The sequence below is a fragment of the Salmo trutta genome, chromosome 4 (genome assembly GCF_901001165.1).
Source record: "Salmo trutta chromosome 4, fSalTru1.1, whole genome shotgun sequence".
Lineage (NCBI taxonomy): Eukaryota > Metazoa > Chordata > Actinopteri > Salmoniformes > Salmonidae > Salmo > Salmo trutta.
The window spans coordinates 18,168,206-18,285,606 of record NC_042960.1 but is presented as its reverse complement, the minus strand read 5'-3'; the positions used below and the strand labels follow the sequence as shown (position 1 = coordinate 18,285,606).

The window sequence follows — 117,401 nt, the reverse complement described above, 5'->3', positions numbered from 1 at the left end:
TGACTACTAAATAGACTGGGCAATAGTTTTTGGAGAGATTGAGAGCTTTTCCGTGTCTGCGCAGGGACAGTTCTGTTTAGCAGAAAGAAAGACGCGCCACAGCCTAATGTTGTACATCAGCTGGTGAGCTGCAGGTGAGGAAGCTTTGAGTGTGGGCAGAAAGGCAAACAGACTCAACTCTGATTATCGGCTACACATCGCGCAGGTGACTGGTGCAGGTGACTCTCTCTATGCCTGGTTAAGAAACACAAGCTGCTTTACGAAATTAAAAACAGTAGTAGCATTGATTTAAATAGTGATGCAACAGTCTAGCTATGTTTTTCTCTTGAGTATAGAAGTAGGTTGTCTTTGAGTCTCTAGTCTCACTCAACCCTCTCACTTTCCCCACTGCATTTCGTGGCCAGGTTCGGTGTAGCCAAGTCTCACTCTTTTCCTCAGAGAAAACAGCTTGGTTGTAGCTTTAACCACACAAAATATATGACCCATAATACCGGCGCTACGTTTTCATTTTTAAATTACAGACGTAAGAGTTACCAGTCCCGATCACAGGGATGACTAACTCTAGAAGTCCCGTTGATCACTACGGAATTAAGTAAATCTGCATTCAGTTTTTTTGCGCCCCATATATGGAATGATCTGCAGAGCTCTCTGCACTGTGAATGTCTGGTGCCTCTAGGGCAGTTCAGGTATATTTTGTATAATTTGTGCACATGCAGGGCTGTCTTGCAAAATAGGTTTTGGTCTCAATGGGATTTCCCTGTTAAAATAAATGTACCAAAAAAGAAAGTAAGAAAGGATTGTTTTTTTTCTCTCTCACAGTGATGGCATTTCAGTTATTGTGCCATTAGAGAGAGTCTTTATTTCCATGTTTTCTTAATTTCAGTGTGTAGAACCTAAAACAGTTCTTCAGCTGTCCCCATAGGATAACCCTTTGAAGAACCATTTTTGGTTTCAGGCAGAATCCTTTTGGGTTCCATGTCAAACTCTTACCCCAGTGGGCCCCTACATTGAACCCAAAAGGGTTCAACCTGGAACCAAAAATGGTTCTTCAAAGGGTTATCCTATGGGGACAGCTGAAGAACTGTTTTAGGAACCATTTTCTGTAAGGGTGTATACTTTCTTTCCTAACCGTCACCATCACATCAGGCCTTTACAGTTTTTCTCGGTGGCTAAGACACTTTCAATTAAACTTTTAATGGAACTGATCTCCATCATAACCTAATGAGCACAACAGTATTCTTTTTTTGTAAAACTGTAAGTCATTACTCATTGCTTTCACACAAAATGCAAATGCTAAGCACATTTTTTCAAAACAGTAAAAGCAACTCACTACAAAAGATGCAAAACATTTGATGACAGCTGATACAAATTACTCCCATGAATGTGAACCTCTTCTGCACGTGTGCAACACTTCTTTACACAATTGTTCACTCAGCAATCAGTCCTTATTCATGGATTAAAGAGGTCACTGAGTTGCTGTTTGCAAGAATGGACCAAGTAAGAGGCAGAGGGCAAGGACAAAGGAGATGTAGAGGGGCCCATAGAGGAAGAGTGGTTCAGATGTGTGGAGGTGGAAAGTTTATGATTACCGTCCACATGACCAGATGTCCCTCCTAGATACAATGAATACCGGTTATATGGCAATCACTGAAGAGGACTGCCAAGCGTGGACTCGCCATGCAATGATATTTTTTCCTCGCTGCATTGCAAGGGAAAACATCCAGTGTTATGTTGATGAAAACATGTGGCCTGATCGACAAGAATGAATGGACTGAATGTGGTGTATACTGTATTGTGTTGCCTTTTTTACATTTCTTTGTTTTTTCAGTGATTTGTTAGCTTGGTGTATTTTATTTTTATTCTCTGTATATACTATACAGCACCATTGAATTTGTAAAGGACAAAATGGAAAAAGGTCAAATATGTCACGTCCTGACCAGTATAGGGGTTATTTGTTATTGTAGTTTGGTCAGGACGTGGCAGGGGGTATTTGGTTTATGTGGTTCGGGGTGTGTGTCTATGTAGAGAGGTAGTTGATTTATGTGTTCCGGGGTTTTTGGTCACTGTTCTATGTTTATGTATTTCTATATTCTATTTAGTTTAATCTATTTCTATGTGTAGGTAATTGGGGTGGGGACTCTCAATTGGAGGCAGGTGTTTTCTAGTTGCCTCTGATTGTGAGTCCTATAAATAGGTATGTGTTTGTGGTTGTAGTTTGTGGGAGGTTGTTCTTGTATTGCTGTCTGTTGACTGCAAGACTGTTTGTCGGCGGTCATCGTTTTGTTGTTTATCAGTGTTCACATTAAAAGTTTAATTATGAGCACTCAACCCGCTGCGCCTTGGTCCATTCCTCACAACGAACGTTACAAAATAAAGCCTTTTGTTTCTGGATATTCATGCTCTTCCGTGACATTCTTTCTGCGTTGGTCATCTTTGGTCAAATCATTTTAGTAAAAAAGAATACAGCCCATGCTGGGATAATATATTTACTTGTCTTTATGGTGCATAGTATAATTATAGTATCAACAAATGGCACACAAATTTAAGAGGGTTGACCATGTTAGGGTATATTGATAGTTGTAGATAGTATTTATTGGGTCGCTGTATAACGATTTATTGAAATGACTTTTCATTAGATAACAAGTTGTATATTGTGATGGAGGTAGTTGATTTTGTCTCATGTATTTAATGTTTTGAGAGTCTTAATGCATTTTGCAAACGAAATGTGTCATTTTGGCCAACGTGTTTCAGTTTTGGCCTGCATGTTAATTTTTCAGAAAAAGTTAATTCTGTTTGGACACATTTTCTCAAGCAATTGAGAAAAACTGTAATTTGCTACATTGCTATGTTATTAAAGACCTATGATATTTAATTCAATGCGTTGATATTGAGTCTCTCTTTCTCTCCACAGTACTCTGCTCAGCCCAGCATTCAGCCCAACCTGAGATGTCTCAGGTGAAAGGCATTGTGGGAAAGATTCACTGTTTTCCAGTGATGGTGTTGAATTCTGGCAGTTTACTTTATGGAGACCTTGGCAGTATTGCACAGGTGTACCCTGTTAAACAAAGTAATACCAACCTTAAGAAGAGATTTAAAAACCGCCTTCACTGGAACAATGTTACTGGATTCTTCACTTTGTCAGACCTACAAATAGACGATTCTGGGGTTTATACTGTGGAGAATGCAGAAGATGAAGAGAAGACGACACATACATTTCAGCTTACTGTGTACTGTAAGTGTGTGTGTGTGTGTGTGTGTGTGTGTGTGTGTGTGTGTGTGTGTGTGTGTGTGTGTGTGTGTGTGTGTGTGTGTGTGTGTGTGTGTGTGTGTGTGTGTGTGTGTGTGTGTGTGTGTGTGTGTGTGTGTTGTAAATGACAAAATCATTGAAGCGGCAATCAGCAGTAGAAACCATACTAAACCATACTAAAGCTTTTTGGTTTGGTAAAAAGCCGAGGGATGTGTCTGGAGAAATGTAACCACTCTCAAATTCATAGACAGAGCTATGGATGCAAGGACTGATCAGCCATTATATAAAATTGTAGTTTATAGTTATATAGTGTTTGTTTACAATTTCTTTGTTTACAAACACCGGAGTAAAACAAGTTAATGGGTTCTCTGATGGGGACTAAGCTCATGAGGCATTTATAAATATTCTTCAAGAATCATTGAGTACATATCATTCATTTATAAGTCCAAAAATGGATGTAGCAACTGGTCTTTGCTACTTTAAAGATAAGTTCCATTTCACTAATTCACATTTATTCATTATTTGTCTTCCAGATGTTCTGTCCAAACCTCAGGTGACGGTCCATGATAACATCTCCTGTAGTGTGGTGTGTTCTATGGAGAACGGGAGAGAGGTGACCCTGTCCTGGTACGGAGGAGGGGAGATAATCAACCAGACTAGCAGCCCTGACCACATCACCCTCTCTCTACCTCTCAAGGTGGATGAACAGAACAGAGACTCTTACAGATGTGAGGCTGCCAACCCAGTCAGCAAGGAGACCGCTGTTGTTCCAAATTCCTGTATAGAGAGTGATCCCTCCAAGGTGACAGGTAAAACATATACAGGAGCAATGTTAAATTGCTGATATCCAGACAATACCAACTTCTATATGAAATAATAAGTATGGTAGAGCTCATTTTATGAAACACAATGTTTTAATTAAAATATAGTTTCTATCTTTTTACTTCAGATGGTGATGAGAGGACTCGAGGTTCTCTTATTATTGCTGTAATCTGCGTTCTGGTTGCTTCAGGACTTGTTGGACTTGCGATCTGTCTTAAGAAGAGAAACAGACACTCACATGCAGGTATTTAGCTTTTAAAGGGGTGAGGTCATTCTCCTTGTCAAAGTCAAAACATGTTCTGCACAACCTTTTTTAATTATCATGGATAGCGTTTTGGAAAATGTAAGAAATGTTTGCCTGAACAACGGATGCAGGTCAAATGAAGTGGCGTATCTTCCACACTTCCCCTGCTTGGTCAGACAGTTGCATTATCTCAGACCACTTCTCTAAATGTTGATAAAGCAGAAGGTGCACACACACAAGCACACTCTGACAATCATTACTTTATAGCTTCTCTGGCGCTAAAACGATAGCTAGCACAGACACAGGAATCCATAGTAACATGAGATCTTAGTGTTTTCAGAACCTGTCTTGGGGGTGAGCATCTGTCAGTTACTCCCACCCACACTGTATATTTAATTTCCTTTATTTGCCTTCATAGATTCACCCGAAAGAAACCAAGATGGCGTTCAGTATGCAGAGAAAACTCACATTAAACCAACAGGTAACCAGGTTAGTAATAATGTTACAGGCTGATAAACATAGGAGATGTAATACAGCAGTTTTTGCAGCCCTGATGGCTACAACTGTAGGCTTTAGCTCTGTGCCAGTGGGTTAATGTGGTCTTGAGTTGCACAGACCACCTGAGTTTGATACCAGGCCTGATGTCATTGCAACCAGTTTCGCCCATATGATATTGTTGGGTTGCACAATGAGAAGCCACACTGCATATTGTACATACAGTACCAGTCAAAAGTTTGGACACACCTACACATTCAACTGGTCTCACAACTGCAGACCACGTGTAACCTTACCAGCCAGGACCACCACATCAGGCTTCTTCAACTGCAGGTCGGTGGGGGGTCTGGCTCCTAAGTGGGTGGACCTATGCCCTCCCAGGTCCACCCATTGCTGCGCCCTTGCCCAGTCATGTGAAATCCATAGATTAGAGCCGAATTAATTAGTTTCAATTGACTGATGTCCTTTTATGAACTGTAATTCAGTAAAATCTTTGAAATTGTTGCATTTTGCATTTATATTTTTATTCAGTATAGTAATGCCTTTGATCTTCCTGTGTCAGTATTGTCAAGTCAGTAGTGTCAAGTCAGTGGACATAAGCTTGGCTTCGTGGTTCCTCCCACTAGGTTTAGGAATGGTCCTAGATATGTTGACTGTTGAGTTACCTACTGCAGAACAATGAGAATAGACAAGAGAGCATCAGACTTGTCTTGTTTCCTTTCTCTGGTACAAAGTATCTAATAACGAAACATATCATTTTTCTTTTACTTTTTTGCTACACCTTTTCTCGCCCCCCATCTTTGCCCCTCTTTCCTTGTCCCTCTCAATCCTTTCCTCCCTACCTCTTTCCCTCTCCCTGTCTAGGAGGAGCGAACAGGTATACCAGAACTTGATCCGCTTAGAAACAACCCTGACCTGACATTCGTTTATTATACACTCCAGTTACATCACATGGCTGCCAGTGAAGATGTTAACACTGCATGAAGTAGAGAGAGAACAGCAAGTTACTGAGAGGGTGACAAGATAATTCACATCCAAGAGAAGGCGTTACATCTTACAGTGGACATTGAGACAAAATTATATTAAATGTTCATCTAGAAAACTTAATGGAGGCACAGTTGTTACTGGAGAAGAGTCCCATTTAACCATTGTGCTGTTATCATTTCAAACTTCCTCTGTTAGTCATCCTCAGTCTTTTGTTGAATTGGGGCCTCGATGAGATTCAATGATAAAGACTAATTTAATAACTATGCCTAGGGTTATTAGTAGGGTGATCCATCTTTTCAAGTGCCCATTGTCCCAATTTATAGGTTAAAACAAATGGAACCTTTTAATACAATTCATTAGTGTGTTTGCTATGCTTTTGCTGGGCCAAAGCTTCTTTTCAGTTCTGTCTGTTCTGTTTCAATGTAGGTGGCTCCCCTGTATCTTTTTATAGTTGGTAATTGTTTAGCTTGCCAGTGGATAGCAGCTGTGTACATAAAAAGCAGATGTTTGGTGAGGTAAAGCCACCTAGTCCTTAGAAGTAATGGCTGTTAGGCTACATTGGAAACAAAAAGTACATATTTTTCCTTTCACCATGTAGATTCTGTTGAAACATTTCTGAGTGGTAGATCTTGATTTGCCTTTTGACTCAGAAAGTGTTCTTGGTTGACATTTTACTCTTATTGCTTTTCACAAAATGCAGACGTGATTAAGTGTAGTTCAGATCTTGCTTTGACAACAACTGTGTTCATGCAGTTTGAATGTACGAGAGTCACAGTTTAGTTTATTATGATCGACCATTTATTGCTTGTTCTTATCTACACAGTATGTAGGTCATCATCTCTTTAGAATACAATCACTCCCTCCTGTAGTCTCTCCTATTAGATCATTTTGTGCCCCCCCTACATTAGCCCACATACAGTATATAACTGTGAAAAAATATCAGAATATCTGACTGAATGTGAAGCTAATATAATTCACATTTCACTATTCTACGATACAGTAACTGTCTGACTTACTCAAACTAATAAAGATTTATGTACTGAGCTTCAATATATCAAGTCAAAGACTTACCCATTCATTTAACCTAAAGGTATACAATCTGGGATATTTCCTAATGATAACTGGTCGGCAAACACCCATTCAGCTTGAAAAATATACTTACCTTATTACAACCCAAAATATTATTTAAGTTTACTCCATTGTTTATATTTGTGTTGTCATTTTGGTTTTTGTAAACAAAGAATGTATTGCTACAACATACCTCTGAAAACTGTCAGATGTTGCAGCCATAGCTGCGTTCAAGAGTCTAAGATTGGCAACATTTCTCCAGAAACACACAACTTCCAGATTCTGGTTTTAATGTTTGACCTAGATAGTTTGTGTGTATGTATTGATATGTAGGCTACGTGTGTCTTTTTTAAATTGATGTAGTTCTTTCCTTGAGCTGTTGTCTATTAATGTTCAGTATTTAAGTGATAATGCCAGAGAAGCCGGTGTTTGGAGGGCAAACCGTGCCAATATATCCTCCAAACACCCCGGCTTCGAGGACATTATCACTTTTATACAACGGGTTACCAACATATTTGGTAACATAATGATTGACATATTTTCATTAAATGTTTTATTTTGATGAATTTATTCATACTATTTCATCCTTCCACAACATATAGTCCGAAGCAAATCTAGGGTTGCTATCCAAGCCAGCTGGTCGTTCATTCTATTGGTTCGGTTGCCAGAGACGTGACCCAGTCGTTCAGTCTTTTTGTTCTGTATCTATGGACGTGACCCAGTCGTTCGTTATAAATGTTCCATTGCCATACTGGCTGGCAACGTTCCTTTCCCTTGCTTGCTAGCTAGCTAACTACGGCTAACTTAGAGTCACGTGAAACAGTGCAGACAGAATTACAACAGTAGCTGCATTTGTTTAAGCTGTTTTCTAGTGACATTTATTTGGATACATCATAACAATGAGCTAAAGAGGTATTATTTCGCCTGGCATAGAAAATGTGCTCACTAGTCAGGACACTGTTGTTTCAGAGGAGCTAGCCAACAACACAGCTAAGACAATAACTTCCAACTGAAACTCAAAGACTGCAAACTAGCTGCACTTTGTTTCGATTTACCTTTTTTCAATTGACATTTCTTTGTATATATCCATAAAAATGATGCCAGCTAAATCATGATTTCGACAGGATGAGAAACTCTGCCTACCTCTCTCTCTCGTCCCAACTCCCGACCCCTACACATTCATTACTATGGGACAGTTGGAGGTCAAATCTGAATATTGAAACAATATTGCATATGTCGGAGAGACAGACAACAAGGTTTATACAAATCTCCGCTGTTGAAAACTAAATGTTAGTCTAAAAGAAATGTGAGATAATGTCTAGATGGTTTTTGTAGTGGAGATCAAGTTTATAAATTGCTTGGCTGGGCTGATGAGACAGTGGATTGCGCAGTCAGATTGAACAGGGTAAATAGGCCTTTTAAAGCCATAGATTTAACCGGTGGTAACTTGTGGAATAGACACCGGCTGGAATATGCATTTAACCAATCAGCATTCAGGATTAGACCCACCCGTTGTATAATATGTCATGTTTCATGTTTTGTGTTGACCCCAGGAAGAGTAGCTGCTGCTTTTGCAACAGCTAATGGGGATCCTAATAAAATACCAAATGTAGCCTACTTCTAGGGTCAAATTAGGAGGGACCACTGTAATTGTTGGGTGGTTTTCAAGTGTGTTTCTTGATTTATTAAGTTTAAGAGTATTTGGGACATTCTGTCCAGTTACTTGTAATGTTATATTTCTAATTTGAAAAGAATGATGACTAATCCTATTAAAGTTCAAGTATTGCTTTCAAGGAAACAATGTATTTTCCTCATCTAGTGGTTGAATGTTTTTATATTTCAGCATAGTTTATACTGTACTGTACATACTACATTATTTTGTACTCTGAGCCAGTGTACTGTATAGTGTAAGTGTAACTTAAATCATGTGTCAGTAAAATGTTCTCAAACCTTTCTATGCTTTTACATTTCAAATCAAATAAAATCAAAGTTTATTTGTCATGTGCGCCGAATACAACAGGTGTAGACCTTACAGTGAAATGCTTACTTACAGGCTCTAACCAATAAAGCTCATTACCTTTTACATTTGGACCGTGGCCATGCATTTTTCTGCCAATTTATATTTTATATAAAAACATGTCTTGTAAATTATGCCATGCCAAATATAATTTTAATCACATTTGGTCAGGAAACGAGTTCCTCATTTATCATTCTGTGTATTTAAGTGATGTATTTTCAGATGTAAATTCAGATTGTGCAATGCTGTGACTCCAGTGTTTTGTTACAGGAAATGAGTAACATTACTGTATAAAACACAGATTAGCCATACACTCTTTCAGTCTGTAGCAGCATGGACAAGGTAGTGAGTACCTTTACATTTTAACTTTGATTACTGATCTTTAGCATTATGGTCAGTGTGAAGAATTCCCTGTGTCTCCCACTAAAACAGATGTTTCTGCAGGACACACTGACAACCCTTCCTTCCGGTGTAGAGTTGTCAGGGTGTTGAACTTTTTCACCAGAAACCAGCCTATATGTATAACTAATTAAATGTATAAAATATATGTAGTGAACAAAGTGAAAACCAAATTAAATAGAGCCTCTACGTTGTGAAAAATTTATTAATATCATCAAGGAACTCAGGGAACAGACAAGACAAGATTCAGATTGGAAGACATTCTATAGGCCTATTATAGAAGAGTTGGCAGAACAGTTGTCCTGCACTAAAATGTAAACATTTCATCTTAATATTGATTAATTGAATGAAGATACTGGGCAAATAATTTTCTTACATGTATATAAAAAAAGACTTTACGATAAAGTGGTCTGACATAACATCACCATCTTTTAAATCTCTTATCAAGGTTCATAATGCTTTGTTTAGCCGGCTACACCTGTGCAATATTGCCCTTCATAAATTAAACTGCCCACTTCCAATACCTGCTCTGGAAAAAAAATACTTTCCCACAATCTCTTTCACCTGCTGAGTTTCAGACTGGGCTGAACACTGGGCTACACAGAGTAGATATCTTAGATATCTCAGTATCAACACACTTGTCACAAAGTACAGTATATATTATATACTTAAGCTACAATATTTAGAGTTTGTTTTTCCAGTTAAGACCCCCCCCCAAAACCACAGTCTTTTTTTGCTCATGCTGCAACACTTGTCTTGAAAACAACTGCAGCATTTTCACCCATCTCACTTCTCTGCCCACGATCTATTTAATAAAGCACATTACCTGTTCCTCAACCACTCGTCTCTAACTCTTCCATCTGGCCTCTACATGACAGACAGACACTGACCATGTAATCACAGGAAACCACCAACATTTTCTGTTTAGAGTGGAGCAGTCTAAATCACCTTTAACATGCAGTACAAATACATGCCTACTTTGGATGAAGCTTGAGAGGATCTGCAGAAAAAAAATGGCTGTAATCAGTGCCAAAGGTGCTTCAACAAAGTACTGAGCAAAGGGTCTGAATACTTATGTAATTGTGATATTTCATTTTATATTTTTTTACATTTGCAAAAATATCTAAACCTGTTTTTGCTTTGTCATTATGGGGTATTGTGTGTAGATTGATGGGGAAAAAATGATTTAATCAATTTTAGAATAAGGCTGTAACATATATATTTTTTTTTAAAGTCAAGGGGTCTGAAAACTTTCCGAATGCACTGTACATCCTCCAAGGTGTATGATACTTACATCATCCAATTTATAAGAACTATGATACTGTTCTTTAATTCCTGTGATATTGTAGAAATGCTATTCCATTCATACTGTATTGTAACAAAGTAATTGTGGTAAACCGTGGGGTGTTGGGTTGAGCGTGCAGAGATTGACAGAGACAGGGAGACTTTATTCTGCAAAAACAATTTTACTAAGACAGAAAATAAACACAACAAAGATAATCACTTAGGTTTGGCTCGGTCCTTCTTCTCTACTTTTGCTTGGCTTCGGTCTCTCCCCGTTCTTTCTCGCGGTGTGCCACCGTGTTCCTTTTATTTGGCCTCCACGGCTGGTTGGCACTTTCCCCTAATTACCTCCACTTAGAAGAACTGTCCGTGTCGGGGTGCCCAGCTCCCGTATTCCCAGCAGGGGGAACCAACGTCGCCTCACGTACCTCCCCTCTATTACCATCCCCCGGGGTAGACCTCCTGGGATACCACATAATGTATCATACTAAATGGTGGGGAACATATTTTGTATAGTAATCTTATTCACCTGAGGCCATGTTGCAGATATTGTGCTGACCAAAACCTGTAATAGCGTCCTTCTCCCATGAAAAAGCTCTATTTACTACCCTATTAATCTCTCTCTTTATATATCTCTCTATCTATCTCTCTCCAACACAAGAGCGGAATGGTTTGCAGTGAAGCAAAAACAACACATTGTTTCAATATAACAAACCAAAAACATGTAGTTAAAATAGTAGGAAACATCAATGTTGTCTGTATCTACTCAACCTCTGCCCCATCTTTCTTATATCAGCATAAATAAATCATTTTTTAATTTTTACATGACAAAATTAACTAGTTATTTATTAATTATTTTGTGGAGGGGAATATGGAAAACCCTTTCCCCAGACGTTGAATAGGATGCACGACTGACTGCAAGCCTAATTCCCCTATCAGGACTATGACTACCCCAATCATGAAGCATCCATATCGTAGGCCTATGCAATGTCCTTTCATTTTAATTACATTATTAGGACATGCGGGACTACATTTAAGGTGTAGAGGTAAAATAGGCTGCTGGTATGTTCAGCACAAATAGTTGCTCTAACATAATTCCCACCATGTTAGGCTGTTATTTTGCACAATTTAAATAAAATCAGTCAGATTTATATTTCATTATTGTTATTGAAATCAATAAACCAAATGCACATCATTTAAGTAAATAAAACTAAACATAGGCCTACATGCCAACAAGACATATCAGTCGCAACTTAAATGTCCTAATGGTTAGGACCTTACAGGTGCATGTGAGATCTCAACAGACCTGGTCTCACCACCAACCTAACCTCTTACTCCCTCTGGAGGTAGAGAGAGAACATTACAACTCCATTATAGCTGTGTAGCTGCCAACCTTGTTAGTAACCAGACCATCACCGCCAACATCACTACACCGTGTGAAGATGGAGACCCGGGAGATGAGGAAGGTAAGAAAACATTTTTTTATCCTTTAATGCCATCAGCTCTTAGCTCACTACACTACTGTATAAATCTCTCTTGAGACAAGGGCCTAGTAGACTTGTTGTATTGGCACTCCCGAGTGGCGCAGTGGTCTAAGACAGTGCAAGAACTGTCACTGCAGTACCTGCTTCGAATCCAGGCTGCATCACATCCGATTGGGAGTCCCATCGGGTGGTGTACAATTGGCTCAGTGTCATCCGGGGTAGGCCGTCATTGTAAATAAGAATTTGTACTTAAATTACTTGCCTAGTTAAAAAAAGGTTACATTTTTATAAATTTAAATTGCGATTAACCTGAGATTAGATTGGAGAATATTTTGAATTTCACTGTGAACTACAATTAAATACTTGCGCTTGTGGACCCCAGGAAGAATATCTGCTGATTCTTCGACAGCTAATGGGGATGCGAATAAAGTCAAATCAAAACTGTTTGCAGTTTGCATTACCTTGTATGCTCCTGTGTTCTATTATGTGAGGTACACTATGTATGTAATGTACAGTATTTGTTTTTCATCCACACAAAGAGAGGCATGGATGAACAAACTCTTATCCCAGCAGCATCCTTTGTGGTGTACCCAGTAATCTTTGCAGTGTTCTTCAAAGGACAAAGGCAATTTTAAAACCGTCTCCTGCGGTAGACTCCTGCGGTGTCTACAGACATCCCCCAAATCAGGGTTTGTCAACTAGGTTTGAACTTGGGCCAAATTTTGTCAGAGCCAATCGTAGGTGGGCCAGAACATACAGTTGAAGTCGGAAGTTTACATACACCTTAACCAAATACATTCAAACAAATTCTTTCACAATTCCTGACATTTAATCATAGTAGAAATTGCCTGTCTTAGGTCAGTTAGGATAACCACTTTATTTTAAGAATGTGAAATGTCAGAATAATAGTCGCTTGTGTAACTGAGTCAGGTTTGTAGGCCTCCTTGCTCGCACACGATTTTTCAGCTCTGCCCACATATTTTCTATGGGATTGAGGTCAGGGCTTTGTGATGGCCACTCCAATACCTTGACTTTGTTGTACTTAAGCCATTTTGCCACAACTTTGGAAGTATGAATGGGGTCATTGTCCATTTGGAAGACCCATTTGCGACCAAGCTTTAACTTCCTGACTATATATATATATATATATATATATATATATATATACTATATATATTCTGAAGTTTGCCAATGAACATCTGAATGATTCAGAGGACAACTGGGTGAAAGTGTTGTGGTCAGATGAGACCAAAATGGAGCTCTTTGGCATCAACTCAACTCGCCGTGTTTGGAGGAGGAGGAATGCTGCCTATGACCCCAAGAAACCATCCCCACCGTCAAACATGGAGGTGAAAACATTATGCTTTGGGGGTGTTTTTCTGCTAAGGGGACAGGACAACTTCACCGCATCAAAGGGACGATGGACGGGGCCATGTACCATCACATCTTGGGTGAGAACCTCCTTCACTCAGCCAGGGCATTGAAAATGGGTCGTGAATGGGTATTCTAGCATGACAATGACCCAAAACACACGGCCAAGGCAACAAAGGAGTGGCTCAAGAAGAAGCACATTAAGGTCCTGGAGTGGCCTAGCCAGTCTCCAGACCTTAATCCCATAGAAAATCTGTGGAGGGAGCTGAAGGTTCGAGTTGCCAAACGTCAGCCTCGAAACCTTAATGACTTGGAGAAGATCTGCAAAGAGGAGTGGGACAAAATCCCTCCTGAGATGTGTGCAAACCTGGTGGCCAACTACAAGAAACGTCTGACCTCTGTGATTGCCAACAAGGGTTTTGCCACCAAGTCCTAAGTCATGTTTTGCAGAGGGGTCAAATACTTATTTCCCTCATTAAAATGCAAATCAATTTATAACATTTTTGCGGTTTTCTGGATTTTTTTGTTGTTATTCAGTCTCTCACTGTTCAAATAAACCTTCCATTAAAATTATAGACTGGTCATTTTTTTGTCAGTGGGCAAATGTACAAAATCAGCAGGGGATCAAATACTTTTTTCCCTCACTGTACATTTTGACTTTTTGCCGGCTTTATTTACACACAGTAACCCATAATATCCAAGTTAATTTTTGTAATCATTTTTTTAACTCCGAAAATGTATTTACAGTAAAACCCTATTTGGATAATTTAAGAATTGCAATCGCAAAGTTGCTGAGGTATAACCAACCACCTCCAGATCACAAATCAAGCTAATTGGCTTCCATCTGTGACTATGATTAGTTCAAAATAAAAGCAGTTGTTCATAGGACTCCAATGCTTAGTAGTGCAATTCAAAGCAAAGAATCCACTATGGGCGGAAAGTTACTTTCAAATGATCTACGAGATAAAGTTGTGGAAAGGCACAAGTCAGGGGATGGATATAAAAATATTTAAAAGGCTTTGTCTATCCATCAGAGAACAGTTAAGACCATTATTAAGAAGTGGAAGGCATATGGCACCACCCAGACCCTGCATAGATCAGGCGGTACCTCCAAACTGGATGACCGGACAAGGACCAGACTGATCAGTTAGGCTACCAAGAAGCCAATGGCGACTTTGAAGGAGCTTCAGGCCTTTATGGCAAAGACTGGTCAATGTGTGCATGTGACCACAATATCACAAGCACTTTACAAATCTGGCCTCTATGGGAGGGTGGCAAGAAAAAAAACACTCCTCAAATAAAGACACAAAGTCTCGTTTGAGCTTTGCCAAAAAGCACATTGTAGATTCGGAGGACAAGTAGCAAAAGTTGCAGTGGTCAGATGAATAAAAAAATCTACAATTTTTGCCTGAACACAAAACCATATGTATGGTGAAAACACAACCACATCTTTCCACCCAAAGAATACCATGCCTACAGTAAAGCACGGTGGTGGCAGCATCCTGTTGTGGGTGTGTTTCTCTTCAGCAGGGACTGGAGCACTCAAGGTGAATAGTCAGAGCCCCAACATAAATCCCATGGAGAATCTGTGGAACGACTTGAAGTATGCAGTCCAAGTTAGTAGAGATGTATTCAAGGGACTCATGACTGTAATTCAAGCAAAAGGTAGTTCCACCAAGTATTGACTCGGGGTGGGGGGGTGTTTGCATTTTTTTAGATTGTCTGTTACTGTGTGTAAATAAAGCTGGACAAAAGGGGAACATTTTGAAAGGGGGTGGTGACTTTCTATACCCACTGTATCTTCATATTCAGTCTCAGTAACTACTCTGAAATAGAGTAGTATAATATGAAATAGCCTACGGTGCAACAACTCACTATGGTATCAACAGATTTGGTATTTTCGGGTCACAGTAACCTGTGCTAGGACAGATATATACAAAGGCTGCACTAATGTAGGTTGAGCACAAGATGCTCTGATAGAAGGAGAGTGTACAGTGTCAGCAGGAGTCTGCAGGAGGGAGTGATTGTATTCTTAAGGGAGGATGTGCTACATAGATAAGGACAACCAATAAATGCTCCATCATAATAAACGATACAAGCTAATTAAGAGCTACAGTTTAGCCCAGACCTACGTTTTGCGAAAAGCGTTAAGAGGGAAATGTCATTCAAGATCAAATGGCAAATCAAGATCTATCCCTCAAAGTTTATTTCAATACAACATACATGGTGAAAGGAAAACATTTATTTATGGACCTTTTGCTTCTAAAGGAGCCTAACAGCCATTGCTTCTAAGGAGTAGGTGGCTTTATCTCAAAGACCTGCTGTTTTTCTATTATGTACACAGTTGCTATCCACTGGCAATCTAAACAATGACCAGCTCTAAATAGATACAGGGAAGGCATCTACATTTAAAGAATTTTACAGTCAGTCCTGAAAATAATCTTTGGTCCAGCAGTAGCATAGCAAACACACTAGTGAATTGTATTAAAAGATATGTTCCATTTGTTTTAACCTATACATTAAGATTTAGGACAAAAGGCACTTGAGAAGGATTATCCAGATCCTGCTACTAACTCAATGCATAGTTATTGAATTGGTCCGTATCAGTGGATGTCATCGAGGCCTCTATTTGACAGGTCTGTGAGAATGACCTACAAAGAAAGCCTGAAATTATAACATCAGCGCAACAGTTCCAGGGGAATTTTCTACCATAACAACTGTGCCTGTAAAAGGTTTTCTGGGTAAATATTTTTTTTACTATCATTTTGTTTCAACATCCTCTTTATGATATACCGTCCTCTCCAGGATATGAGTTATCATGTTGGCCTCTCAGCATGAAGGAGCAAAATGGGAAGTCACTGTGTCAACATCCATGCTGGCAACGCTGCGATGTAACTGGAGTGTATAATAAACTGATGTCAGTTCAGGGTTGTCTCTAAGCAGATCCAGTTCTGGTATACCTGTTTGCTCCTCCTAGGCAGTGAGAGGGAGGTAGGTAGGGGAGGCAAGGACAGAGATGGACAAGGAAAGAGGGACAGGGAAAAAGGGGCAGAGAGAGGGGAGAGAAAATGGGTGGGAGAGCAGCAAAGGAATGCAAAAAAATGTCTTATGTTTCTTTATTAAATACTTTGTGCCTGAGGAAGGAAGGAAACAGGACACGCCTGATGGTCTCTTGTGTAACATTTTTACTAACCTGATTATCTGTTCGTTTTTTAGGACTTATCGATGCATAATCAATGTCAACTTGCACTCTTTCAGATGAATCTAAGAAGACAAAATAAAGGAAAGTAAATATAGGCCTAAGGTGAGGTGTGACTAACTGACAGAGACATACAGACGCTCAGCCCCCTGGACAGGCTCTGTAAACACTCAGGACTCATTTGTTACTATGAGTACTGGTCTCTGTGGTTGCAGTCATGTTGGTGTCAGATAAGCCAAGCTATTCAAGTAATCATTGTCAGAGTGTGTGTGTGTGTGTGTTTAGAAAAGTTGTCTGGGATAACGACACTGTCTGACCAAGCAGAGGAAGTGTGGAAGATATGACACTTTATTTGACCTGCATCCGTTTTTCAGGCAACGATTTCCTACCTTTTCCAAAACACTACCATTGATTGTAAAAAACAAATAATAATAACAATAATAAAAAATAAAAAAAGGCTAAGCATGACTTTGGGGAGTGACCTCACACCTCAAATAAATAAATACCTGCCTTGTGAGTGTCCATTTCTACTCTTCTTTAGATATATTGCAAGTCCAACCAGCCCTGAGGCAACCAAAACGCAGATTACAGCAATAATAAACAAACCCAGAGTCATCTCATCACTGTCTGAAATAAATAAAACACAAATCAATTATTTTTGTAAAATACGTTTTGAATGAGCTCAACTACACTTCAGTTTGACTTGGTAATTGCTATTTTCTGGATGGATTTAATTCAAAATGTCTCTTACCTGCATCATTAGGATGACCACTGCAACATTTTGGGACATGAACTGTCTCATTGCTGACAGGGTTAGCAGCCACACAGCTGTAGGTGGAGTTGTAGTCCTTTCCCTCTACCTCCAAACGGAGAGATAGATCAGTGGTGAGGTTAGGACTGCTGGTCTGGTTTAGTATTTCCTCTCCCCTGTATAAGGTCAAGGTCACCTCTTTTTTGTTGTCCACAGAACACACTACACTACAGGAGCTGCTGTCACACTCTGTCACCTGAGGTTTGGAAACAACATCTGGAAGAAAAAATATGAATAATTTGAAATTGCAACCTATATTAAATGTGTTTGTAATATACAACACGCACACACACACACACACACTTACTGTATACAGTGAGCTCAAATGTTATACTTTTTTCCCCTTCATCTGTATTCTCCACAGTATAAACCCCAGCATCGTCTATCTGAAGGTCTGACAGAGTGAAGTATCTTGTAACATTGTTCAAGTGGAGGCGGTTTTCAAATCTCTTCTCAAGGGTGATTTTGCCTCGTTTACCAGGGTACACATTTGCAATATTGCCAAGGTCTCCATAAAGTAAATTGCCAGACTTGATCACCCTCTCTGGAAAAGAGAAAGACTGTCCCACGATGCCTTTCACCTGCTGAGTCTCAGACTGGACTGTTTGCTGGGAAGTACAGAGTACTGTGGAAAGAGAGAGACTCAAAATCAACACAATGACTGCAGTCGCACACTAAATCTCACAATACCTGGATAAGTGTTTAACATGTTAGTAACTGCATCCATATGATATTGTGATCTGATGTCAGACTGCACTGAAGATGACAATTACATGCAATCATTAATTTTTTTCTGCACGTCTATAATGTAGTCGTCTGGAATGACACTACTGACTTTAGTATCACAGTCCTTCTTAGTTATTTACAGGCCTAATGTGATAGTTGGGCTCAGGAAATAATTGTTAGGACTTGTAGTTGGATATTTTGTCAGAAATTAAGTTCACATGGAAATGCATTCTCTGAGTGAGGGAAGTTCTTCCCCAATTGACTGTTGTTGTTGTTTTCCCAAAATAAAAGTCAAGGATATCACTGAAAAAGCACATGACTTTACAGAGATATTTCATTATCAAACAACAACATTTTCCAGTACAACCTCTTAAATAGCCTAGATTGTATCATTTGAATTTCAGGGTCAGAGGAACATTGCAGCATGATAGAGGACTATTGTAGGCATTAGCCTATGTGTTATTTGTTGAAACAAGGCTTTGTGTTGAGAACACAGAAACAGACATTAGGGGCATGATGGTTGTCCTACCAGCAGTAGGAAAGAGGCAGGAATTCTGTACATATGGACACTGCAAAAATATTCTGATTATAAGCAGCCTGTAGCCTGTAGAAAAATGTCTGCTAAATTACTCAAATGTAATTATCTAGTCATGTATATCAATAATCAGTGGTGGGAAAAGTACCTAATTGGTATACTTGAGTAAAAATGACTCAAGTAAAAGTGAAAGTCACCGAGTAAAATATTACTTGAGGAAAAGTTGAAAAGTATTTGTTTTAAATCTACTTTAGTATCAAAATCCTTTATTAACAAACCAGACGGCACAATTTGCTTGTTTTTTTAATTTATTTAGGTATAGCCAGGGGCACACTCCAAAACTCACACATAATTTACAAACCAAGCATTTGTGTTTAGTGAGTCCGCCAGATCAGTGTCACGATTGTCGTAAGGAGTGGACCAAAACGCAGCGGGAAAATGTATACTCATCTTCTTTTTTTATTGAAGAAGGAAAAACAAAATAACCACGTATACAAAACAAACGACTCCAAACAGTCCCGTCAGGTGCAACAAACACTAAACCAGGAAATAACTACCCACAAACCCCAATAGAACAAACACCCCTATAAATAGGACCTTCAATCAGAGGCAAGGAGAAGCAGCTGCCTCCAATTGAAGGTCAACCCAATAAACCCCACATACACATAGAAATAGACCAACTAGAAATAACATAGAAATACACTAACATAGAATATAACCCAAACAACCCCGAACCACACTAAACAAACACCCCCTGCCACGCCCTGACCAAACTACAATAACAAACAGCCCCTTTACTGGTCAGGACGTGACAATCAGAGGCAGTAGGGATGACTAGGGATGTTCTCTTGATAAGTGCGTGAATTGGAGAGAAAACAATTGTCCTGCTAAGCATTCCAAATATAATGAGTACTTAAAAAGTTTGTAATTTTCATTAGGAATATAGTGGAGTAAAAGTCAAAAATATAAATAGTAAAGTAAAGTACAGATACCCCTAAAAACTCCTTCAGTAGAACTTTAAAGTATTTTTACTTAAGTACTTTACACCACTGTCAAAGATAGCAATTTTTTAATTAGGAAAATAAAAATATGTAACTGCAAAAGTATTGTAGGTTTTATGCACAGCCGCATGAAGCAGTTTGGGGGCGGGGGTGCTGTGATTTTTTTTGTCGACAGAGAGGGCATGTTTCTTTGCCCGCGCTACAGACGGCTATATCGGCCCGTTAATACAGGACTATTAAAGGCCCAGTGCACTACTTCTGTGAAAAAAATACATCTATTCTTTTTCCTTCTGATTTTTGAAGGTGTGCGAGAACACCCTCAGCACCCCTACTTCCCGCGGTTTTAGGCCTTGAGTAAGGTAGAACAAATGTTTCAGCGTCACATCCTCTGTGGTATAAGCCTAATATCATTATGTATTCATGTCTCACCCACACATACTCACATACCAAATTCCTGTTAATTCAGCATAAACATACTTCTCAGCACAGCCATAGGGATTGTAACAGAGGATAGACAACACACAGACAGCGACTTATGAGAAGACAAACAGTAAAAAAAATGAAAAAGGCCAACGTTTGCGGGGGTTTCTGAAGCTAGCAACTGTAACAGTAAACTGACAATAATTACAACAAAGCATTGGATATGCAATCAACTTGCAATTACTTGCAATTGTGAAACTGCAGTTACAGTATTTGCAGTATAATGGTTATTTTGAATGAGCAATTGCAGTATAACTGCAAAATAACCCGAGTTACGACATAACCACTACACCAGGGGTGGGCAACCATGGTCCTGGGGTGACGCAGGCAATTTATGTTTTTCATGTAACCGACCTGGAAGGACAGGTGTGTTGAATTTAGGTAATAACTGAACTGATCAATTAGCTCAGCTGGTCAGGTGTGGTGCCTAGTTGGAACAAAATCCTGTAGTACCTGCAGCACTCCAGGAACAGGGTTTCCTACCCCTGTACTACACAATTACTGAATTGTACAGTATAATATAACATTAACCCTGCAGTTACAAAAGTGACTGTAACTGTGTTATTTTGGACGCAGCTATTGCAGTAGCCATGTAATAAAACAGCATGTGCAACTGTACAACTGCAATTATTTTTGTAGGGAAATATATTTCTCAATGAAAATGACAGATAATTTCAAAACAACAGTTATGAATTATTGTTCCATGAGCAACTTGTAAAATGATGAGCTCCTTATATCTAGTATTTGATATCATATTTCAAATGATTTTGAGGAAGATTACATTTGAGAAAAACAAGTGAGTTAAAGATACCTCTACAGGACCTGTGTCCCCCCCTGCAGGACGGTTGAGCTAATGTAGGCTAATGTTATTAGGATGAGGTTGTAACTAAAAATAACATTTTCCGGGGCACAGACCTATCTGATATGGGCAGAAAGCTTAAATTCTTATTCATCTAACTGCACTGTTGAATTTACAGTAGCTATTACAGTGAAAGAATACCATGCTATTGTTTGGGGAGCGTGCACAGTTATGAACTTGAAAATGTATTAATAAACCAATTAGGCACATTTGGGCAGTCTTGATATAACATTTTGAACAGAAAGACAATGGTTCATTGGGTCAGTCTAACACCTTGCACATACACTGCTGCCATCTAGTGGCCAAAATCGTTTCAAATAGCATGAAAAGAAAAATCATGTTTTTTTCTTTGTATTATCTTTTATCTTTATCTATTATCTTTTACCAGATCTAATGTGTTATATTCTCCTACATTAATTTCACATTTCCACAAAGTTCAAAGTGTTTCCTTTCAAATGGTATCAAGAATATGCATATCCTTGCTTCAGGTCCTGAGATACAGGCAGTTAGATTTGGGTATGTCATTTTAGGCGAATATTTAAAAAAAGGTTCCTTATCCTTAATTAAGATGAAGGAAGAAGGACTAAGAATATAACATCAGAAGAAGAGAATACATCAGAAGACAACTCTTATCCTGATAACTCAACTGGATAGCAAACAAGCTAACAGTTGTTTACACGTTGCTAGGGAGTTGCTAAGAGTTTATCTGCTGCATCACTATTTATAAATTATGTGGTTAATTGTGTGGATAAAAGGCAACATTGAGATGCCCTCTTCATTGACCTGTCAAAGGCTTTTGATACTGTATTACGAAAGGTGTCCCGCATGGGGTCGATTTTGGGTTCTATACTTTTTAGTGTTTACATTAACAAAATTGACTTGTCTGTAAAAAATGTTAACCTGCACTTGTATGCCGATGATACTGTTGTGTATGTTATTTCCCTCATGGTTGACAAAGCTCTATCTGAACTACAGTCTGCCTTCATTGTATTACAGAAAAACTTTATTGACCTGAAATTAGTATTGAATGCAGGTAAAAAGTATGTTGTTCTCTAGTTAAACCGCATAAAAATTACTCTGATGATTTAAGCATATGTACTTTGGATGGTGTCCATATTGAGTGTGTCCCTGCTTGCAAGTATCTGGGCATCTGGATAGATGAAAAACCTTCTTTTTAAAAGCATATCGACGAGTTCGTTAAGAAGCTGAGAATAAAAATGGGCTTCTTGTATGGAAATATGTCCTGCTTCTCGATAAATAGGAGAAAGCAGATTAGGAACGTCGACGTTCCTATCGGTCCTAGACTATGGCGACATCAAATCAAATGTTATTGGTCACATACACGGGATTAGCAGATGTTATTGCGGGTGTAGCAAAATGCAGCTGCTACTTCATTGAAGGCGTTAGGCAGCAACTACTCTTCCTGGGGTTGGGCAAAATTAAGGCAGTTATACAATTTTTTTAAAATTACAATACATTCATTCATTACAGAATTCACAACACACTAAGTGTGTGCCCTCAGGCCCATACTCCACTACCACATATCTACAGCGCAAAATCCATGTGTACGTGTGTGTATGTATAGTACATATGTTATCATGTGTGTGTATACATGTGTGTATAATCATGTGTCTGTGCCTATGTTTGTGTATCCTCACTGTCCCGGCTGTTCCATAAGGTGTATTTTTATCTGTTTTTTAAATCTGATTCTACTGCTTGCATCAGTTACCTGATGTGGAATAGAGATCCATATAGTCATGGCTTTATGTAGTGTGGGGTATACATGGGTGTCCAAGCTGTGTGCTAGTATTTTAAACAGACAGCTCGGTACCTTCAGCTTGTCAACACCTCTTACAAAAACAAGTAATGAGGAAGTCAATCTCTCTTCCACTTTGAGCCATGAGAAATTGACATGCATATCATTAATGTTAGCTCTCCGTCTACTTTTAAGGTCCAGCCGTGCTGCCCTGTTCTGAGCCAACTGCAATTTTCCCAAGTCCCCCTTTGTGGCACCTGACCACACGACTGAACAGTAGTCTAGGTGCGACAAAACCAGGGCCTGTAGGATCTGCCTTGTTGATAGTGTTGTTAAGGTAGAGCAGCGCTTTATTATGGACAGACTTCTCCCCATCTTAGCTACTGTTGTATCAATTTGCTTTGACCATGACAGTTTACAATCCAGGGTTACTCCAAGCAGTTTAATCCCCTCAATTTGCTCAATTTCCACATTATTTATTACAAGATTTAGTTGAGGTTTAGGGTTTAGTGAATGATTTGTCCCAAATACAATGCTTTTAGTTTCAGGGATGGCTAATAGCGGTCGACCGATTAATCGGAATGGCCGATTAATTAGGGCCGATTTCAAGTTTTCATAACAATCGGTAATTGGTATTTTTGGCCACCGATTTGCCGATTTTTTTTTTACTTTTTATTTTTATAGACCTTTATTTAACTAGGCAAGTCAGTTAAGAACAGATTCTTATTTTCAATGATGGCCTAGGAACGGTGGGTTAACTGCCTTGTTCAGGGGCAGAACGACAGATTTTTACCTTGTCAGCTTGGGGATGCAACCTTACGTTAACTAGTCCAACGCTCTAACCACCTGCTTTACATTGCACTCCATGAGGAGCCTGCCTGTTACGCGAATGCAGTAAGAAGCCAAGGTAAGTTGCCAGCTAGCATTAAACTTATCTTATAAAAAACAATCAATCAATCATAATCATTAGTTAACTACACATGGTTGATGATATTACTAGTTTATCTAGCCTGTCCTGCATTGCATATAATCGATGTGGTGCGCATTCGCGAAAAAGGACTGTCTTTGCTCCGACGTGTACCTAACCATAAACATCGATGTCTTTCTTAAAATCAATACACAAGTATATATTTTTAAACCTGCATATTTAGTTAATATTGCCTGCTAACATGAATTTATTTTAACTAGGGAAAATGTGTCACTTCTCTTGCAAACAGAGTCAGGGTATATGCAGCAGTTTGGGCCGCCTGGCTCGTTGCGAACTGTGAAGACTATTTCTTCCTAACAAAGACAGCCGACTTCACCAAACGGGGGATGATTTAACAAAAGCGCATTTGCGAAAAAAAGCACAATCGTTGCGCGACTATACCTAACCATAAACATCAATGCCTTTCTTAAAATCAATGCACAGAAGTATATATTTTTAAACCTGCATATTTAGCTAAAAGAAATCCAGGTAAGCAGGCAATGTTAACCAGGTGAAATTATGTCAGTTCTCTTGCGTTCTTTGCACGCACAATCAGGGTATATGCAACAGTTTGGGCCGCCTGGCTCGTTGCGAACTAATTTGCCAGAATTTTACGTAACTATGAAATAACATTGTAGGTTGTGCGATGTAACAGGAATATTTAGACTTATGGATGCCACCCGTTAGATAAAATACGGAACGGTTCTGTATTTCACTGAAAGAATAAATGTGATAGTTTCCGGATTCGACCATATTAATGACCTAAGGCTGGTATTTCTGTGTGTTTATTATATTATAATTAAGTCTATGATTTGATAGAGCAGTCTGACTGAGCGATGGTAAGCAGCAGCAGGCTTGTAAGCATTCATTCAAACAGCACTTTTGTCACGTCCTGACCATTAAAGGGGTTATTTGTTATTGTAGTTGGGTCAGGATGTGGCAGGTGTTTGTTTTATGTGTTTCGGGGTTTGTGGTTAATGTTCTATGTTAGTATATTTCTATGTTCGTTCTAGTCTTTCTATTTCTATGTGTAGTTTATTTGTGTTGACCTTCAATTGGAAGCAGCTGCTCCTCGTTGCTTCTAATTGAAGGTCCTATTTAAGAGGGGTGTTTTTTTTCTATGGGATTTGTGGGTAGTTGTTCCTTGTGTAGTGTGTTCCTTACAGGACTGTTTCTCGTCATTGGTTTTTTTGTATTTAGTGTTTCGTTTTCTTCGTATTTAATAAAGAAGATGAGCATTCACATTCCCGCTGCACCTTGGTCCAATCCTTACGACGCCCGTGACAACTTTACTGCGTTTTGCCAGCAGCTCTTCACAATGCGTTGCGCTGTTCAAGCCTGTCAACTCCCAAGATGAGGCTGGTGTAACCGAGGTGAAATGGCTAGCTAGTTAGCGGGTGCGCGCTAATAGCGTTTCAAACGTCACTCGCTCTGAGACTTGGAGTAGTTGTTTCCCTTGCTCTGCATGGGTAACGCTGCTTCGAGGGTGGCTGTTGTCGGTGTGTTCCTGGTTTGAGCCCAGGTAGGAGCGAGGAGAGGGATGGAAGCTATACTGTTACACTGGCAATACTAAAGTGCCTATAAGAACATCCAATAGTCAAAGGTATATGAAATACAAATCGTATAGAGAGAAATAATCCTATAATTCCTATAATAACTACAACCTAAAACTTCTTACCTGGGAATATTGAAGACTCATGTTAAAAGGAACCACCAGCTTTCATATGTTCTCATGTTCTGAGCAAGGAACTTAAACGTTAGCTTTCTTACATGGCACATAATGCACTTTTACTATCTTCTCCAACACTTTGATTTTGCATTATTTAAACCAAATTGAACATGTTTCATTATTTATTTGAGGCTAAATTGATTTTATTGATGTATTATATTAAGTTAATAAGTGTTCATTCAGTATTGTTGTAATTGTCATTATTACAAATAAATAAATTAAAAATTAAAAAAAATAAAAATCGGCCGATTAATCTGTATTGGCTTTTTTGGTCCTCCAATAATCGGTATCAGTGTTGAAAAATCATAATTGGTCGACCTCTAATGGCTAACCCTGGAAATTCCTTTGCTCTACTGAGTTAGGTAAATCAGCTTTTAGCTTTTTTGCACCTTATTTGTTGAAAAATCTTCAAAACATTCTGAAATGTTAAGTTTTGTTGCATCTAGGCCAGGGGTTCTTAAACTTTTTCAGCCTGGAACCCAAATTAGAAATTATGCGTTTTCCTGGGACTCAAGCTTGGGAACATATGCTACTAAATGTAAATATTGGTACATTTCATTGCCCTTATGCCTGAAACAAATGCAATATAGACAAAAACAAATAATTAAATTAAATAGCCATATAAATAGCTATTCATGTTTATTTTCACCCATTAAAAACTCTTACATATCTGTCTAGGTTGGAACAGTTGCTGTTAATTCAATAAATAATTGTCATTCTGAACTGGAATAAACTGATTGATCACATCACACAGATGCATAACAGAACAGACACGCAGGATTTTTGATAGTGCAACCCTAAGTAACAGTACAGATGAAAAATGATCAGGCCTACTGTACACCTTACTGTAGAAATGATTGTCAAAAGAAAGTCTAGGTTGGAGCTGTTGCTGTTAAAATAGAAGTCATAATTTTTATTCTGAACTGAAAAAAACTGATTGATCCAGGCTGTATCAGATCCGGCCGTGATTGGGAGTCCCATAGGGCGGCGCAAAATTATCCCAACGTCGTCCAGATTTGGCCGGGGTAGGCCGTCACTGTAAATAATAATTTGTTCTTAACTGACTTACCTAGTTAAATAAAGGTTCAATTTAAAAAGATATATATATATTTCAAAAAACAATCACGAGGATGTAGACCAGAAAACACATACAGTCCTAATGAGAGGCGTGTGGCTGGTTGAAGTTTTCAACAAGCATGTCTATTCTGGGATCAGTTTTTGACAGTGCAACACTGAGGTCATGCTCAGCATTGAGACTGTTTCTGTACTTGTTTTTTAAGTAATCTTGAGTTGAGAACCCTGACTGACATAAGTATGTGGTTCCAAACTGGACCAGAACATCTACTGCTTTCTCAGTTAGGCAGGCGACCTCTTCATGCTGTAGATGAGCAAACCAGAACTGTGTGTGTGTTTGCCTCAAAAAGTATCTTGCTTCAATCAGTTTATTCCAGTTCAGAATAAAAATGACTTGTATTTTAACAGCAACGGTTCCAACCTAGACTTGTTTTCAACAATCATTTCTACAGTAAGATGTACAGTAGGCCTGATCATTTCCCATCTTGCCATTCCTGTCATTTGCCAAACAGACTGGCCTATTGGCAATCTCAACATTCAATATGCATTCGGATTTACGGGGCAGTTGCTGATTGGTAGTTGAAAAAACATTCAGATTTTCCATGACAATGTTATGGAACATGTGGTGAGTGCAAATTTGACAAAATATAAAATTTTAAGAACAATATAAACATTATACAACAGGTGGGTCTAATCCTGAATGCTGATGGATTAAAACTGCATTCCAGCCGGTATCTATTCCACAAGTTACCACCGGCTAAATCTATTACATTAAAATGCCGATTTACTCCATTCCATCTGACTGCGCAATCAGCCCAGCCAAGCAATTTATAAACTTGATCTCCACTATAGTAAGCATCTAGACATTGTCTCACATTTCTTTTAGACTAACATTTCGTTTTCAACAGCAGAGATTAGTATAAACCTTGCTGTCTGTCTCTCTGACATATGCAATATAGTTTCAATATTCAAATACGATCTCCAGCTGTCCAATGGTAATAAACATGTCGGGATTCGGGTGAGACAGACAGGCAGACAGCATTTCTCTACCAGTCTAAATCATGAATCAGCTGCCATCATTTTTATGGATATATACAAAGAAATGTCAATTGAAAAACTGTAAAACAAAATGAAGTGCAGCTCCTTTGCAGTCTTTCCAGCTTCAAGGTGAAGTGATTGTGTTAGCTGTGTTGTTGAGTAGCTCCTCCTCGGATTACATTTAATCAGTTAAATGTAAGGGATTACAAAAAATAATGGTAACTGTAATCCGTTACAAGTTTTTTATATATATTGTAATCAGATTACAAATACTTTTGAAAAACTAGATGATTAATTCGAGGATTACTTTTAAATTCAGAAAGGATTTTTGTGACAAAAATCTTTGATACTTCTCTGTTTTCTCAATGACATTCAAACCAGCATTGAAAAAAGGCGCAAGTTTAAGTTTCTTCCACCTGAGCGAGTCTGACCACAAGTCAGAGACCACAATGATGACACACCAAATGTGTTTGATGGATTGCAGGAATGGGCTTTTGTAGGCTACAGTCCAAGCCATGTCTTCCAATGGTGCGACTGCTGTCAGCATTCAAAGATTATCCAACTTGAATAAATAAGAATTTGTTCTTAACCGACTTGCCTAGTTAAATAAAGGTTACACATAAAGGTAACAAGGATGACAGCAGTGGTGTAGTCTACGTCGATACGGATATCACTTATGTTGATATCTACATTGATGTGAATCCCACTGCTGCTCTCTCATTTAGCTATTTGCGCCTTACGGATTGTGGTTGTTGTGGATGGCTGTTCACAAATCTAAATGTATATTTGAACCTAATAATGGTTGAATTCAAGAGGTTTAAGCTGCCTATCAATCATTGATTTTGAAACCAGTGGAAAGCCAGTGAAAAATGCACTCTTGCAACAGCTGCATAATGCAGATCCCAGCCTATGGAATAAAAGTTTTAATTACTCAATCTTATTCATGCTGATAAAATAGACATCCACAGGTCTAATGGACACATGCTCAAACTCGCACACTTTTAATAGACTTAAAGGGGCAATCTGTAGTTGCTACATCCATTTTTGTACTTATAAATTATATATATTAATGTAAAGATATAATTTAATCGTATTATTATATGTAGTAGAAAGCGATGGGTTAGAAGAAGCCTACATAACCAACCCATAAAGTTACATTTTACATCCATGTATGGCCAACTATGTAAACTTTAACATTGATTTGTCCTGCAATAGATGTCGTTCAATTGGTAACATACATTTTTGTCTTCTTTTAATGCCTCTTACGGGAAGAGTAATCTAAAAGTAACTGAATGTAATCAGTTGACGTTACTGAGTTTGGGTAATCCAAAAGTTACGTTACCGATTACAATGTTGGACAGGTAACTAGTAAATGTAACGCATTACATTTAGAAAGTAACCTACCCAACCGTGCGAGTGAGCACATTTCCTATGACAAGCGAAATCACGCCTCATTAGCTCATTGTTATGGATGTAGACAGAAAATGGTTCAGAGAAAGAGAGAATCGTCACAGCTGCATGCATGAGGAACTAGGGAACGAGCTCTGCCCGTGGAAATGTGCAATTCAATGTGTATCTAAATAAATAGCTGTCGATGCTGTGACTGACCATCCCCCCCAAAGGTGTCACTGTGGTTTCTATTCTGATCTGCTGTATCAAGGTCTTTGCTACAATGTTTCAGCGCTGTTTTCAGATCAATGGACAGCGCCCCTATACACTGTTTTGATCTGGCATGAAATTTTACTACTCATAGACCAGACGTGCACTGTTTTCAGAACCATGGACAGAGTCCCTAGAAAACAAGTTTCTGGGACTATCAACAAGCACTTGAGCAGTTTTGCTTTACATGGCAGTCAATACGAATAGATCTAACGACCAGAGAACGCCTAGCATGTCAGTTGACAACCAGTGTTAGTGAATGTAGCATCACGTTTTTTTGTAAAAATTATGGTTTGGGAAATAATCTTGATTTTTAATGCTGGTAACCCATTGTATAAAAGCAATAATACACTCGAGTCCATGTGTTATGACATTTTATCATGGCTGTGATGGTCTACAGCACTCGGCTTTGCCTCGTGACTATGACCACATCACAGCCATGATGAAAATCTCATAATAACACGTCCTCTCATGTACTATTGCTTATATACCGTTATGACCTGCTGCGGTCATTCCCTTGTGAGATGGCAGTGTCAATGCAAGTTCATGTTGTTCAAAGTGGGCTTCTTAATGGTAGAAAGATATGATATGGAAAATATTTACCTACATATTCAATCGAACTACGTTTGCTTCAGTTGCATCCCATTAATGCTAATGAGAGAAAATAAACTGAATTGCTGGCACCTGTCATCATTCCTCACTCATACCCTAAGTTGATATACACGTCATAAGAAGGAGTTCCCCTTGTCCACGCCCACAAATGGGGAATAACAAACATTCTGTCCCATTGACCCCCATTGTAAAAGAGCCAACTTCATGGAAGATTTTTACTTATATAGAAATAACAAAACATGCCGAAAGGTTGTTGTTCAATGTACATGGAACCAGGTAAGAAATCCCGACTGATGGTTCACAGTGCTCCCATGTAGGGAAATAAAGCCTGCAAGAAAAGCCCTGCGGCTTCAGGCTATTCGGCGTGGGAGAGTGGGAAATGGGGGGCCCTGTTGTCCAAGTAAGCTACACGTAGCTATGTGTGTGGAAAACATTTAATCTCAAGTAAGACATTGAATTGTGTAGTATATAGTCCGTTTGTAACTCCACTCACTACTTGTATCTGTATAGTCTGTTTGTGTTGTTGTTCTTGGCTGACTTAATGTTCTGGTCAGCAGCAAGCACTCACTCATGTGGCTGTTAGCACGTCATGTAAAGGAGCATGAGGGAAGCCCTACAATATTAAGCTTTTCTCAGTTGTGCGAATGCTTAGGAGCAGGAAATGTTGAAAAGTAATCTTAAGACATGTTGTACTTTTGTTAAATGTAGTTTTGTAATTGACTAAAACAAGCAGACCACAAGAAAATTGCCTTTGAAAAAGGCTGTGAGCCAATGACCTACGTTACCACAGGTTGTTTTCCCCACAGGTGGGCGGAATCGCAACGTTCTTTTTAATACCGACTGGGTATGTATTTATATAGCCCTTCTTACATCAGCTGATATCTCAAAGTGCTGTACAGAAACCCAGATCATTAGTTATATAACCTGTCTAGACAGGCTACTTTAGGAAACTTTCCGAATGGACATACAGAAAATTAGCGAACTCACCCACATAAAAGCCTACACTGATCACATGTGCCAGGCTGAAAAAAATGTGTAGGTGTCCCCATAGGCCTAATATTTAAATTGAGGAAATGTAATCATAATCATTATTTTAGCGATCCATGTTAGACGTCCCTCCAAATGAAAAGGTCCCCATCCTGCTGATGTGAGCTGCTGGATAGAACACTTGCAATTGATATGCTTTTATGGATGAGAAGGTGAACTTGCCATTTCCAAAAAGGAGCTCGGTGGGGAGTCGGAGATTCGCTGTTTTACGATCTGTTGTCTACCTCAACAGCAAGGGTTTCATTAAAACGGCCAAGCCACTATATTTGTTTTATTTCACATTTAAATAAACATGACGAATTTGGTGATGTTCAAGTTCAACTTAAATTCATTGTCCCACAGCGTGCGTCAGACCCCAAAAATGTTTTGGTCTCTGGCTTGCAATGCACAGGTGGTGGTTGCCTGCATTCACTGTAGGCCTAATATAGGCTAGAATACTAATGGCGGATTAATAGCCCAGCCTATGAATTAACTTTTTTTGCATAAACATTGTGATCGTCGGATAGCTGTGAGGGTTATAGAATCAGGATCAAATCCTCAGATTTCCTCGAGCTCATTAATGAAAGAATGTTCATATTTGAAGATTGCCAAAAGGCAAGTCCCTTTGGCAATGACAAGGAGTGGTAACGAGTGGAATGTTAGTTAAGAGACTGGTACTCAGGCTAGAGGTGAGGTCCCTGAACCAATAACAGTTGCCCAGTGACAGTGGTTGTATTCATGAAAGTCATATTGGGTGGAAGCTATTTAAAGGGCAATTCTGCCACTTTTCAACATCATATTCATCATCTCCAGCACCAAACCTGTGTCTACATTTGTGAAAACATCGTATTTCTATGATCTGTGGTTAAAAAGATAAGAAGAAAGTTCCATCACAGGATAGGATTAAAAATGAAAAACCTGCAACGAGTTTCTAGGCCAAGGGAGGGTATTTTTCTGCTCCCCACGTCACCGCAAATACTTCATTTTTGGGGGGGACAGAACATAGGAATGTGCCGTTTTCACATATTTTGACACTGGTATTGTACTGGAGATTATGAAAATGAGTTTGAAAAGTGGTGGAGTTGTCCTTTAAGTTTTAAGGAAGCATTTCTTTACATATAATTAATAAACATTTATCAAAAAAATAGACAAAGTAAAAAAACATACAAAAGGTATTGCTGTGGATCGGATAGAAGAGGCCTCTGAACCAATAATAGTTGGTTAAGTTGGGAATGCCATTAGGGAAATTCACATTCGGTCTGTGCTCTAAGCACAAGTCTAGGCTTCCTTGTCAGGAAAGTCAACAATCGTACAAAAATAGACCTAAATGTTTTACATTTCCAAAGTTATTAATTAAAACATTGAACATTTCAAATATAACAATAATTATGCTACTTATCTATCATCTCCCACATACACTTTTAGTTAGAGCAGCAAATCAGTAAGAATAAAATAAACATAGCAGCATGAACGTCAGTCTGGCAAGCCTTCTCCAGCCGAACAAATGGTTCATTTCTCTTAAGCTCGAGCTGTTCAGTGGTGTGATCTGTGAAGAACCAGAAAGATGTGACCTTGTCTTGGTACAGAGGAGAGAATAGACTCAACCAGACCAGCAGTCCTCTGGTGTGTATTCATTAAGCCAATTCTGTTGTAAAACCTTTCTTAAACGGAAGCAAAAGGAACAGGGAGGGACATACCTGAATTTGTCCAATAGAACCTGTTGTTTTAGTTGCAACTGTTTGGACTAATGATTACACCCCTGATCTCATCACCAGCCTGTCTCTCCCATCTACAGTGGTGTAGTTGCAAACACTGTTGGTAATCACACTTCACCATCAACATCACAACACCCTGAAGAGATGGAGGCCATCAACTCTGGGCTCATTACACTATAGAACCCATCCCTCCTGAGATAGGAGGAGAAGTTAATAGACTTGTTGTGTAGTGATGAACCAGGGTGGAGGTTGTTAAATCAAATAAAATACAATTGTATTTGTCACCTTACGGTGAAATGCTTACTTATAAGCCCTTAACCAACAATGCCGTTTTAATAAAAATAAGAGTTAAGAAAAATATTTACTAAATAAACTAAATAAAAAAATAAAAGATCAACAATAAAATAACAATAACGAGGCTATATACAAGGGGTACTGGTATATGTGCGGTGGTACAGGTTAGTTGAGGTAATTGAGCATGTTCAGCAGTCTTATGGCTTGGAGGTAGAAATTGTTAAGAAGCCTTTTGGACCGAGACTTGGTGCTCCGGTACCGCTTGCCGTGTGGTAGCAGAGAGAACAGTCTATGACTAGGGTGGCTGGAGTCTTTGGCAATGTAAAGGGCCTTCCCCTGACACCGCCTGGTTTAGAGGTCCTAGATGGCAGGAAGCTTGGCCCCAGTGATGTACTGGGCTGTACGCACTACCCTCTGTAGGCCGAGCAGTTGCCATTCCAGGTGATGATGCAACCAGTCAGGATGCCCTCGACGCTGCAGCTGTAGAACATTTTGAAGATCTGAGGTCCCATGCCAAATCTTTTCAGTCTCCTGAGGGGAAAAAGGTGTTGTCACAACTGTCTTGGTGTGTTTAGACCGTGATAGTTTGTTGGTGATGTGGACACCAAGGAACTTGAAGCTCTCAACCTGCACCATTACAGCCTCATCAATGAGAATGGAGGCGTGATCAGGCCCTCCTTTTCCTGTAGTCCACGATCATCTCCTTTGTCTTGATCATGTTGAGGGAAAGGTTGTCGACCTGGCACCACACATCCAGGTCTCTGCCCTCCTCCCTATAGGCTGTCTCATCGTTGTCGATGATCAGGCCTTCCACTGTTGTGTCGTCGGCAAACTTAATAATAGGGTGAACAGGGAGTACAGGAGAGGACTAAGCACGCTCCCCTGAGGAGCCCCCATGTTGAGGATGTGTTGTTGTGTTGTTGCTTACCCTTACCACCTGGGGGCGGCCCGTCAGGAAGTCCAGGACCCAGTTGTAGAGGGAGGTATTTAGTCCCAGGGTCCTTAACTTAGTGATGAGCTTTGAGGGCACTATGGTGTTGAATGCTGAGTTGTAGTCAATGAACAGCATTCTCACGTAGGGGTTCCTTTTGTCCAGGTGGGAAAGGGCAGTGTTGAGTGCAATAGAGATTGCGTCATCTGTTGGGGATATGCAAATTGGAGTGGGTCTAGGGTTTCTCGGATGATGTTGTTGACGTGAGCCATGACCAGCCTTTTAAAGCACTTCATGGCTACAGACGTGAGTGCTACAGGTCGGTCATTTAGGCAGGTTACCTTGGTTTTCTTGGGCACAGGGACAATGGTGGTCTGCTAGAAACATGTAGGTAATACAGACTTGGACAAGGACAGGTTGCAAATGTCAGTGAAGACATTTGCCAGTTGGTCAGCGCATGCTGGCAGTACACGTCCTGGTAATCCATCTGGCCCTGCGGCCTTGTGAATGTTGACCTGTTTAAAGGCAAGTGTGATCACACAGTCGGAACAGCTGGTGCTCTCATGGATGCTTCAGTGTTGCTTGCCTCGAAGTGCGCATAGAAGTCATTTAGCTCATCTGGTAGGCTTGTGTCACTGGGCAGCTCGTGGCTGGGCTTCCCTTTGTAGTCCGTAATAGTTTGCAAGCCCTGCTATATCCGACAAGCATCGGAGCCGGTGTAGTAAAGCACATTCTTGTAGATTAAAGAGCACCTTGCATTGTAAAACCTCCCTGGTCTTTGTGTTTTAATCTGTGTTTAAAATTAACTGCTCGACTGAGGGTCCTTACAGATAACTGCTTTAACATTTAAATTAATACTTCACTCTGGCACAATCAGACATACAGTGCTGAATGTATCATCAATATCATATTTGCATGTAACTGTACAGTTCTCTGTCTCTCTCATTCCCTTCATAAATGAACCTGGTGTGTGTTGCAATACAGTGAAAGAAGCATTGTAGCATGACTTGCCATACAGTAGGATTAACTGATGTAAAGAAAAGTAAATCCCAAAATGTATAGTACAATGTAAAGATTGTTGCTTAAAGCAGTGATGGAAAAAGTACCCAATTGTCATACTTGTTGTGGTTGATTGTTAGTTGATCTCATGTGTTTACATTGAATAGAATATCAAGGTGTTTTGACACTTGAACAGGTTTTTCTGGTGTATCTCTAGATCAGGGTTTCCCAAGCTCGGTCCTGGGGCCCCCAGGATAACTTTAACAGAGCTTGATGATGAGATGGTGACTTGAATCAGCTGTGTAGTGCTAGGGAAAAAAACTAAATGTGCACCCGAGGTTGGTAAACCCTTCTCTAGATGACAGATTGATAAGGCCATCACCTGCTGCTTATCTATTGATCATATTTTCAAACAGCCTATGAAATATGATGCATTAGATAGAAAGGAAAACTGTCTGAAGGCCAGGGTATTATGAAGATTAAAATGGAGGTTTCTGAGTGTTAATGTCCGTTAGAGAGAATGGTAAATGGTAGTTCATGTGCCAAGACAAATACATGCAGTTCAAAATAATATGCTATATTACACTTTATTACACTTGTTGCCTCTATCAGATCAGAGTAGCATGTCTATGAGCATGTCTATGAGCATGTCTATGAGCATGGTGTGGTCCTGATAGAAATGTGTTGTATAGAACATACTGTACAGCCACCTCTTCTGTACATCACTCTGCAAGAATCTTTGAATAAGGTCCTGATGTTAGTCTCAAAACAACACCCACAAACGGAGAGTGGGAGCCTTGTGGTTGCTTTAGCTCAAGTAAAACTACACAAATACATGTATCAAAATGAACGTGTCAACATACATGGATTCCATCAACCCCCACAACACCCTTATATTGTCTGTGTACGTGTGTTAGTGTGCGTGTGTGTGCATATATGCTTCTCTATTGCCATCTCTGTCAGCGTGTGGTTATCGCTTATTTGTTCTCTCTGTTGTCAGTAGCCTATATGGGTCAGTCGCTGTCATTCTCATTATAGGGGAGATGTGGTACCGTCCTCTATCTCTGCACAGCTTTTCTCAAGCAAGAAAGCTGTCACCACAAACCATGCTCTCAGTCCCCTGCACCCACATTTAGCAGACACTTTTATCAAGTGACTTACAATAAGTGTATTCAACTAAAATAGGTAAGATAACCACATACAGTATCACATTAATTCCAACATTACTTCTATCGGCCAATAATTCTGTGCAAGTCAGATCTGTGCTAGATAGCTAGTCAAATGAAGCACTCCTGTGCCTAACCTTTAACCTCAACTTAGTTTTAACTGAACAGAAAGTGAAATGAACAGAACAGATAATGACAGCTGTTGTTCTGTGGTCAGAGGCAACAGGACAGCTTCCAACTGTGACCTGTTATCAAAGTGTCCCTCTGTTAGTTCTCAGGGGAGCATAATCTTCCATAGCTCATTGGTAGAGCATAGCCCTTGCAACCCCAGGATAGTGGGTTTGATTCCTGAGACCACCTGTACGTAAAATGTATGCACACATGACTGTAAGTCACTTTGGATGAAAGTCTCTGTTAAATTACATAACGATTCTACAATGTATACTGAAGAGACTTTCTAGCTGCATGCTGACATTTTAACATTATATGGCCTCTCCTCTCACTTTTACAGGACAGAGATAGAGAAAGAGAGGAGAGACAGACACAATGAGAGAGAGTGAGAGAGAGAGAGAGAGAGCGAGAGACACTTGAGATGGAGACACGAGAGAGAGTCAGATATAAAATAATGTATTAACCATTGGAAAACATTTTAACGTGCTTGAATGGTGTGGTAATTATGATTTGCCAGGATTAGACGCAGCTGGGAAGTGTGGTTGCCATGCATAGACAGAAGGGTAAGAGAGATGGGGTCTTAGTGTTTGAGATGTGTTCATGAAGTACACGACCACAAGCTCATCAATAGCATCTTAATTGGATTAAATGCTCATAAGATCATTTTAATATACAATGGGTATGATAAATGATGTTTATTTCTCTTTATGGAGACGTGTAGTTAAGGTCTCTGTCTCTAAGTTAGACAGGATGTGGTGGGGCTGCAGAGAAACACAGATGATAGAAAACGAGGGCAGGGAGAAATACACCATCTCTGACTGATATCATCAACCACACGGCCAAGGTGACAAGCAGCAAAAACCTGTTCAAACTAGATTCATTAAAAGTGGTAAAATGTGGGATTCAGAGTAGGGCTAATGCCAAATAAAGTAGTGTTAATTGTATAGAATCTGACCTTTTGAGAATATGGTAAGTGCTTTATTTATCTCTTCCCCATGGTGGAGTCTTAGCAGAGATAAGGGATGGCTGCTGTGTGAAACTGTAAAAGTAGAAAGTCTCAAAACAGCATGGTTGTGGAATGAAACCATGGAAAGTAGTGCACCTAGTCAAAAATCTAATCTAATCAAATATTATTGGTAGCATAACACATATTTTGCAGATGTTATCGCAGGTGCAGTGAAAGGCTTATGTTTCCAGTTCCAACAGAGCTATACTGTAATATTGGGGCGTCAGGTAGCCTGGTGGTTTGGAGCATTGGGCCAGTAAGCGAAAAGTAAAAATATAGCAAGGCAATTAACCCTAATTGCTCCAGAGTCACTGTCAATATTGGCTGAACCCTGGCGGTAACCCCACTCGATGAGGGTGTCTCAGGGGGAGGAGATCCTTGATAATCTTCTTGGCGTTCCTGTGATACCAGGTGCTGAGGATTTCCTTGAGGGCAGGCAGTAAGCTGAGATCTGGTGTTTGGAGGGTGTGTCAATGTTTAATTGTAAATTGCTTTAAAGTGTTTTAATACATAGAAATTAAGTGCTCTGAAACACTCAACCTAAATATTGGTGTTTTTATACTGAAACTTTTGGGGGTTTCAGTATATGTAAAATGCAGCATCAAAAGACAAAAACAATTTTTCATACAATCAATGGTTTAGACATGCAAATGGTTTATAGCCTAAAAATGTATTGATAAAAGGCCCTAATGACAATATTTTCTGTGGAATTCCACCTTTAGTTTTTCAATGCTTTATTTAGACATATTGAAAACAGGAGGGACAGTAAGACGGTACATTTTGTTGGAACCAACCACATAGCCACACTGTTAGAAATAGTTCTGGGGTAAATAGAATTTTACTCAAAAAAACAAACAACATATACTTAATAAAAATGTAGGCAAGTCATGCAGAGCCTTTGGTCTAGCGGACAGCGGTAACGCATCCAGCTTAGACCCTTCACCCTGTCTCCACTGAAGTCCAAGGTTAAAATCGCTGCGCCGTCCCTTCAATCTGTTTCTCCCACCTATCTGTATGCCCTCTGTCATTTCATAACTGTCTAAATAATGTGTAAAAATATATGTATATATATAAAAAATGTATGCAAGTCATTTAAATAATGTGTTCATTTAATTTTACCAAAATAATGTAACAATAAATCCAACTTAATGTGTTGTAAGACTATTTCATAAAAATAACAAAAGAGAGAGAAAATGTAATTATTGAACTCAGAAGTATTTGGTTTTAATCACCTTGCATTTCTTATCTTGTTTTAGGGGATTGTGGGTAATAAAAAAAATACTGACTTTATGATTCTTTCACACAATGTATGCATCATCCAAAGTGATACGCTACTATGCAAAGTCTTCCCAGAGCCACCAGTCATAAGCTTTATCCCTATCTCATCCTACTCCAGACCAACGGTTTGAGAGGACATAACACTACCCCTCAACACCCCCTGCAGCTGTTCTGCAGTTAATCCTTGCAATTCCAAATACTTCTCTTCTGCTGCCTCCACAACCTCTATTTTCTGTGACTTTCGATCCATTTCTGCAGTATAATTGACAACCATGGCTATAAATGCTAAAAAGCCCACCTCAATGAAGCACATTCTTCCCATCACTCTCTCTTGGTCTCTGCCTACTCACAGGAATCCTCTCAGGATCCCTCACCCTGTAACTATCTTCCACTACCACTCACTTCACTGCTTTGCCATAATACATTTTGTGTACTATTCTAACCCTGGCAACCTCAATCTCCCTTTCTCTCACTGGACACCTCCTATCTCCAGCCCCCACAACTAACACATACAACTTTCTCCACCGATACCACACATTCCTTCACATTGACAATCCTGGATGTGTGAATAGGTACTGTCCTCATTTAACATTAATTTGCCTGACAGTTTTGATATCTGTTCATCATGACCCATTACACCATTACAAGGACTCTTCATATAATTGATTAAAATGCCTTCATTTGTCATTTGTATGGCATGCTCAATGGAAACAAAGATTAAAAACTGATGCATTTCGGCTGCATGGCCTTCATCAGGGAGTACAAAGATATAATATCCTCTTTTGAACAACATTTTCCAATCAACCCTGATTTGAAGAGGGAGTGGTTACAGAATTCATTGGACAACATCTAGTAAACAATACTATAAATATTAAAAGTTGAAATGCTGTAGACATGTTATCAAAATGCAAATCAAGGCTAGAAGCATTAAACCCTCCATTTCCTGGTTCCTTATGTTGTAATTTTAGTTTGTGACAAAAATAACGAAGTATAATGTAGAGAAACATTGTACCATCTAAACCACTGTGGAATATCTTTTCCATAAGCAAAAGTATTGTATTTTCAGCTGGTGTACAAAACCGAAAGTAAAATTTCTAATTGAAACTTAAACACGAGAAGCATAGAAATAGTGCACATAGAACAGATACCGCTTCTTAGACTTGCTTTCATTGAGAATGACAGATCTATAACTCAAATTTCTATGTGAATTTGGTGAAGTCACCCAAAAACGTACATATTGCAGCTTTAACTGCAAAGTAGGCTTACCTGGCAGAAGTACAGTATATCATGAGTACATGTATTTGTATCTATTATTTGTTATTGGCAAACTTTGGCATGAAATGATCAGCAGCAGTACAGAACCATTGTTAGACTGGCACATAACACACACATTCCTCACTGGCTCGACAAGATGCACAATTAAAGGGAAAGATTCACAATCATAGGGGAATTACACAAAACAATCAGCTCAATTCAAAATTTAATTGAGAATGCCTCAAATTGCAATTCAATTCTCAAATTTGAATTAAATTCAAAGTACTGTCGTAAAATTGAAACAGAATGTAATTACAGGAAATAGATTTGAATTCAGTGAAATTCTATTAAATGAAAATGCCTCTTCCATATTAGATGTAGTAGTCTATACAAATATACTTGTGCATAAAACATGTCGTTATATACATGCATACAAAATATTGTTGAAAATAATTGATTTTCAGGACAAACTCTTAAAATGAATGGCCTTCAAAAAGAAGACAAACAATTTTGGTGGAAATATAATTGGCTATAGACCCCTTTCTGTGTTTGCAAACATTGCTAACTAACGAGGGCAAAGCACACAAGTTGGTGGCAGAACAAGGGGGAGTTCTTATAGAACACCAGCAAGAAAAGGCTTTATTTACATGTTGCTTATGAGTGCATTTCACACTACTTTTGGATTATAATAGGATTTTAATGCTGGTATGAATGTCCTGCTTAATATAATGTTTTTGTTTGTATATACACTACCGTTCAAAAGTTTAGGGTCCCTTAGAAATGTCTTTGTTTTGAAAGAAAAGCAATTTTTTGTCCATTTAAAATAACATAAAATTGATCAGAAATACAGTGTAGACATTGTTAATGTTGTAAATGACTATCAGCATCTGTGGGTTCGATTACAGGCTCAAAATGGCCAGAAGCAAATAACTTTCTTCTGGAGCTCGTCAGTCTATTCTTGTTCTGAGAAATTAAGGCTATTCCATGCGAGAAATTGCCAAGCGACTGCAGATCTAGTACAATGCTGGGTACTACTCCCATCACAGAACAGCGCAAACAGTGCAAACTGGCACTAACCAGACTAGAAAGAGGAGTGGGAGGCCCCGTGCACAGCTGAGCAAGAGGACAAGTACATTAGAGTGTCTAGTTTGAGAAACAGACACTTCACAAGTCCTCAACTGCTGCTTCATTAAAAGTACACACAAAACACTTATCTCAAGGTCAACAGTGAAGAGGCGACTCCGGGATGCTGACCATCTAGGCAGACTGTGTCATGCTCAGCGGGTTGGAGGGTTTTTTGAGAGTGAGAGGACAGGACTTTCTCCCCGTCTTTCTCCCCATCTTCTTTGGTTCGGTTTGGGTGTAGCTGGTCTCCTGGGCGGTGGAGATTATTGGGGGTTCAACCTGGTTGATGATAGTGTAGCTGGTCTCCTGGGCGGTGGGGGTTATCGGGGTTTCAACCTGGTTGGGGATCCGGGTGTAGCTGGTCTCCGGCGTGGTAGGGATTATTGGGGCGTCAACCTGGTTGGGGATGGGGGTGTAGCTGGTCTCCTGGGCGGTGGGGGATATCGGGGGTTCAACCTGGTTGAGGATGGGGGTGTAGCTGGTCTCCTGGGCGGTGGGGGATATTGGGGGTTCAACCTGGTTGGGGATCCGGGTGTATCTGACTCAATCATATGGGTCAGATCTGATAATGGACCTCGCCTGGTACTGAAACTAAGCCTGAGGCTTTAACATTACCCCACATGTCACACTGTAACGTAAAAATGTGTCATACTAACGGTTGACTAATATTGTAACATATATATATATTATATATATATATATATATAATAATAATGTATACATAATAATAATATATGATATAGATATATATATGTAACCTAGATATAGGCTACCTGCCATAGCCTCAGGTGCAGAGTGCAATGAGTGTCGTTAGTTGACAGATGAAACAGTACCTAGGCCAGTGGGATTTGGGTACTTATTTTAAGATAAACGTTTTGAATAATCTCCTCCAGGTGGTTTGCATTTTTAAACTACAACCTGGTTTGGTTTTTGAAAACACAAGAAATAGGAAGAAAGCTGAATTAAAAGAGAAAAAGTATACATACATATTACAACCACATTGTTTTATTGCATACTTCACTTACAGGGAAAGAGGATGATCGCATGGGAGGATAGGGTATGTTCCAAGTTACCTTCTTTGTTGAAGTCATGATGCGCATTTGTGTTGTAGGTCAAAATACACAGATTCTGCACAGAATAAGAATATACATTATAACTGCCTGGAAATGTGTTTCTTAGATTCATTTAATTTTATATTCATAAATAAACCGAACAACGCAGAAAGTAACCTCCCCTGCAGCCGATTGTGTTGACGAGCTGGAACGCGCTCCGCATTACATTGGTTTGAAGTTGCCTATGTACAGGACTGATCTTGGGTCAGTTTTCCGTTATTCTCTCGTACGATTTGGAGAGAAAGCAACATCACCCGCATGGGTTTTGATAGGCCAACATATGATTTCTGACTGCAATGAGCGCATCAACACCCAAAAATGTTACGTGAAATCAAGCATAGAAAACAGTATTTGCCATTGATAATGTATTTAAATGTTCCCTGGCAAAGAACCCAAAGACTGCCATTACTTGGAGTAATCTCTGAACGGTTTCAAAATGCCTACCTGTTGAATATCCTCTTGTCTGCGGCAAATAAATGTATCAAAGACCATTGGTTAAATGAGGAAATTCATACTACGGAAGAGTGGTGGTAGATTGAAAGAAACGTATTTAATTGAAAAATCACCAATAAAATAAATCAGAAGACAAATGTAGGCTAAACATTGGACGTAGACTAAACATTAGAACCGCTCCTTAAAAATATTATTGTGTAGACATGACTTATTTTAAAGCAACCAAACATTTGTTTATGTTATTTTTGCATGTATTTCATTATTACTTTATTTACCTTGGTTTCTTAATTCTATAGTTATATTGTTTGTTGTAACAGCCTGTATCTCAGACGACCAGAACCGTAATAATAATCACCGTACTTACTTCACAAACAATAATTATACTAGTGGACTGACTGCACGGACACATAGTTGGCTACTGACTCACTCCGCGGTGGTCGTGAATGGGTATGAGCGCTGGACACGCCGCGACCCAGACCGTACTGTTGTCTATTACACATACAAATGCCTCGTTCAGGTGCTATCAGAGTTCTCCGAAATTCCTGGCTTCGACTGTGAAGTTTCACTTAAATGACCCTCCAAATTGGAATTACAAGTGGGAAATGAGAAAATGATGTTCTCAATCTTATTGGTTTAAGAATTGTTCCGGCTTCAAAAGCACTTGAATACAATCATGTCGGAGTTACACATTCCCATTTTCCCATGAAAATGTGAAGCCAGCATAATACAGCATTCAAGTGCTAGTCGGTACTAAGAAACTGATATTCCTGACTTGCTAACTGGTTGAACGCGTTACAGCAGCCTAAGTATATAACATGATTGACATGTCCGTAATTATCATCATGGAAAGTCCTTGGAAGTGCCATAAGTGTGAGTCAACATAATTCATTATTTGACATTAACATGTAATACATGCATTGTGATTTAGGCTCCACAATTTAGGCTCCACAAAATATGAAATGCGTTATGAAGAAAATCGTGTACTGTTGCCTACACGAAAAAATTGCCTTTCTGATTACAAGTGCACCAGTATCCCAAAGTATTAAGCGAAATCAAGCATAGAAAACAGCATTGGCATTAATTAAACAATTTTTCCCACAAATTAATTCGCACATAATTCACAAATTCGGTTCAGTAAGTCTAAAACAGTACATATAGGCATACAACTACACATTTTAAAACAGGGTTAAATAAAGACAACATTTCTGTATATTCATAACGTTGAATTAGCCATAAAGAAGAACAATAGGCTATCGTGTCTATGGTTGTTGCAAAGGCTTGTGTGTAGCCTACTGGTTGAATTTGTGTCTTTTCGCATGAATTAAGTATCACATAAATTCGTGTATTTTCTCACGAATTAGGCCACACAAAACGCACACAAACGCACAAAATTTGCTGAAATGCGTTATTTACATATATGCACCAATTGAATGTGAGCATTGAATGTGAGATTGTGTTTCATCTCGCAACTCGCAACAGGATATTGTGTTGGAATCGCAGTGATGTCACAGAAGCATTTTTTAAACCACAGATCATAGAAACGCGCTGTAGACACTGGTTTGGTACTGGAAATAATGAATATGAGGATGAAAAGTGGTGGAATTGCTCATCAAGGCTATCTTACAAACTAATGTAACAACATTTATTTAACCTTAAAATGAGTAACACATCCATGGCCACATTTTGAGGTTACAATAACTATAAATGTCACGTGTGCATGTTCAGTGTACTGTAGCATGCAAAGGTAGCAGGTCTGTGGAAATCTTCACAATTGTTATAATAAACTGCGCAGAATGGATCACTTGTACTATGTACTTTTAATGTCATCTAAACTGCATTCTAGGTCAATTGCTTGTGCTATTAGATGAAGCACAATGATAATACATTTAGTTGTATAAATATAAAATATCTGACATTCTATTCCCATTTTAACTTTGTTTGGCACGCCTCAGTTCCCCAGAGTTGGTTTTACCTGTCTCATTGAAAAGATTGATGTACATTTCTGTTCTCCCCAGATAACAACATCCCCCCCATCCAGGAGGTAAAGTGAGGTACCCCTTGTCACTGCATACCCACATCCATCCAAAAGGTGCTCCCATGCCTTCCTCTATCCTGGAAAAGTTTACACCTGTCACCTGTTACTGTAAGTCTAACACACTAAAATCCCCTTTAGTATAGTTTCTCCTATCACTATACTCTTCTCTCTGTTGACCCGTATATACACGATAAGCGCTAGTATCTCCCATATCTTCCTTCCCATTATTACAAAGACACAGGGGTAGGGGTTGACTTCGGGCCTTAGGGAGGTCAGTATGGGAATGATGCACAAGCTTCCATTTCCTTACAATTCTATCCACGGGTGCCTTCTGGGATAATTACACTGCACAGAGTGGGTAGTTGTTATCGTGAAGACTGACTCACCTCTCCTGAGGTGAGTTCTAGGCCATAGAGGGATCTGCCAGCTTCCTTCTACCACATTAGGTGAGTTTGCTTCCTTCTTGTGACCACCCCAACATACATGTGCCCCATGATTCCCGGCTAACCTTTTTTAAGAACAGTCCTGTGGTTTCCCTTCTAGTAGTAGGTTGTTTCTCATTACCTCTCTGCGTAAAGTATAAAAAGCCACATTCAAACTCCGTCCTTCTCATAGACTCAACCTGACTCCTGAACAGCTCAGTGGTTTATGTAGGCTTTCTGATTAGCACTCTCAGTAACTCCCGTTACTCCGCAGTTGATAGCTGGACACAGACTTCTGGTCAACAGCCATCATTTTGGCCACTTGGGTAACCACATCTCCTATGAGATGGGTCCCATTGTCTGCAGACAAAACCTCAGGCACTCCGAACCAGAGTATAATTTCCTTAACTAGCAATTTTGCAACTGTTCGTGCAACGCAGTTGGTGGTGGAAAATGTCAATTATCACCAGGCAGTATCTTTCTTTCTTTTCGCTCTATCATGTCTATGAAATCCACAGCTAGGTGGACAAAAGGTCCTCTGTAAACTGGTCATCTCTGTATACAAGTTGCAAGACCCACTGGTTGATGCTTGATGCTATAAAACCCTCTTAGGCCTCCCTCCCCCTGTCTGAGATATCTACTGCAGCCCTCATCCTCCACATACAACACCCATTCTGCCAGTCACATTCTGTTAAAGGTCCCCAAAGTACATACATCCCTGGGTCGCTCTTCACATCCCTGGGTTCCTGGCCTCTTAGTCTGATTTCCAATTTTTCTCACCATTTGTATCCATTTGTTTTTAGTTTGCTGCAGCTAGCGACTGGAACGAGCTGCAACACACACTCGAACTGGACCGTTTTATCTATTCATTCAAAGACTCAATCATGGACACTCTTACTGACAGTTGTGGCTGCTTTGTGTGATACATTGTTGTCTCTACCTTCTTGACCTTTGTGTTGTTGACTGTGCCCAATAATGTTTGTACCATGTTGTGTTCCTACCATGTTGTTGTTGTTGTTATGTTGTGTTGCTACCATGCTATGTTGTCATGTGTTGCTGCCTTGCTATGTTGTTGTCTTAGGTCTCTCTTTATGTTGTGTTGTCTCTCTTGTTGTGATTTGTGTTTTGTCCTATATTTATATAGTATTTTATTTTTAATCCCAGCCCTCGTCCCAGCATGCGGCCTTTTGCCCTTTGGTAGGCCGTCATTGTAAATAAGAATTTGTTCTTAACGGACTTGCCTAGTTAAATAAAGGTTAAATAAATATAAAATAATAATAAAAAAAGAACAATGTGTAAGCATAAGTAGCGTCAACGACGAACAGCCAACAGCACTATAGAGATCACAGTGATGTGTCAGATGCTTTTGGTTGGTGATAAACCTAAGAGCTGCATGACAAACAAGTCAATTGCCTTCAGGGTAGTGGTTGAGGTCTGTATATACATGACATCCCTATAGTCCAAGACAGACAGGAATGTACTCCGTACCAGCTATTTTCTGGCCTCCAAAGAAAAACAACCCTCATGCCGGTAATAAAAACCTATTCTCAACTTGATCTTCTTTACCAGGTTCTCAACATGATTAGTGAAGCTCAGCTTCCCATCCAACCAAACTCCCAGATATTTGTACAGCTTCACTTGCTCTATAGAATTTCCTTTCAAGGTAGTAATGACATGGTTTTCAGAGTGTTTAGTATTGGAAAAGACCATGTATTTTGTTTTAGAGGAATTCAGAAGAAGCTTCAAATCATACTGATTCTGTTGAAGAATGTTTAAAGCTGTTTGAGCTTTTTCAAAAGCCAAATTCAAACTGCTGTCACTTGAATAGAGAACAGTGTCATCCCCATAGAAATGTATTGTACATCAAATCAAATGTATTGGACACATACACATATTTAGCAGATGTTATTGCAGGTGTAGCGACATGCTTGTGTTCCAAGTATCTAACAGTTGTATCTAACAATTCAGAACAATACACACAAATCTAAAAGTAAATGAATGGAATTAAGAAATATATAAATATTGTGACAAGCAATGTCTGAGTGGCATTTACAAAAAATACAGTATATCAAATCAAATAAAATGTATTTATAAAGCCCTTCTTACATCAGCTGATGTCACAAAGTGCTGTACAGAAATCCAGCCTAAAACCCCAAACAGCAAGCAATGCAGGTGTAGAAGCATGGTGGCTAGGAAAAACTCCCTAGAAAGGCCAGAACCGAAGAAGAAACCTAGAGAGGATCCAGGCCATGAGGGGTGGCCAGTCCTCTTCTGGCTGTGCCGGGTGGAGATTATAACAGAACATGGCCAAGATATTCAAATGTTCATAGATGACCAGCAGGGTCAAATAATAATCACAGTGGTTGTCGAGGGTGCAACAGGTCAGCACCTTAGAAGTAAATGTCAGGTGGCTTTTCATAGCCAATCATTCAGAGTATCTCTACTGCTCCTGCTGTCTCTAGAGAGTTGAAAACAGCAGGTCTGGGACAGGTAGCACATCCCGTGAACAGGTCAGGGTTACATAGTCGCAGGCAGTACAGTTGAAACTGGAGCAGCAGCACGGCCAGGAGGACTGGGGATAGCAAGGAGTCATCAAGCCAGGTAGTCCTGAGGCATGGTCCTAGGGCTCAGGTCCTCCGAGAGAGAGAGAGAGAAAGAAAAAAAGAAAGAATTAGAGAGAGCATACTTAAATTCACACAGGTCACCGGATAAGACAGGAGAAATACTCCAGGTATAACAGACTGACCCTAGCCCCCCGACACATAAACTACTGCAGCATAAATACTGGAGGCTGAGACATATATACATAATATATACATATGAAATTGGTAAAACAGTATGTAAACATTATTAAAGTGACTAGTGTTCCATTTAAAGTGACCATCAGCTGTGTCATGACGTTGCCCTCTGGGTTTTCTATGCACCATCCCCCTACCTACCTCCTCCTACCCAGGCTGCTGTGGTCAGAAGGCGGTCGTAATTGCAAAGGGAATGTCCTGCCTCACAGGCCACAGTTTTGAGACAGAATGGTAGGGGGAATGGAATTCTTCCACCTTACCGGATGGGGGAACCGAACGACATTTATGTTCTGGAGAATGTATAAAAGATCGGTGAAGAATCCAGCTACGAACTGGTCCATTTGGTACAATTTTATGAAACTCATGAGAGACAATATTGACATATTACCATAATAATGTTTATATAATAGCCTCAGCTATGGGACTTACATCTAAATGGTTGTATAAAATGTATTAATAAGGATAAAGCTATTTGGAATATGTTGAGATGCTATGTACTGATGTTAATGTGAGAGAATTGTATTTCTGTTCAAAGCTTAACTAAGTCATCGGCACGCCACCAGGGACACAGACAGGACAAGGCGTCATGTGACAGCCTTTTCTATGTTCAGTATATAAACCCCACCCAGGTTTTCCCAGAGTGCTAAGAACCTTGGCGTGATCCTGGACAACACCCTGTCGTTCTCCACTAACATCAAGGCGGTGACCCGATCCTGTAGGTTCATGCTCCACAACATTCGCAGAGTACGACCCTGCCTCCTAATCCAGGCACTTGTCATCTCCCGTCTGGATTACTGCAACTCGCTGTTGGCTGGGCTCCCTGCCTGTGCCATTAAACCCCTACAACTCATCCAGAACGCCGCAGCCCGTCTGGTGTTCAACCTTCCCAAGTTCTCTCACGTCACCCCGCTCCTCCGCTCTCTCCACTGGCTTCCAGTTGAAGCTCGCATCCGCTACAAGACCATGGTGCTTGCCTACGGAGCTGTGAGGGGAACGGCACCTCCATACCTTCAGGCTCTGATCAGGCCCTACACCCAAACAAGGGCACTGCGTTCATCCACCTCTGGCCTGCTGGCCCCCCTACCTCTGAGGAAGCACGGTTCCCGCTCAGCCCAGTCCAAACTGTTCGCTGCTCTGGCACCCCAATGGTGGAACAAGCTCCCTCACGACGCCAGGACAGCGGAGTCAATCACCACCTTCCGGAGACACCTGAAACCCCACCTCTTTAAGGAATACCTGGGATAGGATAAAGTAATCCTTCTAACCCCCCCCCCCTTTAAAAGATTTAGATGCACTATTGTAAAGTGGTTGTTCCACTGGATATCATAAGGCGAATGCACCAATTTGTAAGTTGCTCTGGATAAGAGCGTCTGCTAAATGACTTAAATGTAAATGTAATGTTTCTTTCTTAACCTCTTACATCTACACGTTCCGCTAGCGGAACGTCTGCTCCAATATCCAATGATGGGCGGGGCGCGAAATTCAAACTCCTCTAAATCCGAAAACTTACACTTTTCAAACATATGACTATGTTACAGCTATTTAAAGACAAGACTCTCCTTTATCTAACCAAACTGTCCGATTTCAAAAAGGCTTTACAGCGAAAGCAAAACATTAGATTATGTCAGCAGAGTACCCAGCCAGGAATAATCACACAGCCATTTTTCAAGCTAGCATATCATGTCACATAAACCCAAACCATATCTAAATGCAGCACTAACCTTTGATGATCTTCATCAGATGACACACCTAGGACATTGTGTTATACAATACATGCATGTCTGTTCAATCAAGTTCATATTTATATCAAAAACCAGCTTTTTACATTAGCATGTGACGTTCAGAACTAGCATTCCCACCGAACACTTCCGGTGATTTTACTAAATTACTCACGATAAACGTTCACAAAAAGCATAACAATTATTTTAAGAATTATAGATACAGAACTCCTCTATGCACTCGATATGTCCGATTTTAAAATAGCTTTTCGGATGAAGCACATTTTGCAATAATGTAAGTACATAGCCCGGCGTTACAGGGCTAGCTATTTAGACACCCACCCAGTGTAGCCTTCACCAAAATCACATTTCCTATAAGAAAAATGTTCTTACCTTGCTTGTTCTTCATCAGAATACACTGCCAGGACTTCTACTTCAATAACAAATGTAGGTTTGGTCCCAAATAATCCATCGTTATATCCAAACAGCGACGTTTTGTTCGTGCGTTCTAGACACTATCCCAACGCTAAATCTCGGCCACGAGCATGACGCAAAATATGACAAAAAATTTCGAAATATTCCATTACCGTACTTCGAAGCATGTCAACCGCTGTTTAAAACCAATATTTATGCAATTTATCTCGTAGAGAAGCGATAATATTCCGACCGGGAATCTGCCTGTCTGTAAACTGAGGAAAAAACCAAAAGCCGGGGGCGGGGCGTGTCACGCGCCTAAGGCTTAGTCCATTGACTGACCACTCAGCATTTGCTCTCGTGTGCTTCAGCCAGGGCTTTGAATGACATCATTCCTGTTTTTCCCGGGCTGTGAGACTCCATTGTTGACGTGAGAAGTGTCACGTAAGAGCAGAGATCCTTTGTAAACGACAGAGATAATAAAGAAGGGCAAGAAATGTTCAGACAGGGTACTTCCTGAACAGAAGCATCTCAGGTTTTTGCCTGCCATAGGAGTTCTGTTATACTCACAGACACCATTCAAACAGTTTCAGAAACTTTGGAGTGTTTTCTCTCCAAAGCTAATAATTATATGCATATTCCAGTTTCTGGGCAGGACTAATAATCAGATTAAATCGGGTACGTTTTTTATCCAGCCGTGAAATTACTGCCCCCTAGATGTAACAGGTTAAGACCAGCTTACCTCGAGAAGAGAGGGCCAAGGTTTGACCATGCATTCCTCTACTGAACTTTAACCATAAACTTTTAGACTATCGATACCGACAGAATAATAACAATTCTTTGATATTAATTACTAGTCTGCAGCTAGAAATTCGGTATCATTGAACGCGAAGACCGACGAAACATCCATTCTATAACGACATTAATGAATGTCGCTTTGAAAGATCCACTCTAACCAAGAGAGAGAGAGAGGACGAAACTCTCCAACAAAGATCACGACGACACACTGAGCGTAAATATATATATTGATTGCAATTGTTTCCGAATGAGTGAGTGTTCATGTGCAAAGGATTAGCATATCAATTGTTAATATTTATCAACTCTGTTGTGACTTCTCAGCTGACCCTTATCACCCTTTGTAACAAGCCGCCATGCCGGTTTAGCCCACTAGGGAACATTCCTCTACCATTGCTTTGTAACGATACCTACTGTTTTGTATGCTTTCTGTGAATTACTTAGTTTAGTAAATAAATGATTTTAAGACAATTGATGTATGGATGACTTAGTGAAGACTGGGTTCGTGCAGATAACAACAATGTACGACGTTTGGAATGAGACTGACGCGAGGTAAACTAACACATCATTAATGAGGAGACAAATCGACCAGATATTATGATATCTGGAAAGTTAAATTAGGAAAATTATAACTTTGTAATCTGAATATTTTCTTTGTTGCCCCGACCTCCTAGTTAATTACAGTTACACGATTAATCAGTTTAATCGTGTAATAATAATTACAGAGGGGTTATTTGATAAACATGTCTTCAGTATTAATGATGCCAAAGACATGACAGCTGTATCAATAAGTCTTCCAATGTTGTTGGGTCCACCAACAAAATGAAAAACCCTACTATAGATCAAATTCAAAGTATGGCTAGTATTTAAGATGCATTTAATGGTATCAGACTGTTCTTCTTTAAAAAGGAAATGTCTGTCACATAGAGAAGTTAGATAGCAGAGTGAGAGACAAATGGTTGTGGAAACAGGCAGTGGCCTTCATGTAAAACATCAATGTGGTCAGAACAGTAAATGAGATGGGGAAGATTGTTGAGAATGCTGTGAATGTCTCAATAATGATACTGTTATAGCGTGAGAAGAAAAAACCTGTGGGTTATGAGGGTGTCGCAGTTATCACAGTGTCACAGTTGAGTGTCTGAACGTGGTGAACTGTTCTTGTTCTGGTTAAAAACACTCCCGTAGAACAAGAAAAGAGACTTCTTTAGTGCCATTAGTACATCTGAATTAACTGACAACTGCTAAATGGTTTAACCTGTTACATCTAGGGGGCAGTATTTTCACGGCTGGATAAAAAACGTACCCGATTTAATCTGATTATTAGTCCTGCCCAGAAACTGGAATATGCATATAATTATTAGCTTTGGAGAGAAAACACTCCAAAGTTTCTGAAACTGTTTGAATGGTGTCTGTGAGTATAACAGAACTCCTATGGCAGGCAAAAACCTGAGATGCTTCTGTTCAGGAAGTACCCTGTCTGAACATTTCTTGCCCTTCTTGATTCTCTCTATCGTTTACAAAGGATCTCTGCTCTTACGTGACACTTCTCACGTCAACAATGGAGTCTCACAGCCCGGGAAAAACAGGAATGATGTCATTCAAAGCCCTGGCTGAAGCACACGAGAGCAAAAGCTGAGTGGTCAGTCAATGGACTAAGCCTTAGGCGCGTGACACGCCCCGCCCCCGGCTTTCGGTTTTTTCCTCAGTTTACAGACAGGCAGATTCCCGGTCGGAATATTATCGCTTCTCTACGAGATAAATTGCATAAATATTGGTTTTAAACAGCGGTTGACATGCTTCGAAGTACGGTAATGGAATATTTCGAAATTTTTTGTCATATTTTGCGTCATGCTCGTGGCCGAGATTTAGCGTTGGGATAGTGTCTAGAACGCACGAACAAAACGTCGCTGTTTGGATATAACGATGGATTATTTGGGACCAAACCTACATTTGTTATTGAAGTAGAAGTCCTGGCAGTGTATTCTGATGAAGAACAAGCAAGGTAAGAACATTTTTCTTATAGGAAATGTGATTTTGGTGAAGGCTACACTGGGTGGGTGTCTAAATAGCTAGCCCTGTAACGCCGGGCTATGTACTTACATTATTGCAAAATGTGCTTCATCCGAAAAGCTATTTTAAAATCGGACATATCGAGTGCATAGAGGAGTTCTGTATCTATAATTCTTAAAATAATTGTTATGCTTTTTGTGAACGTTTATCGTGAGTAATTTAGTAAAATCACCGGAAGTGTTCGGTGGGAATGCTAGTTCTGAACGTCACATGCTAATGTAAAAAGCTGGTTTTTGATATAAATATGAACTTGATTGAACAGACATGCATGTATTGTATAACACAATGTCCTAGGTGTGTCATCTGATGAAGATCATCAAAGGTTAGTGCTGCATTTAGATATGGTTTGGGTTTATGTGACATGATATGCTAGCTTGAAAAATGGCTGTGTGATTATTCCTGGCTGGGTACTCTGCTGACATAATCTAATGTTTTGCTTTCGCTGTAAAGCCTTTTTGAAATCGGACAGTTTGGTTAGATAAAGGAGAGTCTTGTCTTTAAATAGCTGTAACATAGTCATATGTTTGAAAAGTGTAAGTTTTCGGATTTAGAGGAGTTTGAATTTCGCGCCCCGCCCATCATTGGATATTGGAGCAGACGTTCCGCTAGCGGAACGTGTACTAGCTAACAAATACCTCTCACAATAGGTTTCTAACCTCAAGGGTCTGTTTAAAGGAGAAATAAATACAATATTTTTCTCTAATTGGTAATATTCTTTTCATAAATGTGTTCTTATAGAGATGTTGTAATGAACTAATATCAAAACTGTTTACTGGCAACATATCCATGTTCCATTCAATGTAGCCTAGTATTTACCAACTATCCTGTATGTGAATGACTGCCTTGGATGTCAGAACGATGGTGGTATTAATTTCAAGATTCAAGATTTTAAAGGTTCAAGATTTACAATATTTACAATAGTTAGAAGTTATACTTACTTACTCAGTCCTCTTATTCCCGTGTGGGACATTAAGCTGCAACAATATTGTACCATTGGAGCATGTCTTTGACCACAGCTTGTGCCGTCTGTCCCATGACAATGAGAGACCCATCTCATCCAGCTCAGCAGCCACCACTGTCCGTCGACATGTCGTTTATGGCCGGTGTATCTTATAAAAGTTATAGTTCACCCTATTTCAGAAATGTGTCCATTGTTGTCTTACCTCGGTCTTGTCCTGATTCCACTGCATCTACTCCACAATCCCTCCATAAGTCCCAAACTACAGGATCTGCTCCAAAATGAATAGGAAAAGAAAATACTATACAATATCCATATACTAACGTCACAAAAGTTGAGAAAACCAATCAGAATGCAGGTGAAACATGTCTGTCCAGCTAACCTTCACAAATGTGTCAGTTCAGGTGTTACAAGAATGTGTTTAACGAGCTGTGAGGAATGTGAAGAATATATGAACGTGTCTGTGACAAAGCTTACCTAGGTAGACATATTTGCTTGATATTATTTAAGAGTAACTGTAATCATTAATAATACATTTCATTTTTAATCTGCTTTCAATTAAAAACAATCTCAAAGTGCTAAAAAGTAAGTATATTGTTACTATTGAGTGTACAGTGTACAGTAACTGATTTTAATTTGCTATTATTAGCTTTAGGTGTTCGGTTAGGTAGTTTAGATTTTACAGGCTCTTATTCAGACGAAGATAAATTGACAAAAAATTTACTTAAGTGTGTTTTGGGGGGCTTAAGTCCATTTTAAATCAACTTATCTCAAGTTTGAATATGGTCCCCATTGCCTACTGAATTTAAAAAGTTTTACCTTTATTTAATTAAATAGGCAAGTCAGTTAGGAACAAATTCTTATTTACAATGACAGCCTAGGAACAGTGGGTTAACTGCCTTGTTCAGGGCAGAATGACGGATATTTACCTTGTCAGCTCGGGGATTTGATCTAGTAACCTTTCCAGTTACTTGCCAAACGCTCTAACCACTAGTCTACCTGCCGCCCAACATACTCTTGTGCAGTTTTCACATTTTGACGCCTTAAATTAAAATATTAAAAATGGATTCAATTGGGATTTTTCTTCACTGATCTACACAACCTACAACACATTTTCAAACTAAAAGAACAATTGTAGAAATGTCACAATTATTTTGGTCCTGTAATGCGTCTGTGTGTAGCTGGTGAGATGAGTCAGGTGCAGGACAGCAGATATGAGGAATGAAATCAATTTTACTCAATAATATCACAATACACGTTGTATAAATACAAGGCCACAAATACGGACCGCACTACAATAAACAATTATTCACAAACAAACATGGGGGAACAGAGGGTTAAATAATGAACAAGTAATTGGGGAATTGAAACCAGGTGTGTAAGACAAAACAAATGGAAAATGAAAAGTGGATCGGCGATGGCTAGATGCAATGGATTTCTTTTAGAGAAGTAGAGGAGTCAGGCGCAGGACACAGGGATCAATGTAAACAAACGTGTTTACTTGAAAAATCAATAAATCTTCTCATAGGAAAATACATATTGCGGAGAAACACCTCCAACCACACAAAACAGGAAACAATCACCGACAAACAGGAAATGCAGAGGTTTAAATAATGAACATAATTAGGGAAAATCAAAAACAGGTGTACACAATAAAGACAAAACCAAACAAACAGTGAAACATCGATCGGTGGCAACTAGTAAGCCGGTGACGTCGACCGCCGAACGCCGCCTGAACAAGGAGAGGGACCGACTTCGGCGAAAGTCGTGACAGGTCCACTAAAATATGGGGGAACTATGTACAAGAAGTGCTGTAATTCCTGAACAGTTCACCCAATGTGGATCAAAATACCTTCAAATTAAAGCTGACTGTCTGCACACACAGACACTAAACACATTACACCCTGTTCAAATCAATCATTATTGTGTCACCTGGTCAAATTGTTCACAAAGCAGGATGGTGAATCCTTCACAAACATACAATATCCTTTAAATAAATGCATGTCGCTACACCATGTGACCAATACAATTTATGTTTATTTGATGTAAAAAAAAGTAAAAAAATAATGTTTAATCAAGAGTTATTAGAGAGTGTTCCTGGCTGTTTTCTCTCTCTCCTCCCTTCTCTCGCTCTCCCCCCTCTCTCGCTCCCCCCTCTCTCGCTCTCTCTCTCTGCCTCGAAATGGAATGCTCATCCACCATCACTCAACATTCAAAAATTCTCTGGAGAAGAAAGAATGCACACAGGATAAGTTCATCTATAACAGTCTTTTGAGAGAGAAATGAACAGGTGTTACCTTTGATGCGGTTTCATCATATTGAAAAACACTGCAAAGATTCCTGGGTACACCACCAAGGCTGCCGCTCAGATAACAGGATAATATCTCCCTCCATGCCCCTCCTCTTTTTTGTGTTGTGTGTGAAAAGCAAATACAGCTGTAGATGGAGTTATAGTTGTTACTAACTCCACCCACCCAGCCCCTGGGACAGCTAAACTAACAAACTCAATGTCTGGGTGCTCTTGTCGAGTATCTCAGACTATGTCATTTGTAGATGATTGTATGGAACCAGTTGGATGATCGGATGGACTGTAGGCTACAATGCTGTTTTCTCAAAGAAAAAAACTGAAGGAGACGCTACTGTATCTCTTCGGTATGTGCCCCTTGATTATTGTGACTTTGGTTGTAGAGACTTGACAGCTGTCGTTAAACTCATTTGTGACATTTTTAGACATTTTTCCATGTGATACAGAAACGTCATATATATATATATATATATATATATATATATATATATATATATATAGGTAAGCTATACATGTAGTCTTAGTAGTTATTTTCCCAAATGTAATTACTATATCTGCAGGCTAAGCTACTTGATGCTTTATACAATTTTATGTGACTTCCACTGTTGTTCCAGGCATAGCCTACACCCTCAAGTTACACAACTGATATAAAAGGAGGCATCGACCCATTTGCTAAGGTTGTAGGGAGTTCTTCTGTGCAAAAGCAATTAGACAAGCATAGCCGCAGAAAGTAATTTGATGGTGGGGGCTGGGCGCTGTTTTTGTTCGGTTTTTTCATTTTCCTTTTTAATTTTCAGGGGGCGCTACAGCACCCCTACTTCCCGCGGCTATGTTCACAAGCTTTGATGGCTACACCTAACAACAGTTGTGTGAAAAAATGTGTGCAGACAAACTCTGTTGTATCTCATAGAAAAAGCGAAGTTGATCAACTTGAGTAACTCATTTTAACAGGCATGTGACTTTTATCTATTTCTCTGAGACTAATGATCTGACTGCAACCAATTAGCCTCTTATTTGAATGTTGGGCTTGAATGTGAACTCACACAAGTCATTCTCCTATGTGTTGAGGATGGAGAAGAGAGAGCATTTTCTCTTGGTAATGATATTTATCAACTCAATGCATTAGATGTTTGTCAAACTTGCGTAAAGCGCTGATCTCGAACAGCTTCCCTTTTCTGAACCTGTATTTTTTTTAAACATTATTGTCATGATAAGAACTAGAGTTAGGTATCTCCTCCATGGTGTTTTATCATTGAATGCCAATGAGCATACTGTAGGTCCATCAACAAAATGAAGAACCCCCGTAGATCAAACATTCAGGGCTTGTTTCCTGGACACAGATTAAGCACTGGACTAAAAACTATGCACAATGTAGAATCTCCATTAAAATAGGGTTTTAGTCCAGGACTAGGCCTAATATATGTCTGGGAAACAAGCCCTCAAAGTATTTAAGATGTAGTGTGAGAAGGAAAAGATGTGGGTTTCAGGTTTGGGTTTTGTCTGTCAGATCTATCTTGAGTTTCTTGACTGAGGTGCTTGTGAACTGTTAAGGGACTGTAAGTAATTTATAATGAGGGATACCTGGAGAAAATCGGACCTCTCTGAAATGAAAATGGATAACCCTTCAGTAAAATATATTTTTACCCTCCCTAAACACTTGAAAAAAAACAAGTGACCCCCCATACCCCAAATAATAATTAAAACAATGTGGATAGCAGAGAACATGCCTACTGTTTACCCTCAATCCTAGGACAGACCAGAGCCTTTAGATATGCAGTTTCAGAAAAGTTGTCAGAAGGTTGTGGATTTACATTCCACCACGGACAAGGGTAGGGGTAAAAATGTCTCCATTCTAATAAAAACACTGAATGAATCTATCATATTATTTGAATTCTGAGAAAAAAAATGCCTTTTATAGATGCATTTCATGCAATTCTACATCATTTTAAATGACTGAAGACAAGCATAATCTTTTAATACCACAGCAGAACATGACAACGAATGAGCGCATTGCTGCAGCACCAGAGAGGTTTTGATTTCTATACAGGCTACTGTTAAAAAAAGAGGATAATCTAAGTTTGGAACCTTGCTAACAGTGTAAAAATGTCTCGCAACAGCCATTTGCTTTTTAACACAGAGCCTCATATCATCAGGTAGGCAAATATGCACTTGATACTTTTTTGACATTCAGGAAACTATCTTCTAATTTGTTATATTTTATTCCATGATATTGTTGTTACAAAATAGATTAGTGTTGACTGTGATTAGGGCATGGGAATATAGCATCTGCTATGCTAAATTAACAAACTGCATGCATATCTCAAACCAAAGAATGGCCAAACTCGTGTTTCTAAAGTTAATTCAAAGGCACTGTAGATTGACTGTATAGCTTAATAAGGCATTTTTTGTTTCATTATTATTTAATTATAAGGAAGTGTTTTTGGAAATGTCTATTTATACAGCCTAAATGCAAAATGTATAGGCATGTTGCTAAGGATCGATTATTACCGAAAATGACATACCCAAATGTAGTTCAGAACCTGAAGTAAGTCTATGTAACAGTGTAGGTTCCGTCCCTCTCTTCGCCCCAACCCGGGCTCGAACCAGGGACCCTTGCACACATCAACAACTGACACCCACTTCATGTAGGAGAATATAACACATTAGATCTGGTAAAAGATAACACAAACAAAAAAACATGTGTTTGTCAAAAAAAGTTCCATCTTTGAAATGCAAGAGAGTGGCCATACATTGTAGATTGAGATACTGTTGAACTCTAGGTGTAATTTAGATGTTGTCCACAAGATGGCATCAGTGTGTATGAAAAGTTTCAGACTGACCCAGTGAAGAATTAATTCACTACATAAAATTAATTATAAAAACAAATTGCATCAAGTCTGCCAATAGTTTGCCGAATTGGTCAAATTATACATTTTCAAATACATAACTATAGAGAACATAATTTTTTTTACCATAGCATTTTTGTAAGTTTACACACTCTGGGTGTTGCCAGAGACAGCTGTGGGGTCAAACTGTAGAACCCAGTTTCTACATTTAAATATAAAAATAGATTTTTTCAAATAAAACTATGCTAAATTTGTATCTCTATGACCCTCAGAATGACAAATTAGATCAAGATTACTGAATGTAAGTACATTACTAATTGCCGTGATAAAAGTGTTTTATCCTCAAACAATAGCATGGTATTGTTTTGCTGTAATAGCTACTTGAAATAGGACACTGCAGTTAGGTTACTAACAAGAATGTAAGCTTTTCTGGCTGTTGTTTACAACATCATCTTGTCACATTGTCGCATATTGAGCAACAACTGTCCCGGTTTAGGCACACCGATCACGTAGAGGTTTTAAAGTGCTGTTGTTGATGTGTTGTTGAAATACTGAGCACTCCATCCTGCCTGTAGTGTGTCACAAATGCTTCACAATTAATTTGTTAAATGGCAGGCTATAGCCTTGAAATAATATGAATATAGCCTAAATAGGCTACCTGGCTTACTCCTGACTGATTTAGAGATAGTATGTTGTTTAATAGCCTGTTGAAATGTTGAACTTCAATTGATAGTGACAGATTTTCATGTGAATATCCTAGAATCTGCATTAAGAAAAAATGTGCATTTTCCCACCTGTGGTGTGTTTCCACCAAATTGAGTTTTCGCAGATAAAAATCAGTGTGTGATGATGTAATGCACACAAAATGTACTTTTTTGCTTAAGTTTTCATGTACTGAATAAAAATAGAAAGTTCAATATGTTTCCATCGCGTTTTCAACTATACCAAAAGTTTTGTCACGAGCAAATGTGTACTATGGTCTTGGCATGTGCGCTCTAGCCAACAGATCACATATATAGTGTTTAGGCTGTGCGGGTAAAGTCTACATCAGGGGTAGGCAACCCTGGGCCTGGAGTGTCGCAGGCACTTCATGTTTTGATTTAACCGACCTGGAAGACCAGGTGTGTTGAATTTAGGTTATCACTGAACTGCTGAATTACCTCAGTTGGTCAGGTATGGTGCCTAGTTGAAACAAAATCCTGCAGTACCTGTAGAACTCCAGGAACAGGGGTAGGGCCCCTGGTCTACATGATGAGATTATTATGGATTTTTTTTATTAGTAAAACGGCAGTCAAGTATTGACCGTAATGTCACCAGAATCAGATCCTCGATATTTATTGGAAAGGAGCATCAAGATCACTGTACAATTTCAACACCCTGTGAAGTTCATCATAAGTTATTTCATCTGTAGCCTAATAAACTGTGTGGTTTCCCGAGTCGTAGTGGGAGGACCACACACTATATCATTCTGTGACTCCAAGTTTACTTCGATATGATGATTTTTATATCAATATTTGCGCATAAAGGTGTTTCCACCATTTTTTCTTCAATAATTTATTTTACCGACACAAAAAGATCCCACCATGTCGAACAAACAAATAATCATTGGCATTTATTAAACTGTGATTGTTTTTATTCAGTATGACTTTATTCACATAAAACTGCAGATAGAAACGTGGTTAGAGAGAGAAACCAAAGATATCCCATATGCTCAGAGTCATGTCTTTACCCGGCATGTTACAGCTTGTTTCTAGCATACAGCATTGCGGAATAAAACATTGGTATAGATTGCTTTATATAATCAGGTCCATTCATTTTTCTAAATCTAAAACTAACAAGGGGTAGGCCTAAGCCACAATACCCTCTGTGGCATACAGCAGGTCAGCCATCAGGGGGAGACTCGTCGAGGCCTGGTGACAGAAGGAGTATACATCACGAGGCGGTGGCTCCATCTGCTGGACATGCCAGGTCTCGACGGGCGATCTGGCCAGGACTAATTGGGGCTGATTGGGAATTGGTGAATAATCAAGGGCTGATTGCTCACCAGCTGTACAAGTCCCATAAAGCTGCCAGAAGTGCAACCACAGGGAAGAGACTGGGGGAGGAAAGGACTCACGTATAGTTCGGGATGGTAACAGAAGGGAGTTCAGTTTTTGATACCCACAGGACACAGCAAGACCCGGAGCCCAGAAGACGGTATTCCGGAGAGGGTCTCTTGGGGGAGACCTTTTCTTTTGGAATTTATTTTAATAAACACCTTTGAAACTGAGCTAATCCTACTCTGTCCATGTCTGATCTGTGTAAACGTTTTGACCCAACCCCCTAGGCTGCCACACCTCACACACACACACCATCAATTCGAGTCCTGGTTTTAACTTAACACACCAAGCCCTTCTCTAACTGACACAGATATTTAATATTTACATTTTAGTCATTTAGCACTCTTATCCAGAGTGACTTACAATTAGTGCATTTATCTCAAGTTAGCTAGGTTAGACAACGCATAACAATCGTATCAAGTACATTTTCAATTGGGTGGCAGTTGGTCAAAAACATATTGCAAGTGGAACATGGCAAATGCGGGTGTTATAAACAAAAAATCCCAAAGGGGTCAAGCACATTCCACCATAGGATTATATATATGAAATGGTCACAAAGTCAGGTCTCAAGGGTTAAATCTTCAAAATGGGGACTTTTTTTGTCAATTATACATATGTAGGAACCGTATGGACATAGATTTCTTATTTTATGCAGGTTTATCCATAAACCCTGTCACGACGTTGCCCTATTGGGCGAGGTTTATGACCCCCATAAATACCTTTCCCCCTTTTTCTCCCCACTCTACAGAATGGACTCTTGGAAAGCCATTTGTTAACATAGAGAGAGTATAGTAACATCAAAAGGGTGGGGAAAATAACAATCTTCCTGTAATCCAACCAGTTGAAAGTGTCCGTTGGTACTTACTTAAAGAATATGATGTAAGATCAGTTGTTGTCTAGGACATATCTGATGATAGGACAACATAAATTGTATCTTGGAAAGTCTACACATTCTAGTTATCAGAGTCACATGGAATTGTTGTGTGCAATTTAAATGTTGAAATATGAAACTATTTGTGAAAAGATGAAATGTAATTTAACTTCTAAATGAGATAATTGTTTTCATAAAGAAAACAATGATCACTCAGTGGCCACGCCCAAGTGAACAGACATTGGTTGAGAAATATGAAGCGCGCCCTACTCTCCTTTACGACAAAAGCCTGTTGACGGAAGTCAAACCTAGTGTTCCCGATGCGTGAGGACTGATGTCCATACGTTTAAAAGGGCTAATATCAACTACAACCTAACAAAATTAACTTTTGTTCCCGATGACGTGAGGACTGACGTCCATACGTTTAAAAGGGCTAATTTCAACGTGGAGGTGACGATCATGCTGGAAGGATGAATTTCGACTACACCAGCCAGAATACAGCAAGAGCTTAGTATGGCAACTTGGTATGAACTTTGAACTCTTATTCACCAAAGAAGTGACACATCCTAGACGTCGAGTTAGCAGCAGCAGCTGTAAATGTGCGTGGCCTAGGAAAGAAAGGACCATCTCTTCAGAATGACAGGGTAATACAACGTATCCGTTCTATCACAAGACGACAGACTACGACGTATCCGCCCAAAAATATGACAAGGGAGATCTCTGCTGGGTAACCCAGCCTTCCATCTTCGACCAATCTATCGAAGCGCAGCTCAGAGTAAATATATTTCTTGCATTTTCTGTTTCCGAGTGGGCGGTTATTTAGAATGCATAAGATTCCGTAATTACGATAGCATAGCTTCATAAGGTCCGATAGAGACCCAATCCTTTTGTTCCTCAGTCTTCCCGTGCTTTCATTCAATCCCAACCCCCTTTCTTTGTGTAACCAGCCGTCATATCGGTTTCGTCCGCTAGAGATGTTTTCTTTTATTTACATAATTAATTATCAATGTATGATCCATCCAGTGTATATGTAATTCTGTGTGATTATTTAGGTATTTATTAAATAAATAATTATTTTTGTATTTTTGTATTGCTGATACAACTTGTTAGCCAGGGTTCGTGAAGATAACCAATAATTTTATGACATTCAGATGAGTTTGAATAAGGTGACAATTAATATTTGACTGCTATTGATATAAAAGATGACCAGATCTTTAAGAGTTTATTCGGAACACAACAGCTCTATAAACATTCTTCCGTGGTGCCCCGACTTCCTAGTTAATTACATTTACATGATTAGTTTAATCAGGTAATATTAATTACAGAGAATTGATTTGATAAAATAGCATGTCATATATCATTTAATCCATAGTAAAGACCTGACAGCCCTATGTTTAGTCCATTTGTCATATATGATCATAAGGAGTCAGGTTCTGAACCCAAAAGTCACAAAAACATGTCCAAATGGCATATGTAAGTATTGAAAGTACAAAATCAGGATATTATGTCCATTTGTCATATATGATCATAGGAAGTTGGGTTCTGAATCCAAAAGTCACAGAACCATGTCCAAAGGGCATACGAAATGTCCAAATGGCATATGTAAGTATTGAAAGTACTAAATCAGGATGTTATGGCCATTTGCCATATATGATCATAGGAAGTCAGCTTCCGAAAACCCAAAAGTCAGTGAACCATGTGCAAATGGAATATATCATGTTGAGATAGCATATATTCTGACCAAATAATATATATCACTATGTTAACCTCTCTGGGCTAGGTGGGACACTTGCGTCCCACCTACTCAACAGCCAGTTGAATCCCGTGGCGCGTTATTCAAATACCTTAGAAATGCTATTACTTCAATTTCTCAAACATATGACTATTTTACAGCATTTTAAAGACAAGACTCTCGTTAATCTAACCACACTGTCCGATTTCAAAAAGGCTTTACAACGAAAGCAAAACATTAGATTATGTCAGCAGAGTACCCAGCCAGAAATAATCAGACACCCATTTTTCTGGCTAGCATATAATGTCACATAAACCCAAACCACAGCTAAATGCAGCACTAACCTTTGATGATCTTCATCAGATGACAATCTTAGGACATTATGTTATACAATACATGCATGTCTGTTCAATCAAGTTCATATTTATATCAAAAACCAACTTTTTACATTAGCAGGTGACTAGCATGTGACTAGCATTCCCACCGAACACTTCCGGTGAATTTACTAAATTACTCACGATAAACGTTCACAAAAAACATAACAATTATTTTAAGAATTATAGATACAGAACTCCTCTATGCACTCGATATGTCCGATTTTAAAATAGCTTTTCGGTGAAAGCACATTTTGCAATATTCTAAGTAGATAGCCCGGCATCACAGGGCTAGCTATTTAGACACCCACCAAGTTTAGCACTCACCAAAGTCAGATTTACTATAAGAAAAATATTATTACCTTTGCTGTTCTTCGTCAGAATGCACTCCCAGGACTTCTACTTCAATAACAAATGTTGGTTTGGTCCCAAATAATCCATTGTTATATCCAAATAGCGGCGTTTTGTTCGTGCGTTCAAGACACTATCCAAAAGGGTAAATAAGGGTGACGAGCACGACACATTTCGTGACAAAAAAATTCTAAATATTCCATTACCGTACTTCGAAGCATGTCAACCGCTGTTTAAAATCAATTTTTTATGCCATTTTTCTCGTAAAAAAGTGATAATATTCCGACCGGGAAATTGTTTTTTAATACAAAGAGAGTGAAAGTAAAAGCATGGGATCCCCTCATGCACGAGCCTCAGTCTGATGGCCCTCTGATAGAGCACTTGCCAAACGCGCTAATGTGTTTCAGCCTGGGGATGGAATTACATCATTCAGCTTTTTCCCGCCTTCTGAGAGCCCATGGGAGCCGTAGGAAGTGTCACGTAACAGCAGAGATCCCCTGTTTTGGATAGAGATGATCAAGGAGGGCAAGAAATGGTCAGACAGGCCACTTCCTGTAAGGAATCTTCTCAGGTTTTTGCCTGCCATATGAGTTCTGTTATACTCACAGACACCATTCAAACAGTTTTAGAAACTTTAGGGTGTTTTCTATCCAAAGCCAATAATTATATGCATATTCTAGTTACTGGGCAGGAGTGGTAACCAGATTAAATCGGGTACGTTTTTTATCCGGCCGTGCAAATACTGCCATTTAGGGCTGGTTTCCGGACACAAATTAAGAATTAACATTTTCATTGAAAGTGTTTTTTTTGTCAGGACCAGTTTGACAAAATTGTTGAATCTCTAATCAACTGTCAGCTTAGATCTTTGCTAACTACGAAATGTATTCTAAATGTGTATCAGTCAGGCTTCAGACCAAGGCATAGCACCATCTCGGCAGCATCACTGGTTTTAAATCAAGCAGAGGTGGAAAAGGTATCGAATTGTCGTACTTCAGTCAAAGTAAAGAGTCATTTTTTCATAGAAAATGACTCAAGTAAAAGTGAAAGTCACCCAGTAAAATACTACTTGAGTAAAAGTCTAAAAGTATTTGCTTTGAAATATACTTAAGTATCAAAAGTAAATGTAATTTCTAAAATATACTTAAGTATCAAAAGAAAAAGTATAAATCATTTCAAATTCCTTATATTACAGGTACCCCAAAAAACGACTTTTAATAGTAGTTTGAAGTATTTTATTAAGCGGTACATTTTTTGGATCAGTATTAATTTCGTCCACAAAAATAATTACTGAAATATTCGCCAAACAATGGCTAAAGAGACCAAGAACAAACTATAGGCTAAAATATTTTTCATTTGAGTTTACTAAAACGAAACTATCTGCTACTAAATCTGACTACTAAATAGACTGGGCAATAGTTTTTGGAGAGATTGAGAGCTTTTCCGTGTCTGCGCAGGGACAGTTCTGTTTAGCAGAAAGAAAGACGCGCCACAGCCTAATGTTGTACATCAGCTGGTGAGCTGCAGGTGAGGAAGCTTTGAGTGTGGGCAGAAAGGCAAACAGACTCAACTCTGATTATCGGCTACACATCGCGCAGGTGACTCTCTCTTTGCCTGATTAAGAAACACAAGCTGCTTTACGAAATTAAAAACAGTAGTAGCATTGATTTAAATAGTGATGCAACAGTCTAGCTATGTTTTTCTCTTTCTTGAGTATAGAAGTAGGTTGTCTTTGAGTCTCTAGTCTCACTCAACCCTCTCACTTTCCCCACTGCATTTCGTGGCCAGGTTCGATGTAGCCAAGTCTCACTCTTTTCCTCAGAGAAAACAGCTTGGTTGTAGCTTTAACCGCACAAAATATATGACCCATAATACCGGCGCTACGTTTTCATTTTTAAATTACAGACGTAAGAGTTACCAGTCCCGATCACAGGGATGACTAACTCTAGAAGTCCCGTTGATCACTACGGAATTAAGTAAATCTGCATTCAGTTTTTTTGCGCCCCATATATGGAATGATCTGCAGAGCTCTCTGCACTGTGAATGTCTGGTGCCTCTAGGGCAGTTCAGGCATATTTTGTATAATTTGTGCACATGCAGGGCTGTCTTGCAAAATAGGTTTTGGTCTCAATGGGATTTCCATGTTAAAATAAATGTACCAAAAAAGAAAGTAAGAAAGGATTGTTTTTTTTCTCTCTCACAGTGATGGCATTTGAGTTATTGTGCCATTAGAGAGAGTCTTTATTTCCATGTTTTCTTAATTTCAGTGTGTAGAACCTAAAACAGTTCTTCAGCTGTCCCCATAGGATAACCCTTTGAAGAACCATTTTTGGTTTCAGGCAGAATCCTTTTGGGTTCCATGTCAAACTCTTACCACAGTGGGCCCCTACATGGAACCCAAAAGGGTTCAACCTGGAACCAAAAATGGTTCTTCAAAGGGTTATCCTATGGGGACAGCTGAAGAACTGTTTTAGGAACCATTTTCTGTAAGGGTGTATACTTTCTTTCCTAACCGTCACCATCACATCAGGCCTTTACAGTTTTTCTCGGTGGCTAAGACACTTTCAATTAAACTTTTAATGGAACTGATCTCCATCATAACCTAATGAGCCCAACAGTATTCTTTTTTTGTAAAACTGTAAGTCATTACTCATTGCTTTCACACAAAATGCAAATGCTAAGCACATTTTTTCAAAACAGTAAAAGCAACTCACTACAAAAGATGCAAAACATTTGGTGACAGCTGATACAAATTACTCCAATGAATGTGAACCTCTTCTGCACGTGTGCACACTTTACACAATTGTTCACTCAGCAATCAGTCCTTATTCATGGATTAAAGAGGTCACTGAGTTGCTGTTTGCAAGAATGGACCAAGTAAGAGGCAGAGGGCAAGGACAAAGGAGAGGTAGAGGGGCCCATAGAGGAAGAGTCGTTCAGATGTGTGGAGGTGGAAAGTTTATGATTACCGTCCACATGACCAGATGTCCCTCCTAGATACAATGAATACCGGTTGTATGGCAATCACTGCAGAGGACTGCCAAGCGTGGATACGCCATGCAAGGATATTTTTTCTTCGCTACATTGCAAGGGAAAACATCCAGTGTGATGTTGATGAAAACATGTGGCCTGATCGACAAGAATGAATGGACTGAATGTGGTGTATACTGTATTGTGTTGCCTTTTTTACATTTCTTAGTTTTTTTCAGTGATTTGTTAGCTTGGTGTATTTTATTTTTATTCTCTGTATATACTATACAGCACCATTGAATTTGTAAAGGACAAAATGTAAAAATGTAAAATATGTCACGTCCTGACCAGTATAGGGGTTATTTGTTATTGTAGTTTGGTCAGGACGTGGCAGGGGGTATTTGGTTTATGTGGTTCGGGGTTCGTGTCTATGTAGAGGGGTAGTTGATTTATGTGTTCCGGGGTTTTTGGTCACTGTTCTATGTTTATGTATTTCTATATTCTATCTAGTTTAGTCTATTTCTATGTGTAGGTAATTGGGGTGTGGACTCTCAATTGGAGGCAGGTGTTTTCTAGTTGCCTCTGATTGTGAGTCCTATAAATAGGTATGTGTTTGTGGTTGTAGTTTGTGGGAGGTTGTTCTTGTATTGCTGTCTGTTGACATCAAGACTGTTTGTCGGCGGTCATCGTTTTGTTGTTTATCAGTGTTCACATTAAAAGTTTAATTATGAGCACTCAACCCGCTGCGCCTTGGTCCATTCTTCATGACGAATGTTACAAAATAAAGCCTTTTGTTTGTGGATATTCATGCTCTTCAGTGACGTTCTTTCTGCGTTGGTCATCTTTGGTCAAATCATTTTTGTAAAAAAGAATACAGCCCATGCTGGGATAATATATTTACTTGTCTTTATGGTGCATAGTATAATTATAGTATCAACAAATGGCACACAAATTTAAGAGGGTTGACCATGTTAGGGTATATTGGTAGTTGTAGATAGTATTTATTGGGTCGCTGTATAACGATTTATTGAAATTACTTTTCATTAGATAACAACTTGTATATTTTGATGGAGGTAGTTGATTTTGTGTCATGTATTTAATGTTTTGAGAGTCTTAATGCATTTTGCAAACGAAATGTGTCATTTTGGCCAACGTGTTTCAGTTTTGGCCTGCATGTTAATTTTTCAGAAAAAGTTAATTCTGTTTGGACACATTTTCTCAAGCAATTGAGAAAAACTGTAATTTGCTACATTGCTATGTTATTAAAGACCTACGATATTTAATTAAATGCGTTGATATTGAGTCTCTCTTTCTCTCCACAGTACTCTGCTCAGCCCAGCATTCAGCCCAACCTGAGACTTCTCAGGTGAAAGGCATTGTGGGAAAGATTCACTGTTTTCCAGTGATGGTGTTGAAGTCTGGCACTTTACTTTATGGAGACCTTGGCAACATTGCACAAGTGTACCCTGGTAAACAAAGTAATACCAACCTTGTGAAGAGATTTAAAAACCGCCTTCACTGGAACAATGTTACTGGATTCTTCACTTTGACAGACCTACAAATAGACGATTCTGGGGTTTATACTGTGGAGAATACAGATGAAGATGAAGAGAAGACGACACATACATTTCAGCTGACTGTGTACTGTAAGTGTGTGTGTGCGTGTGCGTGTGCGTGTGTGTGTTGTAAATGACAAAATCATTAAAGCGGCAATCAGCAGTAGAAACCATACTAAAGCTGTCGCTTTTTGGTTTGGTAAAAAGCCGAGGGATGTGTCTGGAGAAATGTAACCACTCTCAAATTCATAGACAGAGCTATGGATGCAAGGACTGATCAGCCATTATATAAAATTGTAGTTTATAGTTATATAGTGTTTGTTTACAATTTCTTTGTTTACAAACACCGGAGTAAAACAAGTTAATGGGTTCTCTGATGGGGACTAAGCTCATGAGGCATTTATAAATATTCTTCAATAATCATTGAGTACATATTCATTTATAAGTCCAAAAATGGATGTAGCAACTGGTCTTTGCTACTTTAAAGATGAGTTCCATTTCACTAATTCACATTTTTTCATTATTTGTCTTCCAGATGTTCTGTCCAAACCTCAGGTGATGGTCTATGATAACATCTCCTGTACAGTGGTGTGTTCTGTGGGGAACGGGAGAGAGGTGACCCTGTCCTGGTACAAAGGAGGGGAGATACTCAACCAGACCAGCAGCCCTGACCACAACATCACCCTCTCTCTACCTCTCAAGGTGGATGAACAGAACAGAGACTCTTACAGATGTGAGGCTGCCAACCCAGTCAGCAAGGAGACCACTGTTGTTCCAAATTCTTGTATAGAGAGTGATCCCTCCAAGGTGACAGGTAAAAACATGTACAGTAGCAATGTTACATTGCAGTATCCAGACAATACCAACTTCTATATGAAACAATAAGTATGGTAGAGCTCATTTTATGAAACACAATGTTTTAATTAAAATATAGTTTCTCTCTTTTTACTTCAGATGGTGATGAGAGGACTCGAGGTTCTCTTATTGTTGCTGTAATCTGTGTTCTGGTTGCTTCAGGACTTGTTGGTCTTGCAATCTTTCTTAAGAAGAGAAACAGACACTCATATGCAGGTAATCATCTTTTAACGGGGTGAAGTTATTCTCCTTGTCAAAGTCAGACCATGTTGTGCACAACCTTTTTTTAATTATCATGGATAGCATTTTGGAAAATGTAAGAAATGTTTGCCTGAAAAACAGATGCAGGTCAAATGAAGTGGCGTATCTTCCACACTTCCTCTGCTTGGTCAGACAGTTGCATCATCTCAGACAACTTCTCTAAATGTTGAAAAAACAGAAGGCACAAGCACGCTCTGACAATCATTACTTTATAGCTTCTCTGGTGCCAAAAAGACCTCTAGCACAGACACAGGAATCCATAGTAACAAGAGATCTTAGTGTTTTCAGAACCTGTCTTGGGGGTGAGCACCTGTCAGTTACTCCCACCCACACTGTATATTTAATTTCCTTTATTTGCCTTCATAGATTCACCCGAAAGAAAGCAAGATGACATTCTGTATGCAGAGATAACTCACATTAAACCAGCAGATAACCAGGTTAGTAATAATGCTACAGGATGATAAACATAGGAGATGTAATACAGCAGCTTTTGCAGCCCTCATGGCTACAACTGTTGGCTTTAGCTCTGTGCCAGTGGGTTAATGTGGTCTTGAGTTGCACAGACCACCTGATTTTGATACCCGGCCTGATGTCACTGCAACCAGTTTCGCCCATATAAAATGTTTGGGTTGCACAATGAGAAGCCACACTGCATATTGTACATACAGTACCAGTCAAATGTTTGGACACACCTACCCATTCAACCGGTCTCACAACTGCAGACCACGTGTAACCATACCAGCCCAGGATCTCCACATCAGGCTTCTTCAACTGCAGGTCGGTGGGGGGCATGGCTCCTAAGTGGGTGGACCTATGCCCTCCCTGGCCCACCCATTGCTGCGCCCTTGCCCAGTCATGTGAAATCCATAGATTAGAGCCAAATTAATTTGTTTCAATTGACTGATGTCCTTTTATGAACTGTAATTCAGTAAAATATTTGAAATTGTTGCATGTTGCATTTATATTTTTAGTCAGTATAGTAATGCCTTTGATTTTCCTGTGTCAGTATTGTCAAGTCAGTGGACTTTTAAGCTTGGCTTCGTGGTTCCTCCCACTAGGTTTAGGAATGGTTCTAGATGTGTTGACTGTTGAGCTACCTACCGCAGAACAATGAGAATAGACAAGAGAGCATCAGACTTGTCTTGTTTCCTTCCTCTGGTACAAAGTATCTAATAACGAAACATATCATTTTTCTTTTACTTTTTTGCTACACCTTTTCTCACCCCCCATCTTTGCCCCTCTTTCCTTGTCCCTCTCAATCCTTTCCTCCCTACCTCTTTCCCTCTCCCTGTTTAGGAGGAGCGAACAGGTATACCAGAACTGGATCCGCTTAGAAACAACCCTAACCTGACATTAGTTTATTATACACTCCAGTTACATCACATGGCTGCCAGCAAGGATGTTAACACTACATGAAGTAGAGAGAGAACAGCAAGTTACTGAGAGGGTGACAAGATAATTCACATCCAAGAGAAGTTGTTACATCTTACAGTGGACATTGAGACAAAATTATATTAAATGTTCATCTAGAAAACTTAATGGAGGCACAGTTGTTACTGGAGAAGAGTCCCATTTAACCATTGTGCTGTTATCATTTCCAACTTCCTCTGTTAGTCATCCTCAGTCTTTTGTTGAATTGGGGCCTCGATGAGATTCAATGATAAAGACTAATTTAATAACTATGCCTAGGGTTATTAGTAGGGTGATCCATCTTTTCAAGTGCCCATTGTCCCAATTTATAGGTTAAAACAAATGGAACCTTTTAATACAATTCATTAGTGTGTTTGCTATGCTTTTGCTGGGCCAAAGCTTCTTTTCAGTTCTGTCTGTTCTGTTTAAATGTAGGTGGCTCCCCTGTATCTTTTTATAGTTGGTAATTGTTTAGCTTGCCAGTGGATAGCAGCTGTGTACATAAAAAGCAGATGTTTGGTGAGGTAAAGCCACCTAGTCCTTAGAAGTAATGGCTGTTAGGCTACGTTGGAAACAAAAAGTACATATTTTTCCTTTCACCATGTAGATTCTGTTGAAACATTTCTGAGTGGTAGATCTTGATTTGCCTTTTGACTCAGAAAGTGTTCTTGGTTGACATTTTACTCTTATTGCTTTTCACAAAATGCAGACGTGATTAAGTGTAGTTCAGATCTTGCTTTGACAACAACTGTGTTCATGCAGTTTTAATGTACTGAATCAATAGGTTAGTTTATTATGATGGACCATTTATTGCTTGTTCTTATCTACACAGTATGTAGCTCATCATCTCTTTAGAATACAATCACTCCCTCCTGTAGTCTCTCCTATTAGATCATTTTGTGCCCCCCCTACATTAGCCCACATACAGTATATAACTGTGAAAAAATATCAGAATATCTGACTGAATGTGAAGCTAATATAATTCACATTTCACTATTCTACGATACAGTAACTGTCTGACTTACTCAAACTAATAAAGATTTTTGTACTGAGCTTCAATATATCAAGTCAAAGACTTACCCATTCATTTAACCTAAAGGTATACAATCTGGGATATTTCCTAATGATAACTGGTCGGCAAACACCCATTCAGCTTGAAAAATATACTTACCTTATCACAACCCTAAATATTATTTAAGTTTACTCTATTGTTTATATTTGTGTTGTCATTTTTATTTTTGTAAACACAGTTTTCAGAGGTATGTTGTAGCAGTACATTCTGTCAGTTGTTGCAGCCATAGCTGCGTTCAAGAGTTTAAGATTGGCAACATTTCTCCAGAAACACACAACCTCCAGATTCTGGTTTTAAAGTTTGATCTAGATAGTTTATGTGTATGTATTGACATGTAGGCTACGTGTGTCTTTTTTAAATTGATGTAGTTCTGTCCTTGAGCTGTTGTCTATTAATGTTCTGTATTTAAGTGATAATGCCAGAGAGGCCGGTGTTTGGAGGGCAAACCGTGCCAATATATCCTCCAAACACCCCGGCTTCGAGGACATTATCACTTTTATACAACGGGTTACCAACATATTTAAATAATGATTGACATATTTTCATTAAATGTTTTATTTTGATGAATTTATTCATACTATTTCATCCTTCCACAACATATAGTCCGAAACAAATCTAGGGTTGCTATCCAAGCCAGCTGGTCGTTCGTTCTATTGGTTCGGTTGCCAGAGACGTGACCCAGTCGTTCAGTCTTTTTGTTCTGTATCTATGGACGTGACCCAGTCGTTCGTTATAAATGTTCCATTGCCATACTGGCTGGCAACGTTCCTTTCCCTTGCTTGCTAGCTAGCTAACTACGGCTAACTTAGAGTCACGTGAAACAGTGCAGACAGAATTACAACAGTAGCTGCATTTGTTTAAGCTGTTTTCTAGTGACATTTATTTGGATACATCATAACAATGAGCTAAAGAGGTATTATTTCGCCTGGCATAGAAAATGTGCTTACTAGTCAGGACACTGTTGTTTCAGAGGAGCTAGCCAACAACACAGCTAAGACAATAACTTCCAACTGAAACTCAAAGACTGCAATCTAGCTGCACTTTGTTTCGATTTACCTTTTTTCAATTGACATTTCTTTGTATATATCCATAAAAATGATGCCAGCTAAATCATGATTTCGACAGGATGAGAAACTCTGCCTAACTCTCTCTCTCGTCCCAACTCCCGACCCCTACACATTCATTACTATGGGACAGTTGGAGGTCAAATCTGAATATTGAAACAATATTGCATATGTCGGAGAGACAGACAACAAGGTTTATACAAATCTCCGCTGTTGAAAACTAAATGTTAGTCTAAAAGAAATGTGAGATAATGTCTAGATGCTTTTTGTAGTGGAGATCAAGTTTATAAATTGCTTGGCTGGGCTGATGAGACAGTGGATTGCGCAGTCAGATTGAACAGGGTAAATAGGCCTTTTAAAGCCATAGATTTAGCCGGTGGTAACTTGTGGAATAGACACCGGCTGGAATATGCATTTAACCAATCAGCATTCAGGATTAGACCCACCCGTTGTATAATATGTCATGTTTCATGTTTTGTGTTGACCCCAGGAAGAGTAGCTGCTGCTTTTGCAACAGCTAATGGGGATCCTAATAAAATACCAAATGTAGCCTACTTCTAGGGTCAAATTAGAAGGGACCACTGTAATTGTTGGGTGGTTTTCAAGTGTGTTTCTTGATTTATTAAGTTTAAGAGTATTTGGGACATTCTGTCCAGTTACTTGTAATGTTATATTTCTAATTTGAAAAGAATGATGACTAATCCTATTAAAGTTCAAGTATTGCTTTCAAGGAAACAATGTATTTTCCTCATCTAGTGGTTGAATGTTTTTATATTTCAGCATAGTGTATACTGTACTGTACATACTACATTATTTTGTACTCTGAGCCAGTGTACTGTATAGTGTAAGTGTAACTTAAATCATGTGTCAGTAAAATGTTCTCAAACCTTTCTATGCTTTTACATTTCAAATCAAATAAAATCAAAGTTTATTTGTCATGTGCGCCGAATACAACAGGTGTAGACCTTACAGTGAAATGCTTACTTACAGGCTCTAACCAATAAAGCTCATTACCTTTTACATTTGGACCGTGGCCATGCATTTTTCTGCCAATTTATATTTTATATAAAAACATGTCTTGTAAATTATGCCATGCCAAATATAATTTTAATCACATTTGTTCAGGAAACGAGTTCCTCATTTATCATTCTGTGTATTTAAGTGATGTATTTTCAGATGTAAATTCAGATTGTGCAATGCTGTGACTCCAGTGTTTTGTTACAGGAAATGAGTAACATTACTGTATAAAACACAGATTAGCCATACACTCTTTCAGTCTGTAGCAGCATGGACAAGGTAGTGAGTACCTTTACATTTTAACTTTGATTACTGATCTTTAGCATTATGGTCAGTGTGAAGAATTCCCTGTGTCTCCCACTAAAACAGATGTTTCTGCAGGACACACTGACAACCCTTCCTTCCGGTGTAGAGTTGTCAGGGTGTTGAACTTTTTCACCAGAAACCAGCCTATATGTATAACTAATTAAATGTATAAAATATATGTAGTGAACAAAGTGAAAACCAAATTAAATAGAGCCTCTACGTTGTGAAGAATTTATTAATATCATCAAGGAACTCAGGGAACAGACAAGACAAGATTCAGATTGGAAGACATTCTATAGGCCTAATATAGGAGAGTTGGCAGAACAGTTGTCCTGCACTAAAATGTAAACATTTCATCTTAATATTGATTAATTGAATGAAGATACTGGGCAAATCATTTCCTTACCTGTATGTAAAAAAAACTTTACGATAAAGTGGTCTGACATAACATCACCATCTTTTAAATCTCTTATCAAGGTTCATAATGCTTTGTTTAGCCGGCTACACCTGTGCAATATTGCCCTTCATAAATTAAACTGCCCAATTCCAATACCTGCTCTGGAAAAAAAATACTTTCCCACAATCTCTTTCACCTGCTGAGTTTCAGACTGGGCTGAACACTGGGCTACATAGAGTAGATATCTTAGATATCTCAGTATCAACACACTTGTCACAAAGTACAGTATATATTATATACTTAATCTACAATATTTAGAGTTTGTTTTTCCAGTTAAGACCCCCCCCCCAAAACCACAGTCTTTTTTTGCTCATGCTGCAACACTTGTCTTGAAAACAACTGCAGCATTTTCACCCATCTCACTTCTCTGCCCATGATCCATTTAATAAAGCACATTACCTGTTCCTCAACCACTCGTCTCTAACTCTACCATCTGGCCTCTACATGACAGATACACACTGACCACGTAATCACAGGAAACCACCAACGTTTTATGGTTAGAGTGGAGCAGTCTAACTAACCTTTAACATGCAGTACAAATACATGCCTACTTTGGATGAAGCTTGAGATGATCTGCAGAAAAAAAATGGCTGTAATCAGTGCCAAAGGTGCTTCAACAAAGTACTGAGCAAAGGGTCTGAATACTTATGTAATTGTGATATTTCATTATATATTTTTTTACATTTGCAAAAATATCTAAACCTGTTTTTGCTTTGTCATTATGGGGTATTGTGTGTAGATTGATGGGGGAAAAAACGATTTAATCAATTTTAGAATAAGGCTGTAACATATATATATTTTTTTAAAGTCAAGGGGTCTGAAAACTTTCCGAATGCACTGTACATCCTCCAAGGTGTATGATACTTACATCATCCAATTTATAAGAACTATGATACTGTTCTTTAATTCCTGTGATATTGTAGAAATGCTATTCCATTCATACTGTATTGTAACATAAAGTAATTGTGGTAAACCGTGGGGTGTTGGGTTGAGCGTGCAGAGATTGACAGAGACAGGGAGACTTTATTCTGCAAAAACAATTTTACTAAGACAGAAAATAAACACAACAAAGATAATCACTTAGGTTTGGCTCGGTCCTTCTTCTCTACTTTGGCTTGGCTTCGGTCTCTCCCCGTTCTTTCTCGCGGTGTGCCACCGTGTTCCTTTTATTTGGCCTCCACGGCTGGTTGGCACTTTCCCCTAATTACCTCCACTTAGAGCTGTCCGTGTCGGGGTGCCCAGCTCCCGTATTCCCAGCAGGGGGAACCAACGTCGCCTCACGTACCTCCCCTCTATTACCATCCCCCGGGGTAGACCTCCTGGGATACCACATAATGTATCATACTAAATGGTGGGGAACATATTTTGTATAGTAATCTTATTCACCTGAGGCCATGTTGCAGATATTGTGCTGACCAAAACCTGTAATAGCGTCCTTCTCCCATGAAAAAGCTCTATTTACTACCCTATTAATCTCTCTCTTTATATATCTCTCTATCTATCTCTCTCCAACACAAGAGCGGAATGGTTTGCAGTGAAGCAAAAACAACACATTGTTTCAATATAACAAACCAAAAACATGTAGTTAAAATAGTAGGAAACATCAATGTTGTCTGTATGTACTCAACCTCTGCCCCATCTTTCTTATATCAGCATAAATAAATCATTTTTTAATTTTTACATGACAAAATTAACTAGTTATTTATTAATTATTTTGTGGAGGGGAATATGGAAAACCCTTTCCCCAGACGTTGAATAGGATGCACGACTGACTGCAAGCCTAATTCCCCTATCAGGACTATGACTACCCCAATCATGAAGCATCCATATCGTAGGCCTATGCAATGTCCTTTCATTTTAATTACATTATTAGGACATGCGGGACTACATTTAAGGTGTAGAGGTAAAATAGGCTGCTGGTATGTTCAGCACAAATAGTTGCTCTAACATAATTCCCACCATGTTAGGCTGTTATTTTGCACAATTTAAATAAAATCAGTCAGATTTATATTTCATTATTGTTATTGAAATCAATAAACCAAATGCACATCATTTAAGTAAATAAAACTAAACATAGGCCTACATGCCAACAAGACATATCAGTCGCAACTTAAATGTCCTAATGGTTAGGACCTTACAGGTGCATGTGAGATCTCAACAGACCTGGTCTCACCACCAACCTAACCTCTTACTCCCTCTGGAGGTAGAGAGAGAATATTACAACTCCATTTACAGCTGTGTAGCTTCCAACCTTGTTAGTAACCAGACCATCACCGCCAACATCACTACACCGTGTGAAGATGGAGACCCGGGAGATGAGGAAGGTAAGAAAACATTTTTTTATCCTTTAATGCCATCAGCTCTTAGCTCACTACACTACTGTATAAATCTCTCTTGAGACGAGGGCCTAGTAGACTTGTTGTATCGGCACTCCCGAGTGGCGCAGTGGTCTAAGACAGTGCAAGAACTGTCACTGCCGTACCTGGTTCGAATCCAGGCTGCATCACATCCGATTGGGAGTCCCATCGGGTGGTGTACAATTGGCTCAGTGTCATCCGGGGTAGGCCGTCATTGTAAATAAGAATTTGTACTTAAATTACTTGCCTAGTTAAAAAAAGGTTACATTTTTATAAATTTAAATTGCGATTAACCTGAGATTAGATTGGAGAATATTTTGAATTTCACTGTGAACTACAATTAAATACTTGCGCTTGTGGACCCCAGGAAGAATATCTGCTGATTCTTCGACAGCTAATGGGGATGCGAATAAAGTCAAATCAAAACTGTTTGCAGTTTGCATTACCTTGTATGCTCCTGTGTTCTATTATGTGAGGTACACTATGTATGTAATGTACAGTATTTGTTTTTCATCCACACAAAGAGAGGCATGGATGAACAAACTCTTATCCCAGCAGCATCCTTTGTGGTGTACCCAGTAATCTTTGCAGTGTTCTTCAAAGGACAAAGGCAATTTTAAAACCGTCTCCTGCGGTAGACTCCTGCGGTGTCTACAGACATCCCCCAAATCAGGGTTTGTCAACTAGGTTTGAACTTGGGCCAAATTTTGTCAGAGCCAATCGTAGGTGGGCCAGAACATACAGTTGAAGTCGGAAGTTTACATACACCTTAACCAAATACATTCAAACAAATTCTTTCACAATTCCTGACATTTAATCATAGTAGAAATTGCCTGTCTTAGGTCAGTTAGGATAACCACTTTATTTTAAGAATGTGAAATGTCAGAATAATAGTCGCTTGTGTAACTGAGTCAGGTTTGTAGGCCTCCTTGCTCGCACACGATTTTTCAGCTCTGCCCACATATTTTCTATGGGATTGAGGTCAGGGCTTTGTGATGGCCACTCCAATACCTTGACTTTGTTGTACTTAAGCCATTTTGCCACAACTTTGGAAGTATGAATGGGGTCATTGTCCATTTGGAAGACCCATTTGCGACCAAGCTTTAACTTCCTGACTATATATATATATATATATATATATATATATATATATATACTATATATATTCTGAAGTTTGCCAATGAACATCTGAATGATTCAGAGGACAACTGGGTGAAAGTGTTGTGGTCAGATGAGACCAAAATGGAGCTCTTTGGCATCAACTCAACTCGCCGTGTTTGGAGGAGGAGGAATGCTGCCTATGACCCCAAGAAACCATCCCCACCGTCAAACATGGAGGTGAAAACATTATGCTTTGGGGGTGTTTTTCTGCTAAGGGGACAGGACAACTTCACCGCATCAAAGGGACGATGGACGGGGCCATGTACCATCACATCTTGGGTGAGAACCTCCTTCACTCAGCCAGGGCATTGAAAATGGGTCGTGAATGGGTATTCTAGCATGACAATGACCCAAAACACACGGCCAAGGCAACAAAGGAGTGGCTCAAGAAGAAGCACATTAAGGTCCTGGAGTGGCCTAGCCAGTCTCCAGACCTTAATCCCATAGAAAATCTGTGGAGGGAGCTGAAGGTTCGAGTTGCCAAACGTCAGCCTCGAAACCTTAATGACTTGGAGAAGATCTGCAAAGAGGAGTGGGACAAAATCCCTCCTGAGATGTGTGCAAACCTGGTGGCCAACTACAAGAAACGTCTGACCTCTGTGATTGCCAACAAGGGTTTTGCCACCAAGTCCTAAGTCATGTTTTGCAGAGGGGTCAAATACTTATTTCCCTCATTAAAATGCAAATCAATTTATAACATTTTTGCGGTTTTCTGGATTTTTTTGTTGTTATTCAGTCTCTCACTGTTCAAATAAACCTTCCATTAAAATTATAGACTGGTCATTTTTTTGTCAGTGGGCAAATGTACAAAATCAGCAGGGGATCAAATACTTTTTTCCCTCACTGTACATTTTGACTTTTTGCCGGCTTTATTTACACACAGTAACCCATAATATCCAAGTTCATTTTTGTAATAATTTTTTTAACTCCGAAAATGTATTTACAGTAAAACCCTATTTGGATAATTTAAGAATTGCAATCGCAAAGTTGCTGAGGTATAACCAACCACCTCCAGATCACAAATCAAGCTAATTGGCTTCCATCTGTGACTATGATTAGTTCAAAATAAAAGCAGTTGTTCATAGGACTCCAATGCTTAGTAGTGCAATTCAAAGCAAAGAATCCACTATGGGCGGAAAGTTACTTTCAAATGATCTACGAGATAAAGTTGTGGAAAGGCACAAGTCAGGGGATGGATATAAAAATATTTAAAAGGCTTTGTCTATCCATCAGAGAACAGTTAAGACCATTATTAAGAAGTGGAAGGCATATGGCACCACCCAGACCCTGCATAGATCAGGCGGTACCTCCAAACTGGATGACCGGACAAGGACGAGACTGATCAGTTAGGCTACCAAGAAGCCAATGGCGACTTTGAAGGAGCTTCAGGCCTTTATGGCAAAGACTGGTCAATGTGTGCATGTGACCACAATATCACAAGCACTTTACAAATCTGGCCTCTATGGGAGGGTGGCAAGAAAAAAAACACTCCTCAAATAAAGACACAAAGTCTCGTTTGAGCTTTGCCAAAAAGCACATTGTAGATTCGGAGGACAAGTAGCAAAAGTTGCAGTGGTCAGATGAATAAAAAAATCTACAATTTTTGCCTGAACACAAAACCATATGTATGGTGAAAACACAACCACATCTTTCCACCCAAAGAATACCATGCCTACAGTAAAGCACGGTGGTGGCAGCATCCTGTTGTGGGTGTGTTTCTCTTCAGCAGGGACTGGAGCACTCAAGGTGAATAGTCAGAGCCCCAACATAAATCCCATGGAGAATCTGTGGAACGACTTGAAGTATGCAGTCCAAGTTAGTAGAGATGTATTCAAGAGACTCATGGCTGTAATTCAAGCAAAAGGTAGTTCCACCAAGTATTGACTCGGGTGGGGGGGTATTTACATTTTTTTAGATTGTCTGTTACTGGGTGTAAATAAAGCCGGACAAAAGGGGAACATTTTGAAAGGGGGTGGTGACTTTCTATACCCACTGTATCTTCATATTCAGTCTAAGTAACTACTCTGAAATAGAGTAGTATAATGTGAAATAGCCTACAGTGCAACAACTCACCATGGTGTCGACAGATTTTGTATTTTCGGGTCACAGTAACCTGTGCTAGCACAGATATATACAAAGGCTTCACTAATGTAGGTGGAGCACAACATGCTCTGATAGAAGGAGAGTCTACAGTGTCAGCAGGAGTCTGCAGGAGGGAGTGATTGTATTCTTAAGGGAAGATGTGCTACATAGATAAGGAAAGCCAATAAATGGTCCGTCATAATAAACGAAACAAGCTAATTAAGAGCTACAATTTAGCCCAGACCTACATTTTGTGAAAAGCGTTAAGAGGAAAATGTCACTCAAGATCAAATGGCAAATCAAGATCTATCCCTCAGAAATGTTTCAATACAACATACATGGTGAAAGGAAAACATTTATTTATGGACCTTTTGTTTCTAAAGGAGCCTAACAGCCATTGCTGCTAAGGAGTAGGAGGCTTTATCTCAAACGGCTGTTTTTTATATTATGTACACAGTTGCTATCCACTGGCAATCTAAACAATGACAAGCTATAAAAGATACAGGGGAGGCATCTACATTTTAACAACAGAACAGTCAGTACTGAAAATAAGCTTTGGTCCAGCAGTAGCATAGCAAACACACTAGTGAATTGTATTAAAAGATATGCTCCATTTGTTTTAACCAATACATTGGGATTTAGGACAAAAGGCACTTGAAAAGAAGGATTATCCAGATCTTGCTACTAACTCAATGCATAGTTATTGAATTGGTCCGTATCAGTGAATGTCATCGAGGCCTCTATTTGACAGGTCTGTGAGAATGACCTACAAAGAAAGCCTGAAATTATAACATCAGTGCAACACTTCCAGGGGAATTTTCTCCCATAACAACTGTGCCTGTAAAAGGTTTTCTGGGTAAATATTTTTTTTACTATCATTTTGTTTCAACATCCTCTTTATAATATACCGTCCTCTCCAGGATATGAGTTATAATGTTGGCCTCTCAGCATGAAGGAGCAAAATGGGAAGTCACTGTGTCAACATCCCCACTGGCAACGATGTGATGTAACTGGAGAGTATAACAAACTGATGTCAGTTCAGGGTTGTCTCTAAGCAGATCCAGTTCTGGTATACCTGTTCGCTCCTCCTAGGCAGTGAGAGGGAGGTAGGTAGGGGAGGCAAGGACAGAGATGGCAAGGAAAGAGGGACAGGGAAAAAGGGGCAGAGAGAGGGGAGAGAAAAGGGGTGGGAGAGCAGCAAGGGAATGCAAAACATTTTATTATGTTTCTTTATTAAATACTTTGTGCCTGAGGAAGGAAGGAAACAGGACATGCCTGATGCTCTCTTGTCTAACATTTTTACTAACCTGATTATCTGTTCGTTTTTTAGGACATATTGATGCATAACCAATGTCAACTTGCACTCTTTCGGATGAATCTAAGAAGACAAAAAAAGGAAAGTAAATATAGGCCTAAGGTGAGGTGTGACTAACTGACAGAGACATACAGACGCTCACCCTCCCAGGACAGGTTCTGTAAACACTCAGGACTCATTTGTTACTTTGTTTATCATTCTTTGTGCTTGCAGTCTTTTTGGTGTCAGATAAGCCAAGCTATTCAAGTGATCATTGTCAGAGAGTGTGTGTGTGTGTGCGTGCCTTCTGCTTTTTCAACATTTAGAGAAGTTGTCTGGGATAACGGCACTGTCTGACCAAGCAGAGGAAGTGTGGAAGATATGACACTTTATTTGACCTGCATCCGTTTTTCAGGAAAACATTTCCTACCTTTTCCAAAACACTACCCTTGATTGTAAAGAAATAAATAAAAATAACATATTTTTTTTAATTAAAAGGCTAAGCATGACTTTGGGAAGTGACCTCACACCTCTAAAGATAAATACCTGCCTTGTGAGTGTCCATTTCTACTCTTCTTTAGATAGATTGCAAGTCCAACAAGCCCCGAGGCAACCAAAACGCAGATTACAGCAATAATAAACAAACCCAGAGTCTTCTCATCACTGTCTGAAATAAATAAAACACAAGGAAATTATTTTTGTAAAATATGTTTTGAATGAGCTCAATTACAAATCAGTTTCACTTGGTAACTGCTATTTTCTGGATGGATTTAATTCAAAATGTCTCTTACCTGCATCATTAGGATGACCATCTTTGCTGCAACATTTTGGGACATGAACTGTCTCATTGCTGACAGGGTTAGCAGCCACACAGCTGTAGGTGGAGTTGTAGTTCTCTACCTCCAAACGGAGAGATAGATCGGTGGTGAGATCAGGACTGCTGGTCTGGTTTAGTATTTCTTCTCCCCTGTACAAGGTCAAGGTCACCTCTTTTTCGTTGTCCACAGAACACACTACACTACAGGAGCTGCTGTCACAGTCTCTCAACTGAGGTTTGGAAACAACATCTGGAAGATAAATTATGAATCAATTGGAATTGGAACCAATATTTAATGTTTTTGTAATATACAGCACACAAACACACACACACTTACTGTATACAGTGAGCTCAAATATTTTTAGTTTTTTTCCTTCATCTGTATTCTCCACAGTATAAACCCCAGCATCGTCTATCTGAAGGTCTGACAGAGTGAAATATCTTGTAACATTGTTCAAGTGGAGGCGGTTTTCAAATCTCTTCTCAAGGGTGATTTTGCCTTCTTTACCAGGGTACACATTTGCAATACTGCCAAGGTCTCCATAAAGTAAATTGCCAGACTTGATCACCCTCTCTGGAAAAGAGAAAGACTGTCCCACGATGCCTTTCACCTGCTGAGTCTCAGACTGGTCTGTTTGCTGAGAAGCACAGAGTACTGTGGAAAGAGAGAGACTCAATATCAACACAATGACTGCAGTCACACACTAAATCTCACAATACCTGGATAAGTGTTTAACATGTCAGTAACTGCACCCATATGATATTGTGATCTGATGTCAGACTGCACTGAAGATGACAATGACATTCAATCATTAGTTAATTTTTGCTGCACGTCTGCAATGTAGTCGTCTGGAATGACACTACTGACTTGAGTATCACAGTCCTTCTTAGATATTTACAGGCCTAATGTGATGGTTGGGGACATGAAATAATTGTTAGGACTAGAAGTTGAATATTTTGCCAGAAATTCAGCTCACATGGAAATGCATTCTCTGAGTGAGGGAAGTTCTTCTCCAATTGACTGTTGTTTTTCCCCAAAATAAAAGTCAAGGATATCACTGAAAAAGCACATGACTTTACAGAGATATTTCATTACCGGCTAACATAACTTTCCACTATAGCCTCTTAAACAGCCTAGATTGTATCATTTGAATTTCAGGGTCAGAAGAACATTTCAGCATGATAGAGGACTATTGTAGGCATTAGCCTATGAGTTATTTGTTGAAACAAGGTTTTGTGTTGAGAACACAGAAAAAGAGATCAGAGGCATGATGGTTGTCCTACTAGCAGTAGGAAAGAGACAGGAATTATGTACATATGGACACTGCAAAAATATTCTGATTATAAGCAGCTGTAGCCTGTAGAAAGTGCCTGCTAAATTACTCAAATGTAATTATTTAGACTGAAGTAATGTATATCAATAATCAGTGGTGGAAAAAGTACCTAATTGTCATACTTGAGTAAAAGTAAAGATACCATAATAAAAACTAAAAGTGAAAGTCACCCTGTGAAATACTACTTGAGTAAAAGTCTAAAAGTATTTGGTTTTAAATCTACTTAAGTAGAGCTGGCAACTGAAACAGTTGAGAGTAAAACTAACAATAATTACTACAAAGCATTGGCTATGCAATCAACTTGTAATTATTTGCAATTGTGAAACTGCAGTTACAGTATTTACAGTATAATGGTTATTTTGAATGCAGCAATTGCAGTATAACTGCAAAATAACCAGTGTTAGGACATAACCACTATATCAGGGGTTAGGCAACCATGGTCCTGGAGTGACGCAGGCAATTCATGTTTTTCATTTAACCAACCTGGAAGGACAGGTGTGTTGAATTTAGGTAATAACTGAACTGATCAATTAGCTCAGTTGGTCAGGTGTGGTGCCTAGTTGGAACAAAATCCTGTAGTACCTGCGGCACTCCAGGAAGAGGGTTTCCTACCCTTGTACTACACAATTACTGAATTGTACAGTATAATATAACATTAACCCTGCAGTTACAAAAGTGACTGTAACTGTGTTATTTTGGACGCAGCTATTGCAGTAGCCATGTAATAAAACAACATGTGCAACTGCACAACTGCAATTATTTTTGTTGGAAAATATGTTTGTCATTGGAAAATGACAGATAATTTCAAAACAACAGTTATGAGTTATTGTTCCATGAGCAGCTGGTAAAATGATGAGCTCCTTATATCTAGTATTATATATCATATTTCAAATGATTTTGAGGAAGATTACATTTGAGAAAAGCAAGTGAGTTAAAGATACCTCTACAGGATCGGTGTCTCCCCCGCGGGACGGTTGAGCTAATGTATGCTAATGTTATTAGAATGAGGTTGTAAGTAAAAAATAACATTTCCCAGGACATAGACATATCAGATACGGGCCGAAAGCTTCAATTCTTGTTAATCTAACAGCACTGTCCAATTTACAGTAGCTATTACAGTGAAATAATACCATGCTATTGTTTGAGGAGAGTGCAGAGTTATGAACTTGAAAATGTGTTAATAAACCAATTAGGCACATTTGGGCAGTCTTGATACAACATTTTGAACAGAAAGGCAATCAGTCTAAAACTTTGCACATACACTGCTGCCATCCAGACCTGGAATAGTACATTCCAGGTCTGAGCTGTTGCTGTTCAAATAGAAGTCATAATTTTTATTCTGAACTGGAATAAACTGATTGATCCAGGCTGTATCACATCCGGCCGTGATTGGGAGTCCCATAGGGCGGCGCAAAATTATCCCAGCGTCGTCCAGATTTGGCCGGGGTAGGCCGTCACTGTAAATAATAATTTGTTCTTAACTGACTTACCTAGTTAAATAAAGGTTCAATTTAAAAAGATATATATATATATAAATTTCAAAAAACAATCACGAGGATGTAGACCAGAAAACACATACAGTCCTAATGAGAGGCGTGTGGCTGGTTGAAGTTTTCAACAAGCATGTCTATTCTGGGATCAGTTTTTGACAGTGCAACACTGAGGTCATGCTCAGCATTGAGACTGTTTCTGTGCTTGTTTTTTTAAGTAATCTTGAGTTGAGAACCCTGACTGACATAAGTATGTGGTGCCAAACTGGACCAGAACATCTACTGCTTTCTCAGTTAGGCAGGCGACCTCTTCATGCTGTAGATGAGCAACCCAGAACTGTGTGTGTTTGCCTCAAAAAGTATCTTGCTTCAATCAGTTCATTCCAGTTCAGAATAAAAATGACTTGTATTTTAACAGCAATGGTTCCAACCTAGACTTGTTTTCAACAATCATTTCTACAGTAAGATGTACAATAGGCCTGATCATTTTTCATCTTCATCTGTACTGTTACTTAGGGTTGCACTATCAGTAGCTAGCTAGCTTGCTTTGGCTAACGTTAGCTATTAGCTGTGTACAAGACCAGGGGATTGTTTGAAAGAGAAACTCACACATACTACTATGAGATAGTACTGCCTTATTTCTGCTTATCATCACCTGTTATGAAATGACAACAGTGCCTTGCTAGCTGACTTACTTTTCCACCGTCGAAGCACTGTTTCCAGAAGCATTCTGCCCTGTTCTGAAAGAATTCCCTGGGCATACCGTCATGCTGTGGATGTTTGGTCAAGACGTGTCTTTATATGAATTTGTTCGTTTTGAATGACTCATTACTAAGCACTTCCTCACACAAAACACATTGAGGGAGCTCCTCGTTATTTCTCAAAGTTTGTATGAAAGAGAGAGAAACTCATCGGTGTATTGGCTTTTCATGACGATTGAGCTGTCAGAACTTGTTTGCTAGCATGAGTCAATTTGATGGCGAGTGGAAATGACTCGACAGTGATCTTCAAGAAAAAAGATCAGGTAAACCGCGAAGGACACGGCATGTCCCTATCCCACTCGCGCAGCTGCCAAACTGAGCAGACAACACTGCTAAACAGAGAGCACACTGAACAGAGACCGCAGTTGCACTTGGCCAAATCAATTCCAGTAATTCATTAAATAATTATACATTTACTCTGACATGTCACGATCCACCATTAACAGGTCCGCGACCCATACTTTAAGAAAGCTGATCTACGCCAATTCAGAATGCTGATTGAGGACCTTTTTACTGATGAATGTCTTTGTTTTTATGACCGTGTTTTTCTTTCTTTCTGCTTGCATTTTGTATTTATATTTTGATGTGTATTTTCTGTAATTTATGTAATTCAGGGCTCACCTGTGAAAGAGACCTTGGTCTAATATGACTATATGATAAAATAAAGGTTAAATAAAAAATACAAAAATACGCAGTCAGAAAGTACACTCTTTGAAGGTGCTATCTAGAACCAAAAAGGGTTCTTTCGACTGTTCCCATAGGATAACCATTTGAAGAACCCTTTTTGGTTCCAGGTAGAACCCTTTTGGGTTCCATATTCAATAGAACCCTTTCCACAGAGGGCTCTACATGGAACCCCAAAGAATTCTACCTGGAACCAAAAAGGGTCTTGTACAAGGACAGCCGCAGAACCCTTTTGTAACCCATTTTTTCTAAGTGTAGTCTGGTAAAATAGTTCCAAATCTCCTCTTTTATCACAACTTTAATAGTTGACATGTCCACATGTTTTTCTTAGCTTGTTTGCTGTCTCTCTGAAGTTAGCCAATATTAGTCCCCCCCCCCTTTTGTTAAGTGATAAAACCTTTATTTCCCCCACCTCAAAGTAATTACTGTGGAATGTATAGATGAGGTCCCTGAACCAAAAACAGTTGGTTGTAATATAAAGTAAAAAAATACTTAAGGAATTGCCGCGGATTGGAGGGAAGAGAACCTATAACAGTTGGTTGTATTCGTGCAAGTGATATGGGGTGGAAGCTATTAAACTTTTAAGGAAGTATTTTTGTCATAAGATGAATTACATTTAACATAGGCCTATATTTATTTGTTAAGTAAAAAATACAAAAGTAACTGCTGTGGAATGGATGAGTGAGACCCCTAAACCAATAACAGCTCATGCAAGTCATATAGGGTAGTAGCATTAAAGGAAGTATTTTAATGTAAATTCAATAACAAATATATATATTTTTTAACAATGTCAAAAAGCACAAAAGTAATTCCTGTGGATTGTAGAGGCGAGGAAAACTGGGCACCAGTCTCTTTAGCTAACATTTTCCTCCTTGCCACTCCTGTCATTTGCCAAAAAGACTGGCATTTTGCCAATCTCAACATTCAATATGCATTCAGATTTACGGGGCAGTTGCTGATTGATAGTTTAAAAACATTCAGATTTTCCATGACAATGTTATGGAACATGTGGGGAGTGCAAATTTGGCAAAATATAGAATTTTAAGAACAATATAAACATTATACAACAGGAGGGTCTAATCCTGAATGCTGACGGGTTAAAACCGCATTCCAGACGGTATCTATTCCACAAGTTACCACCGGCTAAATCTATGACATTGAAATGCGGATTTACTCCATTCCATCTGACTGCGCAATCAGCCCAGCCAAGAAATTTATAAATTGATCTCCAGTATAGTAAGCAACTAGACATTGTCTCACATTTCTTTTAGATTAACATTTCGTTTTCAACAGCAGAGATTTGTATAAACCTTGCTGTCTGTCTCTCCAACATATGCAATATTGTTTCAATATTCAAATTCGATCTCCAGCTGTCTCCATGGTAATAAATATGTCGTGATTCGGGATGAGACAGACAGGCAGACAGCATTTCTCTACCAGTCTAAATCATGAATCAGCTGGCATTATTTTTATGGATATATAGAAAGAAATGTCAATTGAAAAACTGTAAAACGAAACGAAGTGCAGCTCCTTTCCTCGGATTACATTTAATCAGTTAAATGTAAGAGATTACAAAAAATTACGGTAACTGTAATCCGTTACGTTACAAGTAAAAATATTGTAATCAGATTACAAAAACCTTTGAAAAACTAAATGATTACTTCGAGGATTACTTTCAAATTCAGAAAGGATTTTTGCGACAAAAATCTTTGATACTTCTCTGTTTTCTCAATGACATTCAAACCAGCATTGAAAAAAGGTGCAAGTTTAAGTTTGTTCCACCTGAGCGAGTCTGACTATAAATCAGAGACCACTATGATGACACACCAAATGTGTTTGATGGATTGCGGGAAAAGAGCAGGAATGGGCTTTTGTAGGCTATAGTCCAAGCCATGTCTTCCAATGGTGCGACTGCTGTCAGCATTCAAAGATTATCCAACTTGAATAAATATCCATTTGTTCTTAACTGACTTTCCTAGTTAGATAAAGGTTACACATAAAGGTAACAAGGATGACAGCAGTGGTGTAGTCTACGTCGATATGGATATCACTTATATTGATATCTACATTGATGTGAATCCCACTGCTGCCCTCTCATTTAGCTATTTGTGACTTACGGATCGTGGTTGTTGTGGATGGCTGTTCACAAATCTAAACGTATATTTGAACCTAATAATGGTTGAATTCAAAAAGTTTAAGCTGCCTGTCAATCAATGTTTTTGAAACCAGTGGACAGCCAGTGAAAAATGCACTCTTGCAACAGCTGCATAATGCGGATCCCAGCCTATGGAATAAAAGTTGGGCTTTTATTACTCAATCTAATTCATGCTGATAAAATAGACATCCATAGGCCTAATGGACACGTGCTCAAACTCGCACACTTTTGATTGCCTCTTTAAGTCTATCTGTAGTTGCTACATCCATTTTTGTACTTTTTTGTACTTTTTATATATATTAATGTAAAGATATAATTTAATCATATTATTATATGTAGTAGAAAGCGATGGGTTAGAAGAAGCCTACATAACCAACCCATAAAGTTACATTTTACATCCATGTATGGCCAGCTAGGTAAACTTTAACATTGATTTATCCTGCAATAGATGTCGTTCAATTGGTAACATACATTTGTGTCTTCTTTTAATGCCTCTTACGGGAAGAGTAATCTAAAAGTAACTGAATGTAATGAGTTTACGTTACTGAGTTTGGGTAATCCAAAAGTTACGTTACCGATTACAATGTTGGACAGGTAACTAGTAACTGTAACACATTACATTTAGAAAGTAACCTACCCAACCGTGCGAGTGAGCACATTTCCTATGACAGGCGAAATCACGCCTCATTAGCTCATTGTTATGGATGTAGACAAAAAATGGTTCAAAGAGAGAATCGTCACAGCTGCATGCATGAGGAACTAGGGAACGAGCTCTGCCCGTGGAAATGTGCAATTCAATGTGTATCTAAATAAATGGCTGTCGATGCTGTGACTGACCATCCCCCCAAAGGTGTCACTGTGGTTTCTATTCTGATCTGCTGTTTCAAGGTCTTTGCTACAATGTTTCAGCGCTGTTTTCAGATCAGTGGACAGCGCCCCTATACACTGTTTCGATCTGGCATGAAATTTTACTATGCATAGACCAGACGTGCACTGTTTTCAGAACCATGGACAGAGTCCCTAGAAAACAAGGTTCTGGAACTATCAACCAGTGCTTGAGCAGTTTTGCTTTACATGGCAGTCAATACGAATAGATCTAACGACCAGAGAACGCCTAGCATGTCACTTGACAACCAGTGTTAGTGAATGTAGCATCACGTTTTTTTTTTTAAATTATGGTTTGGGAAATAATCTTGATTTTTAATGCTGGTAACCCATTGTATAAAAGCAATAATACACATTATTGTAATACATGACAGGACGTGTTATTTTGAGATTTTTATCATGGCTGTGATGGTCTACATAACTCGGCTTTGCCTCGTGACTATGACCACATCACGGCCATGATAAAAATCTCATAATAACACGTCCTCTCATGTACTATTGCTTATATACCATTATGACCTGCTGCGGTCATTCCCTTGTGAGATGGCAGTGTCAATGCAAGTTCATGTTGTTCAAAGTGGGCTTCTTAATGATAGAAAGACATGATATGGAAAATATTTACCTATATATTCAATCGAACTACGTTTGCTTCAGTTGCATCCCATTAATGCTAATGAGAGAAAATAAACTGAATTGCTGGCACCTGTCATCATTCCTCACTCATACTCTGAGTTGGTATACACGTCATAAGAAGGAATTCCCCTTGACCACGCCCACAAATGGGGAATAACAAACATTCTGTCCCATTGACCTCCATTGTAAAAGAGCCAACTTCATGGAAGATTTTTACTTATATAGAAATAACAAAACATGCCGAAAGGTTGTTGTTCAATGTACATGGAACCAGGTAAGAAATCCCGACTTATGGTTCACAGTGCTCCCATGTAGGGAAATAAAGCCTGCAAGAAAAGCCCTGCGGCTTCAGGCTATTCGGCGTGGGAGAGTGGGAAATGGGGGGCCCTGTTGTCCAAGTAAGCTACACGTAGCTATGTGTGTGGAAAACATTTAATCTCAAGTAAGACATTGAATTGTGTAGTATATAGTCCGTTTGTAACTCCACTCACTACTTGTATCTGTATAGTCTGTTTGTGTTGTTGTTCTTGGCTGACTTAATGTTCTGGTCAGCAGCAAGCACTCACTCATGTGGCTGTTAGCACGTCATGTAAAGGAGCATGAGGGAAGCCCTACAATATTAAGCTTTTCTCAGTTGTGTGAATGCTTAGGAGCAGGAAATGTTGAAAAGTAATCTTAAGACATGTTGTACTTTTGTTAAATGTAGTTTTGTAATTGACTAAAACAAGCAGACCACAAGAAAATTGCCTTTGAAAAAGGCTGTGAGCCAATGACCTACGTTACCACAGGTTGTTTTCCCCACAGGTGGGTGGAATCGCAACGTTCTTTTTAATACCGACTGGGTATGTATTTATATAGCCCTTCTTACATCAGCTGATATCTCAAAGTGCTGTACAGAAACCCAGCCTAAAACCCCAAACAGCAAGCAATGCAGGTGTAGAAGCACGGTGGCTAGGAAAAACTCCCTAGAAAGGCCAAAACCTAGGAAGAAACCTAGAGCGGAACGAGGCTATGAGGGGTGGCCAGTCCTCTTCTGGCTGTGCCGGGGTGGAGATTATAACAGAACATGGCCAAGATGTTCAAATGTTCATAAATGACCAGCATGATCAAATAATAATAATCATAGTAGTTGTCCAGGGTGCAACAAGTCAGCAACTCAAGAGTAAGTGTCAGTTGGCTTTTTCATACCTGCTGATAATCATGACTTTTATTACATAATCATGACTTTGTTACATTTTTTTAACGTTTGTATGATCATTAGTTATATAATCTGTCTAGACAGGCTACTTTAGGAAACTTTCCGAATGGACATACAGAAAATTAGCGAACTCACCCACATAAAAGCCTACACTGATCACATGTGCCAGGCTGAAAAAAATGTGTAGGTGTCCCCATAGGCCTAATATTTAAATTGAGGAAATGTAATCATAATCATTATTTTAGCGATCCATGTTAGACGTCCCTCCAAATGAAGAGGTCCCCATCCTGCTGATGTGAGCTGCTGGATAGAACACTTGCAATTGATATGCTTTTATGGATGAGAAGGTAAACTTGCCATTTCCAAAAAGGAGCTCGGTGGGGAGTCGGAGATTCGCTGTTTTACGATCTGTTGTCTACCTCAACAGCAAGGGTTTCATTAAAACGGCCAAGCCACTATATTTGTTTTATTACACATTTAAATAAACATGACGAATTTGGTGATGTTCAAGTTCAACTTAAATTCATTGTCCCACAGCGTGCGTCAGACCCCAAAAATGTTTTGGTCTCTGGCTTGCAATGCACAGGTGGTGGTCGCCTGCATTCACTGTAGGCCTAATATAGGCTAGAATACTAATGGCGGATTAATAGCCCAGTCTATGAATTAACTTTTTTTGCATAAACATTGTGATCGTCGGATAGCTGTGAGGGTTATAGAATCAGGATCAAATCCTCAGATTTCCTCGAGCTCATTAATGAAAGAATGTTCATATTTGAAGATTGCCAAAAGGCAAGTCCCTTTGGCAATGACAAGGAGTGGTAACGAGTGGAATGTTAGTTAAGAGACTGGTACTCAGGCTAGAGGTGAGGTCCCTGAACCAATAACAGTTGCCCAGTGACAGTGGTTGTATTCATGAAAGTCATATTGGGTGGAAGCTATTTAAAGGGCAATTCTGCCACTTTTCAACATCATATTCATCATCTCCATCACCAAACCTGTGTCTACATATGTGAAAACATCGTATTTCTATGATCTGTGGTTAAAAAGATAAGAAGAAAGTTCCATCACAGGATAGGATTAAAAATGAAAAACAGTGATATTCAAAACCTGCAACGAGATTCTAGGCCAAGGGAGGGCATTTTTTTGCTCCCCACGTCACCGCAAATACTTTTTTGTTGTTTATTATTTATTGTACTGGAGATTATGAAAATGAGTTTGAAAAGTGGTGGAGTTGTCCTTTAAGTTTTAAAGAAGCATTTTTTTTTTTACATGAAATGAATAAACATTTATCAAAAAAATAGACAAAATAAAAAAACATACAAAAGGTATTGCTGTGGATTGGATAGAAGAGGCCCCTGAACCAATAATAGTTGGTTAAGTTGGAAATGCCATTAGGGAAATTCACATTCGGTCTGTGCTCTAAGCACAAGTTTAGGCTTCCTTGTCAGGAAAGTCAACAATCGTACAAAAATAGATCTAAATGTTTTAAATTTCCAAAGTTATTAATTAAAACATTGAACATTTCAAATATAACAATAATTAGGCTACTTATCTATCATCTCCCACATACACTTTTTGTTAGTGCAGCAAATCAGTAAGAATAAAAGAAACATACCTTCAATGAGAAAATATAGCAGCATGAACGTCAGTCTGGCAAGCCTTCTCCATCCGAACAAATGGTTCATTCCTCTAAATCTTCAGCTGTTCAGTGGTGTGTGTTGTGAAGAACTGGAAAGATGTGACCTTGTCTTGGTACAGAGGAGAGAATAGACTCAACCAGACCAGCAGTCCTCTGGTGTGTATTCATTAAGACAATTCTGTTGTGAAACCTTTCTTAAATGGAAGCAAAAGGAACAGGGAGGGACATACCTGAATTTGTCCAATGGAACCTGTTGTTTTAGTTGCAACTGTTTGGACTAATGATTACACCCCTGATCTCATCACCAGCCTGTCTCTCCCATCTACAGTGGTGTAGTTGCAAACACTGTCGGTAATCACACTTCACAGTCAACATCATAACACCCTGAGGAGATGGAGGCCATCCACTCTGACCTCATTACACTATAGAAGCCATCCCTCTTGAGATAGGGGGAGCAGTTAATAGACTTGTTGTGTAGTGATGAACCAGGGTGTAGGTTGTTAAATCAAATCAAATAACATTTTATTTGGCACCTTACCAACAATGCAGGTTTAAGAAAAATAAGACTTAAGAAAAATATTTACTATATCAACTAAAGTAAAAAATAAAAGATCAACAGTTAAATAACAATAACGAGGCTATGTACAAGGGGTACCGATATATGTGCGGTGGTACAGGTTAGTCGAGGTAATTGAGCATGTTCAGCAGTCTTATGGCTTGGAAGTAGAAATTGTTAAGAAGCCCTTTGGACCTAGACTTGGTGCTCCGGTACCGCTTGCCGTGTGGTAGCAGAGAGAACAGTCAATGACTAGTGTGGCTGGAGTCTTTGCCAATTTTAGGGCCTTCCCCTGACACCGCCTGGTTTAGAGGTCCTGGATGGCAGGAAGCTTGGCCCCAGTGATGTACTGGGCCGTACGCACTACCCTCTGCAGTGCCTTGCGGTCTGAGGCCAAGCAGTTGCCATTCCAGGCGATGATGCAACCAGTCAGGATGCTCTCGATGGTGCAGCTGTAGAATATTTTGAGTATCTGAGGTCCCATGCCAAATCCTTTGTCTCATGAGGGGGAAAAGGCGTTGTCACGACTGTCTTGGTGTGTTTGGACCATGGTAGTTTGTTGGTGATGTGGACACCAAGGAATTGAAGGTCTCAACCTGCTCCACTAGAGCCCTGTCGATAAGAATGGAGGTGTGGTCAGGCCCTCCTTTTCCTGTAGTCCGCGATCATCTCCTTTGTCTTGATCATGTTGAGGGAGAGGATGTTGACCTGGCACCACACCGCAGAGATTGTGTCATCTGTGGATCTTTTGGAGGAGTATCCAAATTGGAGTGGGTCTAGGGTTTCTGGGATGATGTTGTTGATGTGAGCCATGACCAGCCTTTTAAAGCACTTCACGGCTACATACGTGAGTGCTACGGGTCGGTCATTTAGGCAGGTTACCTTAGTTTTCTTGGGCACAGGGACTATGGTGGTCTGTTAGAAACATGTAGGTAATACAGACTTGGCCAAGGACAGGTTGAAAATGTCAGTGAAGACATTTGCCAGTTGGTCAGTGCATGCTGGCAGTACACGTCCTGGTAATCCATCTGGCCCTGCGGCCTTGTGAATGTTGACCTGTTTAAAGGTCTTGCTCACATATGCTACGGCAAGTGTGATAACACAGTCATCTGGAACAGCTGGTGCTCTCATGAATGCTTCAGTGTTGCTTGCCTCGAAGTGCGCATAGAAGTAATTTAGCTCATCTGGTAGGCTTGTGACACTGGGCAGCTCGTGGCTGGGCTTCCCTTTCTAGTCCGTAATAGTTTGCAAGCCCTGCTACATCCGACAAGCATCAGAGCCGGTGTAGTAGAGCACATTCTTGTAGATTAAAGAGCACTTTCTAGTGGAGAAAATTGAGAATTCCACTGTGAATGGTTTGCCGTTTGCATTATCTTGTATGGTAGCCTTCTATGTTCTATTATGTGAGGTATATACAGTGAGTGTACAAAACATTAGGAGAACCTGCTCTTTCCATGACATGGACTGACCAGGTGAATCCAGGTGAAAGCTACAATCCCTTATTGATGTCTCAGCCACCTGTTAAATTCACTTCAATCGGTGTAGCTGAAGGGGAGGAGACAGGTTAAAGAAAGTGTTTTAAGCCTCGAGACAATTGTATCGTGTATGCAGCCACAGGGTGAATGACAACATTTTTAAGTGTCCCTTGAACAGTGTATGGCAGTAGGTTCCAGATGCACCGGTTTGAGTCTGTCAAGAACTGCTATGTAGCTAGGTTTTTCACGCTCAACCGTTTCCCTCTGTGTATCCAGAATGGTCTACAGCCGAAAAGACATCCAGTCCACTTGACACAACTGTGGGAAGCATTGGAGTCAACATGGGCCAGCATCCCTGTGGCACACTTTCGACAACTAGTTCATGCCCTGGCGAATTGAGGCTGTTCTGAGTGCAAAAGTGGGTGCAACTTAAAATTAGGAAGATGTTCCTAATATTTTGTACACTTAGTGCCTTCAGAGAGTATTCATAACAATTGATTTCTCTGACAGATGTTTTTTCCTCACCCATCTACACACAATACCCCATAATGACAGTGAAGATATGTTTTTTAGAAATGTTTGCACATTTATTGAAAATTAAATACAGAAATATCTCATTTAGACAAGTATTCATACCCCGAGTCAATACTTTGTGGAAGCATCTTTGGTAGTGATTACAGCTGTGTCTTTCTAGGTAAGTCTCTAAGAGCTTTGCATACCTGGATTGTACAATATTTGCACATTCTTATTCTTCAAGCTTTGCCAAGTTAGTTGTTGATACTTGCTAGACAGCCTTTTTCAAGTTGCCATAGATTTTAAGTCCAAATTGTAGCTTGGCCACTCAGGAACATTCAATGTCTTCTTGGTAAGCAACTTTAGTGTAAATTTGTCCTTTTGTTTTAGGTTATTATCTTGCTGAAAGGTGAATTTGTGTCCCAGTGTGTTGGAAATCAGACTGAACCAGGTTTTCCTCTAGGATTTTGCCTGTGCTTAGCTCTATTCTGTGTATTTGTATCCTAATAAACTCCCAAGTCCTTGCCGATGGAGCCACAAACATGCTTGAAAATGTGAATAGTGGTACACAGTGATGTGTTGTTTTGGATTTGCACCAAACATAATGCTTTGTATTCAGGAAATAAAGTGAATTTCTTTGCCACATTTTTTTCAGATTTACTTTAGTGCCTTATTGCAAAAAGGATTCATGTTTTGGAATATTTGTATTCTCTTCACTCTGTCATTTAGGTTAGTATTGTGGACAACTACAGTGTTGTTGATCCATCCTCCATTTTCTCCTATCATAGCCATTAAACTCTGTAACTGTTTTAAAGTCACCATTGGCCTCATGGTGAAAACCCTGAGCAGTTTCCTTCCTCTCCAGCAACTGAGTTAGGAAGGACGTCTGTATCTTTGCAGTGACTGTGTGTATTGATACCCCATCCAACGTGTAATTAATAACTTCACCATGCTCAAATGGATATATTCAATGTGTATCTTTTATATTTTTACCCATCTACCAATAGGTGGTCTTCTTTGTGAGGCATTGTAAAACCTCCCTGGTCTTTGTGTTTGAATCTGTGTTTAAAATTCCCTGCTCGACTGAGGGACCTTACAGATAACTGCTTTAACATTTAAACTAATAATTTACTCTGGTACAATCAGACATACAGTGCTGAATGCATCATCATCATATTTGCATATAACTGTACCGGTCTCTGACACTCATTTCCTTCATAAGTTAACCTGATGTGTGTTGCAGTACAGTAGTACATTAAAGGTAGCATTGTAGCATGACTTGCCATACAGTAGGATTAACTAAGGTAAAGAAAAGTAAATCCCAAAATGTGTAATAAAATGTAAAGAGTTTTGCTTTCATAAGGCAGTGATGGAAAAAGTACCCAATTGTCATACTTGTTGTGGTTGATTGTTAGTTGATCTCATATGTTTACATTGAATAGAATATCAAGGTGTTTTGACACTTGAACAGGTTTTGCTGGTGTATCTCTAGATCAGGGTTTCCCAAGCTCGGTCCTGGGGCCCCCAGGATAACTTCAACAGAGCTTGATGATGAGATGGTGACTTGAATCAGCTGTGTAGTGCTAGGGAAAAAAACTAAATGTGCACCCGAGGTTGGTAAACCCTTCTCTAGATGACAGATTGATAAGGCCATCACCTGCTGCTTATCTATTGATCATATTTTCAAACAGCCTATGAAATATGATGCATTATATAGAAAGGAAAACTATCTGAAGGCCAGGGTATTAGGCCAGGGTATTATGTAGATTACAATAAAGGTTACTGAAGGAGTATTAGGTACATTTAAAATGGAGGTTACTGAGTGTTAATGTCCGTTAGAGAGAATGGTAAATGGTAGTTCATGTGTCAAGACAAATAAATGCAGTTCAAAAGAAAATGCTATAAGAACTGCAGCTGCTACATCTTTTCAATACTGTATTTGAAAGTTATTACACATGTTGCCTCTACCAGATCAGAGTAGCATGTCTCTTTCTATGACCATGGTGTGGTCCTGATAGAAATGTGTTGTATAGAACTTACTGTACAGCCACCTCTTCTGTACATCACCCTGCAACGTTCTTTGAACAAGGTCCTGATGTTAGTCTCAAAAAAACATCCACAAATGGAGAGAGAGTGGGAGCCTTGTGGTTGCTTTAGCACAAGTAAAACTACACAAATACATGTATCAAAATGAACGTGTCAACATACATGGATTCCATCAACCCCCACAACACCCCATATGGTCTGTGTACGTGTGTTAGTGTGTGTGCATGTACGCTTCTCTATTGCCATCTCTGTCAGCGTGTGGTTATCGCTTATTTGTTCTCTCTGTTGTCAGTAGCCTATATGGGTCAGTCGCTGTCATTCTCATTATAGGGGAGATGTGGTACCTTCCTCTCTCTGCACAGCTTTTCTCAAGCAAGAAAGCTGTCACCACAAACCATGCTCTCAGTCCCCTGCACCCACATTTAGCAGACACTTTTATCAAGTGACTTACAATAAGTGTATTAAACTAAATTAGGTAAGATAACCACATACAGCATCACAATAATTCCAAAATAACTTTTATCGGCCAATAATTCTGTGCAAGTCAGATCTGTGCTAGGTAGCTAGTCAAATGAAGCACTCCTGTGCCTAACCTTTAACCTCAACGTAGTTTTAACTGAACAGAAAGGGAAATGAACAGAACAGATAATGACAGCTGTTGTTCTGTGGTCAGAGGCAACAGGACGGCTTCTAACTGTGACCTGTTATCAAAGTGTCCCTCTGTTAGTTCTCAGGGCAGCATAATCTTCCATAGCTCATTGGTAGAGCGTAGCCCTTGCGCTCTTGCAACCCCTGGACAGTGGGTTTGATTCCCGAGACCACCTGTACGTAAAATGTATGCACACATGACTGTAAGTCACTTTGGATGAAAGTCTCTGTTAAATTACATAACGATTCTACAATGTATACTGAAGAGACTTTCTAGCTGCATGCTGACATTTTAACATTATATGGCCTCTCCTCTCACTTTCACAGGACAGAGATAGAGAAAGAGAGGAGAGAGACACAATGAGAGAGAGAGAGAGAGAGACACTTGAGAGGGAGACACTAGAGAGAGAGAGAGTCAGATATAAAATAATGTATTAACCATTGGAAAACATTTTAACGTGCTTGAATGGTGTGGTAATTATGATTTGCCAGGATTAGACGGAGCTGGGAAGTGTGGTTGCCATGCATAGACAGAAGGGTAAGAGATGGGGTCTTAGTGTTTGAGATGTGTTCATGAAGTACACCACCACAAGCTCATCAATAGCATCTTAATTGGATTAAATGCTCATAAGATCATTTTAAGATACAAGGGGTATGATGAATGATGTTTATTTCTCTTTATGGAGACGTGTAGTTAAGGTCTCTGTCTCTAAGCTATACAGGATGTGGTGGGGCTGCAGAGAAACAGAGATGATAGAAAACGAGGGCAGGGAGAAATACACCATCTCTGACTGATATCATCAACCACACGGCCAAGGTGACAAGCACCAAAACCCTGATGACGACAGCTTGTTTGTCGAAACGTTGGTTATTAGGTTATTAAATGATTGCATCTGAGGTCCTAGTGTGCAGCTCTCCTTTAATTTGACAAGCACCAAAAAACCTGTTCAAACTAGATTCATTGAAAGTGTTAAAATGTGGGATTCAGAGTAGGGCTAATGCCAAATAATGTAGAGTTAATTGTATAGAATCTGACCTTTTGAGAATATGGTAAGTGCTTTATTTATCTCTTCCCCATGGTGGAGTCTTAGCAGAGATTAGGGATGGCTGCTGTGCGAAACTGTAAAAGTAGAAAGTCTGAAAACAGCATGGTTGTGGAATGAAACCATGGAAAGTAGTGCACCTAGTCAAAAATCTAATCAAATATTATTGGTAGCATAACACATATTTTGCAGATGTTATCGCAGGTGCAGTGAAATGCTTATGTTTCCAGTTCCAACAGAGCTATACTGTAAAATTGGGGCGTCAGGTAGCCTGGTGGTTTGGAGCATTGGGCCAATAAGTGAAAAGTAAACATATAGCAAGACAATTAACCCTAATTGCTCCAGAGTCACTGTCAATATTGGCTGAACCCTGGCCGTAACCCCACTCGATGAGGGTGTCTCAGGGGGAGGAGATCCTTGATAATCTTCTTGGCGTTCCTGTGATACCAGGTGCTGAGGATTTCCTTGAGGGCAGGCAGTAAGCTGAGATCTGGTGTTTGGAGGGTGTGTGAATGTAAAGTGCTTTAAAGTGTTTAAATACATAGAAATGAAGTGCTCTGAAACACTCAACCTAAATATTGGTGTTTTTATACTGACACTTTTGGGGGTTTTAGTATATGTAAAAGGCAGCATCAAAACACAGAAGTGACAAGACATGCAAATGGTTTATAGCCTAAAATGTATTGATAATAAGGGCCCATTGAGAATATTTTTTGTGGAATTCCACCTTTAGTTTTTCAATGCTTTATTTAGACATATTGAAAACAGGAGGAGCAGTATAATGGTACATTTCATTGGAACCAACCACATAGCCACACTGTAATAGGCTGACCACAAAATAAATGTAGAAATCCATGTTATTCAATTATTGCACCCACGCTGCTCGCATCAATGAGCGTTTGCGTTGCCAAGGGCTAAAATAGAACTCCTTTCTATTTCTGACACAGATCGCGCTGCAAGTCCTGCCTCTCCTCATTGGTTTATAGAAGCAGGTACGCACGTGCCATCTCCTCATTGGTTATACCCACGTGGGTGATTGAAAGATGAACTGTGTTGCTGGTCGGTGTAGTAATACTATGAAAGTTTAGATGCCAATCACCATATAAGTTCAAAGATGAAAAAGCCTGGAAGGAGGAGAGATGACTAGAAACGATTCGGTTGACCGTTTTATGTGTGGATTAATTGTCTGAGTAGAAGACCTTGTGCATTTCAGGTAAAATAACAACTCAATGTTTATATCCCAGGACAAATTAGCTAGCAACAGCAAGCTAGCTAAATATGACAAATTAGTTAGCAAGTACAAGCTAACTAGCTAAATTGCCGTAAATGTTTAATTATTTTCAACCTGTTCCCAAATTAATGTAATTGGTTCAGAGTTTGTTTTGATATTTTAACCTGCGTGCTGTGATCGCGTTTGGTGTAGGGGGACAAAATAAATGTATGCACGATGGCGCAATATTGCACACTCGCAGCCGGTTTGGGTTCCGTGTAAGAAATAGTTCTGGGGTGAATTGAAATTTACTAAAAAATAATAATATACTTGGCAAATGTAGGCAAGTCATGCAGAGCCTTTGGTCTAGCGGACAGCGGTAACGCATCCAGCTTAGACCCTTCACCCTGTCTCCACTGAAGTCCAAGGTTAAAATCGCTGCACCGGCCCTTCAATCTGTTTCTCCCACCTATCTGTATGCCCTCTGTCATTTCATAACTGTCTAAATAATGTGTAAAAATATATGTGTATATATATAAAAAATGTATAGAAGTCATTCAAATAATTTGTTCATTTAATTTTACCAAAATAATGTGTAAGAATTAATCCAACTTAATGTGTTGCTCAAAATGTAAGACTATTTCAGAAAAATAACAAAAGAGAGAGAAAATGTAATTATTGAACTCATTTCTTATCTTGTTTTAGAAGATTGTGTGTAATAAAAAATACTGACTTTATGATTCTTTCACACAATGTATGCATCATCCAAAGTGATACGCTACTATGCAAAGTCTTCCCAGAGCCACCAGTCGTAAGCTTTTAAGAGATGTCCTTCCCTAAATGACATATTAGTCCACAGCTACCTTCCTGGTGACTCTAAAAAGACTTGGCTTGACCACAAACCCATGGGCTATTTTAAACGCAACCATTGCAGAAATATTGCACAAAAAAGTATTTTGTTGACACAAAACGGAGTATCAAGATAAGCATTTAACTGTAAAACCACTCATCTACAGATTGGAATGTCCACGGTGCAAGGTATTCTACATGGACATATAGACAGACGCCTTCAAGACCGCTTAGCGGAACACAAGTACGCCATACGAGTAGGCAACGAAGACTACCCCATGGCAAGGCACTACAAGTCCTTACACCATTGCAACCCAGCCTTTATACAAGCTATACGTATTGATCATGTTCCAGCCTCAATTAGAAAAGGGGACTGTACCATCATCTTTGAAATGCAAGAGAAAGGCCATAATGTATTATTCCAGCCAAGGGCGCAATTTAGATTTTGGCTAGTAGATGGCAGCAGTGTATGTGCAAAGTTTTAGACTGATCCAATGAACCATTGCATTTCTGTTCAAAATGTTGTATCAAGACTGTCCAAATGTGCCTAATTGGTTTATTAAAACATTTAAGTTCATAACTTGAAACAAACAATAGCATGGTATTTTTTCACTGTAATAGCTACTGTAAATTGCACAGTGCAGGTAGATTAACAAGAATTTAAGGTTTCATCCAACATCAGATATGTCTATGTCCTGGAAAATGTTCTTGTTACTTACAACCTCATCACATTAGCCTACGTTAGCTCAACCATCCCGCGGGGGACCCATCGATCCTGTAGAGGTTTAAACAGCTACACCGAAGTGAAAGTTTGGGGATTTACGTACTACAGGCCACTCAGTTAACCTCTTCCATCTAGACGTTCCGCTAGCGGAACACCGCTCCAATATCCAATGATAGGGCGTGGCGCAAAATACAAACTCCTCGAAAATCCGAAAACTTCCATTTTTCAAACATGACTATTTTACACCATTTTAAAGACACGACTCTCCTTTATCTAACCACACTGTCCGATTTCAAAAAGGCTTTACAACGAAATCAAAACATTAGATTATGTCAGGAGAGTACCCAGCCAGAAATAATCAGACACCCATTTTTCAAGCTAGCATATAATGTCACAAAAACCAAAACCACAGCTAAATGCAGCACTAACCTTTGATGATCTTCATCAGATGACACTCCTAGGACATTATTTTATACAATACATGCATGTTTTGTTCAATCAAGTTCATATTTATATCAAAAACCAGCTTTTTACATTAGCATGTGACGTTCAGAACTAGCATTCCCACCGAACACTTCCGGTGAATTTACTAAATTACTCACGATAAACGTTCACAAAAAACATAATTATTTTAAGAATTAAAGATACAGAACTCCTTTATGCAATCGCGGTGTCAGATTTTAAAATAACTTTTCGGTGAAAGCACATTTTGCAATATTCTGAGTAGATAGCCCGGCCATCACAGGACAGGCTAGCTATTTTGACACCTACCAAGTTTGGTACTCACCAAACTCAGATTTACTATAAGAAAAATTGGATTACCTTTGCTGTTCTTCGTCAGAATGCACTCCCAGGACTTCTACTTCAACAACAAATGTTGGTTTGGTTCCAAATAATCCATAGTTATATCCAAATAGCGCCGTTTTGTTCGTGCGTTCAAGACACTATCCGAAGGGTAACGAAGGGTGACGCCGCCGGCGCGTTTCGTGACAAAAAAAATCAAAATATTCCATTACCGTACTTCAAAGCATGTCAAACGCTGTTTAAAATCAATTTTTATGCGATTTTTCTCGTAAAATAGCGATAATATTCCGACCGGGAGTCATTGTTTTCGTTCAAAGACTAAAAATGTAAAATGGCCTCTTCACGTGCACACCCGTCTCATTGTTCTCGGATCGACCACTATCCAAATGCGCTACTGTTTTTCAGCCAGAGACTGCAGAGTCATCATTCACCGTTCTGGCGCCTTCTGAGAGCCTATGGGAGCCTTAGAAAGTGACACGTTACAGCAGAGATCCTCTGTTTTGGATAGAGATGACAAAGAAGGCCAAGAAATAGTCAGACAGGGTACTTCCTGTACAGAATCTTCTCAGGTTTTGGCCTGCCATTTGAGTTCTGTTATACTCAGACACCATTCAAACAGTTTTAGAAACTTTGGAGTGTTTTCTATCCAAAGCTACTAATTATATGCATATTCTAGTTTCTGGGCAGGAGTAATAACCAGATTAAATCGGGTACGTTTTTTATCCGGCCGTGAAAATACTGCCCCCTATCCATAACAAGTTAAGTATCCTGGTTTAAATTAAGATAAGAATTTCTCACCATTCCTGTAGAGTTGTGAGAGGTCCCTTTGCTGTCATCTAGTGGACATAATGCTTTATTTCCCTCAGCTATGTTGCTGTGGTCCTTGTTAGATGTGATCTAATGTACTGTAAAATGGATGGCTCTCCTATCCTCACCACTTTGCCAGGTCATATTCAAGGTTAGAACTTTTAATTTTTGTGGGGGGGTTTGATGCTTCTAGTCTTGATTTGCATTGATAACATGTCTACAGCATTTCAACTTTTAATGTTTATAGTATTGTTTGCTAGGTGTTGTCCAATTAATTCTGTAACCACTCCCTCTTCAAATCAGGGTTGATTGGAAAATACTGTTCAAAAGAGGACATTGTATTATTGTATCTTTGTACTCCCTGGTGAAGGTCATGCAGCCAAAACGCATCAGTTTTTAATCTTTGTTTCCATTGAGCATGCCATACAAATTAAGGCATTTTTATCAATTATATGAAGAGTCCTTGTAATGGTGTAATGGGTCATGATGAACAGGTATCAAAACCGTCAGGCAAATTAGTGTTCAATAAGGACAGTACCTATTCACACATCAAGGATTGTCAATATGAAGGAATGTGTGGTATCGGTGGAGAAAGTTGTATGTTAGTTGTGGGGGCTGGAGATCGGAGGTGTCCAGTGAGAGAAAGGGAGATTGAGGTTGCCAGGGTTGGAGTAGTACAGAAAATGTAATATGCCAAAGCAGTGAAGAGAGTGGTAGAGGACGATGTGTACAGGGTGAGGGATCCTGTGAGTAGGCAGAGACCAAGAGAGAGTGATGGGAAGAATATGTGATTCAGTAAAGTTGGCTTTTTATCATTTATAGCCATGGTTGTGAATTATACTGCAGAAATGGATTGAAAGTGACAGAAAATAGAGGTTGTGGTGGCAGTGGCAGAGAAGTATTTGAGATTGCAAGGATTTACTGCAGAAAAGCTGCAGGGGGTGTTGAATGGTAGTGTTATATCCTCTCAGACTATTGGTCTGGAGTATGATGAGGTAGGGTTAAATAGTGGAATGGGGGGTGTTTTTGTTTGAGTGCTAATAGTTGTCAGGGCAATTTCCCTTTACCTTTTTCCAAATGTTGTATTATCGTATCAAATAACAGTATCAAGAATGTAATGTAGATAGGTGGTGAATGGCCTCACACACCAGTCCGGTGGCGCTGTATGCAACTAAAAGTTGGATGCGATCCATCAACCAAATCCCGAAGAAGAAATAGGATTTTCAATGAAAGAGGCAAGTGCAAAATCCTAAATTATTTCAGGTCAATCTCCCAGTGGAGGCTCCTTAGAGGAGGAAGGGGAGAACCGTCCTCAGTGAATTTCATAAAAATAAAAATAGTGAAACATTAAAGTAATATTTTTTAAATAAAACTATACTCAAATATTCACGTCACCAAATAATTTATGAAAACACACTGTTTTGCAATTAAGGTCCACAGTGGCCTCAATTGCACTCCGTAGGGAAGCACCATGGTGTAGCCAGAGGACAGCTAGTTTCTGTCCTCCTCTGGGTACAATGACTTCAATACAATACATGGGAGACTTGTGGTTCTCACCACCTTCCATAGATTTACACAATAATTATGACAACTTCCGGAGGACTAACACTATGTTGACTTGACACTAGCTAATATGGTGACAACAATGAGGCTGTGTGTAGCGGTTATGATATGAAGGTTTGGCTTGGAAAGGTTTTTTCGCCTGGTCACAGACAGCTGATGCGTTGTGCACTCAAGTTCACAAGCCAGGGGAAAAGGAATTATCCAACGATTAAAGGGATCCTGTTGTTTATATATGGCTGTTATGAATGTGAACTGGGTTTGCGTGTGATCAGGGGTGTATTTATTCCTCCGATTCTGTTGAAAAAAAATCTTAAATGGAAGCAAACGGAATGGAACAAAACTCAGGTAAATATACCTAGATTTGTCCAATAGAAACTCTGGTTTGCCATTGTTGGACTAATGACTACATTAGATCAGCTAGATGAAGGCAAGATTGTGCAAGGCATTATTGAATGTGTCAATGTCTGTCATGTCGATTACTCACATTTCTCTCGACCTGTGCACTTACTTTTGAATATGAATGACAGTCATCCAATATGCTGTAATAGAAATAAGGCCATGCTCATAAAAAAATGCAAAGTCTTAAACGGCACTGACCACCACTGAACACTGTGCTTGACAATGCCTAACAAAACGGTATAAACGGCAAAGGATTAAATACATAAAACAATGTAAAACATTGAGACACTTCAGACAAAGGGATGTAATTCTGCACTATACAGGTTTTTAAAAAATCTATCGTGTTTATAAGCTTAAGAGAGGGGAAACAACACTGAAACAGAAGAAGGTATCTAATTCTGCTCGAAACAGGCCTCAAAACAACAACATTTTCAATCTTGTCTGTTTGTGCTCCGAGTTTCTGGCAAGGTGTTGCACAACACTTGATTTAGTGGTGGTACAACACACCATGTAACGTTTCAAAACATTTCAGGATGATGTGTTTCAATACTCCTGCAAATTGAAGGTTTACTTTACAAAAATTGCATTGGCCAATATGGCCGTTTATGTAACAGACACTTTTATCCTAAGTGATAACAGTTCCCACATTTTGGTATGTGACCCTAATGGGAATCGAACCCACAACTCTGGTGTGGTTCTTATAAACGGAGCCACGTAAAGGATCACTACAGTACAATACACAATTACAATACAGGTGGAAGATGTATGATTGCCATGCACATGAGCTTAACACCCTCCTTCAGGCCATGGATGAGGCAATCAAAGATTTCAATCAAGACCTACCTGAATGTCAGGCTAGGATTCGCCATGCCGGAAGGTTTTTCCCCAGGTGCATGAGGAATGAGGATATTTACTGCAATTTCAATAAGAACCTACGGCCAAATGCTCAAGACAGGCTTGATGCATACTAGTGCCTGCTAAACAGCATGTTTCTTTCCTTTCTTTCATTTGATTACTTTGTCAAATATGACTTCAATGATCAAACCTTTGATCACACATAGGATAGAAATTATGGAAATTGGATGCTCAGTCAATTTTAAATGGGCAGTGCAAGTGTATTGCCTAATGTGAAAACAGTGTAATGTACTGAAATGTACACTACATTCAAAGGGCATTTTTGAAATGTGTATCTTACATGTTTTGCTATTAGATGAATTGCTAAAATAACTAAACACAATATCTGCCAATTCATTTCCAGCAATATTGCGCCTCTCTGTCTGTGTGATGCCCGCGTTTGTCTATCACTCCGTGTGTAGCCAGTTGATGTGCTAACCATCTTTTGGGTTGACAGAAAAACTTTATTTCCCCAAAACCTTCTCATGTTAAAGATGCTCCATTTCCTGGTTCCTTACATTCTATTTTTAGGAAATAGATTTGACTTCAGTGAAATTCTCTTAAATGAAAATGCCTCTTCTATATTAGATGTAGTAGTCTGTACATAACATAAAAATGTCATTATATACATGCATATAAAATGTTGTTGAAACAATAGATTTTCAGTACAAACTCTTAAAATGAATGGCCTTCAAAAAGAAGACAAACAATTTTGGTGGAAATATAATTGGCTATAGACCCCTTTCTGGGTTTGCAAACATTGCTTACTAACGAGGGCAAAGCACACAAGTTGGTGGCAGAACAAGGGGGAGTTCTTATAGAACACCAGCAAGAAAATACTTTATTTACATGTTGCTTATGAGTGCATTTCACACTACTTTTGGATTATAATAGGATTTTAATGCTGGTATGAATGTCCTGCTTAATATGTTTTTGTTTGTATATACACTACCATTCAAAAGTTTAGGGTCACTTAGAAATGTCTTTGTTTTTGAAAGAAAAGCACATTTTTTGTCCATGAAAATAACATCAATTTGATCAGAAATACAGTGTAGACATTGTTAATGTTGTAAATGACTATCAGCATTTGTGGGTTCAATTACAGGCTCAAAATGGCCAGAAACAAATAACTTCTGAAACTTGTCAGTCTATTCTTGTTCTGAGAAATTAAGTCTATTCCATGCGAGAAATTGCCAAGCGACTGAAGATCTAGTACAATGCTGAGTACTACTCCCTTTACAGAACAGCACAAACTGGATCTAACCAGAATAGAAAGAGGAGTGGGAGGCCCCGGTGCACAACTGAGCAAGAAGACAAGTACATTAGAGAGTCTAGTTGGAGAAACAGACGCTTCACAAGTCCTTAACTGCTACCTTCATTAAAAGTACCAGCAAAACACCAGTCTCAATGTCAACAGTGAAGAGGCGACTCTTAGATGCTGGCCTTCTAGGCAGACTGTCATGCTCAGCGGGTTGGCGGGTTGTTTGAGGGTGACAGGACTTTCTCTCCGTCTTCTTTGGTTCGGGTGTAGCTGGTCTCCTGGGCGGTGGGGTTTATATTTATATAAATATAGAGACTTGAGATGGAGACACTAGAGAGTCAGAGAGAGAGACTTGAGATGGAGACACTAGAGAGTCAGAGAGAGAGGGTGAGAGAGAGATCAGCAGTAGGCCTGAATAGAAGGGTCTTTATTTGGAGCGGCAAAGTAAACAGAACAAGTTCAGAATTGTATTTCACCGCTGTATATGTAGGATACTTATTTTAATAAACATTTTTAAAAATGGGCACATATTTTTTTCCAAAATTCTCAATACTGCCCCCTAGATTAAACAGGTTAACTGACCATTAAAGATGTACTTAATTTGTAGAGACAAAAACAAAAACTACAGGTGGTGTATAAAAATATAAAGAATGTGAATGATGGATATTAAGATGACCATTGGAAAGAAACATATTCACTGTGGATTGGAGCATTGTTGTCTTGCTGTCCCAATTCATCCATTGTTTGCAATTGTTTGCTCCACAAGATCTAAAACTGTTACGTACCTCCTAGTAGGAGGGAGGTGCAGGAATCAGGAGCAGGAGAGCAAGGAAGTCCCAGTGGCACAATCGTTTATTCAAGGAGTCCCAAACAAACAACAACATGTGGGAAAAACATGCTAAAACGAAGTTGTCACAAACAGGGAAGAAACGCAACACACGGAGGAGACATTTCTACTCCTAGACTAATAAATCAAAACGGTGTCGTGTCTTTGGCTATGCCGGATTAAGTGATATGACATGCTAACTTATAAAATTATTTCTCTGTAATTAATATTACCTGATTAAGCTAATCATGTAAATGTAATTAACTAGAAAGTCGGGGCACCACAGAAGAACGTTTATAGAGCCGTTATCTTCCGAATAAACTCTTAAAATACTTAGTAATATTTTACATCGATAGCAGTCAATATTAACCCTTATCTTATTTTCAGTCTCATAATGAAATTTGTCAATTCTTGGTTATCTTCACGAACCCTGGCTAACAAGTTGAATCAGCAATACAAAATTGGGTTTAATTATTTATTTACTAAATACCTAACTAATCACACAGAATTACAAATACACAGAATACAAATGATGTCATACAGAAAACGTCCTGGTGGACGGAGCCTGTATCATGGCTGGTTACACAAAGAAAAGGGGGTTGGGCTTGAATGAAATAGCGGGAAGACTTAGGAACAAAGAAACAGCAGCTATGCTATCGTAAATACCTTATCTTATGCATTCTAAATTACCGCCCATTTGGAAAAGGAAAATGCAATAAATATTTACTCTGAGCTGCGCTTCGGTAGATTGGTCGTAGATGCTGGCCGGGTTGGCCAACAGATCTTCCTGTAGTGGAAGAAATGTCAATGGTGGTAACTTGGATACGTGGTGGTATCTTCGTCTGGTTGTTAGACTGGATCCGTCGTCCGTCCTTTCCTAGCCCACGTTAGCAGCGGCTAACTCAACGGCTAGGAAGTATCACTTCTGTAGTGAATAAGCTCAAAGTTCATACCATTCGCCATCAAAGCTCACGCCGAGGTTGGCTTAGTTCTGTCCTTGATATGGTTTAGTTAACATGTGTGTCCTTCTGACGCAGAGGCTGCAGACCTCCCGTACTGGAACATACTGGTTATCTTTTCGTCAAAGGCTTATATAGTGGAGAGGGGGTAGGAGGTGTTTCATCGTTTATAAACCCTGTCTCTTCACAGGGTTGGCCACTGATCGGGCAGGGCACTTTCCTGATGAAAACCCAATTCTCTCATTTGGAAGCTAAAATTACATTTAATCTCCTAACAAACAATTTCAATATCAAACATTTCAATTGCATAACAATTCCATGTGACTCTGATAACTAGAGGGTGTATACTTTCTCAGGTACAGTTTATGTCGTCCTGTCATCAATCATAATGTCTCAGATAACAATGAACTGACATACATACTCATTACGTTATCAAGCATATTTCCAACTGGTTTTATTATCAAAATATGGTTCCTTTTCCCCATTTGTTTGATGTTCCCAGACTCTCTATATTTAACACAGGCTATTCAAGTCCTTCAGTAGGGTCAGAGAGAGAGGGGAAGGGAGAAAGGTATTTATGGGGGGGTCATAAACCTTACCCACAGGCCAACGTCATGACAACGGTAACATACCGTGAGCAAAGAAAAACCCTGTGGTGCATACACGCACCCCTAACAAAGTAACACTGAACAATCCCGCACAAAGACTAGCAGGCAGCGGGGTGTAAATAAACCCATCAATCAACAAAATGAACACAGGTGTGATAAAACAGACAGACACAAACGAAAAGGAAAAATGGATCGGTGGCAGGTAGTAGGCCGGCGACGCCGAGCGCCGCCCGAACAGGGAGAGGAGCCACCTTCGGTGGAAGTCGTGACAAAAACTGTATATAGAAAGACTTGCAAAGACAAGTTGAACTAGCTCTTAGGCAGGGGTGTCAAACTCATTCCACAGAGTGCCGAGTGTCTGCGGGTTTTTGGTTTTTCATTTCAATTAACACCTAGACAACCTAACCAGGTGAGGGGAGGTCCTTAATAATTTGGGACCTTCATTTACAAATCAAGGGTGTAGCAAAAACCTGCAGACACTCAGATCTCCCACGGTAGGAGTTTGACACATATGGATTAAAGTAATTAACCACTCAAACTAGTTTAATCAGGTGTGTAGATGTTGCCCAGAACCAAACCCTGCGCCCACCAATGAAACTCCATAGACCGTAGCCTAGCTCTGGCTAGCTGAAACTGTTGAGTAGCCCTATAGCTAAGATTATCAAAACCTTGATAGATCAGTGAAAATGCATAGTGGTTTGAGAAATGTCGTAAAAAGCTAGAAATCAATCTCCACAACATAACATACTAGCGATTACAACCACATTGTTTTATTGCATACTTCACTTACAGGGAAAGAGGATGATCGCATGGGAGGATCGGGTACGTTCCAAGTTCCCTTCTTTGTTCAAGTCATTATGGGCATTTGTGTTGTAGGTCAACATATACACAGATTCTGCACAGAATACGAATATACATTCAAACTGCCTGGAAAAGCGTTTCTTAGATTAATTTAATTTGATATTCTTAAATAAGCCGAACAACGCAGAAAGTAACCTCCCCTGCAGCCGATTGTGTTGACGAGCTAGAACTCGCTCCACATTACAGTACTGATCTTGGGTCAGTTTTCCGTTATTTTCTCATACGACTTCGGGAGAGAAAGCAACATCACCCGCAAGGGTTTTGATCGGCCAACATATGTTTCTGACTGCAATGAGCGCAACAACACCCAAAAATATTAAGTGAAATCAACCATAGAAAACAGTATTTGCCATTGATAATGTATTTAAATGTTCCCTGGCAAAGAACCCAAAGACTGCCTTTTATTTTTTGCATTTATTTCATTATTACTTAATTTACATTCGTTTCTTAATTCTATAGTTATATTGTTTTTTGTAATAGCCCGTATCTCAGACGACCAGAACCTGAATAATAATCACCATACTTACTTCACAAACAATAATTATACTAGTACTGCACGGACACATAGTAGGATACTGACACTCACTCCGTGGTGGTCGTGAATGGGTATGAACACGCCACGACCCAGACCCTACTGTTGTCTATTACACATACCAATGCCTCATTCAGGTGCTATCGGAGTTCTCGGAAATTCCTGGTTCCGACTGGGAAGTTTCACTTGAATTACACAACATATCCAAGATGGCGTAGCAGTGCGGATGTGTTTGTCGTTGTTCCATGTAAATTTAGCTTTTTTGTCTTTTTTGTATATATTTCAATCTCTTTTTCCATTTTCAATTTAATTTGTTTATTTCATGAATGTGAAATGTCAGAATATTAGTAGAGAATTATTTATTTCAGCTTTTATTTCTTTAATCACATTCCCAGTGGGTCAGAAGTTTACATACACTCAATTAGTATTTGATAGCATTGCCTTTAAATTGTTTATCTTGGGTCAAACGCTTCAGGTAGCTTTCCACAAGCTTCCCACAATAAGTTGGGTGAATTTTGGCCTATTTCTCCAGACAGAGCTGGTGTAACTTAATCAGGTTTGTAGGCCTCCTTGCTTGCACATGCTTTTTCAGTTCTGCCTACACATTTTCTTTAGGATTGAGGTCAGAGCTTTGTGATGGCCACACCAATAGCTTGACTTTGTTGTCCTTAAGCCATTTTGCCACAACTTTGGAAGTATGCTTGGGGTCATTCTCCATTTGGAAGACCCATTTGTGACCAAGCTTTAACTTCCTGACTGATGTCTTGAGATGTTCCTTCAATATATCCACATAATTTTCCTGCCTCATGATGCCATCTATTTTGTGAAGTGCAACAATCCCTCCTGCAGCAAAGCACCCCCACAACATGATGCTGCCACCCCCGTGCTTCACAGTTGGGATGGTGTTCTTTAGCTTGCAAGCCTCCCCCTTTTTCCTCCAAACATAACGATGTTCATTATGGCCAAACAGTTCTATTTTTGTTGGAGCAGGATTGGAAAGGCTGCCTGCTGGTGTATGCTGACAGTGGGCGCGGGGACAACTTGCGAGGGGAGATGGGGGATCAGGTGCGCACCGGGCACTTTCTCCTGGCGCCCACGCGGCGGTACAGCTCCAGCTTTGATCTGACCATCCGGACGTGCCACAGGTACCTGCTGCCCTGCTCGCACTCACGCCACTGCCGCTCCTCTTCAGTCCTCAATGTGCTGGTGCCACCCTACGAACTGTTCAGAGTGGTGGCGGTAAAGAAGGTACCTAACAAATGGAGAGGTGTTCTGACATGGCACTTCTACCTGGAGTCTATCGGCACTATGACCAACCTCAACTGCGCTATGACTTCTGCCATGTAAACAGCAAGTCAGTTTGTACAAAGCTCTAAGCCAGGGCTGTCCAACCCTGTTCCTGGAGAGCTACCCTCCTGTAGGTTTTCACTCCAACCCCAGTTGTAACCAACCTGTTTCAGCTTTTCAAGCAGCTAATTATTAGAATCAGGTGCGCTAGATGAGGGTTGGAGTGAAAACCTACAGGATGGTAGCACTCCAGGAACAGGGTTGGACAGCCCTGCTCTAAGCAAATAAAGTTTGTTTGAGGAATCGATTAATTGATTGATTTTAAGATTTTTCAGTAGACGCTACTACCCACTACTCTGAGCCATAAACATGGATTGCAATCATCACTTTTTCTCTCTCTACGTATAAAACACTCAAACCTACCTTCCCAATGTACCTATACATCTCTCTAAACTCGAAATCCCTCAACTGTCTCTGCAGTGGCAATTTGATAGATGTGGCAGTACAGTCCGTGGTGATGTCTCCCTAGTAGACAATTCATACAGCAATGATGTCTTTCTAGTAGACCTGCCAGTGTCTGTCTGCATCCTCCAAAAGCCCCACATGCTCATTCGGTGCATCCAACTCAAACGTTCCATCTCCATAAACACTTCCCTCTCCATCTCCCTGCCTTCCCAAAGCATGTCCGCCAGCTCCCAGCATTGGTCAGGCTCCAGCAGGAACCCCCACCGGGACTCGGAGGTCAGGTAGCGTCGGACCTCCCTGCCCAGCGAGGCGTCCCCTAGCTCCCGCAGACCACGGAAAAGCGCCAGGGTGGTCTGGGGGTAAGGCTCAGCCTTGATCGCCTGCTTAATGTATTCCGCCATGATCCCCTTGGAGCCTGTGACTTTTAAACCTTTCCCTAGACATACTAGATCTAAGAGAGTCTGGCTGGGTGTTGTTGAGAGGCCAAGGAGGAAGCAGAGGAAGAGGTCATAAGTTCCGTGCGTATTCCGTAAAACCCTGTCCACGGAGCATCTGTGGAGGTCTTAAAGGGTTGCTCTCCTGAACGTCCCTTTCAATCGATCAAAGAGTGTAGTAGGTTGGAGTAGTAGGTTTGTCCTTTTATTTGTGTAGGTGAGAAACACGTGCAGAGCAGCTAGGTAGTCTTGAATGCCTGTGTACGCAAAGCGGTACATTTCCTCCAGGTATATCTCACACCCTGCGATGAGCGGCCTACACAACCTGTGGAATGTGGAACTTTTGGAGACATCAATTCCGCATTCCTTCACATCACTATCGCTGAATATGAGGCTTCCTCTTTCCAGTTGTAGAAAAGCCAGCTTCCCAAGCTTACGAACAACCTCTCTGATTGATTCTGAGTGTTCACCATTTCGATTGTTCTTCAAACCGATCCGAACAAGCAAAAGGTGAGTGTATAGTTAAGTCAGAGTGTCTATCTCAACACTCTCCCACCTCAGCATTTTCTAAAATGGCCACCAACATCTCCCATCACACAATGATGCGCACCTCCCTCTCAGCTCTGATTGGAGCTTCTCTCTGACTCCTCCTACTGCTGGGACACACACACACAGAGAGAGACAGAGGGAGAGAGAGACAGAGGGAGAGAGAGACAGAGGGAGAGAGAGACAGAGGGAGAGAGAGACAGAGGGAGAGAGAGACAGAGGGAGAGAGAGACAGAGGGAGAGAGAGACAGAGGGAGAGAGAGACAGAGAGCGAGACAGAGAGAGAGAGACAGAGAGAGAGACAGAGAGCGAGACAGAGAGAGCGAGACAGAGAGAGCGAGACAGAGAGAGCGAGACAGAGACAGACAGAGACAGACAGAGACAGACAGAGACAGACAGAGAGAGACATAGAGAGAGAATTCAGATTAGATTGTTTAGGAATTTTTGCAGGTGAACAATTTATGCATGCCTACAAGAGAGAAACATTCTGATTGAAACTAAATCTATTATTGTCTCCAGTGAACTTAGCTCTAAATGTTGTGTGCACAGAGGGATGAGCTACAGAAGAAATGTCAATAGGAAGTAGATTCAGTATATAATTCCAGGCATATGAAAATCATGAAGAGATAAATTACTTACACTTGCTCCTCTGAGTAAGGGCTCAGGGTGTGTGGCAAGGTCACCCCCTGTTGGCCAGAATCCTCCATCGCAGTCTGATGTCACAATCTGTGGGGTTGGACTGGGATAGACTTGTGATTTCCTCCCGGAAGAGATTCACAGCAGGGTTGGGTTCAATTCAGCATGCTCTTGAATACAGGGTTGGAGTCAAGTTTTGTCTGCTAAATGTACTAAAATGAGAACACAATAGAAATGTCAACTTTCAAATGGTACCTCAAAGAGGAGGGTCACATCAGAGAATGCTGACCCGAATGGGAATATCAGTTGTTTTAAATGGTACTGTCAATCTTCCATATGAAACAGAGTTGGGCTCAATTCAGAATTGAATTGAGAATGTCTGATAAATTCCAATTAAATTATCGAATTTGAATTGAATTCCAATAGAAGTAGTAAACAAGATATGGTATTTAAAAAAAAAATGTAATAAAATGTATGCACTCTACTGTAAGTCGCTCTGGATAAGAGCGTCTGCTAAATGACTAAAATGTAAATGTAAAATATGGAATTGAATTAAAGGAAATTGAATTGAATTCAGTGAAATGAAAATGTCTCTTCTATTCTATTTTAGCTGTATACTTGTACACAAAACATCAAACGTGTCGTTATATACACGCACATAAAATATTGTTGAAACAATACAATTAATGATCAAGGTTAACAAAACCTGCATGCGAATATTCCAAGTTATTATACTTAATTAATCACTTACATTTCGTTCACTATGGGGAAAATATTACATTTCCCAGAATACATTAGATTAACCCACAAGTTGATCCTGGCTTGAGGTCTTCAAAATGAAGAGATCACATTTGGTGGAAATATAATTAATTGGCTATTCTAAGCACTAAGGTTAAAAGAGTATATGAACATTGTTTCCAGAGAAAAGTGACATCTTTTTTGGTATCTGGAAGAGTGACCTGTCAGATTCAATGAAACTCATGTTTTATAACTGAGTGGAATTTATTTTAATTGCACCAGAGAGGAAGAGGTTTTAATCTGCCCGCAAAATCTGTCCACAAAAATAAGCTCACGAAGTGAGAACATTTTGTACTGAGGTCCATGAGGGTGTCGAATTTGGTCAACAAAAAACGTAATTGCTTATTTGCTACGTGAGACTTATTTGATTGAACATACGTTTTGTAATGGTTCGGTTGTTATGAATGCACATAAGTGGACAAAATTGCTTTACCTGAGTTGTGCCTGTTGTCATAGAGCTAGATAGAGGACTCATCATTGATATAACTAACCTATTTTAGCATGGATATTGCCAATGATGGCTTCAACCACTTTAAAGTAGTCAACAGGGTGAGGATTCCTATGAGATGGAAGCAATCAGCCAATGAAGAAGAAAAGTGGTCACTTGACCATCTTGTCCATCAAATCAAATCAAATGTTATTGCTCACATACACATGGTTAGAAGGTGTTAATGCGAGTGTAGCGAAATGCTTGTGCTTCTAGTTCCGACCGTGCAGTAATATCTAACAAGTAATCAAACAATTTCACAACAACTACCTTATACACACATGTGTAAAGGAATGAATGAAAATATGTACATATAAATATATGGATGAGCGATGGCCAAACGGCGTAGGCAAGATGCAGTAGATGGTATAGAGTACAGTATATACATATGAGATCAGTAATGTAGGGTATGTAAACATTATATAAAGTGGCATTGTTTAAAGTGACTAATGATACATTTATTACATCCAATTTTTTATTATTAAAGTGGTTAGAGATTTGAGTCAGTATGTTGGCAGCAGCCACTCAATGTT

The 117,401-nt window shown here is 39.4% G+C and overlaps 3 protein-coding genes across 6 annotated transcripts; 2 read left to right on the top strand and 1 right to left on the bottom strand.

The window, feature by feature from the left end:
* The first annotated feature begins 2,994 nt into the window (after window positions 1-2,994).
* Window positions 2,995-7,055, top strand: LOC115191613 (uncharacterized). Its single transcript, XM_029749399.1, has 5 exons — window positions 2,995-3,232; window positions 3,781-4,056; window positions 4,197-4,313; window positions 4,732-4,794; window positions 5,673-7,055. Exons 1-5 carry the CDS (start codon window positions 2,995-2,997, stop codon window positions 5,699-5,701), a joined length of 723 nt encoding a protein of 240 aa, XP_029605259.1. The 3' UTR covers window positions 5,702-7,055.
* A 10,020-nt stretch (window positions 7,056-17,075) lies between these two features.
* On the bottom strand, window positions 17,076-93,834 carry LOC115191976 (SLAM family member 5-like). 4 transcript variants are annotated; one of them, XM_029750046.1, is made up of 6 exons: window positions 93,614-93,834; window positions 83,196-83,513; window positions 82,833-83,108; window positions 82,592-82,708; window positions 82,055-82,125; window positions 80,871-81,835 (listed from the first exon to the last, which is right to left on the bottom strand). In XM_029750046.1, the coding sequence occupies exons 1-6, from the start codon at window positions 93,681-93,683 to the stop codon at window positions 81,692-81,694; spliced, it is 996 nt and encodes a 331-aa protein (XP_029605906.1). In that variant the 5' UTR covers window positions 93,684-93,834; the 3' UTR covers window positions 80,871-81,691. The 4 variants fall into 4 exon arrangements, with proteins under 4 accessions (XP_029605909.1, XP_029605906.1, XP_029605908.1 ...); XM_029750048.1 differs by having other exon boundaries at window positions 82,588-82,708; window positions 93,614-93,830; XM_029750047.1 differs by lacking the exon at window positions 93,614-93,834 and adding an exon at window positions 86,378-86,498.
* On the top strand, window positions 56,067-71,399 carry LOC115191979 (uncharacterized). Its single transcript, XM_029750058.1, has 6 exons — window positions 56,067-56,256; window positions 68,472-68,795; window positions 69,241-69,519; window positions 69,660-69,776; window positions 70,188-70,258; window positions 71,118-71,399. The coding sequence occupies exons 1-6, from the start codon at window positions 56,205-56,207 to the stop codon at window positions 71,235-71,237; spliced, it is 963 nt and encodes a 320-aa protein (XP_029605918.1). The 5' UTR covers window positions 56,067-56,204; the 3' UTR covers window positions 71,238-71,399.
* Window positions 93,835-117,401: the final 23,567 nt, after the last annotated feature.

Bases quoted from the DNA above. Each gene is read 5' to 3' on its own strand.
- LOC115191613 (XM_029749399.1), top strand. From the start codon at position 2,995: ATGGTGTTGAATTCTGGCAGTTTACTTTATGGAGACCTTGGCAGTATT. The intron at 4,057-4,196 runs GTAAAACATATA...TTTTTACTTCAG, and splicing joins TGATCCCTCCAAGGTGACAG to ATGGTGATGAGAGGACTCGA. The intron at 4,795-5,672 runs GTAACCAGGTTA...CTCCCTGTCTAG, and splicing joins AACTCACATTAAACCAACAG to GAGGAGCGAACAGGTATACC.
- LOC115191979 (XM_029750058.1), top strand. From the start codon at position 56,205: ATGCTGTTTTCTCAAAGAAAAAAACTGAAGGAGACGCTACTGTATCTC. The intron at 56,257-68,471 runs GTATGTGCCCCT...TTCTCTCCACAG, and splicing joins GACGCTACTGTATCTCTTCG to TACTCTGCTCAGCCCAGCAT. The intron at 68,796-69,240 runs GTAAGTGTGTGT...TTTGTCTTCCAG, and splicing joins ATTTCAGCTGACTGTGTACT to ATGTTCTGTCCAAACCTCAG.
- LOC115191976 (XM_029750046.1), bottom strand. From the start codon at position 93,683: ATGAACCATTTGTTCGGATGGAGAAGGCTTGCCAGACTGACGTTCATG. The intron at 82,126-82,591 runs GCAGGTATTTAT...TTGTCTTCTTAG, and splicing joins TAGAAATGGACACTCACAAG to ATTCATCCGAAAGAGTGCAA. The intron at 81,836-82,054 runs GTTAGTAAAAAT...CTCACTGCCTAG, and splicing joins AAAAACGAACAGATAATCAG to GAGGAGCGAACAGGTATACC.